Source organism: Seriola aureovittata, chromosome 23, assembly GCF_021018895.1.
Source record: "Seriola aureovittata isolate HTS-2021-v1 ecotype China chromosome 23, ASM2101889v1, whole genome shotgun sequence".
Taxonomy (NCBI): Eukaryota; Metazoa; Chordata; class Actinopteri; order Carangiformes; family Carangidae; genus Seriola; species Seriola aureovittata.
Genome location: NC_079386.1, coordinates 6,636,266 through 6,769,942, shown reverse-complemented (window position 1 = coordinate 6,769,942; position 133,677 = coordinate 6,636,266). Strand labels below are relative to the sequence as shown.

Below are 133,677 nucleotides of genomic sequence, written 5' to 3'. Positions count from 1 at the left end.
ACAGCTTTGGCTTCACACTCTCTTTAATTCAGAGACATTTTTCACAGAAAGTAGAGAAACCAGGTTCGAGTTGCAAAACATCCTGCTTGCTGAAGTACCATTGAGCACGAAACAAGCCATTAATAGTATTTTAGTTTGTGTACAATAGTAATGTGTTCATCCTATTTTGTGAAATGTGTGAGTAAACAGGACTGAGATCATGAGTCGAACTCTCCCACCCCCTAAATACTAAGAAGGAAGTTGGATTTTTCATGTTATTTATGAAGTTAGCAGTTATATTTACTGCCAGTTTTATTTAAAAGAAACAGTGACAACAACCTCCAAGTTCACAGAACTAAACTCTAATTGAAATAACTGTCCCAGAACTTTGTTTTTTTTCCCCACTGTTGGCATAGTTGTTTCCATGAAACTGCAAATTAAGTGAAATTATTAGGAAGCTATAATGACAACAATAAAGTAGTAACAATTTCAAAGGCTTCTGCAAGTGCCAGGAATAAAATTGAAGTGGAGAAATGGTAATGGTTCTCTAGTTATGTATTTTTGTTGACCTAAAAGTAGTCAAATTTAAGTTTACTAAATCTAGAAGCACTGAAATCAGATATAAAAAAAGAAAGAAATATCCACCGTGTGTAAAGTTTGCTGCACAGATTGAAAGGATCTCCAGATTGTCAGAAAAAAACATAGAGGTAATAACCTCACTGTCCTCAGTGTTAGCTATGGCCCTGATATTAAATATAAATGTGCCATGACATAATCAATAAATAGTCTGGTCTGGTGATATTTTCATAATCACACATAAGACAATGAAACAGCAGCTGTTGTTCTCTAATTCAAATGTATGTTTAATAATAAGTTTGTGATAAAATTAGCAAAAGATAAATCATAAATGTAGAAAGCATACACTGCATTGTGCACACTGGAGAGCAGCACTTATGATACTGTATGTGGTTCTCAGTTCATACTTGAAGAATGGAGAATACACTTGTTTGGACTTGGCTTCAGTTCAATCAGTGACTCACTTGAAAAAGGCTTAAAGAGCCATTAATAAATGCATTTATGTAGTTTATTTAAGATCTGCAGTATGTGAGGAGTGTTAGTGATTAGACCTGATAGTGCGTCATCATGCTATGAGCTTCATTAGAAACCACTCCCGGATGGAGTCTTGACACTGGAGATGGGATGAGAAGACGAAGAATAAGTCTGGCTGAAGATCTAGATGGACGCGATCTGGAGCGGGAACCCTGACGGACCAATCAGAGAGCCAGTTCAGATGAAAACCTGAGGTGAATGGAGTGGATCAGACGCTGAAATGACTGCTCACAGCAGGTGAGAAAGGAACAGGTTTTGACAGGAACAAGATGAGTGTTTAAAGAAGAGTGGAACGCTCAGCCGGCTTCAGCTGGAAAGGAAGTGAAAATAAATAGAGAAAAGATGGAGAGCTGGTCTTCCTGAGTGATTTTCGTTACAGTTTGTCTGCAGCTGCGCCTGACCTCTGACCTGTGAATAGAAAAGAGAAAAGACAAGACTAACTCGAGATTAATGTGAACCACCTGGTGGGCTTTAAGGAAGACAAAATATCAGTCATTACTCTCACTGCAATTGCCTGTCTTCACTCAAAATGACAAATGTTTTACTGCACTGATGTATCATCATGAGAAAGTAGCTCCAGGCCTTTTTCCCCTTAACCTGAGTCATTTTCTGTGTGGATCACACAGCGTGGCAGCAGCACTGGAGCGTGGAGTTGTTGCAGGGAATCAGTGCTGTGTGCATTCTACTGTACATTGCTACTGTTCTGTGTTGGACGTGTGTGTGTTCCCTCCTTGTCGATCTGTAGCTCCCGGGTGGCTTTGTGTTGTCAATCGATATGATGATGACTTACTTAGACACACACACTTGCACACATGCTCATGCTTTCATGCACACACACACACACACACACACACACACACACACACACACACACACACACATGCTGGAGAATGGACTCCTTCTGTGACACACACACCTTAAAGAAAGGAAGTGACACTATTAGCTGCTGTACTGCCCAACCAGCGGCTTATAAACCAGACTCCAGCTTTATCCTCACATTCTCATCCCTTCTTCTTCTCTTCCTCTTTTTCTCTCTCGTTTCCTCTCATCCCTCTCTCATCCCCTTGCTGCTGCTGCTGGACTGGCTCGGGAGGTTAGTTTGAGAATATAATCCATCACAGATCACTTATTACCTGCTGCAAATCCTCAGTAATCAGTGAGACAATAGAGTCTCTGAGGAGGCAATTGGTTTGGGAGATTATGTAGATTTAATCCAGTGCAGTGATTCAAAATGTCCATAACCCGAAATCTGTTCCAGTGTCTCCTTTCTTTTTCATAAAAGTCATTATTCTCTCCCTGATCACTGTCATCTCTCCAAATTGAGCTACTTCACTTCTCTTTCTTTTCCTGCATCTTTTTAATTCACATAAAACTAAATCATTGTTCTTCACCTCCTTATCCAAACTCTCTCCCTCCTCTTGCTCAAAACAGATTTAATCCCAGCAGGAAATATATTATATCATTTCACTCTCATCCTTCTCCCACTCATTCAACAGTCCCTTTTTTTCCATTTTTTCTGTCTTTCTTCCTCTTCCGTCCTCCCACTCAGTCTTAATTCCTCCCAAACTCCATCATCCCTCCTGGTTTCCTAAAGTCCACTGTGCCCTCCCTCAGTCACAGCCACTTCTGTCCACGCTCGGTTTTTGATTACATCTGTTTCTTTTTATCCCTCCCTCTCTCTGTCTCTCTTTATCCCCTCATCCTCTCACTCCAGTCTGTCTGTCTCAGTCTCTCTCTTTCCTTTTCTCTTTCCTTGGTGACATTGCTGTTTGTTTTTATCATTTCAAAATGCTCTGAACTGCACTGGCCATCTTCTTTCTTTCTCAAGCCATAAATCCTTCTTCTTAGTAAATCCGAAAATTATTTCTTCTGCCTTTTCTTTTCTTCTTCCTTTTCTTCTTATCTTTTTTCAAATCACACAAAGTTGGTAAATGTTAATATGGAAATATTTTGCAATTTTTTAGTAAACATTTAGTATGAATACTGAAGATAATATAATATAGATGAATGGGTATGTGTGTCAGGCGTCACAGCCTGTTTTCAGAAAGTGAGCCTTAAAACAAGCCGTCAGGACTTCTGTTACTTTGTGATGTCACAACAAAGCAGTCACCACTCTCAGCCAAGTCCCAGTCTCCGCCCACCTGGACACCACCATCCAACCTCGCAGGATTTGGGTTCTCTGAGTGTTTACCTGAAATCTGCTATCTTTTTATGAGATCGTTGTTACTGGAGCTCCAGAGAGAAGCCTGACAGAGGAGATTTGAAACTACATTGAGATGATATTTGCTTCTTAAAACTACGAATATATCTTGTTATGGAGATAAACACATCAAATAAAACACTGTAGTGTAAAATATGGAACCTTTAATAGTTAAACATGAGATATGGATGACGTGAATGACCCTCAGTTACAGTCAGTGTCTATTTATTGAGTCCAGCGCAACCAAAAGAAGTATCTTAAAGGCATTTATGTGACTGTTAAAGCTGCACTAGTCAATATTTTTATATTAACAATGGAACCAATTACTGTGTTATTTGACATGTGTAGCTCATAATGATTTCAAAGATTCCCCTCAGCACAAAGCATTTTTTTTTTTTTTAGCTTTTGTCACTTTACTGTTTAGGTTTATCTGTCACTGTCCAGCCACAATGAGCAGCCGTTTGTAACATGCAGACTCTGATAAACCCACTGCACACTACCTGTCCAGAAGACAGACAGAGCTAGCAGTTAGCTGGCATTTACTAGCTGAAGAGCCATTTATTTTCCTCAGGAATTGTTGGAGACCAAAAAGCTAAAAGGAGAGTAAATATTGGACTTGCATTCCTCAGGTGTCAAAACAAAACTCCAACTGAATGCTAATGCTGCTCTGTGTTTGCTGGTAGCATAAACAGGCAATAGTTCACTTCACCATGACAACTCTATAAGGAGACACTATATCATTATTTGTCTTAAATTTTCCTTATATTATTTATGCATAGCTGTTGTCCTACTGTACATGGCTGTAATCAATCAATACAATACTTTTATTGTACAAGCTACAATATACAAATACATGCAATAATAGGTAAAAATATAAATAATGTGTGCTTCTTTCGACATATAGCAGTGTCAAAAAAAAAAACATCCACCATTCTTTACCAGGTAATTTTCTGTATTTTGATGGTTTTATTTTTGAAAAAATGTGCCTTTATACTCAAACAGCTATGCAGCTGCAGTGGTAGATAAATGCATGGAAGCATTAAGAAGACTGACACTTCACGGTATTATGATGGATAGCTCAGTCCTTCAACATTCTAAAAGATGTCTTCAAGTTTGCTGAATTATTTTGTAGTGATCTTGAGTCAATGACCATCACTATCTGGCATGGACAGCACACTGCTGGTGTGATACTGCAGGCTTCATTTATCATCAATGAAAACTTCTTTGCCTCTGAAGTCCATGTGTATTTTTGTATTCTTCTATTAATTAATATATGCTGGAGACATGCTGCTCTTCCTGTTTCATGAAACACGCTGTAATGCTGCTCCTCTGTTTCCTCACATCTGTAAGTAACTGAAACAGAACTTTCCTCTTTTGATGAGGAACAACATTATGTTTGGTGAATTAGTATTCACCAAACATAAGAAGTTGTTTGTAAAAACCGCAGAGCCAATTAACCAACTAAGAAGTGTCAAAATCAGTTTATGCGTGGAGGCAAACATTCAGGCCCAGGAGAGGCTAGGCGATCAATGTAGCGTGTCACTTCCTGTCTTCTTCCTCATCCCACTGGATGAATCTGTGTCAGCACCAACTCCATCACTTCTTTCTCACTCCTCCATTTGTATGTTGCTTTTGTCTCAATAGTGGTCACATTCACAGTCCTCCCCGTCTGTCTGCCTTTTTTTCTGCCTTCCTCCTCACACACTTTGTAGCTGTCCATCTTTTTTTCCTGTCTATCTCTCTTTGTTTCTGTCTGCATCCTCCCTCTTGTTCCTCCTCCTCCTCTCTCCTATCTCTCCTCCAGGACTGTTGTGTTTACTCTTCGTCTCTTCGTCTTGTTCTCCTCCAGTGGAGGATGGAGACGTGTCTTGCCGTTGTGGTTACTGCAGGGTTGCTGTGGGAATAACAGCTGCCACTTCATTGTTCAGACTTGACAGAGAAGAACAAGGAAAGAAGAAAATGCAACAGAGTAAAAAGATGCAAAACATAAACTGTTTCAAACCTCTAAGTCAAAGTTTGGGTCGTTTTCCCCTAATTACGCAGGTATTTATGAGCAAACACTCTCACTTGGACTATAGTGCAAAACAGCCTCCCTCCATTGTGTGCTATTCCCATAGTGCCTTATGGGAACCACAGTTCTGTTTATTGGCAGGCACACAACAACCCTGCCACCACTCCAAAACAAAGAGATTGACTTTTTAATGCCATCAAACAGACGGTTTACTAACATATGAGAGCTGATTTTGCATTCAGGAATAACCATATGCAAATGTAATATATGTACATGTGTTGAATTTCCATACGTGAAATATGTGTACATAAGAAGTAAAATCATATATGTATTTAAAGTATAGCCTGTATATGTAAAACTTACATGTAAAACCTGTTAGAAATTCGAAAAATATCATATATTGAGATAAATGTGTAGCTAATAGAAACATGTATTTTAGTATGTCTGTTTATATTAAAGATACATGTACCATATATATATAAAATCCCAAAGCCTGTAAGTATGTGTTCATATTAAATATGTAAATATAAAAAATAGACATGTATGTTTAAATTTAATTGGAAATGAATCAAAAAATCATACACAAACATGTTGAATTTTAAATAGCATGTTGTTTTAATAAAATTGCATTTTACGAAGAGTATTTCTTATATGCTATGAACCTATAACTTCATATATCCAAAGGATGTATATGTGTCACAATAATATATCCTCTTATACATGAAACATATTGCTATATCACTCTTGATATAGGGACATGTATGTGATATATATGGCATGAGTCATAGTATAGTAAGGCATAAAAACACACACTAATAGTAAGGTCATAGTATAGTATGGCAATAAAGGTTTAAAGAAAAAGTCATATTATATTAAGGCATAAAAGATCATAAAAATGTCATAATAAGGTAAGGCATGAAATGACATAGTAAGTTATAAAAATGCCAAAAAACGTCAAAGTATAGTATGGCATAAAACGTCAAAAAAACATCACAGTATATTAAGGCATAAAAGGTTATAAAAACATCACAGTATATTAAGGCATAAAAGGTTATAAAAACGTCACAGTATAGTATGGCATTAAACATCAAAAAAACATCACAGCATATTAAGGCATAAAAGGTCATTAAAACATTATACTATTGTAAGGCATAAACTAATAGAGTATAGTAGGTCATAAAAATGGCAAAAAACGTCACAGTATAATAAGTCATAAAACGTCAAAAAAACGTCATAGTATATTAAGGCATAAAAGGTCATAAAAACATCATAGTATGGCAAGGGATCAAACAACATATTACAGTAAGTCATGAAAATGCCAAAAAACGCCATAGTATACTATGGCATAAAACGTCAGAAAAACATCACAGCATATTAAAGCATTAAAGGTCATAGAAATATCATACTATGGTAAGGCATGGAACAACAGAGTACATTAAGTCGTAAAAATGCCAAAAAACGTCATAGTATAGTAAGTCATAAAAATGCCAAAAAACGTCATAGTATACTATGGCATAAAACGTCAAAAAAAACATCACAGTATATTAATGCATAAAAGGTCATAAAAACGTCATAGTATGGCAAGAGATCAAACAACATAGCGAAGTAAGTAATAAAAATGCCCAAAAACGTCATAGTATAGTATGGCATAAAATATCATAAAAACATCATAGTATATTAAGGCATAAAAGGTGATTAAAACATCATACTACTATAAAGCATAGAATAACAGAGTATAGTAAGTCGTAAAATATCAAAAAACGCCATAAATATTAAGTCATGAAAATGCCAAAAAACGCCATAGTATACTATGGCATAAAACGTCAAAAGAACATCACAGTATATTAATGCATAAAAGGTCATAGAAACATCATACTATGGTAAAGCATAGAACAACAGAGTACAGTAAGTCATAAAAATGCTAAAAAAACGTCATAGTTTAGTAAGTCATAAAAATGCCAAAAACGTCATAGTATACTATGGCATAATACATCAAAAAAAAATCTGAGCATATTAAAGCATTAAAGGTCATAGAAACATCATACTATGGTAAGGCATAGAACAACAGAGTACATTAAGTCATAAAAATGCCCAAAAACATCATAGTATAGTAAGTCATAAAAATGCAGCAAAACGTCATAGTATACTATGGCATAAAACGTCAAAAAAACATCACAGTATATTAATGCATAATAGGTCATAAAAACGTCATAGTATGGCAAGGGATGAAACAACATAGTACAGTAAGTCATAAAAATGCCAAAAAACCTCATAGTATAGTATGGCATAAAACATCAAAAAACATCATAGTACATTAAGGCATTAAAGGTCATAGAAACATCATACTATGGTAAGGCATAGAACAACAGAGTACATTAAGTCGTAAAAATGCCAAAAAACGTCATAGTATAGTAAGTCATAAAAATGCCAAAAAACGTCATAGTATACTATGGCATAAAACGTCAAAAAAACATCACAGTATATTAATGCATAAAAGGTCATAAAAACGTCATAGTATGGCAAGGGATGAAACAACATAGCACAGTAAGTCATAAAAATGCCAAAAAACCTCATAGTATAGTATGGCATAAAACATCAAAAAACATCATAGTATATTCAGGCATTAAAGGTCATAGAAACATCATACTATGGTAAGGCATAGAACAACAGAGTACATTAAGTCGTAAAAATGCCAAAAAACGTCATCGTATAGTAAGTCATAAAAATGCCGAAAAACGTCATAGTATACTATGGCATAAAACGTCAAAAACACATCACAGTATATGAGTGCATAAAAGGTCATAAAAACGTCATAGTATGACAAGGGATGAAACAACAGAGTACAGCAAGTGATAAAAATGCCAAAAAACATCATAGTTTACTATGGCATAAAACATCAAAAAAACATCATAGTATACTATGCCATAAAACATCAAAAAAACATCATAGTATAGTATGGCATAAAACATAAAAAAAAAACATCATAGTATATTAAGGCATAAAAGGTGATTAAAACATCATACTATTGTAAGGCATTGACTAACAGAGTATAGTAAGTCATAGAAATGTCAAAAAACGTCATAGTATAATAAGTCATAAAAATGCCAAAAAACGTCATAGTATACTATGGCATAAAACATAAAAAAAAAACATCATAGTATATTAAGGCTTAAAAGGTCATTAAAACATTATACTATTGTAAGGCATTGACTAACAGAGTATAGTAAGTCATAGAAATGTCAAAAAACGTCATAGTATAATAAGTCATAAAAATGCCAAAAAACGTCATAGTATACTATGGCATAAAACGTCAAAAAAACGTCATATTATATCAAGGCATAAAAACTCATAGAAACATCATACCATGGTAAGGCATAGAACAACAGAGTACATTAAGTCATAAAAATGCCAAAAAACGTCATAGTATAGTAAGTCATAAAAATGCCGAAAAACGTCATAGTATACTATGGCATAAATTGTCAAAAAAACATCACAGTATATTAATGCATAAAAGGTCATAAAAACGTCATAGTATGGCAAGGGATGAAACAACATAGCACAGTAAGTCATAAAAATGCTAAAAAAAACGTCATAGTATAGTATGGCATAAAACATAAAAAAAACATCATAGTATATTAAGGCATAAAAGGTGATTAAAACATCATACTACTCTAAGGCATAGAATAACAGAGTATAGTAGGTCATAGAAATGTCAAAAAACATCACAGTATAATAAGTCATGAAAATGCCAAGAAACGTCATAGTATACTATGGCATAAAACGTCCAAAAAACTTCATAGTATATTAAGGCATAAAAGGTCATAAAAACATCATAGTATGGCAAGGGATCAAACAACATAGTACAGTAAGTCATAAAAATGCCAAAAAAACATCATAGTATAATATGGCATAATACATCAAAAAAACATCTGAGCATTTTAAAGCATTAAAGGTCATAGAAACATCATACTATGGTAAGGCATAGAACAACAGAGTACATTAAGTCGTAAAAATGCCAAAAAACGTCATAGTATAGTAAGTCATAAAAATGCCGAAAAACGTCATAGTATACTATGGCATAAAACATCAAAAAAACATCACAGCATATTAAAGCATTAAAGGTCATAGAAACATCATACTATGATAAGGCATGGAACAACAGAGTACATTAAGTCATAAAAATGCCGAAAAACGTCATAGTATACTATGGCATAAAACATCAAAAAAACATCACAGCATATTAAAGCATTAAAGGTCATAGAAACATCACACTATGGTAAAGCATAGAACAACAGAGTACATTAAGTCGTAAAAATGCCAAAAAACATAATAGTATAGTAAGTCACAAAAATGCAGCAAAACGTCATAGTATACTATGGCATAAAATGTCAAAAAAACATCACAGTATATTAATGCATAAAAGGTCATAAAAACGTCATAGTATGACAAGGGATGAAACAACAGAGTACAGCAAGTGATAAAAATGCCAAAAAACATCATAGTATACTATGGCATAAAACATCAAAAAAACATCATAGTATACTATGCCATAAAACATCAAAAAAACATCATAGTATACTATGCCATAAAACGTCAAAAAAAGTCATAGTATATTAAGGCATAAAAGGTGATTAAAACATCATACAATTGTAAGGCATAGAATAACAGATTATAGTAAGTCATAAAAAGGCCAAAAAACGTCATAGTTTAGTAAGTCATAAAAATGCCAAAAACGTCATAGTATACTATGGCATAATACGTCAAAAAAAAATCCGAGCATATTAAAGCATTAAAGGTCATAGAAACATCATACTATGGTAAGGCATAGAACAACAGAGTACATTAAGTCATAAAAATGCCAAAAAACGTCATAGTATACTATGGCATAAAACGTCAAAAAAACGTCATATTATATCAAGGCATAAAAATTCATAGAAACATCATACCATGGTAAGATATAGAACAACAGAGTACATTAAGTCATAAAAATGGCAAAAAAAGGCCTAGTATAGTAAGTCATAAAAATGCCGAAAAACGTCATAGTATACTATGGCATAAATTGTCAAAAAAACATCACAGTATATTAAAGCATAAAAAGTCATAAAAACGTCATAGTATGGCAAGGGCTCAAACAACACAGTATAGTAAGTCATAAAAATGCTAAAAAAAAAAAAAACGTCATAGTTTATTCAGTCCTAAAAATGCCAAAAAACGTCATAGTATAGAATGGCATAAAACATCAAACAAACATCAAAATATATTAAGGAATAAAAATTCATAAAAACGTCATACTATTGTAAGGCATCAAACAACAGAGTACATAAAAATGTCATAAAAATGCCAAAAAAGTCATAGTACAGTAAGTCATAAAATTGCCAAAAATCGACATTGTATACTACGGCATAGAACAGTAAGGTATGAAAATGCAAAAAAACCTCATAGTATATATAGTAAGGCATAAAAACATAAAAAAACATCATATTATAGTGACACATTAAAAAGTCTGGTAGCTTTGACATTCAACCTAATGTGCATGTCTTTGGACTATAGTCCAAAGCCAGAGTACCTTGAGAGAACCCATGCAGTCACATGGCAAACATCCAAACTCTACTCACAAAGGTCCCAGGCCCGGGATTCGAACCCACCACTTTCTCGCTTTGAGGCGATGGTTCTAAGTAGTGCAGCACCTTGCCACCCCATAAATAAATCGTTTCATAGTAAGGCATAAAAAGATCATACTATAGTAAGGCATAAATATGTCATAGTAAGGCATAGAAACAGCATAGTGGGTTATATAGCTAATATGACTTCACTCCAAACATAGTGCGTACAAGTTCAGTCAAATATTGGTACGGACAATTCTGTCATCCCAAAATAATGGAAGCACGTCTGCGAACTTACACACCTTTGTGCTGGTAATGTCCCATGTGTCTGTGTGTGTTTTTATGCATGAAAGCATAAATCCAACAACCACTGCCCTCTGGCCAATGCTATAAATATGTTTCTCATGGTTCCAGGTTAGATAACAGCTAAAAACAAGACAGTGATGAATGTTGTCGAGATAATTTACTATGAGGCAGTTTTGTCAGTTTACTGAAATTAATGTAAAAAAAAAATGCAGAAATCATCCTACCAAGCATTTCATATGGGCTGTGTGATACTGTGGCATAATTGCATTTAATAGAAAGCACAGCACATGCTTTGATTTTTTAGTACTTAATGATGGTATTTATTTCTTTAAACTTGTATAAAGTGATATGTTGACTAACTTGGGCAGTGTAATAAGCAGTAAACAAGCAGTAAGATTGGTTATTAGAGCCTTTTTGATGGTAAAAAGCTTGATGAGCAGTGAGAGTAAACCAAAACATTAACGTCGAAGGCTGGACAGCCAACCAAACAATGAGCTAAAAGAGGCTAAAACACTCTGAACTGAGAGGAGCTCCAGAGTTTGGACATAATTCTCTGCATGTTTGTCACTAATAAAGACTGCTGTCATATTACGAATATTGATTAATGAAGCTTTGAATAAAAAGACAGATGGTTATGAATGTAGTTCTTTTAATTGTAAGGTCAGAACCTCTTCCATCTCGATCATTCAGCTATTCAATGGCTTCATTGTTTGCTTGATTTAGAGAGACCCAAATGATTCAAGCCCTTTGGGATGCAGATTTGACCTTTTCACTGCTGTTTGACCAGAGAGAAAATGCTTGTAAATCCAACCTAATCCCTGGTTTGGACAGCTGTAAAATTCGTCCAAACTCAGTTGATACAGCCTGGTGAAGTCCCTTTGGTGTGACCACTCATAAATTAAAACAGGCCCCGGCTGAAAGGGAACATTGGCAAATGTTTGGAAGATTACAATCTGTAAATGCACACTTACTATAGTGTAAGTATCTGTCATGGTCAGAACAAGGTGTGAGAGACTGAATGTACATTTCAGTGACTTGTTACTCTAAAAGGTCCTTCTCATTTTGACTGGGAAATTTATAGTTTTAAGTAAGGATTTAACTCCTGTGGGACTTGTATTAGAAGACACAACTGTTGCATGGTTGTCTTTTGATTTTTACTTAACAGTATGTAGAATTATGCCATTTAGTGTAAAGTCATTCATTCAAATGTATTTATTCAATAAAGTGCAAATTGGGGGACACCCCAGCGATTTACTATTTACTGTCATACAGCCAATTTCTTATCAAAAAATCAGAGCAGACTTTTACTCCTTAGTATGGATTGGTTGAGCAAATAACATCATTGTGTTTGACCCTCCACACCTAGTAAATGCCCCCAAGTCTTCCAAAGTCCTTGTCACTGCTTTGAAACACAGACTTCCTGATTTAAATGTGCAGTTTCCAAGCTCATGAAAGTAGTCAGGGTTGAGTTCTCCGACATTAGAAACTTTACCTAAGAGCCACAGAAGACAGTAAATAACATAACTTTTTTTTTTTTCCATCTGTGAAGGTCAACTGACATTTATGTGCAAAAAAATTCCCCTTTAATTCTCCTCCTGTCAGAAATCAAACACACACACTGGGAATAAAAATAAGTGTTGTTAGGCAAACAGCCTTTTCTGCTCTTTCTTGGTCTCTGCTCATTATCTTGTTTATTCAGGTATTCACACTGGTAGCAACATCACCATGTTCATCCTTAGGACTGGAAAGTTAATTTCTGTTTCTGAGATTCACATCCAGGCCCCTTGATGTGTCACAATATTGATATGATGCTGAGCAAAGATTTAAGAACGACAGACAGCACAATATTTTCTTTTCTCAAATATTAGCTTTTTCCTTGGAGATTTACGCTGATCAGTTCTTTAGATAATGGATCATTTCTCATTTTTGAACTGAATCAGGCAAATGAACACAAACACAAACTGACACAAAATAATACACACATTCTCGCGGTGTTGGCTTTGAAGTGGAAATGCCTCCAAACGTTTAAGCAGATCTAATTAAGCTTATTATCAACCAGTAAGTGATCATCTATGTGTGGCCTGTATCCTTTATTGAGCTGCAACACAGCTTTTAAATTGGCAACTGATCGGCCATTTTCATAACAGTGCAGTGTAATATGATAAAGCTGACAGGATGAAGATGAAGGTACTATTTTGTGTGGCTGTTGGGATGGTAATGTCTTTCGGTCAGTTTGTTCCAGGCTGAAATATCCCAGCAAATATTGGATGGATTGTTATGGTGAATCCCACTGACTTCGGTGATGCTGTGACTCTTCCTGTAGCGCCATCAGCATGTCCACTACTTTGGTTTAATGACCAAATACTTGCAAAACTAATAACATTCCCATCAGCCTCAGCTACTTAAGTGTTCAGTGCTAATTAACAAATGATAGCATACTATCATTAGCATTTAGCTAAGTGCTGTTGCAGAGCCAGTAACCTGGCTGCTACTTTGAGGCTTCAGCTGTCTGAATTAGCAAATCAAGCATTTATGCTCTGCAGTTACAGTCTTGTTAGCATGACTTTTTGTTTTTCTGGACAGTGTTTCCTCACTGAGCTGAGATGAAGGGTAACACACAAAGGAAATTTCATGCTGAAAAACGTAGCAGTCGGTTTGCTTCATTTGAGCTCAATCTCTGTGGGTGGCTGCCGCTCGACAGCTGGAGCGGGTTGTCCACTAAGTACAGCACTGATGTTTGATCTTGAGTGTACAAACATTTTCCTGGGATGCTTGCAAATATAGACATAAACCAGGGCTAATGTACCAACAGGTTAATCAATTCAATTCAACCATAATTACATACTAACTACAAAGCAATTAGTGAAATTAGCATCTTAATTCAGAATAATATTCCCAACCTTAAGTGAGTTAAGACTTCACCTCCATAAGTAGAAAAGACACAAACACACTCATGAGCATTTGCCAGTCAAGTTTATTTCATCTTTGAGAAAAAAAGAGAGAAAAGAAAAGTTTGGTCTTTGTAAACATCTATATCATTTTTCATTTCAATGTCATTTTCAGCTTTTAAAAATACTTTACTCTTTACTACAACATTTCCAACATCAACACTGTATTCAGAATGAGTTTAATTCATGCATCGACACACTCATGGACGGAATGATATGAAGAGATGCGCGCGCGCACACACACACACACACACACACACACACACACACACTAAAAAGGATAAGAGCACACTCATTGTAATTTGTTACTATACTAATTTGCTGTTCTACTCTCTGAGGGCTTTTTTTTTTTTACAGAACAAATCACAGAAACAAAACAAACAATGAAAACAAATGCAACAAAAAGTACAATAATATAACCATAATGAAATAAATGGAAAAAAGTTAAAGTACTAGATATTTATATCAAAAGCACTTTGTGACCTAATAAATAGGACTGTATGATATGTGAATGAAATTATTAGAATAAAGTGATAAAATATATAAATATTTGTCAGGTAGAGAGCAACAGAGTGGCTCTGTATGGAGAGAGAAGGAGAATTAAGAAACACACTGATCAATATAAAGGAGCTGGTTAACAGGTCTGGGGGCTTAAAAAAAACAAACACACTCTCACACACACAAAGAGATGTGGTAAAGCGCACAAATGTAAATACTTGTTCTTTATGAATTTGTCCAGTATTACACGTATTTCGGAAACCAAATTCTTTATATAACAAGCCAAACATTGACCAAAGCGTACAACGTCCCCGTGTGATGAAGCCGGTGAAACTGCCTTATAATGTGTTCATGTTCTGCTGAGCGGCTTCAATATGTGATGAGGATCTATGCAGAACCAGTGTTGAATATTAGAAAAAATATTAGAAATAAATAAGACATTATAAAATAAATAATAATATGAATATATACACTAAATACTAATACCATGAAATTGTTAAATAATCCTAGAATCACATTGGAATATTAAAACCATAAGGTAAATGAATAGGGTTTTTACATTAGCTAGAGCAGTTCTGTGTTTCTTGAGTAACACTGAAAAAAACATTAAAGAAAATTTTTAAACAGCAAGATTCTGAATGGGTAAAATTACACCCAGAACCAGTGGCTTCTCATCTCTGTAGTGAAGAGATGCAGGATGTAGAAACATTTCAAAAAAAGATTTGATTCCTACACAATTACTGGATTATTTCACAATGTCATGGTTATATGTTTTATATGTATTTATTCATTTCATAATGAATAACACTGAACACCTGTGACACCTGTGATCAAGACATGACAAAACAGCTTTGAATTCATGTTCAAGTTCACTCCTGTATGTTGTCAGAAAATCGACACCATAGAAACACGGAAGTTGTGAGAAGGATAATGTCAATATGACAACAGCTACTTGCATTAACATTGCTGCCAGCCTCCAGGTTTACCTGAAAACAAATAGTTTTACAAATAATCTTTCCATCTCCACCCGGACACACACACACACGTATGACAGCAAAGCGACTGAGCAACAATGTACTTACAGAGTGTAGTAACTGCGGTCATTTTCTTGCTGGAAAACACATTTTCTCACACGTCTTTCAGTTACAGACTGTAGATATTCAAAAAAATGCCTAATGTATGTGCTTGTGTGTTTACTTAACTGACTTTTATATCAGTCTTCTGCATGTACAGTACATGTGCATAAATTAACACTTATGTGTGTATGTGAGTGTGTCTGCATCTAGCCATCAGCCAATCAGAGGAGGAGTTAGAAGAAGAAACCTTAATGTAGTGTACGACAATAAGACAGTAATGACAGTGTCTCACATACTGTACACACACACACGCGCGCGCGCGCACGCACGCACGCGCGCACACGCGCACACACACACACACACACACACACACACACACACACACACACACACACACACACACACACACACACACACACACACACACTTCCTCTAAGAAAGTGCCAACATCTATTCCCGGTCTCAACCGACAGCCAGATCTATTATATATCTAATCTTATTTGACAGGGGTGGATGCGCACGCACATGCACACACACACACACACACACAAACATACACACACGGGAGGGAATCCAATTTCCAGGCATTTTGGCATTTTAATTCATTAATCTAGCATATGGGACTCAGCCAGGGACACACAGGGCGAGCCCTTATAAGGAGATTACAACACCAACAGACACATGCACGCACACACACACACGCACATACACACAGACACAAAGGCACAAATACGCATGTAAATGTGCACACAATGGATACACATGCAACACAACATGGGGAGGCACAAGGAGCATAAAGTAAAAGAAAGACATGCTGAAAAGATGAAGATATGATCATTAACATGTTGAAATTCACCCGCAGAGAGAGAAGAAAATGAATGAGAAAAGATACTGTCACATTCACTAGAAAGGAAAGGGCAAGCAGAGAAACAAAGTGAGAAACATCAAGAGATAGAATGACACACACACACACACACACACAATGTCTCACACACACCAGCAACAGTCAAGAAGACAACGGCTTGCAGATAGATGGTCACTAAGCAACAGGCAAGAGACTAAAAATATGGTTGCATTTCTTCACTCACTTAGAAAGCATGCACACGCACAAAGAGAGAGAGGGACACACACACACACACACGTACACACAAATACACACACACACACACACACACACTCAGCTGTCCTCCAGCAAGGCTTATCAACCTTTAAAAAGACTACATTTCTAAATCAGTCCCAGTATTGTTGTGTTCCTGTGGCGTCAGCAGCACTATTATCCTGCCCACTCATTCTTAAACTGCCAACCGTTACAGAGGCTTAAGTCATTGAGAAAAAGAGTTTGGCCCGGCATGCGTCCTGGTGTCTCAGTGGGCCAGGAGCCATGCCAACGTACGAGTCATGTCAAAACTGCCAAGTGGCTGATGACCTCTGTCACGTCGGCTTCGCTCCTGCATTTAAAGATGCTGCATACTACAGAAATGACTAAAGAAGCAGAGACAATGACAGGATCTGGGTGGTGAGTCAGACTGATTCAGCTGGATGATGTGGATTCTAGCGTGTCAGCATCCAATGCCGTAGCAACCACTGAGGAAACTGAGGCCATGTCCTGTGCATTTTTTTAGGATTGCAATTTGTGTCAAATATTCTTCTTTCTTCTCTCATAACTCAATCACATCTGATCACACAGACATGATATACACACTTTTGCATCCAATGCAACTCTCACTCTCTGAAGATGTAATTATGTCCATGTCCATTGTGAATACATGTCCATAAATCCTCTTATAAATCTGAGAAAGGATGCTTATTGTAACTCCAGATCTTGCCTGAAAATGATCACATTTTTACATTTTCTTCAGTATGAAAGTAATGCAGTGAGAGTTGTCTGTGCCTCCATGGGGGAAATGCATACAGGGACCATTGATAGCTAATTTGGCATAGTTTTGATGGTGGTAATTTACCAAAATGTAAACAAATATAGGCAAAAAAAAAAAAAAAAAACATGGCTATGGTCGGGTTCACTGAAACCGTAGCAACATTATACTTCCTCTTTATAAGTCCCCAAAATTAACAACTCCTCAAACTTTCTTTTTGGCGCCTGGCCAAAGGTTTCTGAAGAGGGTGGATTTGTGTCGGTGTGGCTTGGACATGACCTCAGTATTTTTCAAATCCTGGCTACGGCCCTGCAGGCGACGGGCGTGATGTAGTACCCTCATGAGCTCCAGCCCCGCTCTTCTCTGAGGTGGAAACTCAGGGCATGCCATCGTGTCTAATTTCTAGACAGCATTGTTAAATATTTGCAGCCAAGAAATATTCCTTTGAAACAGGGCAAGAGCATCATGGCAGGTGGCCAAACTCCTTCCATCAGTGAAGCTGGGCTGAGCCTTGCTGGAAAACAGCTGTTCAAAGAAATAACAGAAGCTTTCACTGATTTTCTACAAAGAAAGTTTGGATTATTTCACTTTCTCCTTTCTTTTACAGCTGTCAGAAAGTGAGGGGAACTGGTGTGGCATTTAAAATGTCACATTTGAGGGAAGGGGGGTTAATGCATACAGGCATTTTTACCCCAATGGATCAATGGTCCTACGCTCCACATCGCCCACTTTTCCTCTATCTGTATAAGTGTTGACTTGGGCAGAGCTGCATCAGTCGACTGATCTGGCTTAGTAAAGCCTGCGTTTACATTGGGCTGAAAACAGTGGGTAGGACGGTAAATTGTTGTTTTCAGTCTCCTTATTCTCTTAGTGAACAGCGATACAACAATAAGCTCAATTATTGTTTTCTCTTTTCTCTTTTTCTCGATTTTCCTTGACGTTTCCACTCAGCATCGTGGGCAGTTGAGAGGAAAAACCGCTCGCTCTCTGCAGAGTTTTTCTTCCTTTGCTGTTGTTAACAATACATTTAATAATAATCTGCACTGACAAGCCATATGCCGTCCCTGCTGTCCGGCGTCAGTCTAACCCCTGGGCAGGGCAGGGGTATTAACACAAACATAATGCAAATCTGGGCTTTGACACTTTCTCAGATAGACAATCATGATATGTGGCATGATATTCTCATTTCAAGCTAGTTTGATATCTTACTTTTACCTTCACACACACACTATGCCTGAATCAGCAAATCTTACACAAAAACAAACACATCTGATACAGACTCACACCCATTAAAAATACCTATGGTCGAGCACATCTAGCCGTACTGTGAATTTAAATTTGCCTGTTTTTTGAAGTACAGCTGGCAGCTTGTGGGACGTGTATAATGCCCGCAAGGTAAAACTGCACACTGAAAATGAATGGTTCTCTACCCGTGAAGTGATTTGTGACAATATTCTTCTATCTTTGGATAACAGAGACTGGTGTTTTTTTTTTGTACAAAGAAATGTCCCAACGTTACAACTGCTGCAGAACAGTCATGTGATATTTCGGAGCTGCCGTACGTTTCCCTCAGAGCGTTCGACTCCTCTTTCTGTCTGTGAGTCATCTCTGGTTTTATGTTCACCATCTTACAGCTGTTGCGATGGAGTTCATTCAAATGTCTTTTTGAACTGAGAAAAAGGGGCGTGTGAATCTTTCTCGTCTTCCTCCGGGGTTTTCCTCACAAAGGGAGGGACTTAACGTAAATAAATGAAATATCAGTGTTTTTGCACACACATCAATAAATGTCTCTTATATTATCATGTACAATTAGAAACACTGGGTATGGTCATAGTTTGATTTGTCATCATCGGCACCGCCGTCGGCACCATCTTAGTAATCGTTGTTAGTGAGATCCTTCATTCTGATTGGTCCGTCTTGTGTCTTGTTTATTGGCGTTATGTCATTTCCTGCTTTGCTCAAGTTGTTCACATTTCCCTGTAATGTAATGACAAATAGTGTACCTCACAATGCGTAGTGCACAATGCTTCTCCACTACAAGAGAAACAGCTGTTACGAGGCAGACTGCTCGCTCGCTGGTTCTCCAGACTCCATTTCTTCTAGGTGATAATCCAACATCTTGATCTGTCACGTCACATCTGGATCTTTCTTTCTTTCTCCTTATTCTTATTTCATCTGACTCTGTTTATGCCTTTTTTGTTTTTTTAGTTTTTTTTTTTTTTTTACAATTGCACGGTAACAACATCAACACGTGACGCCATTGAAAAGTTTAGAAAAAAGAGAGGTGGGGGTTGGGGGCAGGGTAAATTTCCTTCACGGGATAAATGAGGCTGTTGATTAGTGTTAAAAGGGGAGGGGCTTGTGATTGGCTCAATTAAAAAGAGGGTAAGTGGGTGGCAACTACAGCGTTTCATTATCACAACTTTAAGAGCGTTTCATACATTGTTTCGTTGTCACGACTTTAAGAGAGTTCCTACAGGGGGAGGTAAGAGTAAGGCAAGAGGGAGGGACAGAGGAGTGTGTACTGTCTGTAGAGTGTTTGTAGAGAAAGGTGTGTGTGTGTGTGTGTGTGTGTGTGTGTGTGTGTGTGTGTGTGTGTGTGTGTGTGTGTGTATGTGTGTATGTGTGTTGCTGGGTGGACAGACTATTTTGCACAGTGTATTCAAGAGGAGAAGGAATAAAGAAAAAAAAACAGGTTGTCAGTTTTCATCTGTTGGTGGGTGGTCCTCTGTTAAGAATCAGCTGAGGGCCCCAAAGTGTGTGTGTGTGTGTGTGTGTGTGTGTGTGTGTGTGTGTGTGTCTGAATACAGTTGGCAGAGGAGAAGTTAAAAGTCATAAGTCACTGTTAGCACTACATCGAGTTCAACAGGTATGATGGGAGAGTCCACTGTTCCTGCGGTGACGAGATACAGCTGTGACACAAGAAGCAAGAGAAAGTGAGGGGGGGGGTCCATCTATTCTTTTACTTTTTCCCCTCATCTCCTTCTATCTATTATCTCTATTATATATCTATTATAATGTTTCACAGACTTTTCTTTAGCTTTGTTGCCTCCAGCTTCCCTTTCCTCCTTGTTATCGTCCACCCTTCTCCTTCCTCCTCACCTATATGTTTCCCTTCAGAGCCCGGCTGAGTGGCTGACATCTCTCCTGCTGCTTTGGCAGAATACTGGAACAATATGACTCTGTTTTTAACTATTAAACAGAGTTGCCCACTGCGGATGAACAACTACACAAAAGTGCTCTTTAAAACCTGCATTGCAATTTTTGTCATTAATGTTTTAAGTAATTCTTAATTCAGAGGGACACGGACATCATTGGAGAGCTGTAGTGTTTCATGATGGTTGAAACTCTTTTCAGGAAAGAAAACAAAAGTCTGTATTTTGGGCTTGTAAAAAAGTAAATTTGAAGATCTTCTGATTTCATAAAAAAATATCAGAATTGGCCCCAATCAATCCATCTCAACTTCCCATCTTTCCTCATCCCTGTCTGTCTTTCCTCCTTCATTCCCTCTCTCTCTCTCTCTTCATATTGGCAGTGGGTCTCTCTCCCTCCCTTCTCCTCTCCATTTAAAACTGTGGTAAATGGCAGTAGGCCTCCAGTGAAGCCAGCAGGATGTAAACCAGCCACAGCGAGACGAACATCAGCGACGTGATCATCTTGCAAGTCCGCGGCCCGCCCAGCTCACCGCCGGCCACTGTCGCCCGCCGCCGGTACAGCAGCGTGAGCACGCAAACCACGGCCAGGATGGTGAAGAGGGTGACAGAGAAGGCCAGGTTTCCCGGGTCCACCTTGAACGGCTTGCCCTCGGTGCGCCAAGCGACGGCTGCGATGGTCCATGCCACTCCGATGCCCAGGAAGACGTTGACGGCGTTTGAGCCCGTGACGTTGCCGATGGAGGCGTCGGCATACTGGTCCTGGATGGCAGCGACTTTGCTGGCGAATGTGTCTGGATGAGAAAGACAGAAATGTCACATTAATCTTAAGGCTTCATCATCTTTTATTTACCTTTACAACTTTGTTGTTTTTGGCCTCATTTATATGAATCTTACACTTATTTTTGTTATTCATGTTAAACCTTTCAGTAATTTTCAAATCATTCATACAAATAATGTATGTATGTTTGTATTCTGATAATATAATTTGCTGTAAATACAGGAGACATGAAAGTAAACCCGAGGTCAGAGCAAAACAATGAAATAATGTAAAACAACATAATGTAGATGAATCTCATATGAGTAACGTTTCATGTTGTGGTGAATGTTTTTCTCACAGCCTGAGGAAATTACCTCATGGTAGCATACAGTATGAAACCCCCCACCCAGTATTCTCATGGCCACACACACACACACACACACACACACTCACACACACACAAACACACACACACACACACACACAGTGCAAGGAGAAACAGAAGCAAAGAGGTTAGGATCTTTAGATCAAGGCACTGGGTATCACAGAAAGCACTATGACCCAGTTAGTGTAAAAGATGTGAGTGTTTATGGAAATAATTATAGATTTAATGTGTGTTAGAGGCAAGAGACAGAGGCAGGGAGAAACAACACAGAGAAATAATTGATGGAAAACAGAAAGGATTGCTGAGATAGCCTTAAGAGATCAGCTTTTATTGTGAAAAATTCCACAACCATACACAGAGGGTCGACAGATTCAGGTTATCCTGTTAAGCAGGTTCCTATACAGTTAGCATAGTTATACTTAATCCTGGTGAGTCCATTTTGCATCAATTTAAGTAAAGGACAAGCATTTGAAATTACACAATTTCCTTTCACTTATATTCACTTGTTATTTTGGATCGTAATTCTGGAAATATATATATTTATATGTATATATATATCTGACTTGGATTAAATTCAGGAAGATTCATACTTCCTCCTGGAATCTTTAGTTGCATATTGGTATCAGCCTGTGCTAGAACAGACGTGATAAATGCTGTAGGTGTACATGAGTGAAACTGTTTAGTGCTGAACACTTGAGGAGAAATTGGATAAAAAAAAGGCAGAGACTCTACAACTGGGTTGGCAGGGAACACCGGGGAAACAGCTGCCAGTTATTGTGCGCCTGTCTTGGCTTATTTCTATTTTTAGACAGGCTGGTGAGATGAGTCTCAATTCTCATTTGAATGTCAGCAAGATTAGTTGAAATTCATATTCCAACATGAAAAATATCCTCCAATTTATTTTTTCTTGTGTGCGTGTGTGTGTGTGTGTGGGGGGGGGGGGGGGGGGGGAATTGTAATCCTGTTGGTGAATAAAAAGAAATGAAAAGTTTGTGTGTGTTGACACATGAGATTGTGGGTTTGAATCTGAGTCATGAAACTGCATGTTTCTGCCTCCGCACACATACAGTACACACACTGTACTAACTAAAGCTGGCAATACAGAAGATTTTAGAATCACACAGCATCATATACTGTACATTCACCAAGTTTATCAGCTTTTCTAATCCAGTCAAGAAACTATTCAACATACTAGCTTAACCCCAGTGACTACACTACAGATGTGCTGCCCTCACTGTGATGCTCTGGGGTTCACACCTTTCTATTTATGACAATGGTGCGTTGGGGGGGGGGGGGGGGGGGGGGGGGGTTAGTGGAATTTATAACACTAGTTGGAAAGCTTTTATTGCACTTAGCTTATGAGTTATTAACCTGTTTCTCCTCTGCAAATTAGGTAAATAACATAAATAAAACACACCCTCCGCCCCTAGCATAGCAACGGAGCTACACAGATTCTTCTCAATTTACAGAAAAAGCGTAACTTAAATCGGCACATGTTCAGTGTGAAAAACACTAAGATTGAATTAGAAAATATGTGAAATAGGAAATGTATGTGAACCGGCAGTGTCTTGAATGTGTCACCAATCAAATAGTCAAGGTATGTACTGTACCAGTGTTTAAGATAAGATTTTAACCAGTGTCATGGGGATGACTCTGTGTTCAGCACCAACACAGATATGAAAGAACAAACATTGATACTATCTAAATGGCTCAGGTGGTTAGAAATAACCTCTTAAACAGCCAGAAGCACTTCGTATCTCACAGCGTTCAAACCAAGCATCTGATCCACATTTGCCTCTGATTGCCTGAATCTGCAAATCTGGTGTAAATTGGCCCGACAATCCTTGAGTGTGTCTCTGATGTAATAATGCAGAAATGCTTTTATAAATCTGGAGGAGGGCTGGGAGCGAGGAGGAGGAGGAGACAAGAGACAAGATAAATGTTTCTAACAACTTATAAGGAGATCATGCACACACACACACACACACACACACACACACACACACACACGCACGCACGCACACACGCACGCACACACATACCCACAGGGGAGCACACACTCCCGGTGGAAGTTATAATGACCTGCTGGACTTGACGCACACAAACTTGCATTGACTCGGCACTGCAAGCACACACCTTCACCCACGCACACCTGGGTATGATGGATGATACGAGAGTGAAAACACAACATCCAATAAGAGGACGAAAGGGAGAAAGCGAGGAGTAAGGTAGCACCTAGTCAGAATAATAAATTGACCGGGATAGGGCACAAGAGCAAGTGTAACAGATAAGTGAGGTGGAATATAAGAGTGCGAGGGAGGGACAGACAGAAAGACGGGAAAAAGACGGAGAGAAAACAGTGAATGTGAGCGAAAGCTACAAAACAAAGCAGAATAAAAGAGAATCAGAAAAGCAAGAAAAGCCAACACGCCTTGTCAACAGGACACGCACACTGATAATGGACATCAGAGCCAAATTTACAGCCTGCAATTCCAACACGCAACATAATATGGCTGTTGAGGGAATTGATTCAAACGAGAGACCAGAGACCTCGCCACACAGCATCAGAGTTATTGCCTGGGAGAGTAGCAAAGGAGCGATTTTTATAAATCATATGGAGGGGCAGGCAACAATAAAACGGCTGACGAAAGGAAAGAGAAAGTGAATTGAATTAAAGCCCTGGGATGATGCATCCCCTCCAAGCAGAGACCAGCTCAGGCTGAAGGCTGAAGGCTGTGATGGAGCTGGGTCAATTTTGATTTCATGCCTGCTTCCTGAGGGCGGCTGCTACTGAACCGAGATGGAAGCGAGAGGTCTTTCGAATCCGAGTGTCAAGGAAAACGCTTGCATTTTGTTTCAGATTTAGTGTTTACTTACTGTATAATTTTTGTGTGAGTAAACTGCAATACTGTGGCTATGGTGCATCATTTTCCATTCTTGAAAAGCAGATATGTTTTTTGGTCGTATCTGAGGAATGACTGTTTAAGCTTCATGCCCTGGATGGACATTTACCTCGGGAGCAAAGATACCTGCCTACAACTTCCTGATCGGAGCATGTCATGGGTCTATGGGTTAATGTGTTGGTTGGTTAATGTGTGTCCATTGACACTGTTACCAACTACTTTTAGTGTCCAGGCAAGCATTATCAGTGTTAACTAAAAATCTACATCCACCGGTGAGCACTAAAGCACTGTCATGGCCGAAAAATTGTTTAAAAAGTTTAAATTTCTTCTAATTTCTTGTCACAATTTTACACACGTCAAAATGAAAACCAAGTATATAGTTTCATTCCCTATCAAAAACACATTTTAATTTCAGTTTGACTTTTGTGTTACTGTATGTGTAGACTCATACTACATTACTAATATAATGGCTCACCTGGCACCGATGTTCCCAGCGCCACAAACACCACCGCGGTCACCGAGTCCTTCAGTCCTATCGTGCAGCCGAAGTGAGATGCCAGATCGCCGGTGACCGCTGTCAGGACGCCGATGAGCGATATTGAGACGATGAAGCAGGCCCAACCGTTCCAGTACTCTGTCGGCGGGACGAAAGCGAACAGGACCTTCCAGAAAACGGTGAGGAAGTGCATGATGTAGTCGAAGCAGGACGGCAGCCGCTCCTCGCCGCTCTCCTCCTCGTCGTCATCTCCTTTCAGGTGCGTCAGGAGATTAAAAGTGAGGAAGATGGTGAAAAAAAAGACAATTGATAGGAGGAACAGACAGGGGAGTGGATACACACAAAAAAAGGAGACAAGTCGAGTGAGACTGACGGATCTGACAGAGGCAACAGTTTGACTTTCAACTACAGCTATCCAGCTATCTCTAGTCTCTAAAGACATGTGCCTGCCAAAACCCTGACAGCTTACTAATTAGCATGTTCATACTCGGCTGTGGTGACTGTTCACCAAAAAATAGCTAACATAGAGTACGGACAACAAACTAGATACTAGAGGTGTTTATCAGTGAGTATTAGACAGACACAAGCTAGATGTTTCCACTGTTTCCAGTCTTCATGCTAATGCAAGCTAACTAATATAATAGTATTTTCTCATCTAACTGTTGTCAAGAAAACAAAAAAGTGTATTTCTTCAAAGGAGGATTGGAGAAAACTTTCTTCCCACGTAGGGTTAATAGAGGAAATGGAAAAAGAAAATACTCTATATACTAGCTATTAGGATCAGTGGCAGCAATGAGACCTGAATAAAAATAAGATTACGAATAGATTAAAATGAATGCATGAAAAGCTTCAAAATAAAAATGCTGATGCAAACGTTTAGGAAATGTTCTCCCTCATCATCCATCATCTTTTCAAAATTATGTCAAGATGTCAACCATAACCACTGTTCATTAATCAAAATGATGCGTTACATCCTGTGTGTGTTCGTGTGTGTGTGAGTGAGTGTTTTACCTGCACTGACAGTAACGGCATTCACAAACTGTTCCCTCCAGCTGCTGCTTCCCACCACCAAGGCCAGGTTTGTCTTCTTGATCAGCTTATCTACTGTACTCTACACACATATGCACACACACAAACACACAAAGGCAAACATGCAAGTGCACACACACCGGGTAGAAGTGGGAAGACACAACCCTCAAGATGTTAATTCACCCACAGCCACACAGATAGGAGAAAATGCTGATTTCAAGCCTTTCAATTCGTTTCCACATTTCAAAGATACATTTAAAAAAGTCAGTATTTCATAACACTGAGAATTTGAAGTATAGGATGTGCTAATTAATACGATGCTGTGAAACTGGCTGTGATGCCATGTTCTGCTGGCGCTCCCAGTGAAATCTAGGAAAAAGCCTTCAGGCAGATTGGTTGAGTTGTGCGTTTAAAGCAGCAAAGAAGGGGAATAATAAAAGATGTTGATGCAAAACAGCTTGCAGCAGCCATGGAGCATCACATCACCAGTCATTATCATAACCCAGCTGACAGGGCTTTGTGAGGAGGAAACCCTGCATCGTTTACTATCTAATAAGTGAAAGGCAACATAAGAAAAAACCCACAAAATATACTGTATATCAGGAGTTTCAATTAGAGTAATTCCAGTGACAATTAATGATTTATAGGCACATTATTATTAGTATTTCCCTGTAGCAGATAGAAGAACTAGCGTTGCGTGCAAAGGCAAACTCAAGAGTGAGAAAGACAGATAACCTTTTCAGCTCGCCAAACAAGTGTATTCACTGCTCTCTGCATACGCACACACACACACACAATGACACAAATGGACAAATGAGCAAATCAAATCTGCAAACAAACAAATGCAGTATGATTGGTTACGTTTAAAGACATAAACAAATCATAGATAGATAGAGGCAATCTCACATGGAAATTAGCAGAATAACATGACTTTGCAAAGTAATGCAAGGAGAACAATGAGACCGACAGATCTGGTTTGTTGTGTCTAGTTGTGTCTCTCCACGCTTGAATTACAAACTGATCAAATTTGAGAAGACATTCTTTCTAATATACAATGTTTATGAAATAACTAAGCCAATATGGTTTCTAAATTGCTGGATGAATCGTCAACTGTGCCAGAAACATTCCTTCTTATGAGGCCTCTTGTGTCCTGAAACAAGATGTCAGCTCACTTTGAATATATTATTTGTTGTCTTTTGCATGTCTCCCATCAAAATGACATGCCTCTCATTACAGAGTCCATTACATGCTAACAAAATGAGTCATTCATCCTCCCGACTGGGGCAGCTGACAGTCACTTTGAATCATTTTAGGTGTAATTTGCATTTTAAGTCGTTTTCATTTTTAGGTAATGTTTAACACAGCTAACTTAATGGCTGCATAAATGGTGGTTGTCATTATATCAACGGGATATGAAATCTATCTGACAATCTGCTGATATATTTTGAGGACCTTCTGAAATTCAGCCACAAAAGGCATTTGTACGTGCACATAATAACTAAAATGAAAATACAGTACGTGCACACTCACACACTTACCTTAAACTCGTAGGACTCTTCTATGATCACTTCTACTTGTGTGTGTTCACCCAGACTGGGACAGCCCATCTTAGCCACCTCTTCCTCCTCTGCTCCCACCAACGGCTTGTTCTCATTGGAGTCGCCTAGGAGACCACAGAGATGAATGGGTCAGCAGGCCGGTTGTGCAGACGTTATACAGTACCAATTTAAAGTAATCCAATAATAGGAACTTTTCTTTTTTTTCCTCCTACATTTATACACTTATATGATTAATGCAGGGCTGTAGCTACCACTGAGAATACTTGGGTCAGGCTCCTCATTATTTTGAGGGATATTGAGGATTTTGCAACTAACTACAATTTATTCAGAGCTTTCAATTTTTGTGGAAACCCCTCTGAGGAAATAGCCTGCCAGGATATTGATCACTCACTATATTCACTTTTAATTTGAAATGTCAGCCTCATTTCCTGTGGTAGACAGGGCCTAATGCAGCCATGTGTTTTGTGTTGGTTTTCTGGTGAGGCTGAGGTCACAGATGTCATATTTGATTTATTACAAAAATCAGCATCAACTTTGATGTTGAAAGGGGTCTGCTTTCTTTGCTTCCATGCAGACGTGTTTACATGTTTTGCATTATTAACCATAAAAATAAGACAAAAAAGAAATCTTTTTCTCATGTCCCTTGGAATTATTTGGCAGTAGTCACTTAAATCATTACAAAACCACTCAGAAATACAGTATATTACTGCCTTCACTAATTATATGGATTGTATTGAATAACCTTTGCATTTGAAATGTCAAATCCCTGGAGACCAGCCACTCATGAATAATATGTCCAAACTCTCACAGTTCTGGTTGTGACTCTGTAAGTTTTTACATTTTTGCTCATATAATATCAGTAGGACCAATTTTTTACCCAAGTTACAGTATAAATAAAATAAAATATATTACAAAAAATTGGGATCATTCATCTATTATTTGCTATGGAGAGAGAGTTCTGTCTGTTCAGATCACTGCTTTGATTGGTCACACGATGACTGCATGTTTGTCTAAGACTGACAGATCAATCACAAAGCAAAAATGGCATTCAGGATTATAAACAATTGGCCAAATACTGTGTCATTTAAAGAAGAAAGCTGGCAGTATTATATATATTTCTTTTTTACATTTGAACAAACTTGATTTCCACTGGCCACAGGCACTGTAGTTTTTAGCACGTCACAGCAGTAAATGTTACTTTTTTGTCAAATCCTGCCCGAGTATCTCCATAAAGTTTTTATTTTAATTGATCTGCCGATTTGAGAGCTTTCGTACACCATTGGAAGTCAAATCATGAACCATTTTTTCATCCGTCAGATTTTGACCAGAGCAGCGTGAATGGCTTTAATAGTTTTGCTGAGGTTTCATTTTAGAAAATGTATGCAATCAGCTGTGAAAGACAGTCATGTAAATGCAAATATTCAAATACTGATTTGCCACATGGGAATCCAAGCTATTAAGTATCTCATGCTATTAAAAATATGAATACCCAGAAGGAATTTATAATTTTGTCCCATGAAACAACTCTTCCATACGTCTCCTCACTCACTCTTCACGCACAGTGACAGCCATTAATTGAGTCAACTCTTATCAGTGCAAACCTGCTGTAAGTGAAAAGCTGTGTACAGTATGTTATACAGTGTGTGTGTGTGTGTGTGTGTGTGTGTGTGTGTGTGTGTATGTGTGAAAATGTCAGTCTGCTTGCTCTGTGATAGTGTTATAAAACAAATTATATTTCTGTGTAATGAAACATGCCCCGGGCTGTCAGCTCTTCATGTCTGACATCTAGAGTGCAGACCCTCACACCACCAGGAAGAGTCTCTGTGTGAGTCTGCGTGTTGAGAGGGAGAGAGGGAGATAAAACAATTGTCGACCACCGTGGAGACTTGGCTCTCAATCACAGGCTGTGGTTGTGGGCTCCATCAAACACAAGCACTACTGTTCACATGAAGGGACCTGATAAGGGATCGTGTCCTTGTTTTGAACAACTTCTACTGCTTAGTTGAGACGCTAGCGAGGAAGAGGTGTGGTTTGAACCTCCACGCTGGCAGGTAAATAACAGCAATTGACAACTTGGAACAAGCACTTGGCTGTTCACAACCTCCAAAGACCAACAGTGGGACTTAATGAGAAACAGTCTACAGCCACAACAGTGGCTCTGTGAGGCTGCTTAGACAAGCGCTGTAAGCTAAATGCTAACATCAACATGCTAATAGGCTCACCATGACGATGCTAACATGCTGAGTAGCAGGTATAACGTTTACCACAATCTTTGTTTATCGTGTTTGAGTGCTAATATTAGCTAATTAGCTCTAAACAAAGAGTACAGTTGAGTAAATTGAAAATTCGATGTGAGAATGACATTAGATGAAAAGTTATGGGATCACCATAATGATTTGCATATGTCTGCTGGTTGTGTGGTTGTGACCAGTTCGACTAAACGGTGATTTTTTAAAAAAAATTTTTTTTTAGAGGTTAAAACAAACAAAAAAACAATTCCAGAATTTATCTTCATCTAGACCCTCAGATATATGCTCTGACCCACAGGTTGAGAACCACTGTTTTAGAGGTTGATATCCCAAAATGCAAATACACAGTGCTGCAGTTAAGAGGAAATTCATGAGGATGAGAAATGAATAAAAAAAGAAATGAAGCTAAATGGTACAAAGAATATGTCTCATTGAAGTAATATGACACGAGGGAAGTTACTCCAGATTTCTCTTCATCTTTTTCCATCGTGTAAACTTTCAACCTTGAGTAAAATCCATTTTAAAAGAAATGTCAAAGCTGCAGAAATTACTTATTGACTTCCAGCATTGGTCCTCTTTAGCCTTGATCACCTGCCAGAGATTAGCTGTCTGCCTGTAAAGCTTCCTACACACTGAGAAACGTAGAAGAGTGAGCTGAAATGTTTCACACTGATAGATTTCTAAGCTTTTTGGAAACGATGCAGATTCAGAAAGTGGGAAATGACAGTACAGAGCTGAGAGAGGAACTTGATCAAAATTGTTCATTAGTCAGGAATGAACTGCAAATTGTTCAATCTGCTCTTTTCTTGCTGCTGAGCTCAGTGACATTTTTACAGTTATGATCCCCAGTACGCACTGAGTGTTCAGAACAGCATCTGGCTATTTATGTACTGTATAACATATTTATGTGTGTATAGCACTGAGTGGGATAGGTTATTATTTGTTTTCCTGTGATCCAACATGATGTGCCATGGATGCCGCTATATTAAAAAAACCTCACAGCTTTAGCCTGGTGCTTTTCAAATCCAAGCCAGGTTCTTTGTGGGTCCAAGTAAAATGTTTCCAGAGCTAATCTGAGTTTTAGATCGAAAGCTTCAGACAATCAATGCAGGTCTCGCCCTGTTTATATGAGACAGGTGTGCAGGAGGCCTGAGACTCTGGTGGCAGTTAAACAAAGACTCCATTCTGTCTGTCACAGTCTGCTTGTTCCTGCACCCGCTCCTGAATTCTTGATATTCTCCAACACACACACACACACACACACACACACACACACACACACACACACACACACACACACACACACACACACACACACACACACACACACACACACACACACATTGACACACAAAGTAGACAGGCAGACAGACCGACCATGTTTCTGTCCTATCTCCAACAGAACCGGCTCTCCCAGCTCGATGATGAAGGTCTTGTTCTTCTCATACTCTTCATCATCGATAATCTTCACCTCGATGATCTTCCTGTGAAAAAGAGAAGTGAAAGATGAGACTGAGTGTATTCCAGATAATTAACCTTTATAGTTTTATGCCTCCCTTCATAATAAAAGCAAATGTGTTTCGCGCAGTCTATTAAAACTGGGAAAGTTTCACTCCATCAGGCTGTAATTAGCCAGGAGGTAATTTCTGCTGCTCAGACAGAAAACACAGCAACACGGGTAAGGAGTGCTACATGAGCCTCATTACTATCAAAGTATCTTATTAGCTAACCATAAGTAACAAACAGGACAACATCGCAGAACACAAAAATGAACATTATTAAATTTGCACTCCTCTGTTTTCTCTTGCAGAAGATGATGAGGAGCCTCTGCAAAGATGAAGGCTCGAGCTCAAGTTGACGAGGCTCAGTGAGACAACACATGAGGCTGCTAATTTGCCTCCAGCTGATGGTGATGCAATGTGCAGCAGCACAGCCACTGTTGAGACATTTTCAATTAGGAGCACCCAGGGTAGAGGCCCGAAAATGCAGCGCAAACACTTTCGAGGAGATGCACGCCACAACCGAACCTTAACAAGTGAGAAAAGGGTGTGCACAGTGTGACTGAGTAATATAATGTGTTTGTTATTGCCTGTGTCAGTATATTTACAGATAGAGTATCATTTGATTTGAACTTTGTTATATTAATTCAATATTAAATGCTTTGCGCAGCACAGCTGTACTTTGTAGACAGAAGATGTATATTAATCACACGAAGAAAAGCTCATTTGCTCATTTGTAAGTTCAGCCTAGTATTCCTATGACTTCGCACTTCCTAGGGCTTTTCTCACTTAAAACACACTGTGGGTATCCTTGAAGTCCAACACATGCCTAAAGCTTTATTCCATCTACATAAAACATTTGCAGAGCTGATGTTCTGAATAATTTAAATCATGCAATGGTTATGTCCATGTTTGCTAGCTTGTTGTCTTCTTCACTGCCTTTGCACGACATGTTGCTTCGCTTCTTTGCATGCTGTCGCCTACGACTGGTGATCATTGGATAAGTGTTTATGACAGGAGGAGTTTTGTATCACCCATGTGATTGCGTGCATGTAAAACAGGGACCCACTTTTAAAAACACTGCTACACAGCAGTACTAGTGGACAAAAACTTTATCGCGTACCTTTAACCATAACCATGATGTTTTCATATACTTAACCAAGTATTTTAGTTGCCTAAACCAAACAATGTCTTAACTACAGTTCATTAATCATAGCCACAATCTTTCCCTAGTCTTGCCACGTGCAGTTTATGCGTAGTGTAAACAGCATGAATATGTAAAACACCAGCATTGTACATAAGGTAGATGAGGTTAGTCAGTCCTGTGCTTTGGAAAGGCCCTAGTACAGTGTACGCTACGACAGTGTAATACTATTGCTATATGTTATTTTGACTCCAGTTTGACATTGTTAGTTGTTAATTTGGCTTTAACTTTCGGTGCTTCTATGTAAATCTCATCAGGCTGGTCTCTTTCTGGCCTTTTTCACTCAGAGTATATAATCCTCATTCCAACGCTCCGTCTGCGTCTGACAGGCAGAGAGGAAGAGAGTGTTCATTTCCACCTGGTTGTGTCATCATATGCTTCACTGTCAGCCATGTTGATTGTGACGCAGTAAATAGGCCTTGGTTCAACAGAGAAAAACAGGAGGGGGGGGGGCATACCTGGGAGGATGGAGAGAGGGAGGTGAGAGAGTGATGGAGGTGTAGAGAAGTAGAAGCACATTGTTTTCATTGGTGAGCTGTCACAGCAACAGTGGATAAAACTGTCTGGATTTGCTATTTCTAGCATCACATCGGCTTGAGCTGCTGCAACTCTCAACAATGTTGCAAACGAAATTGAAATGTTGTTTAGTCAAATGTGAAACACAAAAGGAAAAAACACTTTACACCTAAATGCAAACTCATTTAGGGAAGAGGGAGGAGAGAGACGAAATATATGTTATGATTTATTATGTTTTTTATTGTACAGCAAACTCCTTTGCTTTGATCATTTCCATGCATCTGCCTGTATTTTTCTTTTATCTTATCTAACAATATGCAGTAAAGCTGAGTTCTAAAGAAAACGAGTCATTGTGTGAAGTCTTTACAGCCTTTCATAAACCAAAAACACTCAAGTGTAACTAATGTCTACATTTTTCCACATCATACTACATTAGATATATTTACATATTCAAGAACCATTTTATCTGAGCCTTGATTTAAAGTGAATTAACTGGAAACATTAAAAAGTAAGGTGCAAATAGCTAATGTTAGCTTAAATACTGTAGCTGCCGAGCTACAGCTGACAAAAAAGTAATTTCAGAAGTTCATTGGCTAGAAATGAGAGGTCGACTTTTTTTCTGCCTCTGAAATCAAGGACTCGTATGTTGAAATCAAGAACTCATAGAAATGACTAATTTATAGATTAATAGAATTTTGATGGTAAATCTGCCACCGCTATCACGGTAATGGAAAGATTGACGGGTGTATTAACAGGAAAGGACAGTTTGAGAAAAAAGAAAAAAAATACGAACATAAAGTAGAATGAGAGAGAGAGAGAGAGAGAGAGAAGAGGAGTGAAGACGGAAAAAGAAGGAGACAGACAGAAAGAGGCTGAAAGAGGAGTATGAGTAATGCATAGACTTCACTGAGATGTGAAGGGTTACGATTCAATACACAGTGTTCACTTGGGGGGACAAAAGTGCACACATGTACACACACGTATACACACACACACGCACGCACGCACACGATCACAATTTACCTTGCATATAATTTACAATGATAAGGAACATGCATGCACACACACACACTGGATATGGACAAAATGTTTTCCATGTTGCACATCATACACATTACACAGATTGTATGAACAGACAGCCGGCCACCCCCACATGCATTCATGCTTCACTACTGATACAATAACACATACACACAAATTAGAAACACGCAAACAAAACAGCTCAATGTACACAGACATGCATGAAAACGTGTTCCAACCAAACACTTGGGGGATTCATTAACGTATGTATGCACTAATCTGGCCAATTTACACACTGCAGACAACACACACACACACACACACACACACAAATACTCTCACACTGACTGCAGAGCGTTCATTATTCATAGTTGGTGCTGGCTGTAGCAGCACTCCCATCTGCGCCCTCTTCTCTCCAGCTCTGTCTCATCCCTCATTAGGGTCTCTTTTAGCCCCTTCTTCCTCTCCTCCTCCTCTTCTCTCAAACATTTATCTTTTCATCAACTAAACCCAAATCTTTCTTTCTCTTTTTTCTTTTAGTCATACATGTGAATATAACCTCATGGATTCAGTAAAGCTCCAACATCCCTGACTTGCGAGCCAACAATACTAATCCTGGGGACTATCAGAGGGGGTCCAGGGTCTTTTCATGGTTTATGAAGCTCTGGCTTTAGATGCCAAGTATTTTAGTTGGGACCAAAGACCCCATTCTCTGGGACTATGAAGAACATCTGTGCAAAATTTCATGACAACCCGTCCAATAGTTGTTGAGATGTTACAGGCTGGACTAAAGCCGTGGACTGACATCCAGAGCCGTACCACTACAATGGTTAAAGATAACATACAAATTATGACCAGAGTGGTAAGCTTACACTTGCAAGTTAACTATAAGCTAGAGCTGAACAATTAATCAAAAATATTATCGAAATCGCAATATGTGCATAAGTGCAATATCTAAATAGCAGGAGCTGCAGTTTTCTGATAAAGGTAGAATGTGTCACAACGATCCGTTATCAGTGAAGTATTGTGGTGACTATGATGTCACGGTCTATAAATCAAATTCTCCAGATGTAAGGAAACCAAAAAAAAATCACACCATCATCATTTTGATTACCATTCCCACTAAAATCGTGATTTTTGTAAATGCAAAGTTAACTTATTCTACCAGTGCCTGTGTTGGCGCTGAACCTCGCCGAGCACAAACGTCAACATTAGCTCTGGTCCCGACATGATGACGGTGTTCTTTGAGATGGACGGGTTTTTCCTGTTTTCTTGTTGTTGAGTTGTAGCTGCACATTGTTGGGGATGTTACTACTGGAAATGCTATTTGCCAAAATGTGCTCTTGAGCTCACGCCCAGCACAACCTTGACTAACTTGTTCTGAGTGATCTGGAGTTTGTTTATGTGTTTTTCCCAGTAGGTGAAGTGTCCACAGCTGGGTAGGCTACAATGGGAATTTCCAGCTTTGATTAATAACTACATCACTGTCCATAATCCAAACAGTTTCCAGTCAAACACAAGATGTGTTATTGCAGACAAGAATTATTCCTGAATTGGATTTGCACTGCTGCTTCCTGTGAGTTTATGAAATCTGTTGAATTTGTCCAAAAAAACGTTTAAACATCCCAGATATTAAACATCTGAAAAATAGAAGCACAACCATGTAGACTGCAAACTTGTCACTGTATTGAATTCGGGCTGTTCTTCCAACAGACACAGTCCTGAAAGCAACACATTACTTCTCTGCCACTTTGATTCATCCCTCTCTCCACCTCTCTCTCTCTCCCTCTCTCTCTGTATTTTTACCTTGTTACTTTTTGACACCTGCTCCCCAGAAAGTTCTTCTGTCAGAAAGTAGCCTCAGTGCCCCGGTCTGTCAACAGACTGACACAAGACACACACACACACATACACACACACACACACACACACACACACACACACACACACACACACACACACACACACACACACACACACACACACACACACACACACACACACACAAGAGCCAACTTCACTGAACATATAACTCACACTGCCAGAAATAGAGGCAGAGAAAGGGAAAGAAAAAAAGAGAGTGACAAAAAAGGTCAACAAAAGGTAGTGATGATTGAAAAGCCCCAAACAGAATCAAGAGGGTGTAAATTATTTTAATAGTAAAGCTTTATATCACTGCAGTGTGTGTGTGTGTGTGTGTGTGTGTGTGTGTGTGTGTGTGTGTGTGTGTGTGTGTGTGTGTGTGTGTGTGTGTGTGTGTGTTTGTTTGTTTGCATGAGGCTTTAAAGTTTTACAGAGGTGAATGATTGAGCGACAGTTTGATTTGATTAGTCGAGACCTCATTGCATTACTTAATGGACAAAGCCTCTCCTTATATCTCTGTCTCCATCTCTTTCCATATTCTTTTGGCTCCAGTTCGACTTTTGATTTACAGCCACTGGAAGCCCCGTGTTTATGGGCATGTGTGCATATGTGCGTTTTCAGGCAATGAAAGACTGCCCACCATATTTTTAGGTGCTGTGTTTGTGTGTGTGTGTGTGTGTGTGTGTGTGTGTGTGTGTGTGTGTGTGTGTGTGTGTGTGTGTGTGTGTGTGTGTGTGTGTGTGTGTGTGTGTGTGTGTGTGTGTGTGAGAGAGAGAGAGAGAGAGAGAGGAGAGAGAGAGAGAGAGAGAGAGAGAGAGAGAGAGAGAGAGAGAGAGTATCTAAGAGAACGGCAGCAGCAAACAACTCATTTTCTTGAGTGAGGTTGATTTATACACATACTCCACTTTTACCATTTCTGCTTCTCGCAGCACCTCTAAATCTCTCCTTCTCACACACACAACACACAGACACACACACACACACACACAGTTGTGAGAGAATTGCTGCAACACAGCAAAATTGAGATCATAAAAAATGATTATAAGTTGAAAGTGTAAAACTTGAACAACAATGCTGGCCACAAAGCTTGACAGGTGGAGAAGAGCTGATGAGGACATACATATAGTACAAAGACATCTTGTACTATATGTACATCTTGTACCATCAGCACGCCAGACGACGACGACGACGACAACAACAACAACAACAACAACAACAACAACAACAACAACAACAACAACAGCAACAAACAGGATTACAGTGATTTGATTACAGTAGAAAAGGGAGGCAGCAGAGTCTCCTTGTAGCTCAACTTTTGCTCTCCACCAGCTTCAGAGGGGAAATATCTTTGACTTCTGAAAGCTCCGCTATGTTTGGTAGATAGTCGCTAACTTTGTCTGTCTTCTGTTTTTACTCTGGATCTTCATCGTTGCATTGCATCTTTGCATTTGCTGCATCTCTTATTCTATGTGGTATAACAGACTGGATCTCTAAAACGTCAGATCATCGAAATATTTAAATTACATAAGACGGAGAAGCATATTTGGTAAATTTAGCTTTCTTCTATGTCAGAAGATTAAGATCACGTAGCTCTCTCTAGTATTAGCTGTCTCCTGCTGGTCTCTCGTGGGACAGGGAGGTTAGAGGACAGACATTAGAGGGAAATTTGCTCTGTTATGTAATAATTCACATTTCTATGACATAATTACTTTTCATATGATAAACATGTCAAAAAAAATATATTCCGGTGTCCACACAACTTTGGCTAAATATGTAGTTACTGTGATTTAGCTTTGTAGGTCAGTGTACACCATGATATTAACTTGCTTTTACATAATGGACGATACTGTATATGGATGATGTAGTTAAACTGCAGGCTGACAACTTTGACTTTTCTGATTAACCGTAGCGCCGATAATCAAATAACTGAGTTTCTTTCTACTAAAATGCAGTTCTACAGTATCTACCGTCACACAAATCAGCGTGAAAACTGCTAACACTGGAGTTAGTGGGACTCTGAGAGACAGCAGCTTTTTAGTGTTTAAAGATCGTAGAAAGCGCAGAAAGGCAAAAAACAGAGCAGCACTGTGTGTGATCGAGTGATATGAGACACTGAATCTTTCTGTCTTTGTCGTGCGCACACACACGCATGCACACACACAAACACACACACACAAACACACACACACACACACACACACACACACACACACATCTACAGGAGCAAGTAGGTTGAAAGAAATCCTTCATTCAGCTCTTCTTGTCTGAGTGGAGGCAGTTTGAGGGAGGCCAACAGAGAGGGCGAGCGAGATAAAACGCTTTTAAGGGGTGAGATATTGCCCCTCTTAATGATATTATGGATCGCATAATGAGAAACCGCACAACACACACACACAGACACACACTCTGTGTCACACACAAACACACCCATGCTAAGTGGTCTCCAGCTGCGGTGAGTAATAACAGTAGCATCTCTGGTGTGTGTGGGAAGACAGAGACGGATAGGTGCGGAGGGTGAAGAAGAGGGACAGAATCAGACATGGAAGGAGGAGGATTAGTTTGTGATAGAGAGAAGGTAAGCGAAGGAGGACAAGAAGATAGGATGAGGAAGGGACAAGGAAATGAAGTGAGAGGAAAAAAAAAAACAGCAGGTGAGGCGAGAGCAGAAGAGGAAAAGATAAGATTTCCCCTGCCTCTCACACAGGAAATTCAATATAGTCGGGTCAGTTAGAAAACACACGGATGAAGCTTTCTGGTTCTCCATTAAAGGGTTTCATATGTCCAGGGCCTCCGTCTCACATCTTTAGATTCTAGTATGCGCCAAATTAGACTGAAATGTTCATCTTTTTGCAAAGATTATGTGAGTGAAAAGCTCCAGAGGCAACGGTGGAGTTTTGAAAATAGATATTCCATTAAACTCAACATGTTACTTTTAATCCATAAAAATGTATCGCAGACAGGATTTCACAGGCTGCTTTCAGTTTGTTCTTAACGCAAAATAAATCGCTAGGTTTCTGAATGGAAACTCAATGACTTTTCATCAGTGTGATAAAGGAACATATCAAGGTTACTCTGGGGTGTAAATGTTTATTTGCTGTTAACAATAAAAAAGTAACTGATCAGGATTTAAATATCTTTCGAGTTATGTTTTCACAAATGTATATTTTGTGATATTGCCACTGCTAACAAGAGTGTAAATGAGATTTTGAATGCACAGCGTGACCTGATAATGTATGCCACATGCATCTAGGGCATGGTAATGACGCTAAGACAATTAATGTGTGAAACCCTACACTGAACTGCACAAGAGGCTTTGTCTGTGTGCTGAACATAAATCCAGCTGCAGCCCATCGGTTGCTATGCAAACCCATGATGGAGACTTGAGAGAACTTCACACATACACACACACTTCACATTTTGAGAGCCCAGTGTTTGGGCTTTCTGCCTGAACTAGACTCTCACAAGGGTTAGGGGAATGACAGATGAGCGAGGATGAAAAGGGAGGGAGGGAGTGCGTTAGAATCTCTGAAATGCTTATGCGCGATATAGTATGGAGGATGTATGGTTTCCATGGAAACCACGGAGACAACAAAACACAAAGACGAGTATCACACACATTTACATACAGACGTACAATAAATGCACACACATCACAGCCGCTTGTACACCTCATACATTGAACATGCTCAAGTGTATCTGTGTATCTGTAGATCAGCCCCGGATAGCATACACACGCTGATGCCCTCCTATCTGTATTAAGTTGTGTAGGATTAAGCTATGTCACAAATGACATCATGCATACATTACCCCACACACACACACATATACCCAACACACACAAATCTGCACGATGCACTGTTATCCAGTGCAGCTACTGTACTGTTATCTGCTGGGAACAGAGGAGGAAAAAAACGATGGGGGAGAGGATGAGAAAAGAAATAGTAGCAAGAAATGTCCGATGTAAAAGAGTGAAGGGAGAACGAAGGAAAAGGCTGACAGAGAAAGAGAGAGGAGTGATGGCTAAAGAAGGGGAGGAAGGAGAAAAGAGCGAGAGACATGGAAGGGGAATATGAGGAGGATAAGGAGGAAGAAGGAAAGAAAGTGGTTTTTGGTGAGAAACGATGAGATTTGAATCTCAAGCGGAGTAGCAGCAGGATGACAAAAAAAACTCTTCATTGGATTTACATGAGAGGATGTAATCTGTAGATATTTGTGTTATTTCTGGTGCCACATTTTGCTAAATATATTCTTTTTATTTGGAGCAGGAAAGTAAGAAAACAAAATGTGCTCGTCTCTGCTGATTTATGTGCCCTAATTGAGATTTTTTTCATACCCCTACCCTCTCTTTCTGCCCGTGTGTGTGTTTTTTTTCTGTGATGTGTTACTTGGAGAGCGCCTTGTGAGGAAAGGACTGCACTTAACAGTTTTCATGAGGGAGCAAAAGAGAAAATGAAGGGGAAGTGGAAATTAAAATTTAAAGGAAATATGCGAAATGACCAAAAATAAGTGAATGGAAGTGAATTAGTGATGAACGGCCTCTGTAATTGTGCACAGAAGTGTGAATCAACTGCACGTGTAACCTTCACACATTCGCAGCAATGAACACTTCATTTACATCTTTTATATACTACTATACATGTAAAAAAGAAACAGAATTTGATTCGCACCGACAGTGCATGGAGTCAGGAATGAGGGCTTAGTGCAGCTGAAGAGTTGAGGCTCACGTCTTCAATCATATGAGACAGACAGACCCAGTCTCTTGACATTTTCACATCGCAGTTCGCCCTCCTATAAGTGTAATTTGTGCCCAATCAGAAAGTTAGAAAAGAATATATCAGGACCCCAGCCCGACTCCGTGATGGGTTTTGGGTACAGAGGAATCACGGCGCGCTGTTTGCCTCCGAGGGGAATCGCCCGACCTCATCCGAGCGCACAAATCTGTGAATCAGCTGAGAGTTTTTTGATGTGGCTCGTTCATCATGGGTCAGGGCTTTGACCAAACACTTGACTTTATGTAATAGTTTATGTAATAGCTTGTGCTGTCAGCCATTTTGCATCCTTCCCAGGAAGAAGTACAGCTCAGCCCTGGAAAATGGCACAATTTTGAAAAAGAGACGGGAAAACATCACTTGAACTGTGACGACTACTGTCGCCCGTTGGAATAATAATTCATCATTTAGAAGGCAGCTGTTCATTTTGTCCCTCGGGCGTGAGAAACAGGCAGCAGTTATTTTGAGAAGTGAGCTCAAATTTAAGACACTTTGCAGATCTTCACAGTTCATCTGTACTTGTAAACTGAATGCTAATTGGCTTTGCAGCTGCAGTACAATTATAGATTCTTAATCTGTTTTCTGATGTTTATCGATTTTCTCCACTTTTCACTAACAAGGACACATGGCAACAGTCAAATCTTGACACCGTATTAAAGCATTTTTGGCATCTTATAAATATAAATCTGTACACAACAGTGTGCAGTACATATCATCAATCCCAGACTCTTCAGCTTGACAGTGTTTCAACTTGAGGCTGTCAACAGGCAGTTGCCATAGTGATAATGACCAAGATACCTGATGGCCACCCTATCCTGAAGTTATTGTTGTCTTTCAGAAAAGGTTGTTTAAACGTTAGCGCTGCCGGTTCCACTCTTCCCCCTCCCGCAAACCCTTTTAGTGGCTTTCAATTATACATCAGTTTTTCACAGAGCGCAGAGATGTGCGGAGACATGGGTGGAGGAAGAGGGGGTTCATGATGGAAAACAAATAAGGAAATTGAGATAAAGAATACAGAAATTTAAAAACAAGCCAATGAATGTTAGGATGAAGGATGGTTCAGTCAATGGAGAACAACAGATGAAGAGATGAAAGCGAGTAAAATGCAGGATGGGAAGAAGATTTTCAAAGACAATGAAAAGAACGAGCGAAAAATGAGAGACGGACAAAAACGCAGAGAAATAACCCGACAGACAGACATTACTTCATCTTGATTACTCCTCATTCATCCTCCATCTTTATCATGGCTGGAAAAAATGATGAAAAACAAGCAGTGCCGAAGACAAACGGATAAATGAGTGACAGGAACTCGTCCTTCCTCCTCTTGTGTTGTCTTCCCTCGTTCTTTTATCCTCCTCCCCTCTCTCATTCTCTGTCATCTCGTCTGTTCTCATGTATGTTTCAAAGCTTCTCATCAGATATTTATTTTCTGGTCAAATAAGGGGGCTGCCATGGAGACCCGAGCTGTTTGAAGAATGTTATAACGCACAGGCGAAATCTGTTTCACAAGCGTCTATGTTGTTTGGATTGGACATCAGGACATTTAGTTTTCCTTTGCTTTCCCCTGAACGCAGCTTTAAGGCTGTTGAAGTCTTCTTATTCCTCCCTGTCTGACCACAGTCACGACCTGACACACTGGCCTTTAGCCCATCACTTGTAAACTGTCACACTTTCATAGCGTCCTCCCTCTCCGCTGTCATTCAGCTGTCAATTCAGCACGGTGAAGAATTTGTGACCCACCTCCACCTCCTTCACCACTTCAGCTGTGGATGGCTCAGCATCTCCAATCAAACCACCGATCAGAAGTTTCCCTCTAATGAAGATGTTCTCATCCTCCAGATCCGTTCCTCACCACCAGGGTCTGTAGAGCCCTGAGGGGAAGTTTCCTGTAACTGGAAGCATCTTACGCCTACGCAGCGCTTTCCATGGGCCAGTTTGACCAGTTGCCAAGCCAGGGTTTGTATGGCAGGCCCACTGGTGGGCTGCTGCTAGAGAATGAGTGTAATTAGTGGTGGTGCTCACTAATATAGACAATCTGCTTTGTGTGTACTGGCACCTTTGGTTTGATTGACCGACATTAGCAGCTCAAGGTGAGAGTCTTTAAGCAGTGGGATATATATATCGTCATGCCAACCGCTGCCAAGCCTGCATGCGGCCGATTGCCAAAGGTTTTCACTCACACACACACGCACGCACGCACGCACACACGCACACACACACCTCCTAATTCTCACTCTGCCGCTGGCACAGGAAAAATTACCGCTCCTCTATCTCCCACCTCTCGATCTCCCTCACTTGTTCCTCCTCTCTCTCGCCCCTCTTCCCCTCCTCACATCCCTCCATTCACCACCCAGGGTGCCAACAGTTGGTCTTACCAAATGTGAGCCACTCTCGTGTTCCTCCCTCTCTTCCTCCTGCCCTATTTGTTTTACTTCCCTCCCTCTAGCCATCATTTGCTCCCGTTCTCTTCACTTCCCACCTGCACCTGCCCTTTCCTCTCTCTCTTGTCTTTTCTCCCAGCGATTCATCTGTCTCTCTTTCCCCTGACTCCGTCTGTGTATGTCTTTCTGTCTCTGCCCCCCTCCTTTATCCATTCGTCTTTCTCCCGCTCTCTCTATCTCCTACATTCTCATTTACTGCCTGTCCCTGGGCCTATTCATCTTCCCCTGACACCTTCACTCTCCTCCTATGTTGCCTTCGTATATCTATCTGTCTTTTATCTATCACTCACAATATCTGCACAAGTGTGTTTATAACCTGGAGGTTGTAAGAGGTTTTTATCTTTGACCATCAGGGAAAATTAAGAGTCAGGGCCACAAAGAATATTACTGTGTATCGAGTGGTGCATATGTGAATTATAAAAGTTAATGTAATTGATCGTACAATTTCCCAGCTGCATTTTGAACCTGTTAACAATAACATTTAGACTGACATATTAAAAAACATTGGTTGCAAGTCCCAACTGGAGATCTTTGAATCATAATGTCTCAATATTTCTCCTGAAGGAACAGTTTAAGTGGGATATGGGTTACAGAGGGAGGTCTAGATTTAACTAAGTGAACTGAAACTATGGCTGAACACCTCCCTCAAGAGATTTCACTCTTCTTTCAACCCATTTAGAGGAAAACCACATTGCATAATATTCATTTGAACATTTCCCATTGATTATTCCTCTGTCTGGCCATTTTAATGCATTTAAAGGTTTTCCACATTTCAAAGCAGCATTAACAGATTTTCTTGTGGGCAGCAAAACAAGTTGTAAACACAAACTTGACATTATCATCACCTCATAATAACATGTTAGCAAACAGTTGCCTATTTACGCATCCAGCAAATATGGACAAACATTCATGTTGGCTCTTTAGCTGCTAATGGCACCAAAACGTTCAACAGCTTGCTGTTTTTTTGCTGCTTAGTGCTAGAAAGGTCACGTACAGCGTGTATGTATCAGAGGTTTCTTTGGAAACGCGGTGAGAGCCGTGAGAGTGAATCATGACACTAGCATTTCACGATAAAACCAAAACAATGAGCTAAAAGGCGCTGAAATAATCCGCAAAGAAGGGAACTGCAAAACCTGACAACAATCCTTTGTCAGCTAATCACTATGAGCAACCCCTTCCACATTAGACAAAGTCATTTGACCCACTGCTTATATAAACGGAGTGATGCAGCTTTAAGCAGCTTTTTATGTAAATTGAAGTAAAATTAAATCTACATTCTAGCTTTAGACACTCTTCCTTTCTTCTGTCTCCTTTGGTTCCCCTTTCTTCCTCCATTAATCTGCATCTCACCTTTATCCTCTCTTATCAGTCTCGACTCTTTTTTACAGCCTCTACAGAAACCCCCCCCCCCCCCACCACCACCACCACCACCACCTTCCTCCCCCGCCACCACCCCTCGCTCTCTCTGTCCCTTCATTCAACATGCACTTAGATGAATCTGTGCACTCTCAAGAGCACAACACAGGATATTTGTTTGTTCACGGCATCTCTCTCTCTGTTCACATGCACATCTCTCTCCATGCAGTTTTCCCTTCATCTGCCATCGCGACCGCTTTTTCTGACCAGTATTTACCGACCATTTACGGTCTCTACACTAAGCTTTATTGGCAATGCATTTATAAGAAAGAAATCAATAATCACAAGCCATGGAGTACACTAATAATGGTTCACAACAAATGTACATACAATGTACGTGTGTGTATTTAAGGTCTGCCCTTTAAAAACTTTCTTAGTACCTCCTCTCCATGTTCCTTTAACATTCACAGAGGAAAAAAAGAACAATAAACTTAAGGCAAGGAAGGATGCAAGACAACGATGATAAAGTGAAGGGCAATAAAGATGGAGGGCAAGTGATGAAGCCGTTAGAAGAAGCGATGCAGCGAAGGAGAGAGCAGAAGAGGTGAGAAGGAACGGATGGGTGAACGATAAGACGGTGAGGGATGATATATCATCCTGTAAAATGAAGAAGGAGAAGGAGAAGATATCTAAAGTGATTAATAAAGGAGAGGAAGGAGAGACTGATAGAAGGATGGATGTTGAGGAGTTAGGGGCAGATCGGGGCATGATATTAGGATGGAGACGGAGAGAGTTGGGGGAAGATAAAAGAAGAGAGAAAGACGGACAGAATGAGGGAAAACAGGGAGACAGAAAGATTAAAGAGACGATGAGTTAAACGTGTCAGATGGAGAGGAGAAGAAGAACTGTATCGGAAAGAGTACTGAGAGGGAGGGTGAGGGATGTGAGTTGAGATGGAGAGCTTGTGTGAGTCACATTGTCTCCTCCGCAAGCTATTAGTGATTTAATCACTCTGACATCAGTGTGTGTGTGTTTGTGTGTGTGTATGTGTGTGTGTGCGTGTGTATCATACCAGATTACCCTGAGCTACTGCAGTCAAGAACTGGCTCATCACTCTTCCACAGCAGCGTGCATTCATCATGTCAGAGTCGGGTTTCTCAATCTCTGGGCCGAGACCCCGAACAGGTCACAGGTTCTCATGGGTGGGTCTCCACCTGACTGATGTAAGAGCTTACTAATCTATATCCTCTGTGGGACTGATATTGGTAGCGTGATAAACCACACAACTGATCTAATATGACAGAATTGTGGTGATACAGCAGAAATGCTAAATTTTTACATTTTTCTCTCAGTGGAGTCGCAAAGATTAGTGAAAAAGATTAATAAACAGGAATAAAAAGACAGTCACTAAACTAAGACGAGCATGAATGAGTATTCAAACAAGATGTCATTATCGAGGAGTGTTACAACTTGAGAAAAGAAACTACACTTTGCTACCCGACATGTACTGAATTCGAATGATGTCATTTTTAGAGGGGGTAAAAGAGAGAATAAGCATCCCACCAGAGACTATGGAGAGAGGCTTGAGGAGCGGTTGTGGCTTACTAGCACTAGCAAGTCCCAAATGGCTAGCATGTTAGCTGGAAGTACCAGGAAATCAACAGGTAGCAGCAGTTTACTAACTAGTTCTTACATCAACAAGCTTCGAGAACCAAACATTGTGTGAAGACACACAGATGGATTCTGCTCACATCACGAGCAGATACTGACGGTTGATGCCTAAATGCAATCAAGATCAAGCATGAATGACTTGATTATTTTTCCCAAAATTCCTCTTTGCTGTGTTTTTCATTCACTGTGAATGAAAGACTGTTGATTGAGCACTGTTATTATCATCACCTACAATCAATACTGAGTTGCTTCTAGAGACAAAACATAGGAAATCATTTTATTTAAATTCAATCCTCTTTCTCTTCAAATCAAATTCAGAAACATTGTTATCCACGCACTTATTACCTAATTGCACTGCATTTAACACTTTTTGCAATCAGACTACTTATCTTATTCGTTGTAAAATCTGACCAGTGATTCTCTTTTGTACTGGACAAGAGTTTAGTAATCCCCGCCACGGGATAGTCTGAGGCTGCGTTATCATTTCACTCCACTTCATTAGTTTGATACTGCCATCAGAGCAGTATCCAATCATGCACAAACAGAGGTCACTGCTCTAAGTGAATTTAACAATGCCCTCTGACCAATCGGAGGCTGAACTGTTGGGTAATATGAGCCCATGCACTCAGTGTGGCAGATGAAACAGACTTTACTTGCCAAATCTCTTCAGGATGTGAATTGATAGAAGTTCAGAGGAAACAAGAGGGGAGAAAAGTAGGGAAGCAAAGAAAGGCCCAGTGGATTTGAATCTTATAAGCGCCGGATTGTGAAATAGTAACTAAAGCAATGAGTCGATCAATAGAATTTTGTTTGTTCTATCCCCTATCCTATCAGGTTACCATTTTTCAGTCATGTACAATAGAAGCTCAGAAGAGCCACTTGAATTTTATCTGAATTTGTGAACCTGAGGGTCAAAAAGATTCTGAAAACTTCTGCCGTAGCGCAGAGGTCGAGCCTCTTCTGCCTACGTCCTAGAATGCATTAATGAACAGAGAAGAAGGAGGGCGCTGTTCTTCCAGCTCTTTCAGGCTCTTTCGACGGCAGATGGTGGAAGGAGTGAAGAACTAATTTTTAAAAACCACTTCCCACATGTTCATCCTCCAGAAACATACACACACACACACAGAGGAAACATTGGATTCATTGGAAAACCGAAAACAAGAGCATTGGTGTGAAACAGAGGCATTAGAGAAATGGCATGTTTGTTAATAAGAGAAATCCAAGGATGGTATAATTAATTTAATGGATTCATAAAAGGCCTACCATGTTCCGTATCCAAGCGTTTACATATATGTAGCAGTTAATTTAGTGTGCTGAGGAAGTGTTTAAAAAAACTTGCAGTCAGACTAAATAAATGGAAAAGTGGCACCCCAGCTGACCCACCCTGGACTTTCTACCACAGCCTCATTGGTCAGTGAACCCAGCACTCAGGCCTTTAATGTGGTCTCGGTGTGGCAGGGTGGGGGCCAGTGGAACAGGGTGGCCCCGGGGCAGATGGGAAGCAGGGAGTAGAAGGAGGTATAGTGGGTGTTTCTGCCCCCTGTCAAGGCTCTAATCACGGGCATGGAAGGGCAGAGGACCAGCAGCCTGTTGCCACAGCCTCACGGTACGTTTCCGAGCCGTGATTACAGGGTGTGTGCAGTCCACGGAGGTTTGATCACAGGGATTTGTTGGCAAGAGTCGGTATATGCATGTGCTTCTGTGCTTCTGTGTGTGTGTGTGTGTGTGTGGGACTCTGACCATAGGGTGTGTTTGTGCGAGTGTGTGTATGCTTGGCAGAGAAAATTGCTGGGACTGCAGGGCTAAAAAAACAACCACAGGGCTAAGAAGTAGAAAAAGAGAGACACAGAGAGACTGAAAAAGAACAGCAACGGGGAGCAACAGAGAAGCTAAATGGCAGAATTGTATAACAAAGACACAGCTGTATGGAGGGGAAGAGGAAGCAGCAATAACAGGGGCAAAAAAAGCAGATGGGCACAGACAGAGGCAGCAGGGTTAGCATTTCAAAGTCAAAGCTGCTTCGACTGAAAGCCGTTTTGTATTTTAGCATCACGACACACCTGTCTGAACCACTTCTACACAATCCATCACTGTAACTTTAAGTGCCGGGTTGTTGGTGTCGTCTCAGACCCACAAACCAAGGGACTTTTCTACTGTTATACAGCAGCGCTGCAAGACAAAGACGCTGAGCGGAGCCAGAGGCGGGGATTAAAAATGAGTTGAAATTGTGGTTGGTCGAAGCCAGAGGTGTGTGTGGGTATGTGTGTGTGTAAGGCAGCCAGTCGAATTACAGTAGCAGGGAGTTTTCTACGTCAATAGGCAAACAACAGACGGCGGCTGCCACATCGATTTCAATGCACAGCTGAAACATAACACACACACGGAGAGAAACGGCTGCACACACAGAAAAGCTTCTAAAGTTGTTAAAGATGTTGACTTAAGCCTCTTAACTTTGACTGCTCTGACATTAGAGGAGATGAGGAGAAGGGTGGGGGTCGAAGAGAGAGAGCGTAAGAGGAGGAGGAGGAGGAGAAACAAGAAGAAGCAGGAAGGAGAGGGAGAGGAAAAGAGAGGATAAAAGCACAAAATGAAAGATGATGGAGAGAGAGGCTGATTTCATCTTTTTCTTTCTCTTTCCCCTCCGTCTTCATTTTTACTCCACCGACTCTTTTTTTCCGTCTTCATCTCTTTCTGTCCTTCGTCTTTCTCTCTGTCAGGCAGACCATGACTATGCCAAAATGTGATTTGCTCTTTTGCTCTGCTAATCTTCATAATCCATTTGGCAAATGAATGATTTCCTTTACTAATTAAAGAACAAACAATGGATGTGCATCCCACACACACATACACACACACACACACACACTGGTAGAATCTGACAAGAGATGTTACAGAAATTCAATAACAGATTAAATAAATAAAAGAGAAAATTGGAAGGCAAAAATAATGTGAAGCACAAAACACTGCGCTCAGTTTTTCAACTTTCAGTGCAACAAAAAAATCCTTCGAAGAAAATCACAAATCAAAAATCGACAACTGCTTCGTCTTGTACACCCATAATTTCTCCCTTTTATTCCCTATCTTTCTGTTTTTCTGTCCATCTCTGTTGTCTCCCCTTTGTTGTGCTTACAATGGAAGGGAGGGATCAAAAGTTGCTAAGGCAACAAACAGAGAGAAGAAGAAAGAAGAAAACCCTGCCATCCTTATGGAGACGGAGGAATCCATGACGTTCTTCAGCAGAGAAACAGGGGGAAGCTGAAAGTGTTTATCTGCCCATTAGCAGGCTGCTATTTGAACCTGAAAGGATGTGGTGTGTGTAGAACAGATGGGAGGAAAAAATGTTGCTGCCAAGTGTGAAAACAGTCCTGAAATGCACAACAAATACTGACGGTCTAATGTTAAACTAAGCTTCAAGAGTGCTTTTTCTACAGTACTGCACTTTCTATAGCAGCTCTAGTGTACAGACTCTACTGATGAGTAGAAAAAGACAATGTGCTTGTCCTCTTTATCTTTGGAAAACAAAAAATACACTAACAGACAACAACACAAACAACAACACGGCCTCATAACTGCATGATCTATTACCAGAGGCTGGTTTTAACCGACTCTGCATACAGCATACAACTTCTGTTCATGCTGTGTTTGTGACAGCCAACGGTCGAACAGCTGACAATTCTAACACGTGTGATTCATGCGAACATCCTTATAATGACATGTTTTTTAGTCTCATACTTCACTGTATGATTGGTTAATTGTGTCGTTACCCATGATGCACAACAGCAGTCACATCTGGTAAACAGCACCTGCTTAGACTCAGGCTAACATTGAAGAATAAAATCCGAGCTGCTGTCTGAAACCAGTTTAATCTCAGTATGATGATAAACCAGAGACACGCAGTGACTTTTACAAAACCAGCTACTATTTTCCTGCCTCAACATGCTGCCTCAACCTCCTCAGACTCACTGCAGATCAGAGAAACTTGATCCTTGATCAACAGACCAAAAGATGTCTTAAAATAACAAAAAAGCAGAACAGAATTAAAAGGCTTGGTTATTATGTTTCATGCCACGGTTAACTACGTAAATTGAATAATTATCTATGAAAGCTTTCCTTGAAAAAGGAGTTATTAAAAGCTGCTCCACAATACCTAACTCCTGGGTTGACCAAGGTTATTAAATAAGATGTCATATACTGATTTGAGATGAAAAATCACAGTGTAATTACTTACTACTGCTGCCTCTTATCGCTTAGGAAGAAAAGACTGCTGAAGTAATTTTCTAAAGCACAACTAGACTTTCCACATGTATCCTCGCATGTCTATAATAATGCGCGCAATATCATAACTGATCTCCGAACAGTGCAAGCTGAGTCAAGGGCAGCTTGACAAACACACTTGGCTGATGTTAGTCTCCCGTCAAAGATCCCAGGAGTTCCTCAATGGTCAAACGTCCAAAAAATGCTGTTCCCCTCTCTATTTGACAAGCCCCAGCCTTTGTCAACAGGACACGGTCACGCCCACGAAAATGACAGAACAGTAGATACAATCAATCGCTGGAGGTCAAGCCAGCTTCCAGAGACAGTAGCCTGCTGCAGCCACAAGAGGTACATTTTTTTGGGAGACAACGCTGTCCTGAGATGTAAGGAGCGATATCACTTTGACCTCTGTATGGTTTTAATTGATGCTTGTTTTTAGCTTTAACTAGTAAAGCACTGTTTGCCTTACTTATCCTGACGGCACGCCACTGTGATAAACAGTTTATTAAGCAGTGTGCTGATAAGCAGGAAGGGCACAATGTGCAAACATGCTGATTGTTTGGAGAATGTTAAAGATGCTCAAGTGTGTGTGTGTGTGTGTGTGTAGGAATAAGCAGAACAGATGATGTGACACCCAACAAAAATGACTGTATGCAAATATAGAGAGATTTTGAGACACACACACAAACACACACACACACACACACACACACACACACACACACATACACACACAGACACAGACATGCACTTGTAGCAGCAGGCAAAGTGAAGCACTCACACGAACATGAATGCATCTGTATGTACATGTGCAGAAAGACTCGAGTGCACACACACTCTTACGCAGTCGTACAGTGCATTTGGAGTTCGGGGATTTGGAGTTCAAAGGATGTTTTATTTTGGGAACAGCTTTGGGTTAGTCACCCTACTTTGGTGACAGACGGAGAAACAGGTTGCAAATATCAAACACTTTATAAGCACTGTAACACACGCGCGCACTCACCCACCCACCCACACATGCACACAAACACACACACACAGGCTCACACTCTCACTTTCCGCGTATTTCCTCTGTGTCTCTCTTATTTCCCAGAAACATCTCGCCAACGGGAGAATGTGTTGTTTAAAACTTACAAGCAGACTTCTCCTTCACCAGCAACCTAATGCATGATCACAGTTCTTCCGACAGCTTCGTCATAAACAACTAAGACGTCGTGTTTGGGCTTCATTAACACATGAAGCAACATGGCAGGATGCTGGGATTATAATCGATACAACTCAACATCGTGTAGTGATGAATCAGAAAGCAAAATGACTGATGATGATGATCATTCTCTCCCACTGAGGGCAAGGTTTCTCATCGATTTGTGCTGTTGTCTACACAGGACAATGAGGTTTCTACATTTGACCATCCATAGCTTAGCAACCGTAGGCGGGTCATGGAGGCGTGCATGGGGCTGTATTAAGGGCTAAACTCAATATATAAAGACAGTGAAGGGTCTTGTCTTTCCAAAACCAAAAATACAAGGGAAAACTGTAAGAAGTGGATTAAATGTACCTAAACGCTTGGTCAACCTAAATGCTCCACATTGTCCGAACAGTATTTACCCCTCTGAAACTCCCAGGGGCGATGTACTACATGGCATCACCTTAGCTACAATGCTAACGTTGCTAGCAAATCACAACATCACTACGTTTCCGAGACTGAAACTGTGTTTTTGTTGTAACAATGTTAGCAGCTGCATCCTCAAGTTCAATTTTAAATAGTAAAGCATCATTTGGAGTGTTTATCTTCCAAAAATGTTGGAGGTGGTTTGTAAGGAAGTGAGTGCATGCACACGCTCATACACACACATCCTGAACACACACAGGGGAAGGCGGTAATTGAACAGGCGTTGACGCAGTTTGATGGCGACACCTGTTTGAAATTTATAATGAGCAGCCAGGGGAGAGCGCCACACACACACACACACACACACGCACACACACGCACGCACGCACAGACACACACACTCACACAGTGTTGCCTGTGTCTTGGCTGTGACTATGCACTGAGTTGCAGGTCAGAGGAAGGCTAAGAATAAACTGGTCCTGCTGAGCGCCCCTCTCTCTCTCTCACACACACACACACACACACACACACACACACACTGTACTTTGTCTTTGACTTCTGCACACACACATGCCCTCTGATTAACAAAAACAACAAGAAATAGAGAGAAAACAGAGATGAGCTGCAGACAGATAAAGAGATGCAGGGAACAGACTCCACTGGCGAACAAGAGAGAGATAAGTAAACAAAGCACCGTCTGACCGAACAGAGAGAATTAATTCATTCCTGCAGTACATACTGGAGTCTACATAGCGAATAAATATATTCACTGTGCTGTATGCTGCATATGCGTAAGTGTGATTTCCCACAGAAAAAATTAAGAAAATAATAAACTGATATTAACACACTTACACACATATTAATTTACTCCCTCTCTCCATCACTTCTGCTCTTGCTTCATCATTAAGTCATGAAACGCAGACTAGTTCCTTTCTCGTCCTCCTCAACCTTGGCTCTGTGACTCTATACTCCTCGCTCTTTCCCCTCGCACGTGCTGTTGAAGAGTGTGTATGAAAAGATGATTTCTCTGTGGGAATTCATGTCCATGCTTTATTCCATTCACACGTTTTACACTGCTATACTACTTTCCCCATAATTTGAATGACAGGGCGGTGCACTGGTTAACACGAAGTCTTAAATTAGAGGAACCAAGTTTAAAGAGGGACAGTGGGTTTCCCAAAGAAGCATTCAAGAGCGAAGCCACACACACACACACACACACACTCCGGTGGGATCTTATTGACATCAGCTGTCAGTGGTGCTGTGAATGACACAAAGAGATGTTTTATAATCCACAACGTTCAGCTTGCTGCCCTTAATAACTCACATTCATGTAAACTTGATTTAGCTCCTGCTCAAGGCAAACATCATTCTCTCAAATTCACACTGATCCTAAAACGAGGCAGCATAAGTCCCTATAAGTGTAGTGGATACTGTGTAAGCATATGGCGAACAACATATTGTACGCACCACAAATACAAAGAAATGGGAACATATGGAAGCTGAAAATGCCACTGGGAAAACGAGGAAGGAGAGTAGGACATCGATGGCAAAAATGTGTAAGTGTGTAATTTAATTTTCTTATTTTCTAATTAAAGTCTCATCACTCATTTTATATCAAAGGCAACAAGGAATATCAGTTTCCATGATAAAAGTTCTCAGGTAATATAGTTTTTGGTTCTTTCTGCAGTTTCTGGAGCCTCCTACAACTCGATGGGAGGTGCTCATTAATCTACGATCACGTCTCAGAGAGTCTTCAGTATGGTGTTCAGTGGAAACTCCTCCTAAGCTTAAGGAACAGGACCTGGGTCTTTCAAAGTCCTACAAGCCTATAACGCAGACTTCCAGTTATGCATCAGTAGTCTCCAAGTCTGAGTCACTATGACATCATCAGGGTTATATTCTCAGACTTGACAGAGCTTCTTCAGAACCACTTTAGGTCTAATTATGGTGGAGTGCCCCATTACATGCACATTTCAGCAAGCATCCACCTTGCTGAAGTAGAAGTAATCGGCCCCAGGGAGCGCTCAGCTGATACCTGACCTCTGACCTCTGACGAATGGCGGCATAAAAAATTGAGAATTGCGCTTCGATGTTTATTTTCCTTCTCCACTACCTTTTCGTCTCCTCTGCTCTTGTCAGTTCGGCCTCGGTGCCTTTCAGATTTTCCCCAAGATTGGTCGGACATTTTCGTTTACTGTTTTCTCTAGCTTTTAGGAAAGTTGATTCCAACAGAATAAACAAGAGAAGGGACAGATTATTACTGGGCTGCTTCAGTGCATCTATATAGACAAAAACGGTAAACAATACTATTACGAATGAGTGAAGGAAGAAACACTGTAGGGGGGACAAGAGAGAATGGAGGGAGTGTGTGGACGCTGAGTTATGTCTTGGTTGTGATCCAGCTCAATTGCTTTGGCAGTAAGTCCCTTTTCTCTGAGCAAAGAGTTCGACAGAGATGGATGGATGGAGAAGATGAGGAGAGGGAGGAAATATGGCAGCAGGAAGAGGTGTAGAGAAGGTAGAGGAGGTGAGAAAAAGAAGATGGAAGAAGAAGAAAAGGTGTCATGTACAGGGGGAGGAAGGCAAAAAGGGAGGAGAAAGGGGAGGAAAAGTCTGATGGTGTAAATAGGTAAGGGGAAAGACGGAAAGGGAGGAAGTCGATGGTGTGCAGGAGCAAGGGATAAGGGAGGGGGGAGAGACATGAGATGACAGGGATGTGAGGGTAGAGGAGAAAGTGAAGGAGTGAAGGAGTGGGGGGGGCAAGGGAGGAGTAGAGGAGAGGGATGACAGAACGCATCCTGCGTGGAAGAAATTCTAAAAATATACCAACTGAAATATGGGGGACGGGAGGAAGAGGGGGGAGACTTGACAGAGCTGAAGAAAGAAAGAAAGAAAGAAAGAAAGAAAGAAAGAAAGAAAGAAAGAAAGAAAGAAAGAAAGAAAGAAAGAAAGAAAAAGCAAACTCAAGGTCAACTAATGGAAAAATGTAATGAGGCAAAGACAGAAAGGACAGAAAAAAAAGGGGCTTACATTAGTGTAGAAGAGGGAGGAAAAACACACTGAGAGGGGTAGCAGTGTGGAAAGACAAAAAAAAGGGGGGGGATATTACGAGATTGTGCAAACTGAACAAGTGAAGGAAGAGACTGAGGAAGTGAGAGAAGGAAGAACAGAAAGATGAGAACGAAAAGCGGGATAAATAAACCGAGGGAAAGGGCTTGTGGGATATTGATAATGAGGCAGGTAGTAAGCCACCTTAAGCCCAAAGTCAAGAACTGATTGGACTTCTCATGGGTGGATGGATGGACTGAGAGGATAAGAGAGTAAGAAAAAAAGAAAGAAAACATGGTAGAAGCGCAGATGAGCATTGACGGTTGAGGAGAGAGAATACGCGAGGGAGTGAGGACAAAAGGATAGACAGAGTGCTGAATAAAAGGTGGACTGTGGAGGGAAAGAACGGGAGAAACGGATCAATATGTCAGTGGGGTTTCCTCTCCGTCACATCCCTCTCTCCATATCCTCAGACTCCTTTACATGGAAACATCTGATTATCGATCCGTCCCCTCCTTTCCCCCAGTTTCAGTCCGCTCACCCAGCTTTTTCCAGCGCACCATGTCCGAAGCCCCTCGTGTCTTTCCTACCAACCATCCGTTTCCTCTATTCCCCCTCATCTCACTGTCTTTGGGGTTTTTTCAAAAAGACATGAGCCAGCAGGATGAGGACAGTGGAGCAGAGTTATTATGGTAGTGGTGGAGTGTAGTAGAAGAACCTGAGCCTCTCATGTATGCTAATACTGTTTTGGTCCTGTTTGTGCAAGTTCTTTCTAGTTTTGAGCAGGACACATTAATGCAGCTGAACCGTGACCCTGAGATCTGCAACATCATACTGCAGCCGAGGCAAAGTCACATTCAACAACCTTCTTATGTCAAAATAAATAGGGATAATGGCTAAAAAGCTACTACACTAAAGTATTCAACAAGACTAAGAGTCTACAGCCATGCAAGCAACTCTAAGGCTAGGAGTAGCAGTAACATATGCAGCAGGTAAAATGTTTACCATGTTCACCGCGTTAGTATAGCATGTCGGCATGCTAACATTTGCTAATCAGCGTTACTCTCAGTATAGCTGAGGCGGATGAAATTACCGGTTGTTTTGCAGGTATTTATAATCTTACAATATTTCAGTCCAGACCAAAATGGCAGACCAGCCGACAGACCAACAGAGAGCAATGCTTTAACTGTTGTTAAAAAAAAAAAAGTTTTCACAAAATGTGTTTTCAGTCTTAACCTGTGCTATAGAAACTTGCATCAAATGATCTACAATTGTCTGTTAGTCTTTTAAATGTGTTGAATCTATTGTGTAGCTACTAGAAAAACTACTTAACTTAGTGCACATACTTTTTTAGCTCTGGGTGCTGCTTGCTGAAAGTGGGTGTAGTGCCCTAATCAAAAGGTGAGACTTTTTTAAAGTTTGTGTATGATTCCTGCAGTGATTCTCAGATGCATCAGAAATACGGGCCATGCGCTGATAATTCCCATCCAGCAGAAGAAGATGCTTATTTGTTTTATATTGTCTTATATGTTTACTCTTAACCCACAAAGTTACATCCTTTTTGGCGTAGAATATCTGTATAATCCTCTTGTAGCAAACACAACAGTGGTTTCAGTTGCACATAATCTAATCTGCTACAATCTCGACTCCATTCACATCAGCCCTCTCTTTAGTTTCCTGTTCTGACACAGAAGCAACGGACTATTACTGAGCTACCAGAGGGCATCCTTGATCCTACAGTATATCTCTATCTTATCTCACCCCCCACTCCCCCCACTCCTCTCTCATCCCCTCCTGAACTCGCTGTTCACTAGGAGCAGTGATTGCATCATTGATAGTACATCATTTCACACACGCACGCACACACACACACACACACACACACATGCAAAAACACACTGCCCTTGTAGTGACACTCCTACCTAGAGGCTGGCTGGTATCAGATGACCATGAAGCCATTAACTGAATTTTTGTCTGGCACAAACACACAGTCGTACTCCTGCATCTGTGAGGACCGTCGCTGACATAAAGCATTCCCTAGACTCTAACCATAGACCCTAACCGTCATAACCAGAGACCAGTTCATACCTAACCCCAGCCCTTAACCTTAACCCTCAAACAGTCCTTTGAAGATAAAAGTGCCCTCACACACAAGATATAAAATGAATACAGAAGTATGAGAGCACTCACTCTCACACACACACAAACACACAGGTAGACACACACTCCATCTTCCTGGTCTTTCTCTGAGGGTAAGCCACAGATGGACAGCTTTTGAATGGCTTTGCCAACATTTTCTGCCCCTAGACACACACAAGTACACACATCTGTATTATTATACCTGGGAGGATATTCACTGACATAAACATGCTGACTACACCCATGTCATAACACTAAAAACGTATCACTGTTTAAATGTCCTAAGCCTAACCCTGCTTTTAACCTCGTCATTCCAACTGCACTTTGAGGAGGCCAGAACTGAGCGAAACATCCTCACTCTTACCATCTGAAACTCAAATTGGTCCCCATACAGATAGATATACAAGACCAAATACACTCCCACACACACACAAACACTGAGCACTTGGTTTATAGGCCCCCAGGAGTAAGACTGCATTCCCAACCGCTTTATGTATTGGTCAATTTAACACCGCTAACATCAGCATATTAAAAATGCATGTGCCTAAGGAAGCGAGAGCAATTTTGCAAGTGTGTATGTGCATGCACATGCATGTGCAGGCATTTTAATGCAGAGTAGCCTACCTTAAAGAGAGGCATTATTACACTGTTATCTACCTAATAGAGCTATTTATACTGCAAATGCATTTTAAACACCCAGTTAACCTTCACAGCGATTCTTGAGCGGGAGTCAATCACACAGAAAGGAAACAGAGGCAGGAATGTGACGCTGCCAATCTAAAAACATGTCACATTTTGCTAATACAAGAAACATATTTTTGACAAACTGAAGGAATATGACAGGATTTTCTGAGAAGCTGCCCGTTGGTCAACTTTGCCAGGAAGTGAGCAGCCTGTACTGGAACTTATTCACAGTCGAGACCTCTGACTGCTCAGTTATAGAACAACCTGGGAAATCATTCAAATGACTTGTCTGTGATATCAGCAAGTATTCAGTCTATGTATTGTAAATGGAAAGAAATAACATTACTTATAATACTTGTGGACGAATTCAGATGTCCGAAAGACACTTTGGACAGTCTGAAATGTGCATCAACAGTCTCTGAAATATCAGGTACTGACATCATTGACTCACATAGTCTCGTCGTTCTGAAACTCAAGCTTGCCAGAAGCCAGCTCGTAGTCCTCCCCTCCTTTGGCGGTGCCATCCAGGGTTCGATAGGGGACGGCTACCAGGCCTCGGGCTCCTGAAGTCCTGAGCACCTTCACCTCCATCACACCCACGCTCTCACTCACCCTCTGACTGGCACTCTCAAAGGTAAAGATACCTGAGAAAGAAAGAAAGAAAGAAAGAAAGAGAAGACAAAATAGAGAAGGAGAATACATTACGTCACAAGGGAGAAGCACTAGAAAGACTTGAAAGATGTGGTTGATGAACACCTACGCTCTCACTCACTAACCTGCTCTCCAAGGAGTATATATAGTGAGAGGATAATAGATTACCACCCACTCTCTCTAGATAAAAGATAATAAGCATTAGGTAAATGCCCACCCTCCGCTCATCCTCCCGGACTTTTATTCTCTTTGGGTATTATCAAAGTCCTGTAAATGAAAAAGGGGAATGGAACTTTTGAAACCATCCTGTGATACATTTTAGTGGATATCATGGGATTACCTGCTGCAGCAAAGTAACACATCCATCTGGATTTGCATGTTCCAACTTGAACAAAAGACAAAATCCAAATTGAAATTGCTGCTTTGTTCCATCTGTGATTTTAGTTTCTCTGTGTCTCTCTGTAGTCACTCCGTGTTATTATTTACAGGAAAAGCAATTCCTTTCAGATTATCCATGGGTTCCTCTTACCTGCGTGATCGTCATCGTAGATGGTCACTGTGGCTGTGTGGTTGTCACCCAGAACAGCTTTGGGAGTGGCACTAGCATCCAGAGGGACGGTGCCAATCTCTGGATAACCAACCACTCGAGGGTTACTGAGGTGGACGTAGAAATACTCATCCTCCTCGAAGATGTCGTCGTCAATCACTCCGACTGTGATCTCTGGTAAAAGAATTGTTATTGTAGGATGTTGATTTTAGTACAGATAGATAATGGTGCCATTGAAAAATAATTTCAACAATAATCCTTTTCGTTGAAGCCAGCAGAGAGAAAAAATCTGCCTCCGGTTCCGCAGATGACCTCTGCTATTTGAGCCTTAGTCTCAGTGACATGTTTTTTGAAAATATATCATGAATTGTTGCTGTCACTGTTGTTTTTACCTTTCAGGGTCTCCCCGGGCTTAAACAGCAGTGTTCCCTCAGCAAACTCATAATCTGAACCTGCGTTTGCTGTACCGTCCTCTGTGCGATAATCCACCTGGGGGGGAGATAGGAACACAGAGAGATGGGAAGTGGGGTGAGACGAGGGGGAGAGAGAGAGCGGGGGGGGGGGGGGGGGCGTCAGAGATGAAAAAAAAGTGAACAGATGTGAAAAGGGCAAATAAACACAAAGGGAGAAGAAGAACGCAGAGAATAGAAGGAGAGAAAGAGAGAAGAGGACAGCAAAGACATAGAGGAGAGGCATTTGGGGAGATGGGAACAGAGGGGGAGAGAGAACATGAAAAACAACTTCATTAAACTGAGCCCTCTGGTTAGATACAGTCTGATAATAAAGACTTTGAAGATAGTACAACAAAACTTTCCCTGTATCCTCTCCTTTCTGTCTGTCCTCTCACCATCTGCCACTTCATTAACCCCCTCCACCCTAAACAGAGACTAAGTTACTTATGGTCAGATAACAGTGATCAGATTCTGTCACCTCTTATGTAAAATTGGAAAATTTCAGATTAGTTCAAAATCATCTGTGGCTGTCCGTAGGCAAAGGCATTTAGTGACTCACTGTTGGTGGTGCTATTGTAGTCAACCTCATGGCTCTGCTCTATTTTTAGTCCTTCATGAAATGTGTATAAGTGACACAGCTCTAAACTTATTTTTGAGTGCATCCATTAAGATAGCTGATATTGCTGGGACTACTGTATAATGTGGCTTGATCAAATTTCAGATATTCTAGCCGTGAGGAGTGTCGCTTTTAATGACGCCTTATAAAAGTAGAAAAATTATAAGATTATGTGTTGTAATTAATGTTATGTGGATATGGACACCTATTTTCTATAATAAAGCATAAGCAAGAAGTATGTGGAGTACATCTGCTCAAATATGTTTTATTATGATATGGATGGTATTGTAGGAATCCAGTTGCGCCAAAATTTTTTAACTTAAAGCTGCTATGATCAATATTTTCATTTTAAAAACTCACACAACTACATAAACTTGAAAGCTGCTGCTAATAGTAACAAACCTATGAATTACCTCTTGACTCTGCGGTTTATCATTTTAAGAGCATTTTCATCATCAATTTAGCCTTTAGCGCATTGTTTTGGTTTTCCAGGTCACATCTTTACTGTTTCTGGTCACTCTTATTGCATCGTTACAGTCGCAGCAGACAATGTAAAGTACAGTGTAGAGTGTACATCTTCAAACCCACTGTACAGTACCTGCCTAGCAGCAGCTGACACAGTTAGCAACTAGCTAGTTAACATAGTAGTGCATTTAACAGCCAGATAAATCTAGATATTTCCCTCAGGGGTTATTGAAGTGTAAAACAGAGCTAAAAGGATACTGAATATTGAGCTCACCTTCATCACATAGTCTGAAAAATGACTCCAAATTAAAGCTAATGTTGCTCTGCTGGACATGTGTATAAGCAAGTGTTTGCTAACAAGTTAGCCATGTGTAAAAGATTATGTGTTTACAGCTTGTTTTCACTGCCTAAAAGTGGCCAAAGACTCAATTAATGTGCATTTACGTTTGTAGTTTAGTTAGCCATTCCATTTACAGTTTTTCTCAGTCGCTTTGGTACATTTCTCGAATCATCCTCGACATTTGCAAAACAGTAAGTGAATTTCTCAAAACAATTCGTACAAATAGCAAAACACCATGGATTACCTGCAAAAGCCAGTCTCTTGCTCAAAATCCTTAGTTCATCTCTCAAAAGTAAATATCTGTGTCAATGAACATGTCACTGCCATCAGATGAAAAGTCCTTGTGTTATTGTGTACGGATAAGACAGTCAAATCACTTAGTCGTGTTGTCAATATAACAGTTTACTCTGGAGGGATGTTCTGATGTAAACTATGGCTAAAGTTTTGATGACACTTATTGTAAATTGTAAGTTACACCTTAGTGTATTGATTGCAAGAGACTGGACAAGATTCACATTTACGCTTTTACTGTTTGTACTGTAATTTGTTGACAGACCATGTCATTGTGATACAGAAAGGCCTCGTCTGCCTCTTCCTCTGTTTTGCCTCCCAACTCCTCCTCCACGCAGCCTCACTCCTCTTCCTCTTCTTCTTCTCTCTGGCTGTTGACCCCGTCCAATTTCTTGTTCTTCCATTGTCAGACATTGTAACATTGTGTTGTGCTCCGGCTATATATATATATATATATATATATATATACTTGCCAGTTGGTTCATGAGATGCACCTTTGAGAATTTCAGAAAACTGGTTGATCATTTGTTGATCTAATGCTTCACACATTTCCCTTCGTTGGAGAAAGTCAAGATTCACCTGGGAGCAATTTACCAATTCAGGACAGATTTAGAAAAATAAGTCAAATGGAAATGTATAGAGATATGTTTGACATATTATGACAACTTGTTCAACCATTTTGCATGTAAAGACTTATGCGATGAACTAATGCCTAAATGTTGTGGGGGGTGAGACTATTCACAGAGACCCATTATAATACATTTTGATCAACATGACATAAGCAATTGATAATGTAGGAAACAGCAGAGAATTGAACATAATCATTTGCATGATGAACCAAAGCATTTGCAACTTGTTCAAAGAAATGAAAAACTGCTTTTTTGATTTGCACAAGTGACACAATGATGTGAAGATTGAACAAGTAGTTTTGAGAATTTCAATTCTGATCTGAGAAATGTACCAAAGCGACAGCGAAAAACTGTAACTTTGTTTTAGTGCATTATAAAGTCTGGGATTGTGACTAAATTCTTGGAACTTTTCAGTCAAGTAGCCTCTTTGAGAAATCCTGCTTGTTGAACATAATTTATTCGCCTTTAATGTACTGCTCCTAAAGAGCGTGTGTGTAGGCTAAAAAGGCCACTTGACTTAACAAAGTCAGCCTTGACTGAGGCCTTGGCATCAGCGTACCTCTACACACAACACTGATGTCATGGTTTCATTTGTACACAAGGAGAAGAATAGAGGATGGCCTTGCAAAGTCCCTGTAGTAGATCAGATCAGATACTACATCACTGCCACAGAGTCTCTATAGAAGACTTCAAAGAAAATCTCTAATTCTGATTATCAGGCTACCGTTAAGCCCTAGATCAATGAGCCTTTGCAAAAAGGAATTTTATTTGGGTCATAACTCAAAGAAAAGCTGAAATCTAAAAAATGTGGAAAGTGTTCTCTATTGTGTCTCCCAGTTTTCCAATTCCCCTCTCTTCACACACTTCTATCCCTTTACCAGAATCCAACCAGAAAAGAGAACAAGGATGCTCAGAGCCTGTAGAGTTGATGATTTGAGTAAAACCAGACCAAAACTAGGAAATGTGCCAACGCTATGAGTGAACACAGTCCAGAGAAGAGTTTTGTTTCCTCTGGTGTCTCTTCCCTCCATCACCTTCACAGTTTCATATTGTCTGAACACTTTCATTCCTGTTTTCTGAGCAATCTTCTGTCTTGTATTCACTCCACACGCACCTTGACAGTAACTCCAGGGTCTCCTCCATGTCTGGCAACGGTCAGTTTCAGGGAGCCACAGTTCTCGAAGCACTGATACAAACAGGGTTCAAACTCCATCCTGGTGGTGTGAGGGTCGTCCTCCTGGGCCTGGGTCTCATGGCTGCTCACCACCTGGAAAGAAAACACACAGTATCAGATGCAATGTGTTCTCCTGTTGTGAATTTCAGGTTAAACAGAGAATGGAGGAATACTGTGTGTGTGTCCCACCTTGCGAGCCTGGTCGGCGGCGTGCTTCTTGAGGATGTTGCCAGCTCCGATCATCATCCTGGTTGCTTGGATACGGTAGAACGCTCTGCTCTTCTGCTGCTGCATCAGGACCTGATCAACAGAACCAATCAATTAACAAAGCGATCTATTGTATCTATCATGGTAATTTCTTCATTTGCTTCCAAGATTCATGCTACTTTTACATAAAAGCTTTCATTTTGAAACTGTCAGCTGCAATTTTAAGACTAAGCAGTGAATCTCCTGTGGGAAATTCCTCTCACGCCTCCACAGGTTGGTGAGAGGTCAAAGGTCACCTACAGAGTTAATTGAAGACACTTCAGAAGGGTGGATGCTTGACGTTTTAACACAGATCCTACACTTGAGGATGAGGGATGTGTTTGAGCTTCAAATAATTTGTGTTTTTTCATATATTGCCAAGACTGACAAAATACATATGTGGAATCACACTGACAAAGAAGATGAACGTCTTTGTAATGCGCCAGACTGTAGTTGGCTCTCTTTGCTTCAAACTTTAGATCTAATGAGCCTTATCAATCTATACTTAATGACTTTCAATAAAAATGTATGTGTGACTAGCAATTTATTATCCTCACCATCCACCAAATTGAAAATGAACAAATTGGCCACTCTAGCCGTGGAGATTATTAGATTAAATGTGGCGTCAGAGCTGGGAACGCTCCAATTTATTCAAATTTAAAGGAAACACACTGGCACTTTTACCGCAGAATCCTCATTTAACTCTGCATCTCTCTGGATGGAAGGTGTCAGTAATTGTTAGTTTAGTTAAAAACTTGATCTGTTTTTGCTGAGCAAGTTGGTCTAACTTAATGACAGGCCAATTCCCCAGACCACTGAGTGAAGAAACTATTAAATTATTTAGTCAGTGATTCATTGCAAGCACAAGAACCTCAGTTTACCTAGTTGAGTTAAATCTCCCAAACAGCTGTCATTCTTATTTACAGCACAAGGCTGAGGGAGTAGCTGCTAGGGGAGGGAGGTTTGAATGCGTCTTTGCCTGCCAAACTCCTTTCCTTCCCTCCTTCACTACCAAAAACAAAGGCCAAGAAAATGACTTGGAGAGGAGGCAAGGGAAGGAAGAGGGGAGAGAAGAAAAGGGAGAGCAGCGGCGACTTGGGCAGCCTCTATGGTTCAGCATTAAAGGATAAAATTTGTGCGACGGATAAAACTGATTAATCCTTAATGTGCCAATTTGATGATTGGTATTCATCGAACAAACATGTTTTTTTCCACATTTTAAGCAGCTATGGTAAATATCACAACAAAGAGGTGTGTGTGCATTTGCGTATGAGATCTAGTAGAAGCTTCTTTCTTTTCACCAGGGATTAGAACCGATTAACCGAGTGGTTTGGTTAATCGCTGTGACAATCATAACTGAACTACACTAAAGCAATAAGTTGTTCATCACTTATAGATATCAATGAACAATCGCAAATCTAAATTCCCCAAAAAATCTTAACTCGAGTTTTTAGCTGCATCCCACAGTCTCTAAAGCCTTGATTCAGAAGAAAGTTAGCATGTGGACCTCGAGTTAAACATTTTTTGTCAAGTTCATTGAACTCTCACGTTTGTATATCTAATGTTCATGTAACTTACCGGGCAAAAAACCACCTGGATGGCAGAGGGGTTGCATGTTACGTTGTTGTCAATCAAGTCAACCGGCACCTTCCTCTCTGCAGACTAGTGTTTTAATCAGCACATAACAGTACATTAGGGGTACTATTTTCCTCTGCGTAGGTATTTGGAGAGTTAGTGAGGTAGTCAGCCAGATTACGCTGTTTATATTTGATGTGTTGCATAGTTGGATGTCCATTTTTCTCAAGGATAGTTATTGCAATAGAAGACAGGAATGGCGAGATTAATCTTAATCAAATTTACTGAGGCGGTTATGCAACGATTAGCCATGGAAATGCAAAGTCATTTGTCAAACTGCTGGGAAGTTGCTCTGGAGCATTTCCAAGTGTTCTTTGTATAACAGCTCTGCGCTGTCACCTTCAAGAACTGTCCCACCTGGTGTCACCTCAGACATCTTGTTCACAACTGAACGTGTCACAGCGTCATCTCCAACACAATGTCACCCTGACAGGAGGCGCATATGAAATGTGAAATGTGATGCATGATCTTGTGGTTGCGACTGTTTCATTCTGTTAGATGTAAAAATGTCTCCGAAAGCTCAGACACAAAACTCTAAGACAGAACTTTATGGAATGAAGTCTACAGAAGTGGACAAAGAGCTAACAAGTTGTTAAAGAAGTTATTAAATGTCGAACTATTCTTTTAAAAAACATAAACCACACTCCTTCTAACCTGATAATTCGCCATCTCAATCAGCTGCTCCATGTCTTTGTCCGGGTGCCTCTGCTTCAGATCCTTCAGCGTCCTCGCCATGTCCCTCCTGGCCTCGTCCTCCTCGTCCTTCGGTCCTCCCTCTTCCATCATCCCTCCATCCATCCCGCTGTGACAGTTCAACGCCATCTGTCCGTCCAGCTCCAGCATGTCCATCTTGGTGAACCCACCTGGACCCAGCGCTCCTCCCCCTCCTCCACCATCCATGCCTAGCCCTCCGTCCGCCCCTCCCTCAGTCTCAATGATGATGCCACGGTTCTTGTCGGCACGGTAACGCTTGCGGACGTACTTGTAGATGAGGAGGCGGCGGTCAGCCACCCAGGCCTGGACCACGCAGAGGGGGAAGCAGAGGAAGGTCAGCACAGCCTCCCATACCTAAAGGAGAGAAGACACAGGGTTAACACCTTTACTCCCTTTCCTTCCCTACAACCTTCCCTCCACTTTTTATCAAAACTTTCCCCCCTTAACAGCTTTCATTTCTCTCCATCCTCACCTCCACCTCTCCAGGCGAGAAGACACTCAGAATTAAGTAGAGCCAGATGTAGGCAAAGATACTCCACGCTGCCGTGACGAAAAACACCCGAAGGTGTTTGATTTTGCGCGTCTCTCCATCGGGCACCACGTACACACACAGGGCGATGATGACGAACATGTTGAAGGCGGCGCTGCCCACGATGGTGCTGGGGCCCAGAGAGCCAGCCTCGAAATTGTGCCCGCACACCTATAGGAGGGGAGCAAATCAAATTACTGCGTTCCCATTACGCTTTGTATCGGTTAATCTAATGTGTAACCACCCGGTTCATATTGTACGGACCTCAATAACAGACAGCAGTATCTCTGGGGCACTAGAACCCAAGGCCATTAGAGTGAGATTAGAAACAGTCTCGTTCCAGATTCTGACCGTGGCCGTGGTGGTCTCACCATTCGGCTTCTTAATGGTGATCTCCTTCTCCTGGGAGGTTATGACCTGGAGAGGGAAAAAAGAAAAAGAAAAGGAACATAAAAGAGAGGAAAATAGAAGAGGCACCGAAAGGAAAGGAAAGGATGTGTGTGTTTTGTTTTTTTGTTTCACAAAGATGCCGTTATTAATGTGTTGCTCACCTCTATAGAAGACATGAATCGGTCTGCTATAATGCTCATGCCCAGGAACATGTAGATGAGTGCTACGAAGTAAACAATGGCCCGTGCCACTTTGTCGCCCACAGAGGGGTTCTCAGGGTTCCACACAGGCAGTACCACTCCTGAAAGTCAAAAGACAGAGACAGAGTGTTGCAGCAAAAGATCACAAGCAATATTTGGTTGCAACAATTTTATGTAATAACCTCACTAATCTTTTCCTCTCTGAACTTGTATAGGCTGTCAGTGTGGGCATTTTGAGAAAAGCTCACAACCTCATTAAGGATTATAATAAGGGGGGGTTCCCCATATGGTCCCATTTGTTCTACTAAAACTTATTGAAATGGATCTGTGCACTCTACTTCCAGGGCAGTAAATTGGCTAAAGTAGCAGATAACTCACAAGTGGTCCATTTTAGTTTAGCGTGCAAATAAAACACTGTCACCCTCCTATGCAGTGGTGTTCCTGATGTGGGTGTTTTGTGAATATTCTGATGACACTGTTTAGCTTTAACTAGTAAATTAGCGCCTGGCAATTTTGCAAATAAATCTCTTTCCTGTTGCTGTCAGAGCCTCTAGGCAGGTCACACAGATTGAACTGGCAAAATATACTACAATATGTACGAGGAGGTTATTCTATTTTAGAAATAAATTAGCCATCTGTAAGTTGTGCTATTGCTACATAGCTAGCGTTAGTGTTACCAGCTGTTTACTTAACAGTCCTGGCCAAGAGATTCAGCCTTTGTTGAGTTTAAATGACAATCATAGAGCAGCCTGCTGGACACTACAGTGACTAGTATCAGAACATGGACTGGGCCGGGGCTAGTCGGACTGTCTTTAGCTGATCATGAGGTGGACTATAGTGCTCTGTTTCCCCCACCTGAATACAAAGTTTAGAATGGAGGCTATTAAATCACTGACTAATTATAAATGCATTAATGCAGTAAAGCCATGTGATTCAATTTATCTTCTGCCTAGATTATAACATAAATATTATCATTGATCATGGATCTCATGCTTAATTATTGTCTCTTTAATATGAGTGATGGAATTTATTGGATAATCCACTTTGGAAATGAAATACTGTGAATGATCCAGTTTCCAAGTGGAAGGAAGATGGTGTTTCCACTGAGATTAGGCTATATGTTGTAATTTTGTAACGATGGTGAACATCATTATGTTTAGTTGTCATAAATCTTTGTGATATCAGTAGCTTACATGGCTGGTACACAGATAAGGCTTTTAACTCTTTCCTCTACTTAACCCAAGCTGCACTTGTTGAAAGCGTTAAGTACTATCCTATGTAATCGTGTTAATCCCTCCCTGTATGCATTAAACCGCAGTGTGCTCACAGACAAGACCAACCCACCTTCCTGACAGACGTCTCCAGTGGCTGAACAGTTTTTCTCTGATGAATTTGCGTGGACAGATCCAGGACATGACAGGAGCAGAAGGAAAGAGAGGAGGAAGAAGAGGAGGGATGAGGGGAGGCGGGAAGGGCGGAGGGAGTTGAGAGAGGATAGAGGCACAGACATGGCTGCTGGAGCCATTTCTACTGATGCAGCCAGGCCTTCACTGGACTCTACTGGGTTCCACTGGGTCGGCTCAGTGTGGAGGTGATGTCCAAATCCTGGAGTTAGAGAGACAGAGAAAGGGTGGAGAGAGAAGGAGAGTTGTTATTCAATATTTCAATCACGCCACTAAGTGATCTTTCTCATGAGCTATTTCAGTTCTGTTTTAATTGCATTCATTATAAGAAACACCGTCTATTGCTTTTATATTAGCTCATGTGCCTTCAATTAAAGGTGAGGAAAAACATCCCTGGCTGAAGAGGCCTGTCAGCAAAACCCTGCACCTGTGGCTAAAAGTAAAAACATTCTTCATTTTCAGAAGAACTCAGTAGAATGTGGCTGCGGAGTGCTTTATTGGTGGATTAAAAACAGATCAAGTGGAATGAAAAAGTAATAAAAGCCATAATGAAAGGTCATTACAAGCAAGTCTAAAGAACACGTCTGAAGAAGCGCTGTTAACGATGTTACACATGTAGCCAGCATCTGCAATAAAGTTAAAATAATAAAGTCTGTAATAAAACTGAAGTAGGTGCTGCAGGACCAGATAAAAGAAATCCATCACCTCTTGTCTTTAGCCTGGACTGCAGAGCAGTCAATAGGAGCCTTTTCTTAGCTGGGCCACAGAGCAGGAAGTAGACACATATTACTCTAGTTGTAACGTGGACATTAGAACTACGATTGTTTTTCATTTAACTTAAGTTAGATGGAAATCTTTCAGAGCACTGCGCTTTATAATCTGTCTCATTAGGCCATTTTTGTACCGGGCCTTCCTTCCATTAAATGAGAATAGAGTGAACCACTCTTGAAATCAGCTGTGATAACAGATAACCAGAGTGAAAGTGGAACTGGGTTGATGTAATCTAGGCAGGGGCAAAGGCTTGGTTTTATAATTCAGTGGAGCCATGGCTCCCACAGCCAGAACATCACTATGAATTCCTGTGGTGATAAGTTTTTAGGGCAGAAAAAATATTTAAACACTTGCAGAAAGTTCCCAATCCTTTCCCACAGCACACACAGCTCCTCAGCTGTCTATCCAAATGCTCAGCACGTCTCACGTATTCATAATTATGACAAAATCTGGTAGCTTATTCGTGTAAAGTGAGAGTGTAAGGTCGGATGCAGATCTTCCCGCTCCACTAATCAAATGATTAAGGTTTAGGTTATGGACGGTTGTGGATGGTTAAAGCTACACTGTTCATATTTTTGTGTGAATAATGAGTCAAATGATTATGTCTAATGTGACAGGGGCTGCTTATAGTGACAAACCTGCGGTTCCCCTCAGCTCTACTGAGCGGTTTAGCAGCTTTCAGCTCGTTCTTTTGGTTTCATGGCCCACAGTTCTGCTTCTTGCTCTTATTAGCATTAGCTCCTGTCAGAGTAGTTAGCAATATTAGCTAGGCAGTAATATGCAACAGCTCACAGCTTCTTTATTCTTGTTTACTCTGCCCCCAAGAAGCCAAATAGTTCATTAATGCATGGTTTGTGGTTAGTATTAAGAATATAGTTGGGGCTCATGTCTCTGGACGTCAGTCCAAGAGAAGAAGCAGAGACTTGTACGCAGTCAGAGAAAAGTGTGCCGAGCTTAGGGCAGAGAAATCCCCAGGCTCTTTTGATGCGAGTGCACAGTCAAGGCCAAAATGTTCAGACTTCGGTGACCCTTTTAACCGGGGAACATTCACTCATATGGGCAGTGTGGACACACTGTTTAGCACAAATTGCAGTAGGTTTTTTGTCAGAAAATACAAGCTGAGCTGAGAACAGGCAGCAGCGATACAGCAGCAATATGTTTCCATGACGCGGAAGCAAAGTGGCTTTTCAGATGGACCACAGACAGTATGTTGTGAGTGAAAACAGACCAAAAACAGGAAGGGAAACCGTTTGAACTGGCAATGTTCAGGTCACATCATTGCAAACACACAGCAAACAGAGGAACAGAAACGTAACACACAAAAGCCCAGACACATAGAAAAACACAAAACATAAAGACAAACGCACAAACTGTGTCAACCTTGTAGTTCAGAAGTTGCCAACCTTGTAGCTACTCTCACACGCACACTTCCAAATGCAGACGTACACACACACACACACACACACACACACACACACACACACACACACACACACACACACACACACACACACACAAACACAGGGTTAGTGAGCCTTGGACGAAAAGTTGCTGACCCTGTCTTCCCACAAACACACACACACACACACACACACACACACACATACACACACAACAACCGCAGTTAGTCATCTGTCGTGACATTAGCGGGGAGTTGCTGACCCTGTCTTCATCTATCTTCCAGGGTCTCGCTGCTCTGACAACAACCTGTCACTTCAATACTCGACTCGCTTCTCTCCACCGCCATCCATCCCACCGCCGCCTCCCTCCTCCACTCCCTGAGTCGCTCTCCTCTTTCGTCGTTCGCTTCTTTCTCAGCCAGAAATTAGATGTCACACACTGCTGAGTGATAAAAGTTTTAATAATGAGGTTGAGAATTCATTGTTAAGATCAAAATAGTAAACAGAGAATAAATTAACTTTTAGCTGTGGGCCATCACAGTCCCGGAACATCGGAGCAACTTCCTGTTTCATATCTGATCCTCTGATGTTCGAAAGGATGATTCATAACTTTAAATCAATAAAAGTAATCATAATAGATTCAGATATTGATGATGCTGAAAATACCCCCTCCAAAATTCCCCACTTCCGCCTTTCTCAAGACTTGATTCATCAGCATCACACAGCCTTTTTCTCTCGCTCCATTCCCATCTTCTCCACCTCCTGCTCATCCTCCCATCCTCACTTCTTATCTATGTATGTGCGTAAGTGAATGTCCTGTCGCCCCTCCGTCCCTCTCCGCCTACACACATGCTCACCACTTCAAGTCTCTAGCACCTCTCCATATCCCCCGCTCGCTCTCTCCGTTCACACCTCCTCTCGGCCCAACCTTATCACTCCTAACGTGTCGTCCTCATCTGTAAACAAATCTGTGGCTGTTGCCGCTGCACAGTATGTGTATTCGTTGGCCTAAATGTAGACAGTCTGGAAAGAGAGTTTTTTTTTTCTGTTACCTCTTTTCAAACCACTGAATCTCAGAGTGTGTCCAAAGCTTAAAATGACTTCTTAATCCTTGTGCATGTATGTATCTATGTATGTGTGTGTGTTCCTTATTTCCCCAGGGTGTTCCCTTGTAAGACATGAATCATTCTGACAGATCATACACACACACATACACACACACACACACACGCACACACACACAAACCATGACCTGCTCTGACTTTTCTCAAGACTGACAGTGATGCTCATGCACATGTGGGAGTGCATGCCGACATGTATGCAAATGTGTGCATGTGTATACACACACACAAACACACACACACACAAACTATGCCATCCTGCAATTTTCGTTCTGTTCTGCTTTCAATCAAGCCAACAGGTGTTCACAGTGTTGGCATATTTGCGTGTGTGTGTGTGTGCGTGTGTGTGTGTGTGTGTGTGTGTGTGTGTGTGTGTGTGTGTGTGTGTGTGTGTGTGTGCGTGTACATCACATAATTTGATAATTGGATGATTCATGTTTACAATGTTTTATTTGTAGGTAGAAAGAAGATGAAAAACATTGATATAAAATGAAGAAAATAATTTTATTTTTGCAAAATGTCTTAAAATAAAAGTCTGGAAAAGAAAACAGCGGATGATAATCAGACCCCCTTTTTGATACTATTTAAGATCTGCATTATCCAATAGCTGTTCAATGTATTTACATTCTGTAACTACCTCTCTTTGTAGTAGCAGAGTCTGCCATGCAGGGATTTACGAGGAAATGATGCAGCATGTAATCCAGTGTTACTGTCTACAATCTGATCTCTCGGCTATCAGCCTCACTGTTTACGTAATGTATTTGTCAGGAAGGACGGCACTGACAGTGATCATTCATCAAAAAAATTTGGGCATTTTTTGACAGTGGGTCAGTTTAAATAATATTAAATCACACTTGCTGTTGCCACAGTAACCACAGATGTCACCAGATCAACCAGGACGGAAATCTTAAGGATTGCAGCTTTGAAGCCCTGAGATAGGTCAGCAAAAATCTTATAATAACTCAAATCTGTTATCTTTAACTAGTAAGCACAAGGAATGACCTGCCTGGAGAAGCAGTGGCTGAATAAACCAGACTAACAATGTTGCCCCAAAAACAGAATTTGGAGAATGTTAAGTATAGCATGTGCCAGAGGGCAGTGGAGGAAGAGATGAAAGCAGACAACACACATATTCACACCGACTGTAAAGCACATCTCACACACAAACACACACACACACACACACACACACACACACACACACACACACACACACACACACACACACACACACACACACACACACACACACACACACACACACACACACACACACACACACACACACACACACACAAGCTTTAACCCGTTTATTGAAAGCAGTAAGAACATTGACTGCGGTTGTTGATTCATATCACATCAGCGGTGCTTCACTGCTTTGCCTCGTTTGGCACCACGAATCAACACACACACACACACACACACACACACACACACACACACACACACACACACACACACACACACACACACACACACACACACACACACACAGCAAGGGCTAATGTTGTCTCAGGATTAAATAACATTTGATTCATCACATCTTTCCAGGCTCAGCTAGCATTCCTTCATTCATTTCCATCCTCTCTTTCACACGGCTAACACTGGTTTAACAGGTGATATGACCTGAGTCTTGAAAAAAAAACGAACAAAATGAAGTGCAAATCACCTGTGACTTATCCAACACCCTGAGGAAAGTGTGAGCTGAAAAGTGCAGGTAGTGTTTTAGTTTTTGTAATATCTCTTTTCCCTCCAGGTGAAGACATTTTATGTAACTACAACACAGTAGTGGCTAAAGCTGGATTTATATACTCTGTGACGGCTGCGAGTTTATTTTGTCATTGCGTTCCCTCTCCAACTTTGAATCCAGAGTAATGTTCTTGTTTTTATAGCACTTTAATGCTTATATTCTTTTTAAGGCACTGTCTCAAAGGAAAAGAACACAGACAAATGAAAAGGAAAAACAAACAATTTCTCTCACGTAGATTAAGACTCATTTACGAAGCACTTTGTAATGGATCATGTCTCCTGTCTGCCTCCTCTCTCCGATACACGTCTGCTTGTTGGTGTGTAACTGGTGTTGTGCTGTGCGTTGCAATTTTCTGGGTCTGAGCGTGTGCATGGGTGAATGTGCATACGTGACTGATCTTTGGCCACAGCCATGGAAGCTCCATGCATGGGGAGGGGGGGTGGAGGGGGGGTAATGAGGCAGTGTGGCAAACCCTGGAGGGAGCAGTTCTTGAGGGAGGGGGAGCAGAGTGGCGCTGGCTGCCTGTGGTACACAGAGCTCAAAGAGCCTGGTTACTTGGTGAGGACAAGATTAGAGGAGAGACCAGGGGAGGGGGATGATGCAACAGACAGAGAGAGGGGGACAGAGGAAAGGGGGGGGGGGGATAAGGGGGAAAGGTAGAGAGAAGAAGAAATGAGAGATTGAGATAAAACCCAAGAAAGACAGGAAGGAGATGCACAGAGATAAAGGAAGAGGTGGAGAAAGAGAGGCAGAGCGTGAGGGTGTGTGGCTCTGGGATTACAGCTATCGAGCGGTTGAAGAGCTGATGAGATGCGTAATTAGGCAGATTTAAGGGCGATAGTGAACGCGCCCCACTGGGCTGTGGATACAGCTGTCCAAGCATGTTAGAGAGTGCTGCCCGTACTCCGGAGCACAGTGCAGATTGAAGGCGATGGCGAACGCAACCCAGTGGAACGAGAAGAGAAACATTAGGGATGCAGCCTGGCTGTCGCCTCCAAACAGCGATAGACACGGCTGCGGAGTGTCGCACACGCATCAGTGAGCTTTGATTTATGCTATATATATATATATATGTGTGTGTGTGTGTGTGTGTGTGTGTGTTTGCGTGTGTGTAGATCTGAAGAGGATAGTGAACAGAATCCACACAGCAGACTGACAGCTGTCCATTACTCTCACTGCATCTTTGCTCTGAGATTCAAAAAGGTAACACACAGAATGAGCTTTTGTGATAAAAATGCTCTTCTTCTCTGATCTCCTGAAACATCCAGACATTTCACAAAGATGTAAAGGTGTCAGTGAACGCAGCCCATTGGGGCTGGACTGTCATTGAACGGGCTGCCTTTTTCAAATGTAACACAATCTGTAGCGCAGCACATATTTTTGTTGCTTGCCAAAGCATCCCACTGGAGCTGAAAGCAGCCACTGGTGCACCTGTTCCTTACTCTGCTTTCATAGGAGACTGACAAAGTAAAAAAAAAAAAAAAAATGTAACAAATTTGCTCCATCATTTCATGGAGTGAGATCTAATCAAAAACACTGGTTATTTTATTTTGAAATCATATGCAGTTGGAGACACATTTGCCCCAAAGTTTACTGAAACAAAAATACTTCAGTAGCGAACAGCTGCAAACTGTCAGCTGTGTGTGTGTGTGTGTGTGTGTGTGTGTGTGATCAGCACTCTGGTGGTCACTCAATGTCTCTCCCCACAGGACTGTGCTCAACATTGATCTGCCACCAGCCTCATCCATCACTCTTAGGACAAACACACTTTTTCACACACAGATCACACGGCCATGCGCGTCAGTAAGCAAACACACAATATACAGCCACACTTGTACAAACACATATGTATTGTACACCAGCTGACGCTGGTGTTATGTAGAAGCATGCATATTTGACAGAACTTATAAAAGAGTCAGTAGAGTCAGTGCTGCATATATGATATAGTATATGCTGGGCACACACACACACACACACACACACACACACACACACACACACACACACACACACACACACACACACACACACACACACACACACACACAGCGTTGCATGTAATGTTCAGACGTCAGCTCGAGTCATATGATGCGTAGAAAGTCGGATCAAGCCTGTAGCCAAGGTCACAAAGGTTAAGACTGAGAGAAAGAGAGAGAGCTTGTGTATAATCCCACTGCTTTTGGTCACAACTTCGCTCCTCATTCACACCCCGTCTTTCCGTTTTACCCCTCTTCATTTAAAACCACCTGCCTTTTCCTCATGTGGCCGCAGAATAATGTAAGAAACGGCAGAAGGTGAGGTGAAGTTCATGAGTAAAGACGTCTTGCTGCTCCCTGCTCCCAAAAGAGTCTGGCTCCTTCATTTGCAGCATACAAATTCACCACAGACTACCAAGTCAGCCTACGTTAATATTATCCTGCCTCTGGCAATAAAACTCAACTCTGCTCTTTTCCCTTTGCGTCCATTTCTTTCGGTGTTTTTAATCTTCTTTATCTTCTTACCAACGCTTTTCATTGCTGTTCCTGTGTCACATGAAACTATATAAAGTACGACGCCATGCCTCTGCAGCCAAAGACCTCATTTATTTTTAATAGTGTTTTCTACCCTTGTCTCTGTCCCTTCGTCAGCTGCATTAACATGTGGAAGTTTGTGTAGGCGAGGACATCAGTCAGATGGGGTTAAAAGGGTTTTAATGGGCTGTGACATTAATACGGGAGGAGATAATGCATGATATGACGAGGCTGGCTGTGTGTGGCGTTCGCGTGTGTGTGAGCTGTGGCTGAGTATGTATGTGAGGTTGTGTGAGGTTGTGTGTGTGTGTGTGTGTGTGTGTGTGTTTCTTGGGGGTTTTGTGTGTCAGTGGCCAGAGGCATAAAAATCGAACAGCTCTGGAGGTTGAAATTAATTTATTTCAATAGTTATCTCAAGGAGTGCGCATATGTAAGCTTGTTTTCAGCCAGCATTGGGGTGGGAATGCATATACTCTACATGTTTGTGTAAGTGTTAGGAAATATGTCTGTTGCTAATGATGCAACATGCAAAGAGTAATAACAGATGCAGATTACAGCTACTTTGAGAGCTGCTGTTTTAAAGGTCCCATATAAATGTCCACGTGTTGTTTGATTATAAAGCAGGTCTAGGTTCTGTATTAATGCGAAATATCAAAGCGCTCAGTCCACAGAGAAATGCACACAGCCTGTATTCAGAAACTAAGCCTTAAAACCCAACTTTGTGATGTCACAACAAAGCAGCCACCGCTCACTGCCATGCCCCAAGCCCCGCCCACCTGGATCCACAATCCAACCTTGCAGGAGTTGGTTTCTCTGAGTGTTTACCTGAAATCTGCTGTATTTTTATTTGATCACTCAGAAAACAGTCAGCAAATCAGAAGAGAGACTCAGAGCCTCCTCTCTTCTGATTGGCTGGTCGACCTGTTGTTACTAGAGCTCCAGAGAGAAGCCTGAGAGAGGAGATTTAAAACTACACTGAGTTGTTTTTTAGTTCTTAAAACAACAAATATATCCTCTTATGGATCAACACTTCAAATAAAAAGTGTAAAATATGATTTATATTTTTTGTGGGAAACACTCGTGCATACATTGTCAGCAGTTCTATTCTCGATGCACACTAAATCTCAAGTTATATTCGAACTTAAGTTAATTTTTCACTTCTTCAGATGCAAACATGGGTGCCAGTTATGTGGGTGCATGGGAGCTCGAGCAACTACGGATAAGTGTGAGCACCCACAGGGAAATCATGCTGTGGAGTGATGTTATTGAGAGAACAGTGCATGGTCAGACGATGATAGATGGAGGATCATATCACCTTCTGAAGTGTTACCTGTCTGACTCATAAAGCTGCTATGTGGATTTTGTTTCTATATAGATTCATGTTTCAAGCACCTTCCTGGAAAAAAAATCATCGCATGTGGTTGCAATTGATAAATTTCACTTGAATGAATGAATAGTTCAACTACCATTCGTTATCTGTTCTGCCCCTGCAAATAAAGCTGGATGAAGAAGTGACTATTTATTTCAGTGGAGTGTTGAACCCGATACAGAGCTAATAAAAAACTGATGTATGAGCATGATGATTTCTCACTGCTTTAACCTAAACGCAACAGACGCCTCAAGTAGCATCTGTGACAAAAGCTGGCCAACAGGAAGCAAATGTGTGTGTGTGTGTGTGTGTGTGTGTGTGTGTGTGTGTGCCAAAGTCATTGAGGGTGAAGAGTTTATCATCACAAACATCCTCCTCATCCTCCAGGCTTGTTTTCGATGGATGATGTAAGTTTCTCTTGCTTTCTTTTCCTCTCTCTCTTCTCTCATTTCCCTTTCCTCCCTCTCTACTGCTCTCCTTCTCCTTCTCTCTGTTTCATTTCATACGTCCTCCATTTCTTTGTCTCCCACCTGTTCCTTTCTCCCTTTGTGCTTTTCATCTGATCCTTTCTTCTTCTCCCATCCCTCCATCTCTCTTGTGTGACAAATAACCGCAATCTTACTAAAAAAGGCTAAAGAAAATCCCCTTGTCACTGAGAGCTTAGAGGAAAGAGGAAGAAACAGAAAGGGGGAGGTCATTTGCTTGCACACGACTGTGTGTTTGTCAGAGGGAGGAAAGTGGGAAACAAGAAGAGAGGGAAAGAGGGAGAGAACGCAAACACAGGAACAATAATTGGAAGTTGCATTAATCCCTCCTGATCTCTCTCTTATAGTCCTGAGTGGTGAAGTAGACACACACACACACATACAAACACACAGACAGACACACAGTGTACCTGTCAGTGCTCACACACACTTCATGTCTTCACATCATACGCACTCACCAACATGCGATTTTCCACTTCATCTGCATAAGGACTCTCTCCTTTAAACACACACTCTTATCTGTATCTTTTTACACACTCACAGCGTCACCCGCCCCCCCTTCATGCTATACACTGATAATAAGTTTGGTATCCCATTAGTCACCATGGTAACAGCATACAGCCAGTTCTTTATGCCAGCCATTTTCCACACTCTTCGTGCTTCTCCTTGTCACTTTTCAGTTTCTATATATACGCACAGTGTCTATTCTCTCGCAAAAACTACCACAAATAAAATCACACGGAGCAACAAACTGACCACAAACAGACTCAACACATCTACGAGGAGAACCAAAATGCCTACAAAGGCAACCAGAATGACTAGAAAAATATGGAACATGATAAGAAGGGGACTTAAAATGTCCACAAAGAGGCTCAAAACAAGCACAAGGAGACACAAGACGAAAAAAAATAGATGCAAAAGAGCCACAAAGACAACTAAAATGACCAAACAGATTGAAAAGGTCCAGAAAGAGACTTAAAAAAATGACAGGTAGTTGCAGCTCTGTATTAAAGCTAAAATCCAGTGATTTCAGTACAGCGGCTAAAAGGGCCTCAGTGTCAAATGTGTTTCCTTCTTCTATTTGTTTTCGGATTAAAACTTTAAGCACATTTTGATTCCTTTTTTTATTGTGTTGTTTGTTGTTTTCTTGTAAAAGACAACATCTGTTTAACAGTCAGATAAAAAGATAGCCAATGGGAGCACGCACACACACACACACACACACACAGAGGCATGCGCACACACACAGCTAAACTGTCATTGAAGTGGCTGTCAAACTTTACTAATCATAAAGAGACCATTACCCCCAGACAGTATCAAAATACTTATGTCCAGTAAAAGCTACGTACAGGAGAATCCTGATGCAAACACTCACAGTGCGCCCGCACACTAATACCAATTTATCCACTTATTCAGTAATCAGCCTGTATGAGGAAGGACACCTCGCACTGTAGGAAGAGATAATCAAATGTATTGATTAGAGGATGCCGCAGGTGGATGAATCAGAGAACCGTGTACAGTGTGTTTATGAGACTCAGGCTGACTGCTCAACACCTACAGATGTGGTGGCTCTGTTCAGCTGGGGGGGGGGCTGTGAGTGATCACCTTTGTCCAATGATTAAACATTTCTGGAATATCTTTTGGATGAATGATGTTCAGAGACTTGTAGAATCAAAGCCAAGGAGCATTGAAGCTGTTCTAGCAGCATGTGGTGGACTCAACAACTTACAGAGACACTATGTTGGTTTTTCCTTTGATCATCCTGTCTTTCATTTGAATACACAGGCGGTGACAGAGAGAAAAAACACAGAGAGTGGGGAACAGAGACCCAACACGCCTCTGTGCTGTTGTGGTGTTACCACATTGATTTATGGGATAGGAAAGTTATTATCATTATCATTATGGGTATGAAATGAGTGGGTGATGCACTCCGTGTGTGTGTGTGTGTGTGTGTGTGTGTGTGTGTGTGTGTGTGTGTGTGTGTCAGCCAGATGGGAGAAACCAAAGAGTAACGTTAGCTGATTATTCATAGGGATGACATTAACTAAGTCAATTAGATAAGAGGGTTTTCCTCATAAATTAGACTGTTAAGTGGAGATTACCATAACAAGCTGAAGGAAACGTCACAGCACACACAGGATTTCCTAAAATAAACAGCACTGGACTTAGTAGAAGTATAAAGTGATCCAGTCTGGGCTGTGTGTAGCAGTCTGGGTGCTGCTATATGCTTACAGTCACATTATAATGTCTAATGAATAAACTATTTATCAACAGTTTATCTACAGCTCATAAATGCTCCATAAGCGTGCACATCATTAACACGTGCAGTTAAAATAGGTTTTTAAAATATCTTTAAGCCACACAAGATCATTATATATTTGCATATGTTTTACAATGGCTGTATGTTAAACTTTGTTGTCTTACATTCAATACCTATTTATACCGAAGTTGCTGGAAAAGGAGCTACAGCTGCTAACAAACAAAAACGCAAATTGCCAAGATGGCATCAGTGGAGCAGCCCACTCCGAGCTTCAAAACTGAAACCTGTGTGTGACGTCACAGAGGCTGCGTCCATCTGTAGATACAGTGTATGGTTCCTGCTAACATAACAAAGGGGAAACAAGAGTAAAAACTGTCCATTTTAGAGGAAATACTGGCTACCTACAGGTTACAGAACTTGAGAGCAAGGGTAAAGTTGAGGGAAAATTGTGTTATCAACTATTTTGCTATTGTGTAATTAAAGAGTGAAAAGGGGAGAATAGCTGTACGTCATTACAACCCACACATCTTATTCTTACTACCCCCCCATAGTCTTGTTTTCTTCTACTATAACTACATCTAAGCTCCAGAGGTATCTATATTTTATTGGTCCCTGATTCATCCGACAAAATTACAATGTTAATCGCAGGCAGGGTTGCACATTTTCATAAGTGTGAAAAAATGTTTTGTTCAAATCACAGACTTGTTGGAAAGTCGGTGTTTCAACATTCAGACAAAGCACTTCAGATAAGGCCCCTTCAATCACAGCTCAACATGCCCTGTGGCTGCATGTTTTTGCTCAAGTGATACCTGGGAACTCATGTTTTTTCTCATCTATGCATGCTTTTTTTCTTCTTCTTTGTATTTAAAACTCTTGAACTCTCCCAGATCCAACAACACATGCATCTGCACTCACAATCTGCTCAAACCTGCTAATGAAAACCAGTGAAAACGTCCCCGCTGTAATTATGAGAGGGAGCGAAGAGTAGTGTGTGGGTGTGTGAGTGGCTGTGTGAGTGGGCATATGTACTGTTTGATAACGGAGAGGAGACGGAGCTCTAATATTTCACTCTTGCACACACACACACACACACACACACACACACACACACACACACACACACACACACACACAATTGCTGGATGAACACAATGTGAAATGGTTGGAATGAACCTTTATCATTTATAATGAAGAACAGAACAATCACTGCTCCTGCCAGGCTGAGTAGCTGCTGGTTGGCTAGAGCTGGAACAGGTACACACACACACACACTAGTTTATATCTTCCTCACATGCACAGACACAAACAATGACTGTAAACTGCAAATGAATATGGATAGACCTCTACTGACAGTGTTGTAATGACTAGGAAATTTAAGCAATGAGGCTGGCAACACTGGGGCTCAGGCTTAGCCACAGATGAGCAAGGTGAGCAGACTGCAAGGCCGAGAGGCGAGGGACAAAGACAGGAGAGAGAGGGAGAGGAAGGCGTCGAAAGACAGAGGAGACAGAAAAGCGAGCGGGAGAGAGATTTAGATTAGGAGGGGGAAAATGTTCAGACTTGGCGCTGAATCAATTCATGGCATTACCCGCAGCGATGCCAGTGAGGCCTGGCAATCAACAGCTGAATGGACCTCCTTACCTCAAGGTCACAATCCTGCACACATACACACACACACACACACACACACAAACACACACAAACGAAAGGAGACAGCGGTGTGAAAGATCGAGGACACGACGCTGTTTCTAGGGATTTCAACCTCAATTTCGACCTGCTGTCTCACTGTCACATGCGTTCACTCGGCTCAGATTCACCCTCGAATGCTCATCTCCCCAATAATGTCACCAAGCTCACCTCTACAGTGTCCTGTTTGGTATCGGCACACACAGTTCGGGTGGTACACTGCACTCTGTCTTTATTGAGTATTTGGGTAGCTCAGTGGAAGGATTAGCCTTCTACTAGTGTGAGCATTGATTAGAGAACAGCGCAGGACTGAAATGAGACTCCTGCAGCCAAATACTTCTTTAGGTCCCTCTGATATTTGAACAGGACACTTAAAAGATACTTCTAGATGTCTCTAAGCACATTAAGTTCCCCACATCCACAGGAAACCCAGAAGCAAACTATTTAACTTTTGCTTACACTCAGCAGGTATAGCTTAATCACAATTCTGTCTGCATCCATTCAGCCTGTGGTGTACAAGATGCCACTGCATAGCCTATGGATGATAACAATAAATAGAAAAAACGGATAAAAGAAGTGGAAGAAGTTTTTAACTTTCATTGGTCTAAACTGCACAATTTGAGATAGTAAAAGGATCATTTCAGAGCATTTGCAATGCTCACAAGAAATGTTTTAATCACAGGAAACTAAAGAGACACAGTTTCTCACTTGTGTTCGTTTGTACTTGTTCTCTTCGGTCGGCTTTTCTCTTGCAATGGCTTTATATGAGAAAAAAAAACTTTGGGTGTCATGTGACATGCAGTTCCAACTGTCGCACTTTGTCAAAATCTCTTCACAGCCCAGTGCTGTTCCTGGAGGCCTGGAGTAATCTTCAGTCTAGAGAGTGGTAATAAACTTAAAGTAGTTTAACTGCCAAATATTGCCAGAAGTGTAACTTCTATCACTGCTAAGTTAAACCGTTTAGCTAGCTAGCTAACAACTATTAAATAACAAAAACATGTGGATGACTGAAATGGATGGAGTGAGATGAACATTTTGTCGTCGCTCTAAAACATGGAGATCATTCAGTAGTTGCGCTGATCAGAAATCAGATAAAGACAACAACAGCACCTGACGCTTTTTTGCATGATCACATCGAAAGCAACATTTGACAATTCTGTAAAACCCCAGACTACATCCATGACAGTGACAACGTTTTTCACTGTGCATCCAAATGCCAGTGTTTATAAAAGAGTCACTTCCTACGATACCTGTGCATGATTACACTATGGTTGAGGTTAATTTTGTGGTTGTGGCTAATAAACTCTTTAAAGTACAGTTAAGTAACTAAAAGACTGGGTCACATTTAGAGAGGAATCACGGCTACGGTCAATAAAGAGGCTCATATTAATTGCAGATACTGTATGTGATGCAAATGCAAGTCAGACAGAATCATGAGGTGCACAAACATGGACTTAATTTGTTGGGATTCTGGACATTTAAATTCAGTGGAATTTCAGTCACTTCAGCTGCTATGAATTGGGGGAGTAAAAATGACACATTGGCAAGAGAGATGTGTTTACTGATGCCTTTGACACTTTTTTTTTTATCAGGTAGCTGTAGAAGTCATATGAAGTGTAAAAGGTGTACAAAAGTAATGAGAGAGAGGTGGGATCCAGTGTGGCAACGCTGACGAGATGAAGACACAACTCTCCTCTGTGTGATGTGCTGAAGCCTGAAGCCTGTTGCATCACCGGATAAACAGCAGGAGGCTCGCTGCTCTGACACCACCACACACACATATATACACACACACACAGAATGTATCCTCCACTAGGAGAGCCTCCCTTGTGAGAAATTTCAGAGACATAAGCCCCATAATACTCAGGAAACCCACAACTCAACCCCTTGATATTCTTTTTTCTGCGGGGGAGAAGTTGGCAGCAGAACCGGCTATTTTCCAGTTGTTTGGTGCAAAACCTCTGGGGGGGCTACAGCTATAGCTGCAATCTGACTCGAATCAGCTCTGCTGCGATGGCAAGGCAGTGTGGTCTGAGTGCAGTCTGATTATTGTGACCTCGTGCTTGAAGGTCTGTCTGAAGCACAGCGAGAGGTTGTCTCTACGGCTGGAACAAGGTAATCAGTGTTTGACTCATTACGAATATTTGTTAATTAACGGCAGCCACAATCAATAGAGGACAAGGCTGAGAGAGGAGAGGAGATGAGAAAACAACGGTTTATATTTACGATGCGGACCGACAAAAGATGGGAGGAGAGAGCATCAGATGCAGCAGCGAGCAGAGGAAATGAGGGAGTGCTATAAAAAATAAAAAAAAGTCAGGAGCTGGAGATATATAGCCTGACTAATATGGACGGTGTGGATTTCCATTTTAACCTTGAGGAGGAATAAAAATCCCCCCCCCACACACACACACACACACACACACACACACACACACACACAGATACAGGCACAGTCTTCAGTCATGTATAAGCCTCTGGTAAGATGCTAGATCCTGCATGAAATCCTTAAACTCAGCAATCATCTGCAGAGTGAAAAATACAGCATGCAACGCCACATTATACTCTAAATGTTCTATGAATCACAACACTTGGTTATTGTCAGGGATTTTTCACATAAACATTAAAAGATAAAGTAAGAGATCCATGCAAAAAAAGAAAAAAAAAGAAAAAGATAAAGCGTGACATAATATTTTGCACAGGCACAGTCTGTGCAGTGCCACTGGTGTGCAGGCAGAGATCAGTTTCAGCAGCAGCCATGCAGGGAGGCTTTGGCCACGGCCTTCGTAGTGGCTCCATTAGCCCAGACCGGAGTGGTGGGGGGACAATTTCACCCAATTTGTCTGGCCTCTAATGCATTCATCTCTGGCTAGCAGGCGAGCTCGGGATGTTTAATTTTCAAATGCACTCCATCTCAGATTACCCATTACCCTGAGACAAAGTGGAACTGATACTGTAACCGCAAGAGATTGAAGTCAATCATGAAAGAAAGTAAAAGATCACCCTTAGTTACTTTTTTGGAAGACCTGGATTCTGAATCAACTCAAAGCCTGTGGAGGAAGGTGGTTCTGATTCTGATTGACTGAGTGTGCTGGGTGAACATGTTCCCGGCTCAGTCACAGATGCCGATGATCCAGAGTTGTCCTGGGTAGTGTGTGGGCAAAGCAGCAACAATCACTTCTTCTTTTTTTTTTTTTATAACAGTAATGGATCAAATAAATATGTGTGGTGTAAAAGGTGTCACTCGCAGAGAGAGAATTATCACCTTATTTTGCTGTTCCCCTCAAACTCCAAAGAGGTTTCTAGCATCTTCGGGGAGGGCTTTGAGTGGTTCATTGTATTGGTTTTGGTTCACTCTCACCGTTCTCTAAAAACCCACTGTGCGATGCCTGTCCAGCACCAAACAGCACGGACACATTTAGCAACTAGCTGGTGAACACAGTGGAGCATTTAGCAGCTACAGTCCCGAGACTTTTCCCTCAGGAGTTGGTGGAAAACGAAAGCAGAGCTAAAAGGAAAGTGAAGATCCATCAAGGGGCCAATAAGACCGCCCCAAAAGAACGATATGATTATTTTGTGTCTACACGCTCGTCTACAGAGGCAACTGTTTGCCCATTTCAACAGTGATAATGTCAGTGCTGTGTTTACGGCTTGTTTCTGCACCCAAGTGACTAAAACAATCAGCTACCATAGGTTTCATTTTGCATTTCAATCATTACTAACTTTTTACTTTTACATATATTCAGTAAAACTAGTTGTTGTTTGTTGTTTGTTTAGGCCACTGATCTTTAAAATGTCAGTGACGCAGGGAAATGAATTTTCCCTCTGTTATAAACTACTCAGTAAATACAGATGCAAAACAAAGATCAGACTGTGTTGTGTGTTCAGCATCTGAAAAACAAAACAAAACGTAATGTGAGCAAAACAACTCTAAACAATATCGGAGATGCTGAAGAACAAACTGCTCGGACGCTGCCGGGCACAACCTGAGCACGACGCAGCCGTTTTCTGTCTGAGAAATATTACACGAAAAAAGATCAGATTTTTTTCCATTACATTGTTTTTCACAGAACAGGAAACTGTATACCATCGCCTGACACAGGCTTATATGTGATCTTCCAGTGAACTTTCTCGAGACGACGTGTAGGCCTTTAAAAAAAAAAAAAAAGGCACCGAAAATTGCCACAGTCATTTCAAGATTTCGCCCGTTTCTTCTAATAAATCTGAAATTGTCTCTTTCATCTAAAGAAACTGCCAAATCATTGGTAATGTCTCGAAAGACGCCAAAAGTGCTCGGAAGTGAAAAGGGGAAATTACGGTGAAACCTATCTTGTACGATGACCTACATCAAAAATGCCCATTACTGTCTCCACTGTGAGACAAGACTTTAAATGTCCTGTCAGAAACTCACCAGTATCAGTGCCGACCCAGTTGCCGAGACCTTTCTGCTGGACACTTGACGATGCAGAGACTAATTGTCCATTATGTTGGTGGGAGCGTCTGATCCCACCTCGTTCATGTAATGATAATGGCTTCTCGCAGTTATCTGTTAATTACTGCTGCTGCCCGCGTGTCAGACTGCGTGCGTGTGTGTGTGCGTGTGTGTGTGTGTGTGTGTGTGCGTGTGTGTTTGTTCATTATGCTGAGCACGCTCAATGAGTGTGTGCAGCCATGGGTGAAACCACCCCTCTGCTCTAGAGAGACAAAGAGAGAGAGGGAGACGTAGAGGAAAAGTAGGGGGGACAAAGTTAAGACAGAGACTATTACAAACAGGTGTGGATGGTCCCTGAGTCACCCTGACCTTCTGATTGGTCCAGCAGCACGCACACACACACACACACACACACACACACACACACACACACACACACACACACACACACACACACACACACACACACACAATGATGAACACACTTGTACAAATATGCACACACACACATACAGAGAGTGACTGTGGCGTGGTGATGTCAGAGCACTTGATTTCAGCAGTCTGCACTTGACACCACCATCTGGCTTAGCTGCAGGAAACGACACACACACACACGCACGCACGCACGCACGCACGCACACACGCACACATTATTGGTACTATTAATGTTAAAGGACCACAGAAAACTCACTCATTCTCACACAGATTGAGAATAAGCACTCAAATTCACACAGTTACTATAGAAACGCAGAAGAAACATTTACAGTAATGACAATATCTCACACAGACATCATGCACACCAACTACTAATACACAAGCATACTTCCATGCATGAATAATTTATTCATATTCACATAATTTTAGAAAATATCCCGCCTCAGATCAATTAAGATGCAGATGCCCTTCTCTCCCACGGCCCCCTGACAAATCTCCTCTGTGTCGCTTCGCCTTTGCCCAACAGTAAAATATATGAGTCTCCCTGCATTCAATTACCAGCACTGAAATATTAAATGCAGGCATTTGAGAGAGAGTAAACACCCATGTGGTGACTGTGAAGTTCCTTCTGTTGCAGCGTCGCCACACTACACTTCCCAAAATCACTTGTCAGTTCATCAGTGTGGGTGGAGACGGTGACACCTTTTCCTTTGTCTTCTGTTGGTGGCTCTCTTTTCCCTCTAGCATCGTAAGCTACAGCCGCTCATGCTAACTACACAGTTGCTTCCGATCAAACTTGCGTTGCGGCAGCTAGGAAAAAGAATATTAATCTTTTCCTTAGAGAAACCAAACCTATGTCCCAAATCCATACTGCATACTAATGCTCGTCTACGTCAACATGTTGACGTTTCAAGTAGTCAGTGGTTATTACTCCATTATTACGTCAGCACTCAGACATGCAGGCATATGAACTGCCACCGTCATCAGAACCACCTCTGTGCTAGTTCCGCTACAGTAGGTGTCTTCATGATCAAATTTTACAATGACGACACACACACACACACACACACACACACACACACACACACACAGACTCACACGGTGCAAAACAACACCAGCTACCGTGGCTGGTAATACACTGCTAATGGTAGTGAAACTGCTCAAAGACAATTGTGAAAACAAACAACTAAGTATTAAGCCCTTGAAAGACATCTTTGCTTGCTCAGTCCCAGTCTCTCTCTCTCCCTCCCTCCCACTGTTTGAGTGAGGATTACATAGGAACCTACAAAAGCTCTGTTACTGAGGAAAAAAACTGAGTCTTTACGTTTGTTTGTAACAGTGGTGATCTGACCAACATGTGGACGTCAAAGTGGAGTTCTCGGTCTGGGACTGAGAGGGTTAATCTGTGTTAATCTTTGAAAAACGGTAAAACACATTGATTTCTTGTATACTCACTGCAAAAACAACACTGTCGTTTAGTGGTACCTTGCTCTTTACAAATGGTATGTGGTATAGAGCCTGGAGCATAAATAGATTATATCATTTATCACTATATCAGTGAGCATAGGGCAGCAAAAAGGGACATCTACATAAAAATGTCACACATTATTACTTTAACCTTCTACTGGAAAAGGTTGATTAAGCACAGCTGCCTTTTTTCACTAAGCTTTACACTCACAGTTCTTCATTGTCGGCCTCAGTTAGGACTTTACTGTCTTGTTCAAGGGCAGGGTGGCAGTGGCTGCTGAAGGAGGACAAAGTGTGTGTGTGTGTGTGTGTGTGTGTGTGTGTGTGTGTGTGTGTGTGTGTGTGTATAAGTGTGTGTGTGTGTGTGTGTGTGTGTGTGTGTGTGTGTGTGTGTGTGTGTGTGTGTGTGTGTGTGTGTGTGACCGTCTCTTTCCCCATCCAGACACGTCAGCCTCTTCTGGGATTCAAACTGACAATCTTGCGGTCGCAGCCTCACCTTATTAACCACTGGGCCCCACTTGTCTCAGCTACAATGACTTTGGTTGCATCATATTGCCGGGGCCGGGGCTAAATGTTTCATTGGATGTAATATACAAACCACTTCAGATTCACCTCCATCAGACTCCAATTTCAGACTCAACAGTGGCGTGAAGGTAATGGCACTTGTACATTTCTATGCATGACTGTGCACACTGGAGACAAGAGTATTTACTGAAGCAGTGAACTACAGATATGAAGCCTGATAGTGTATGTTTGCATGTGTGTGTAAGAGCAGTAAGTGGCCTGTTGAGAATATGCCATGAATGCCTGTTAGAGGTGCACTTATCTGGATATACACACACACACACACACACACACACAGCTGTAAAGCAAGTTAACACAACAGTGTGTAAACCATGCTCTTTGTGTGCAACCCGCTCCGAGTCAAAGCCGAGAGACCTCCGCTTCAGTCCCTGATGAAGATCTTTCTTAATTGTCACATTAGATGAGACAGCATGTCTTTGACTTATAAACGTGACGCTGATGAGCAGAGCAGAGCAAGGTCAAAGCGGACCAAGGGCAACAGCTGAAAATACGCGCCGGTTGCCAACCACACACACAGTGACATAAGAAACGTATCAAATTCATCCTGAGGGGAACGTACATCTTCCAAACTGCATGGCAAGCCGTCCAGTAGCTGCTCAGATGTTTCGGTTGCTAGCATGGCTAAACATGTTAAAGGTTTCTCTCTACCACATATAAACGCTCCTTCTTACACTCTCTTTGCCTCCTTCCTCTCTTTTCTCTTTAAAACAGCCCTCCACGTCTCTCTTTCTGGAAGGATCTATACAGCCGGGCCGAATGGCCAGGCACAGGCTCATGTCAGTTAATATAAATTTCCTTAATATGATTGTCCATGAAGTGTCCCCTTTAAAAAAAAAATGGCAATATGGATGACATGAGCACAAACCCTGAGCCTCAGGCTGCGTCCACACTAATACCTTTTAGTTTTAAAACATTTCACCTCTGCCACGTTTACACCTGGCGACCTTTATCGCCCCGACACTCCCCTCGCCTCCTGATTGGCTCTTCGGTCGGTCGCGACTACCAGGCAGCGGTGAACGCAACGCAGGATATCGACCAAAGGTAACACCATTCATTTGTTTAATCACCTAGAAAACAATCACATTGATGAATATGAAGAATACGTGGCTCGTGCCAAAGTTATGGTTCATTAATCATAATCGAGGTAAAGGTTTGAAATAATCGTGGCACTGATTTGAAGTCACATCCCCAGCCCTCTTCTCCGCTTTCTAATCGTGGATCACTCATCTTTCTCATTTTCTCTGGATGTGACCTCCCTCAGTCGTCCTGATGCCACCTCTCACCGTCGTTTTACCATTTTTATCTCCCTCACTTCTCTCCTCTTCATGACTTCTCTCCGCCATCTTGATATATATCTCAATTCTCCGCTGCTTTCATCTCTATTTTTCTCTATTGCCCTTGTTTATTCTCGTCATCTCTCTTAATTCATTTCTCTGCTTCAGCTCCTCTTTATCCATAACAACTTCACACAGGATTCCCCCCCCCCAAAAAAAAGGCCCTGGTTAGAATCAGTGTTATTCTTCATTAAAGAGCTGGCCTGTCTCCATTCTTTATCACCAATATAATGGCTTCCATCTATTCGTTTCACCTTACAAAGTCATTATAATGTTCTAATTAGGTTTAATCTTGTCCCACACTTCATCTCCATAGCAATCGTCCATCCGTTCTCCACCTCCTGCAGCGGCCCTCTCCTCCACTTTGCATCAGGCTTTCATTTCTGTTAATCTCCACTGCTCCTCTCACCTCCATCTACTGCACTTGACCTCTATCTGCTGTGCTGACTGCAGACAGACAGATGTGACTGGAAGACAGTCACATCTGTCTGCAGTCAGTAACACAGCTAAATCTTCCTCACTTCATCACTCTCTTCCTTTATTTTCCTCAATCTTTGTGCCTCTGTTTCATCACTTTCTTTTCACCATTAGTCCTTCCATCCCTCACCCACCCCCACCCACTTCCACCTGGCATGCATTTCCTGTTTTCTGTCTCTTCCCTTAATGACAATGGGACTCCTCCAGCTTTTCATTTTTCATTTTCAGCTGCTCACTTGTCTTTTTCTTTCTATTTTTTCTCACACGTTCAATCTCCTCGTTCCCCCGTTTCCCTCTGTCTGGCTCCATTCATTTGTACATACACCAATAAAACAGCACCATCTGCACACATCAGCAACTTTGGAACATATGGCGACAAATTAGAAAAGTGGGTAAGTCCAGATCAGCAAAACTAATTATGTCAACACTGGAATTTGTCACCATGTTAAATGATTCAGAACCAAGGAAGTAATTCCTAATCAAATATATGACACATACAGATTTTAATGAAAGGGTTAGGGTTAGGAAGGAAAAAAGGAAAGAAGGGAAGAAGGGAAGAAAGAAAGAAAGAAAGAAAGAAAGAAAGAAAGAAAGAAAGAAAGAAAGAAAGAAAGAAAGAGCACACTAAGGTCATGAACCAGAGATCTGGGTGTAACATTATGGTTGGGCAGCATGTTACTTAACTGCAACGTCTACAGTTTGATCCACGGCCAGGGGACCTTTGTTGCATATCACACCCCTTATTTCCTGTTTCTCTCTAAGCTGTCGACTCTCAAAAAAAAAACAAAAAGGCAAAAAGAAAAAAATCTTTAGGATCCATAGAACGAACTTAAGAACCAAAAGAACCACAGAATGAACCAAAGAACTGAAGTAAGAACCAACTAATGAAAGAAAGAAAACACAGCCTCGTCCTCATTGCTGTGGTTAGCAGCTAATGAAAAAGACATTTTTAATTATTCTGGCCCAATGAGCCTAGAAGGACTTCATTTGAATCCGACTCACCCCTCGCCCCCTTCGGGAATGCATTTCAATTACATACTCATGTATTCATTATTGATCCTGTGGTGAACCAATGCAGTGATTCAGATATTGATCTGAGCCACGATGCATATACACAAGGTGAGAGCCTGCTTATAATGAAACCACCGCACATTCAACAGCCATTAGCAAGCAGTTGAAGGGTTATTTCATTAGAAGCGTGAGCATTTAAAATAACCTTTGACCTGCGGGCTATGAGCTGGTCGGCTGATTCTCTATTTCTCTCTCTGTATCTTTGCCCTTTTTACTCTTTTCCTTTAATTCAATTCATGACATTGTTATAAATTATACATGAACGAAATCAAAAATCATACAAATTCAACTCCAAAATTAAACATTTATGTCTCTCTCTCCCTCTCCCTCTTTCGGGGTCTCTCTCTCTCTCTCTCTCTCTCTCTCTCTCTCTCACACGCACACACACACAATGAGTGGTGTGTGCGGATCTATGGCGAAGCGGCAGTGTGCGACGGACCAAGGGAATTCCAAAGGTCAAACAGAAGCACGGAGCTTGCTTTCAAATACAGACACACACACACACACAAACACACACGCACACACACGCACGCACACACACACACACACACACACACACACACACACACACACACACACGCACACACAAACACGCACACACACACACAACCTTCACATGCATTGTACTGTTTACCAACAGAGAGACGCAGAGCTTATGCGGCACAGGCACAGAGAGGCAAAAAAAAAAAAAAAACATTAAAAAAAAATCTCACAAACACATGGTTGAAATGTGAAACTAAGGTCCACATACACAAGACAAACACACACATGTGCACACACACAGCCACACAGCTCAGAGTGAGTTGCGGTCTTGTCTAAAGGGCATTGTATTGAGTCGAGGGTGACTGAGTGACTCACTGTTGCAGCTGACTGCCTATTTGGCTGTCTGCATTGCCAACAGACACAGAGAGTCAATAATCTGCACGCACTCGCAAACACACACACACACACACACACACACACACACACACACACACACACAAACAGACTGAATGGCTGGGCACGGAATATTTTAGAAGGTATTTTCAAGTGGTGGTCTCAAAGATTTCAGTTAGGGCTGAATGAAAAGAAATCATGATGCGACCATTTTGGGAGATATTGCGATTGATTGATATGATCAGTATGAGTCACGATTTAGCTGGAATGCTAATTTTTGCATTTCATTTCCACTGGAAAAATATCTAAAAATGATGATGATGTTTTGTTGGGTGTTGTCCCAAACAAACATGTTCCCTAACCTCTAGAGAATATGATTTGAAACGCTGTAGCACCACAATGTTTCATTTATGGTCTGTTGCGACTCATTTTACCTTTATTAAAAATAGTTCAGCTATTGGAATTTGGATATTGCACTTGGCCGTATTGCATTTTCAATAATATTTCAATTAATTGTTCAGCTCTATAAATTTCATCCCTGGTTGACGTGGCGACACAAGGTCACAGAATTGTGAGGGGCAGCAAAACAAACTATTGTCATTTTAACAAACAACAACAAAGACAATAATTTCCCATCACTCTGTGAGCAACCGTGAGTCGATCTGATGCTGCAAACAGCATGAGTCTGCAAACAGCAGCGCACAATGAAAGCAGTTGGTTAGGCTAAGTTGGAGGTGTGAAGCCTGTCGCCTGCAGCTCCGTCAGCTCGCTGTGGCTACTCCCTCTTGTTCCATTACTCCCTGCAATATTTCTGATCTGCTGTCAGAATGGCCGTTGCCTTGTTTTGTTGACGTCATTTTGATGAACGATAGCGGCAAATGTTAAGCTCACTGAACACGTTGGATTTCCTGTTCATAATAAAAGTCAACTGATGTTTCACAAGATTAATTTTTTTAATGTGAAGCTGCAGCAGTAGGAAATGCTTGGTTTGCATTAGCAGCAACTTAGCATAGCATTTTTTACATATCTGTTACATGTGGAAAACAGTCAAGTGTGCAACTCTCATCTAACTCTGGGCAAAAAAGGTAATATGTGAAAATGTTTGTGTATTTTTTGACCATGTAATTTATATATAGAATTCTATCAATAGTAAAAATGTTGCCTGCAATACAAATAAAGACTTTAAATGCAGGTTTACAGGGTCAAAGTGTTAGCAAGCCAAGCTAGAGTTAGCAGGCACAAGGTTTTCAATCGTCTTGTCTCTGTGTGCCCTGTGTTGCAAGTATATACGTAATACACAGTGGAAAGAGAGAAAGTGTAAGCAATGCATTGCATTAGCATGGTGTGCTAATGGGAAGTGACAGGCTGAAAGGTGGGGTTTGGGACTCAACAGCAGGGTACAGCCAGATCAGGTCTTCAAGACCTGGCATCAAACCAAGTCTCAGCTTAAAGCATGGGTTAGGGCTAGTGTTAGCCAAGCACACCACCATACCCACTCACCCACTGTAACTGTAGGCAGGGACAAACTAAAGGGCAGTGTTTCATTGTTGAAGTCAGTGACTTCATATCCCAAAATCCTTTAAGGCAATAACCACAGAACTCACCAGGACTTGTTGAATTCTCTGGGACAGTGCAAAAGCAGTAGTGACAATATAGTAACAGCAAGTGGAGCTGTTGAATATTTCCTAAGAGCAATTTTCTCTCTCAGTGTCACCATTCAGCTCCTCCTCCAACCATTCGGCCTCTTTGCGCCCGCAGGAGCTTCTCAATGTCAGCAGCCAGGCAGGTCTGCAGATGACAGGTCTGACTGCAAGTCACTTAGTGTTGATGTCATTGCATCAACACGACCAGGAAGCTGAGCTGCCTCACACCAAGCTGCTCAGTTTCTAATCATTTCAGCTGAATCACTTCTGTTAGAACTAATCGAAAATGTGTTTTCACCCGTTTCTTTGAGAGACATTTTAATTTGCTTCTCCTGTTTCTCTGAAGAACTTATAGGATGTCACTCTGTTCCGAGTGTTGGTCACTGCGTGCTTCGCTCCGTCACAGGTCATGGAAGGAGGCTGGCGATCATGCCTTGGGCACCAAACATGCCAGTCTTGTCATAATGTCAGCAGCAGAGCCAGAGAAAAAGGCTTCACGTCACTTTGTTCAAACACAACACGTCTGTGCAGTCTGTCAGAGAGGAAGAAGGAAATATTTCGATAAACAACAAAATGGGTTCAGGAATTGCCAGGTGAACCACCACCAGGTATTTAACACAGCTTTGAGTGCAGATGTCTCGCAAAAAATACAATCACACAAAATGATGAGACCAAGAATCAGTAAGCCGCTTCTAATTTGTATCCAAAGGACACGTCCAAAAACTCATTCAGGCTTGTGAGTCAGCACGGTTGAAAAACATGATTGATATTCCTCCATAACAACACCACTCTGGAATTGTTATAGATTTTGCCCAACTCTCAAATCCTCAATCCCTGCTGAGAGCAATACCCCCCCCCCCCCCCCCCCCCCCCCCCCCCCCCCCCCCCCCAGCACCTTCAGGAGTAGCTTGATTTAATGTTTTTCAGTCTGGTGCCGCAGGAGAGTATCTCAACCAATTTTGAACCCGAGGACATGAGCGCAGAACTCTATGATAGAAAACATCCAAGAATCAACACTGAATCCCTGCAACTCTGAGGGAAGAGTGATCTAAGAATAAACTAATCGGAAAGGAAGCCACAAAAAGTGACAAACGTAACAAGCCACATTGGTGCAGCTTGTGTCCTGTAATGTCAAATTGGACCCAGCGCAGAGAACATACCACAGCCTTTATATAGCAGAAAGTTTGCTGCCAGGAGGGAAAAGTAACTCCGACTGGCCAACAACACTTGGCAACTACAACTGTCTACAACACAAATCACTCTTCTGACTCTTAAAGCGGCAGAGCTGATGGCTTCTTGGCAAAATGACCCAAAAACTCAGGGTCTGCATTAGACACAGTGGTGACGCCTCGGCCCTCAGGCCCGCTTCAAGATCAGCTTGGCCCTACTATTGGTGATCTGCCTCGATAGAAGAAATATTAGGAGGCAGAGCATGTGACATTTTCTTCCCGCTCTTTGTTTCATCACTGCCAAAGCGTTCATAATTACAATAGGCTGAATTTACAGTCTCTGTATAATAAAGGGGGGTTGGGTGTTATTATTTGCAGCCCAACCTTGAGATTTTGATCGATGAGGCGAGTAGGTTTTTGATTTAAAAGCTTTAAGGCCAGACTCATAGTTTGGATACAAACCACTTTGCATGTGTGAAAACAGAAGAACAGAGTAATAATTCCTGTGTGTAGTGTTGTCCGTATCTCACATCGCTTGCTTGTTTTGTGCTTTGGCTGGTGAAATTGTGTTTGAAATTGTGTTTATATAACCTCGTCAGGGTGACAACCACACATACATACGCAATCAGCTGCAGGATCTCACACACACACACACACACACACACACACACACACACACACACACACACACATAAATGAATCATGTAGCATGCACTCCAATAACGTTTGAGTTCCCATCTGCTCTCGCTCAAAGACATCTTGAGCTTTTCACACCTGCTTTTACAGTACAGAAACACACATACACACACATACACACACACACACACACACACACACACACACACACACACACACACACACACACACACAGTTGAGTTCTGCATTTATACACCCTATATTACAAATCTATATTGCCTAGTAATGCGGATGCCCCTGGAGCACACACACAGAGAAACACACACATAAAGGATGTAGCACTGCTCTGTTGACAATGTAACTCTGCCCTTAGGGGGTTAGACACCTGCTGCAGCTTCCAGCAGACACTCACTCATTCTGCTGCCACTGTTCCCACACACACACACACACACACACACACACACACACACACACACATACATATAATCACTCAGAATGCAGCAGCACATCGTACAACCTGCAGGAACCAAATCTAAGCAACAGTGAGTGTGCATCAGCAGTATATGACAGCCAATAATATCCAATACAGTACTGAATATAGATGTTGTATAGTGGAGGAGAATGAGAGCATAATCTCCCAGTGTGTGTGTGTGTGTATGTGTGTGTGTGTGTGTGTGTGTGTGTGTGTGTGTATGTGAACGAGAGACTTAAACAAAGAAAGAGAGAGTAGAAAGTAGGTCCAAAACTGTTGCCATGGTGATTAATGAGATACAAAAGTCTTTAACGTTATCATTATGGGTATGAGGGGAGTGGGTGATTGTGTGTGTTAGTGTGTGTGTGTGTGTGTGTGTGTGTGTGTGTGTGTGTGTGTGACAAAGAGAGAGAGAGCCAGAGCGAGACGGAGACAAGAGAAATGAGAAATCTTCAGTGAAATGAGTTTAGTCCAAGCACCCCCACCCCCCCCCCCCCACCCACCCCACCCCACCCAACCCCCCACCAGCAGCTTTTCTTTCTTAGGATCAATACTGTTTTCTCGCATTTAACCGGGGCACCATCTGACAGGAAGGGTGAATGAGGTCAATAAAAACACACGCTGTGTTTACCAAAGATTTCAGAGTAAATCAGAGTGGAATCAACTTTCTGCCTGCCTGTCATTTCTCTTTTAAAATATGAACTAAACTGCTGCTTTTGACCAACAGCTCCGGGTAAAACAGCTCTGAGAGCAGAGAGAGGTTCACCAGGGGATGGAGGTAGCAGCGAGGTTAAAGGAGCATGAGTGGGTTTGCAGTTGGAAAGCTGCCAGTTTAAATCCCTTGACTGGCTTGGTAAATGTGACTAGAGGAAATGAATAAGTAAAATCCTCTCCTGTCTCAAGATTTAGAGTTATGGTGCCTTTGAGCGAGGAATCAAACATGTAACGCTCAAGAGGATTGCAGTTGTACTTGTCAGCTCTCATGTGTGTTGCTGTAACTGTCAACTATTCTCAAGCGAGTTTAAGGACAACAAAGCATACTGAAAACATTTACACTGACTTCCTAACTAGCCATTGTTTTTCTATTCCAATAAAAGTCAATTCAAAGTCTCTTGAAACCTGCTTGAGATAGTTAATCCACCCGTGAACATTTGATAACCTTTGTCTTTATTTATTCTCTGTCGATACATGGTAATGTACTGTGGGTGCGAGTCAGAACTTTTAAGATCAGAGAGCGAGCTTTCTGTCCTTGAACAAAACAAGCTGAGTCTTCAGAAAACTCCTGCTCGCAGCTGTATTTCCAATAATGTATATTTGACAAAAAATCATAAAGCTGACAAAATGTGCACTTGAAGGGATTGTGTCAAGCAGGTTTTAAGTTTCTGCAGCTTGATTTTCATACTGAAATTAACTGTAAGTAGTGGCCTCCAAATGCTATAAAAAAAACCTTAAACCATACAGAGCCTTAAAGCTGCACTACTTAATATTTCAATATAGCGATGGATTAAATTAATATGTGTAATGTAAAAGGTGACGCTCGTAGTGATGAACCCACTCAGCTCACTGTTTTTATTTCAAAGTCTGCAGCTTGTTGTGGTTCAGTCTCACTAGACCTCATCAACATTGTTTCCAGCCACAGCAGGCAGCTGTTTCCAGCTCTAGAAGCCGACTGTACATTAGCTGCTCAGCAGGTAATGTACAGCACGCAGAGGGACACAGCCAGAAACCAGCCAGTAAACATACTGGAGGTTTTTGGCAGCTAACCACCAGGTGTTCTTCTCAGGACTTGGTGGAGAGCAAAACATGGCTAAAAGGAAAGTGATCATTGGATTTACATTTGTCAAGTGGCAGACAAACTATGAGAGTAATAATAATAATAACTCTATGATGCCTTTTAGCATCTTTCAGTTAATTGTTTTGCTTTTTCAGGCCGCCATTCTTATGTTTTGGTTTATTCTCGAGGATCTCGTTGACTCCAGCTCTTTCAATCTGCTTAATGCATAAAGGAACAACTGTTTGACAGACATTTCAACTTTATGAGGTAATATGTAAATACTGTGTTTACACTACCAAAAGGTCAGAGGCTCAACTCTTTATTATTTGTACTGAAATTTTAATTAAGATCACATTAATAACTATAATTTATTAAATGTGTGTCAATTGAGAACATTATGAAAACAGAAAAAATAAAGAAATCATTCAAAAAAAAAAGTAACAAAATAAGTCATGGTGTTGTTATTGATGATTGGCCACTGGCCACAGCTAGTTCCCACATTGCTAAAGAGCCTGTCCATCACCATTTCACACGTCCCTAAAACGTACTTGTGTGCGTGAGCATCCTAAAGTCCCATTTGGGAGTTCTTGCTTTTCCCAAAGGGTCAAATTAAGGCCGGTCAATCGATCGGCAGATCCAGAGGTCGATGCGACCTCACTGAGGCAAGCATGAAAGAGCTTTTGAAGCTTTCGACTCTCAACCGACGTCCTACTCAACCAGCACATCTGAGAATAACATAGCATTCATTACACAGCCAGTCACACACTCCACTGCACACACTCCCTCTCTCACACACAAAGGTTTGTTCTAATGCTCCTGTTTTCACCTTCATACATTTTTTATGTATATACATGTTCACTGTGTGTACTCGTATGTGTGTGTGATTTGAGTGGGTGGGTTAGGAAATGCGTGGGTGTGCACATGAATATTCAGATATAACACACTGCACAGCATTTATTCAGTCTTTGAAGCCAGTAATTGGCAACATGCTCATTGTGAGGGTGTAGAGATGGATGCATGTGATGGCCGCATGTGTGTGTGTTTGTGTGCCTGCATATGTGTGTGTATTAGTGCTTAATATCTACTTTGATCCATCTAAAAGCATGTTTGAAGCAGCTATTGAGATCCAGGCAAGCAACAGATTGTCATGCTGGTAATGGCAGGGGAGAGGAGCAAAGTGATGAGGAGGGAGGAAAGGATGTTAGGAGAAAGGAAATGAAAGGAAAGGAAAGCAAAGCAAAAAGAGGATGTGCATGAGGGGGAAAAAAACAGCAAGGACATGGAGAGCAAGAGAAAAAAAGCAAAGCAGACGATAAGAGAAAAGAGTAATGGCAGAACGATACAGAGGAGGAAATGAGAAAAGTGTCAGCGGGCCCTTTAGGCTGAACGGGCCAAAGAGGTTTGGTGGAGTATCAGCAGACAGATGAATGGTGAGGTGTGTATGAATGTTTCATTCTACCTCTAGATCAGGCCTACATTAGAGAATGAGTGTAATGAACATGGCCCTGGGATGTGAGGTTAATAACTACACTGCCTATATAAAGACTTGATCAGGGATGAGAGGGGAAAAGATAACTGGATGGACCCAGTCAGAGAGACCCTCAGAGAGCGAGTGTGTTGATAATCAGTTCCGTGTAAAATTGTCTAAGATGAATTAGTCAGGGTTAAAGTTGGATTCAGTTTGAGGGATACAGTAGATGTACTCACACTCCGTTATACTGAGGGTGTTCTGAATATTGATCCAAGTGGGCTGGACAAAGAAGAAACACTCTATATTATTGTCTGGTTGATGAAACCTTTATTTATACAAGTCAAGTTCAAGCTTTCTTTTGCAGGTGCAAGAGAAGTGTGTGAAAGTAGTAGTTACAAGATGCAAAACTGCCACCAGAGACAATAAATGACAGAAACTATGACAATAATATTGTCAATGTTAAATAATATTTAAAATAAAGTACTCTCAAAGTTATATTCTAAAGGTCATTCCACTAACAAAGCTTTCCCAGGTCCCAAACACAGAGGAAATATTTCTCTGTTAGCTTCTCAGTCTGAGCACTGGGATCATACATGAACATAAAATGTTCTTCCACAGGTGGATTAGTTTTGGTTTTTTTCACATGAGCGATTTCTGTATTTGTGTTTTCCCCTGTGCTCAGTTGTGAAATGGTGATGTCACATATTTTCATGCACTTTCAATAAGTAATAACTTAGGATGTTTTTTCTAAACTTTCACTTTGAGTGTTGTCTGTTTTGAATATTTAATAATGGCTAAAAGAAGCACTTGACATTTCAAACTAAGTTTTCAGGATATCTAAAAGTAAACTCCACCGAGCATCATGTGCAGGCTGGACAGACCTTCTATACTGAAGGGAAAATGCTGGTTAGTTGTTGATGTAATGTTTTAATGAAATGACAGTTCGATTGCCACATATCCACTCTTTAATATAAAATCCTTCATAATCTAGATAAGCTATAGGGTTGCCACCTGTCCCCCAGTCATCATTACATTATCCATTTTTTAATATATCCAGCATCAGTTGTTACTGTGTCACACTTTATGCTGTGACATGACGGCATGAATTCTGATTGGCTGGTGTGTGTCCGGTAATTTAATGTGATGTAATGTATACCAACAGAAGGTGTTTGATCACCATTGTGAATATATACTATACTTATTAGTGTAGTGTGTCTGTGGCTGTTTAGGTGAGTTTGTTTGTTTTAGGTGAGTTGCATGGTGTGGTGTTGGAGAGTAGGGGGGGGGGTAGAGCACAGCCTAATCCGGTGGGGGAGAGCTAGCCCAAAAAGGCACCTCTCCCTGACTCTACCTCCTTCATTGTCTTGGAGAGTGGGGGAGTAGGGGGGGGTAGAGCACAGCCTAATCCGGCGGGGGAGAGTTTAGCTCAAAAAGTCATCTCTCCTTGACTCTGCCTCCCTCATTCAAAATGGCCGCAACTTTCTCCAACTGTTTAGGGGAGTTTGTTTGCTGAATCTGCTAGTGTGTTTTGTCAGAGTTGATGATGGTGTTGTTTGTGGTAGCGTAGGCAAGATAAAGAAAATAGTCGTGGTGTGAGGAGCAGTGATGGCTGGCATTAGGGGACTGACTGGGACGCCAGTGATCACTGTCTAGCCTCCTGGAGGTGTCATGGGACCAACTAGACGAAACACTGGTGAAAGGAGGTTCCCACCTGATGACCCCAAAGACATGTTAGTTATCACTGCTCATTAGTCTGTATAGCTAAATTAATAGTTATCATAGGACATGTTAAGCTTAGGGAGCTATTCACTGAGTCCATTTTCTGTAGCACAAGTTTCTTGTGTTTATCTTAAAAAAATTTAACCATGAGCTGTCATGTGATGTTGTGTGTGTGCTTCATGCGTACATGTAATATATTTAATGTCACATAGTGTCCAGGTGTTTTGTGATTCCTAATGAGCCACAAGCTAAACACTAACTGTGTAATATCCTGCATGCAGCTGTGGACTGTATTCTGTAAGAGTGTAAGCCTCTCTCTAACTGGCCCTGGCACTCTGACAAATCTGCAACTCCAGCTTTAGATAATCCCCATAATATAATGTATGCAATCTCATAATGCATATTACACGTATGGTGTTACACAACACACAATCAGCATAATCTTCCCCGGGCTTTCTATGGATATAAAGTGATGGATATGTATGGTTCACGGACACACGCACGTACTCTGTTCTCCCTGAGCCCAAGTCATATTGCAGATGTTCATATCCAGTATCTGCCAGCCTCCGTTTGTTTGTTTTTGCCTGTGTGTGTGTGTGTGTGTGTGTGTGTATATGATGTTGAGAGGTACTGGCAGCACGGTGCTCAGACTTCCGTCCCTTGCTAATGTCACACACAGAGAGAATAGCGCAGAGCCTGAGGGAGCCAACAAGCTAAAACTTATATATATACACACACATACACAAACACACACACACAAACAAACACACACACACACACACACACACACACACACTTATCATGCATAAATAAATGCATAAGAACACTGAAACTGAATATTTAAACTCACAACAACTTCCACACAGGCTGTCCTGTAGTGTTTCTTCACTCGTATGGATTTTTTTTTTGCTACAATGACTTGATGACACACACACACACACACACACACACACACACACCACACACACACACACACACACGCAAACGCACACGCACACGCACACAGTGTTATGTTAAGTGTTATGTTTCTGCTGCGGGGCCCTGATGACACACACACACATGAACTCACATGGGGTTCACAACTAAAAGCCGTCGCAACGTTTAAACACACATTCACTTTCCATCATATACACCTATACACAGAAACACTCTTTTAACACACACACACACACACACACACACACACACACACTGAATGCAAGCGATCCTGAGGGAACCTCAGTCTTGTGAGTATTTGCACTTCGCTCACCCTGGATGCCTTTACACCTCCACACAAAGCGTCTCTCCATTTTGATGTCACAGCCATTTGCTGCAGCTGAAGCGTTTAGTCCAAGTGACGTGTGGTTGTAGCTACAAACCGTAAAAAAAATTTAAAAAAAAACAATCAAGATTTGAGGGGACCACTGATCACTTTATGAAAAAAGCTTCAAAAACAGCGGATTTAGTCAAGTTGACCTGTGCATGAATCTGCAAGTACATGGTAAATACCAGAGACAGTAAGAACAGGGGAAGGGGAGTTTTTGCAAGAAGGGGGTATTGGAGTGTTAGTAAGTAACTATTGGAAAGTGATGGAGTATTGGTACTTTAAGTACCAACGCTAAAGTGTAAAAATAATCCATTACAAGCAGTCCTGCATTCAAAATCCTTCTGAAACAAAAGTGCAGACACACCACATGTACTTAAAGCATTCAAAAGTAGCTCTCTAACATGTTTCTAACAGTTTTGAAATGTTGAATATTTTTTGGGCCTCAGAAAATGTCTCTTTAATGGAGCCGCTAGTAACTCATAGACATGTGGAGCCCCAGATGTTTGGCTTTTTTTGGGTAAGAAGTCAAGAAGGTTGTGAACCACTTGTTTAATACATAGCAATGCATTGAATTTTATAAGGTTACCTCATGCTATTTCATATAAAGTCTTAGTTTGTAATGTAATCAGTAGCTAATGCTGTCAAAAAAAATGTAGCAGAGTAAATCAATACTTCCTGATGGACTTTATTCAAGTAGAAGCATCAAGTATAGCAAAAATGGAAACTTTACTCAAGTAAAGTAAAAGTGCCTACACTTGTGCTAAAAATCAGTATTTGAGTAGATATATTTCCACGACTGTCCAATGAAGAAGATTTGTGAGGGTGTTAGTTGCAGTTCAATTAATCACCATCCTCATCTATCATCACTTCTTTATTTTATCCCACTGTGATTAATTTCTCTTTTGTTTCCCCTCCATCTCTCTCCCCCACCTCTCTCTATTTTCTCAGGATTTTATTTTCATCACTCTCCTTCCAGCTCCACTGCCTCGTCACTGCTCTCCCCCAGCTAAGAAAATAAGTGCACTTTACAAGTCCTTTGGCTCCACAGTCCGCCATATTCTGACGCTCCCCTGCTCTCTTTCTCTTCCATTTCCTTAATTTCAAACGTAGACACCCCTGTGGTGATGAGAAAATACTGCTTCTTTAGCTGAATACCAAAGAGAGTGTGTGTGTGTGTGTGTGTGTGTGTGTATGTGTGTGTGTGTGTGTGTGTGTGTGTGTGTGTGTGTGTGTGTGTGTGTGTGTGTGTGTGTGTGCGCACGTGCGTGCGTGTGTGTGTGTGTGTGTGTGTGGGCCTGTGACTGATGCCAAGAAGCAGTCCAGTTTGATAACAGAGCAGATGGATAACACCATTGCTTTTGATTTGTTTGTGTTCAGGAAATGGGAGCGACAGAGCTGTGGTAAAACTAATGAAGTTAAATAGAAGCGAGGCTTTCATTAGCTCAATGCTTTCCTGTATGATAAACTCCCACAGTGCCCCCTTTTTTTTTTTCTCTCTTTTTTTTCACAGGAGCAGCGGTGAGAGGCGGTGACAACGCTCCATATCAGGAATGCACTTTCAAAGGAAAACAATATTTTCACAGAGCAAAAGAAAAGATAAAAACGGCTGTATTTCCAGATTCACGCTGGCACCCGTGTCCTTTTGAAATCGGTCACGCCGAGGTCTGAGGGGCTCGGAGACGACACAAAACTTCCACATACACAAAGACAAGCCACTGGAAACATGAGCAGTGAAAGCGAGTGTAAAGACAAATTGTACTTTACTTTGGTGCTTTGGTGACTGTTTGAAAAAAGAGATAGAAAAACTGGAGATGTGCATTGAGTGTGTTTGAGAGAGAAACGTACAGAGAGAGAAAGACAGAGGCAATAGCGTGACAACAGAGTGGATTATGGGTATTTAAGAGCGCCCGTCGTCCACTCCTTCTGTTACATTTTATTTTCTATTGTTTTCCCGTCCATCCCTTTTATGATCCTCATCCTTTCTTTTATCCAATTAGGAAATCACCAGGCACGACAATGCTTCCTCCACACACACACACACACACACACACACCACACACACACACACACACACACACAAATATAAACACATGCACACACACACACACACACACACACATGCGCACAAACATACAAACCACCCGGTCCAATGAAGCTGACACTTCACACATGCATGCACCCGTGAACCCACCATCACACACACACACAGACAGACAGACAGACAGACAGACAGACAGACAGACAGACAGACAGACAGACAGACAGACAGACAGACAGACAGACAGACAGACAGACAGACAGACAGACAGACAGACAGACACACACACACACACACACACACACACACACACACACACACACACACACACACACACACACACACACTGCATGCCGAACACCCCGCAGTCAGGCATGCAACACGGCTGGACAGCTTATATGTGTGTGCATGGACTCTTATCAGATTATGTAAGACAGGTTTGGGTTTATGCTGCTGTGACAGATTACACACAATTGAAAAGGAGAAGAGGTTGGGGAAGAGAAGGACCGAAACAGCCAGGAGAGAAAAGACTAGAGCAACATGGATGAGTAGATTAGAAAGCATGACTACGATAAAGTGTTACGGGGCAGGACAGAATAAGATCTCTAATGATTGAAAGCTGAATTTGTGTGAATAATACAGACAGTAATAAGGACATATGGGTGTAATGGTGGAAATTGGACAGAGACAGGACAGGGGAGAGGTGAGGCATCGGGATAAAAGCAGTAAACAACCCGGGAGTGGAGTGACAGAGAGCATGGAGGAGGGCAAAAGGTGAGGAGAGAGTAATGGGGCAAGCTGGGAAACGCAGACAGTGAACAGTATCACGTGAAATAATGAGTGGAGGTAATTGGAAAAAAAGATGCAGGAGTGAGATCAACTGTAGAGAACCAAAACCGATTCCAAGACCTGATACCAAGGCTTTAAAAAAGATGTAAACAGCTGTATACTACTAACCCTGTAGGGGTGTGATATGATTGCTGTCATTGCTGAATTTCTCTTTTTGCAGTGGAAACCGCTTATATGGATCAAAAGGCTTAGGACAGAATCATTCATATATGAATGCTGTTTCAATAATTCACTTACAGTAATCCAGTGGTCCAATTACCAGTGTTTATCTTGGGTCTTTTCATACTTGACAACATATGGAAAAAGAATTTAAAACTCGCCTACTACTGCGAGCTTTCCTGCGCTGAGGCGGTCAGACTTATTTCTGCGGCTGTCTCTCGTCTCATCACGTGACCGGTGCCGTAAAGGCTGGAAAAAGCTGAACCGGTTCAAACAGAAACACCACGTCAGAATGTGATGATTACTCAGGCGTTTTGAGCTTATACAGTATGTCCTTCCTACTGTTTGAGAGCGGCAAAGAAGAACTGATTTCTGGGAAGGCTGCCATTTTATCGGGGTGTGAAACTCTAAATTTTATCAATACATTAGGGGGTATTGGATCGTGCTTGCCTATTCCAGTTCCAGTATTTTAGACAGTATCGGAGACATTTCCGCTACTAGTATCGGAATTGGAAGGACTCTACTGCAGAGGAAGGAAGGAAGAGAGAAAGGGGGAAAGAGAGGGAAGGAAATGAAAGGGACAGCAAAACAGGAGGACGGAGCAAGGGAGAAATACAGAACATAATTTCTACATAGAATGAATGTGATCTACAGATTTTAACATCTTTCATCTCATTGTTTTGGTTTTAAGGCAAATGCAACTCTAATATTCTGGTTCAGTCTCACTCTGTTCAGCTGTTATGTAAGGGCTGTCTCATGCACTTGATGCTCCACCTGTTAGATGCTGCTCTGAATTCTAGTTTGGTGATGGAGGCATGTATCTCTGAGTCAGCCAATGCACTCAGAGAGTTTTCTTTTACAGATTTTGGACTCTTTGGCTTCATTCACACTTACTGTAAAAGATATTTGGCCACACAACTAGACTGCAGGCTGACATTTTAGCAGGAAAACTAATTGGAAACGAGCAGCTGAAAGGTTTCTCCACTCACGGAGACAGAAGACGAACAGACGGACAAAAGCTGAACCTCGGGAGGACGGACAGAGAGCGAGACAGACATGGAGACAGGAGAGATAGAGAAAATGAAAGAGTGAAAGCAGAGCAAAGAGGGTGGAGAGCGAAAAGAGAAATAACAGGGCAGAGAAGGGAGGGAAAAATATAGAGAGAGCCAGACACAGACAGAAAGAAAACAGTCAGGAAATAAATCCGTGCTTGGGAAACAAGTGCTTCATCTGTTGGACAACCAGAAGCCAGTCCAAAGAGGCTCACTCTCTCCCCAGATTTGCTTATTCCTTCAGATTTCTCCTTTAAACACAGACACACACACACACACACACACACACACACACACACACACACACAAACACACAAAATTGCATTCTGCAACTGCCGACTTCATATGCTGCCTATTCAAGACTATCCATTCAGAAAAGCTTTAAAAGGTCAATGTATTTTTCATCTGTGCCCATTTTCACAGTTGATTGGATACGTCTGTGATTGTCCATTTCATATCATGCTTGCCATTCAAGAATTCAAAAGAGCAGATTGTGCTGAATTTGAGGTACTGAGAAAAAGGACAGAAGCTGTTCCCCCCCCCCCCCCCCCCCCCCCTCTCTGTCTCTTAAAATCATAACCACCTTAGTCACTTTTCTCCACTTAGCGCAGTCTCATGCTGCCAAGCACCAAGCCATCCTTGAAATGTAATTTAAGGCAACGACAACATCAGCGACAACAATAATAACATCTCCTGGACAGTCTGCCCTGTGAATCATGGCGCACACACACGGACCGAGGCGTAGACAACTGCAGACACAGAGAAAGACAGATTCACGGACACGGTTACTACCTCTCACACGCACTGTCACCCGGTTCAAGTGCGTGTCATACGCTGAGGTTACTCATAAAACAAATGGCTCTCCTTCACCTTGGTGTTTTCTATTCTTAGCAGCAGCAGCAGGGCGAACCTCTCTGCATATCAATGTGCAGCTCATCTTTAAACATCATCTGGGGAAGTGACAGTGGTGACGGCGCCATCCGGCCTGTTTGTGTCTGTCTGGAAATCTACGTCTGTCAGAGTCTGGTTGTTCGGTGTCAGCCTCTGTGTGAGATATTGTGTGTGTGCGCACATGTTGGGATTTTTGAGGACGTCTGTGTGTTAGAGGTTGATCGTAACTACATGTTGACCCAAGGACTCGGAGGACACAGGGCTGTCATGCGGGATCATAGCTAATCTGTAAAGATCAATGAGGTGACCTGGTCAGGGGTCCTGGTGACTGGTCCTCTGTGACTGATCCTGCATAGGAATCTTCAGCCATCCATCAACGGACAATAACACTTAACATGTCAAACCGAAGCTATTCCTTTTCAGTTACATTATTATGTAAAATGCATTTTGTTTGAAAACTGGTGACATGGGAATACCAATACAATTACTGTTATATAACAATTTTTGATGCAAAAAAGGGATTAGGGTTAAGCTGAGTTATTATTTAAAGGTAGACTATGTGACTTTGAAAGATGAAATAACAGAGTCTTCCTCATACAAATCTAATGTTGAAGTCATAAGATATAAAACGCACCCTTTTAAAATGTGCTTCTAAATATACCTACTTGATTTGATATGACCAGTAGCTTTTGGTAGCTAACATCAGCTAATGTTAACAAACTTTAGATAGCTACTGACATACAGTAGATAACCGGCATTACTCAGTCAGTTTGCTGACTTAATGACTCTTTTTGACTTGTGTTGCCTTTACACAGACAGTCAGTGAAAACCAACTGAATGCAGAATATGATGCAAAGAGAAATTGACTCATATTCATTTTCTCAGGTAAAGCGGGACTGACCAGTGATGTGAAAAAAAAGGGAGGGAACAAGAGTTTTAAAATTTTAACTTTATGGAAATGAGGGCAAAATATAGTACCTGGAAGCTCTGCAGTGATTTGATGAAAACGTGATAAAGAGAAAGTGTAAGTGTAGTGGTGGGTCAGATTAAAGTCAAATTAAGTCTTCACCTGCTGTGGATAAATGGCTGTGGAGGAGGAGATTATTATTTTAGCGTCTGGGATCCCTCACTACTACTTATTAGCTTGTAAGCAAAGAGACGTGAGCAAGAAATCACAGAGCTGATGCTGTGTGATTCGTTTGCTCCCCGTTGGTCTTTAACTTTAAACACTTATTTATTTCCAGAAGATGAACTGAGGGAATTATGTTGTGATCAGGTGTCGTGGTTTTCTTTGTGGTGCACTCACTTATCTCTCCACCTAGATCAGGTGCTTAGCTTCTCAAGAAAGGTCATTACAAGCCTTTGTTGCATCACATCGTGACCTATTGAGGCAGCTGTCATTGAAGCAGATGGTGGCTCTGTCTAGACTGTGATGAATTGTTCCATGTTGATGATTGATCAGTGGAAATTGATGCTTCTGCATTCTCTACAGTTACCATTTCTTGAAGGTATAAAAGGCTAACTCAGGAATGCAAGGTATTACACCACTGTCATAAAGATATTAAATTGGATTTCTCCTTTAACACTCCTCTCTCTGCAACCACACTTCGCCTGCTCTCTCATACATATATAAAATCTGGAGCTTCATCATCTTCACATTCCAAGAAGGTGTTAGTAACAAGCTGTCTTTATGGGAAAATAACTTTACCCCCCGTTAAATATCTTGCATCATGAGGTAAGGCATGGTATGTGATAAACGCTGTGTGTTCAAACAATAAATTCACAACTTCTATTAGATATAACACTAAGTATTGTTGAGAGAAGAGCAACACTGGAAGATCACACTGTCTTTGATCAAGCTCCCTGGTTTGGTCAATATCTTGACTAAGACAAATGCTGCATGCTGCACATTCAGTGCTAAATGCTGTTGAGGACCCTGTTCATCATTAGCCACTTTGCCACTGAAGGTCTCAGTGAGGTACGCTAGTGTGAGGGCCAAATCAGTCTGCCGTGCGAGTGAGATCACTGATGGTACATTGGAAACTGCTCACCCAGCTTGGAAATCACACCATTTGGCAATAAATGTGTCAAATGAATCCCCAAAGTGATGCTTTGGGAGTGATTGGAAACCGAGTGCAGTGAATGATGTGAGGGGCCGGGCCAACCTGTTTGGCCCCCCAAGAGGGAAATCGGGGTGATATTAGGTCAGCACTACTCATCTTTATTGCTTTTTTAAACTCAGAGAGTGTTTCATCCACAATATATTTGAAACCTATATTGTTCCAGCCATCTGTGCAAGTGATTATTGATTAGACTATTTAGTTTTCCTTTCAAACTTGATAGTGTTGCATTACTTTGATCTTTCATTCCTCTATGCTTTAGTTGCATTATGTTAAACATATCTTTAACTTTTATTTGATTTCCCAACAGTCTCCTGTGGTGTCATATATTTTCCTATTTTATGGCTGAATTAACAAATGCCGGCACTGGCACTGAACATTTTGGGTATAGTTCAATAGTATAAGCAGCACCCGTTCATTCACAGTATCTACCAGTCCAGTAAGTGTTGAGGTGCCAATATGTGATGTGGCATTTGGGCAGAGCAGACAGCATGTTGGGCACTTTCCATGAATGTAAAATACTGCATGAATAGAAGAGGATAGGCCAACGACTTTGTGCGACAGCTAGAGAAGAGATGAAGACTATGATATATCACTATCCTCACATTCTATTGTTATAGTGACTTAATTAATCAACCTGTAGGCAGGAGGCCATGCTTTAAGCCTCGAGGGGGACTCCCATTTAGGCTGCAGTAAGATTAAAATGCCTCCTGAAATTATCCTGATTAAATGGTAGTCTGAACTGATGAGGGAGATAGAGTGCACTTATTTTAAATATGAAATCAAGCCACTTTCCCAACACAAGATTAAATTTGAACTAAAATTAAAAATTAATTCAAATTAATTAATAAATTCAATTTAAATGTTGTTGGCGTGTTGTTTAGAAATCTTTAAATGAGAGTTGACATTTTAATGACTCCTGTGGGGAAAATGCAAGGTAAAACAATAAAAATAAATAATAGGAATATGGAGCCCCAAAGTAATCAATATGAAATTAATTTAAAAGAAAAATACTTGTGATATAAAAAATAATACTAACAAATTGTGTAAAATATATAAATTTACTTTTTTTTTTTTAATAATAAAAGATTTTCAATGGAACTCATTTTTATTTAATTATAGAGAATTGTGTTAAAAAATTACACCAGTCTGTTTTTATTTGATGGTATTATTGGGAAAATTATACTTTTGTATATTGTACTGCATTTTATTTTAGGCTGTACACCTAAGTCTTTCTTAATCAAGCTAGCTCAACAACTGCTATCAAATTGAGCAAGTAATCTTTTGTTAGCTAGACCAACGACAACGCTAACGTTATTCTGAATTGATCAATTAGAAGCTGCTGCTGTAAATAAGCACAGGTCACAGACATTTTAACTTGCCTATCATTTTGTTGGGTTGTGAGCTTGGACTATTACTCACTATGAAAGTGAAGAGCCAGTGTTAGCAGTGTTCGTTAGCTGCTGTTGGCTAGCAGCAACTAACTGGTTTATTCAGAGATACACTGACAGCATTTTGATTCTAAAAATGTTCTTCAGAGAAAGATATACAACTCTCAAACTCGCAAAAACACACAATATTTATCTGCAGTGTTGTACACAGCACACTGCTAGCTTACACTGTCTCATCTTCACCAAGCTCAACATTGTAAGGTTGAGTTTAAAATATTTCCTCAATTTATTGGTTCATGTATGATATCTGTTTTTATTTATTTATCTAATATTGAACACTACATACTAGGAAAGGCCAATATGTGCACAATTTTAAACCTACAAAATGACTTTCAAAACGACGTTCACAATCAATAAGGTCAACACCCTCAGGAGCTGTTTTAGCCCTGAAAGCCTAATGGAGGCCATAAAAAATAATTGGTTAGTATTTTAAAGATTTGAATGTTATGTGTCACCTCAAGGGACTGTCTACCACTTCTAACTATGACAGGACACACCCGCAGCAGTGTGCTGTTTAAATATAATCAATTATTCAATTAAAAATCTAAAAAGATCATGTCAATAGTTGTCAGATTTCATTTATATAAGCCCCTGCTCCCTTCTAGTCTCATACTTTATTTCCTCTTTTCTATTTTCCTGTTCCTATTCTCAACATTATCCTCCCCCTGCCACACCATTCACAAGACAAGGCACCTCTCTCCAGGGCTAACCACCCCCCCGCTGACACCACTGACAGCATGTAACACACTCACACAACATACACACACAGGAGAGAAGAGGATTATGACCACAGGGACTTTCCTGTCCCTCCCAGCCATTGGACGGACACCACTACGCTGACAGAAGCGGGATCCCTGCTTTCAGTAACCACTAACAACACAGGTAGCCTGAGATCGGTGCCAGTGATACACATAACCAGATTAACATGGACAAGAATAGAGGCCAAGATGTGGGTAACCACCTTATCCAGCGGGCAAGCCAGTGTGTTGTTTAAGTCATTAATGGATTAGTTGAGGATATAGTCACAGGAAGGAAAGGTAGACACAGACGGAAAGAGAGAGAGTCTTTGATATTTTTGGCAACAGCACCAATACACAAGAGACTTAGCAGGTACAGGGGCAGCGTGTATTATGTGCATACACAAAACACACACATGTACCTAGAGGCAGACTATAAATGTGACAGCCTGACCAAATCAATGTCAATATTGACATTTCTAGGATTAGGTCGCTCGCAAAATAATGAATAAATGCATGTGTTTTCACTTCCAGACACCTGGTTTCTCTGGACTTGCAGCCATTTAGAATCACAGATCACCCAGGATGAATAACTGAACAGATGGATGGCCTGTGAGGAAGCCCAAATCATACTGTTGCTCTGTCTGAGTTAGTTCAGAGCACAAATATAAAGAGTGGGATGTCTTTTTTTTCTTTTTTTCTTTTAATTAGAGCTGTGTTGCTAATGAAAATTCACTCAGAATTATAAACAAAGTTTCACCTTGTCTAAGAAAGTCCCTTGTGCATCCGGCCTCTAAAAACATAACAACTTAGTGCCATTCCATTTCTTTTAATCATTAAATCATTTAATTTTGCTGCCAGAAAACAGTGTAATAAAGTTCCGACCCTGTGCATGTGTGAATTGTCAACAATGTTGCCTCATGTATCACCACCCTGCAGACGTGGCCCACATTGGATCAGTCAGTAAATGGCCACTGGACAGTAACAGCCAGACGGCATCAAAGCTGCTTAACACAAAGACTTACTGATGCTGATGTAAGCTGAAAAACGGTCCGAGATACGCAAATTAATTTCTAGCCTACATTTCTTTAAACAGCTTGGGTCCTTGAATTATTGAGAGGGCGACATGTCTTTAGTTAATTATTTATCTTTGTTCAAAAAGTCCCCATAACCATCATCATGCTGGCATTAGCTCATGATGAATCATCATCATGAAGACTTCCATCATTATCATTATCATTATCATTATCACCAGCACCACTATCATCTACATCATCATCATCCTCATCACCATCATACTGCCATTATTATTACCACCACAATCATTATCATCATCATCATCTAAGTCATCTTCACTCTCATCATCAAAACTACCACTGTATTCCATCATCATCATCATTATCATAAGCAGCATCAAAAGTCCCACCTCAACCATCTTCACTCTCAGCAGCAGCAGCGTAGTCTTGATCCTCTTCATCATAACCATCATCAGCAGCCGCGTTTTTACTATTTTTACTGTTTCTATTGGCTCCGTTTACATCTTCATCATCCTGCTGTCCCTTTCTCAGTCATCAGCATCATCAGTCATCGTCATCATCATCATCATCATCATCATCATCATCATCATCATCATCAACAACAACAACAACAGCATCAAAACTATCACCACAACCTTTTTCATCATCATAATTTCAGTCACTATCACCATTGTTAACCCTTCATCACCGTTTCCTACATCAAACCCACAGAGTTCACCCCACCCACCCGTTGCCTATGCATTCCTCCTGTGCACCCTGACCCGGTGCGCAGTCCCTGTAGACCCGGGTGTGTTGACGATCCGCAACCCTAACCTCATCCTCCTTTCCCCGGCCACCGGCTTCACAGCCCGCGCGGTCCACAGCCCTGTTCGACTAGGTTATACCCCTGCAGCTTTGGGTACATGTCACACTCACCGTTTTCCGCCGAGGCTCTCCCTCCAGCAGAGACGGAGCTTCGCTCTGCTCAGCCTGCGCCGGTCAAGATCCCCTGTTTACGCACGTACGCTATTCCTCGGCGGAGAAGACTGTGCGCTGGATGGATAAATGCTTAATTGGAGCGGCGCTGAAGGCGTCTCCCGGACAGGCGAAGGGCTCTGCGGTGTCGCACACACCTGAGAGAGACCCCCGGTGACCGACAGATTCCTCGGCGGTCTCTCCGTCAGCTTAACGATCAGTTTCCGTTTCTCCCCCGCTCGCCCTCCGCCTGAGCTAGCCCTGACGGGTTTTTCTGCTCCTTCTTTACGCACGCATGCACCGATCTGTAAATTACACCACCCGCTGCAATTAACGGAACTGCCAAAGTGATTGCAGCTCTCGCTTCACACTTCTTACACTCACCGACTGTCTCGTGTCACGCACACGGCTCAAATGTGACAACCGGAGCAACTCATACAATTGTAATAAAATGCATAGACATTCATATTCATAACAATGGAAATACACACGTTGTTTGTGTCTTCTCACCGCTTCGGTGCTGTGGAAGAAGCCCAGGTCGAGATCCGTTCATTCATTCACTCACTCATCCCTCTATCTGTTCATCCTTCCCTCCGCTTCGTCCCTCATTCAGCAGCTGAATAAACGTCTCTCCTCTGAAGCGGCGGCGACACACAGCACTTCACCCGCTGGCTCTCTCTCTCTCTCTCTCTCTCTCTCTCTCTCTCTTCTCTCTCTCTCTCTCTCTCTCTCTCTCTCTCTCTCTCTCTCTCTCTCTCTTCTCTCTCTCTCTCTCTCTCTCTCTCTCTCTCTCTCTCTCTCTCTCTCTCTCTCTCTCTCTCTCTCTCTCTCCTCTCTCTCTCTCTCTCTCCTCTCTCTCTCTCTCACTGGCAAGCAAGAAGATTCTTCCTCCTCTTTCTCTCTCTCTTTCTTCTGCAAAACAAGAAGACAGAGAGAGGAGGAGAGAGATGTGAGACTGAGGGGGAAAAAAAGAGATGGAGGCTGAGGAAGGATGAGCTGATGTGAGCGGGAGTGGGTGGGGGGGGGTAAGCACAGAGCTAGACAGTCGCTATTACTGTGTGTGTTTGTGCCAGTGTGTAAGTGTGTGTTGGGGGACACGGGATGGATGTGAACCAAAAGAGCATGCACTCCCAGCAGCGTCTCCCCAGCACAGTCACAGAAGAGAAGAGAAGAGAAGAGAAGAGGCAACAGAATTAGAAGGAGATTTGCTCAGATGAAAAGCAGTGAATGGGGGCCAGAGAAAAGTTTGTGCCTTTCACAAGTTCAGGGCTGCAACCACCAATGATTATTTTCTCAGTGAATCCATTCATTGTTTAGTCAAAAAAAACAAAAAAACAGTGAGAGTCATCTTTAGATTAGATTTCTCCTATGACGAGTCCGAAAGCCAAACATATGAATTCACAATGATGTAGAACACAGTCAGCAAATTCTCACATTACAGAAGCTGGAATGTTTGGAATTTTTGTCGATGACCGACCAAAGTGGCTTCCTTTTAGAGAGCGTTAAAGAGCCGACCTCGAACCACAACATCCCTCGTTTGGACCTTTTGTTCCTCATCTCTCTGCAGTTATCTGATTAAGGCATAAAAATGCCCAAAAATAATTTTCTGTCAATCAACGAATCGTTTCCGCTCCTGAGAAAACACAGAAAAAAGGTCAAAAGTCAGAATGAAGGGGTTAAAATTCAGCATACACAAACAGTATCTATTACTTGACCTGTGAGTAAGTTTTTCCCAAGACCCTAAAATGTGTTGTTAGGAATTTACTTGCAGATTGATATAGGAGCTGTTCCACCTCGCCTCACCTCTCTACAGAGGAGGAGCCTACAATGAAAGGAGATGAGATGAGCGGGTGAGCAGGCGAGAGTTGGATTAGGGGAGAGAACGGCAGGGAGAACAATGGAAAAGTGGACAGGGAGAGACGAAACAGCAGCGGGGGAGAGGAGGGAGGGCCAGGGAGGAGAAATGAGAAAGGGAGGAGGGAGAATGGAAGGCGACAGGGATGGGTGCGGTGGGTGCTGCGAAGAGGGGAGAAGGAGCAGGAGAAGGGAGAGGAGTGCTGGAGTCAGTGTAAATAATGAGAGAGGGGAGAGGAGTGGTTTTACATTATCTGTCTTTTCCACACAGTTGATCAGAGTTCTGTCTCAGCATGAAGCATGGCCCTTACACTGCAAGCTAATTCACACCCTAAGGGGACATAACACACATACACACACATATATATATATATATATATATATTATATATATATATATATATATATATATATACACACAAACACACACAAGCATGCACACACTAACACTGAACAATTCCTGCCGAACTTCTTACGTACGCTGAGAGCACACAGCTTCACACCCACAACCACCCACATCCAAATGCATTCCGGCTAAATGCACAAGTGCAAATTCATAGCTGGACAAACATGCGCACTTGCACACACGCATGCACACGCAACACGACAAACTACGCATGAATGAACAAGACACATAAGCACATGTGCAGACGTAAAGATGCCAGCACGTCCACCAACGCCTGCACACACGTTGTTCTAGCTCGAAGTCCAGAAATGAACATCCCGGAGTATTCTGTGAATGGCTGTGCATGAAATATTAAAGCGCTTTGTTAATGAATAAGATGGTGGGCTGTGTTTGCACATGGGGAAATATTCTCCTTCAGAATAATTACAAAGGCAAAAAATACTACATTCTCTTTCATCTTCTGTGGTATTTAAAGGATCATTTTCAGCCGCAGATTAATACACATTTAGAGAGGACGGTGCATTAAACTACAGTGCCTATGATCACAGTAATGAAAGAACATGTAAGGCGGTACAGTGTTGGGAGGCGGAGCTCTATGAACTGATTCTTTTACTGTGAGAAAGACATACAACCATCATCAGACCTACTGCTGGAAAGAAAATCTGATCCTCTACCAGTCTTAACATGTTGGATATCATCAACCTATAATGTTCAGTATCCCATCATTTGTTTCTGTTTTTTTAATGATTTCCTTTCCTTTCCCTTTTTCATTGACCTGTGGCATAATCTTGTTGTCTTCAGTCAAAACTGTAGTGTGTGTAACAACATCTACTGTGCTTTCATGTAGTTACACTACTGTCTAGAGCACAATTTGGCATTGTTGCAAGCTCCACAACAGATTTCTCCAACAACAAAAAGCTCTTGCCCTTAGATTTTGGGAAGGTCAACACCAGAATCTCTTTTGTGTTTTTTCTTTCTTACAGTTCTGCAGTCAAACATACAGAGACCCTACCTCAATATGCCATCATGCTAATTCGGATAGTGAGTTGGAGAAACAGGTAATACACCGGCAACGTACGACAAATGTGCAATAAAAACAAACTTGATAAAAAAAATTAAAATGCACATTATCAGTCATTTTGAAAAGAATGAAAAATACTGTACTGGGATGTGTGTGTGGGGGGGGGGGCAGTGTTTCCTTTAAACGCTGAATGCTACAAATGGTTGATTAAGCACTGAGATAACTCACATCGTTCAGCTGGAAACATCAACTTGCTGCAGGGTGATTCTAATGTACAGGTGAATGTAAAGCTGATACATAAGCATATAGTAGAGGACGAGAGGGCTCATCTCACTGTCAATCATTCAGTCAACTGACATAATCTAAATACTTGTCAAATAAAAAGTGAAACAGCACACCGGACCAGATTCCAGGTCCCAGTTTCTTTTCACATCACTTTAAATCCACCACACACCATCCCTTGCTCCCTAACTGACTCTTCTGTATTTCCTCTTCTCCCAGCTCAGCATCACAGCTTCACGGATTCAGTGCCTATCAACCCTCCCCCATCACCTCGTAGTGCGTGTGTGTGTCTGCCTGCGTCGCTACTATATATTCCCAAACAAACCACAATGATATCTTCAGAGAAAGCTACATGTCTACCCAGTTTCTATGGCAATGAGAGAATAAGCAGAGCCTTCTGTCTTACTACTGTAATATAGCTGAAAACCATGAATATACCACAGTGTATAGGCGTATTTTGAAAGCAGCAGTGTGAGCCGTTTCTGCCTGGAGGATAATCGCTGTTTTCCATGAAATATTAAGTTAATTCTTCAGCGTCACACTTGAACTGAAAACATTGGTTACACTTCTGTTCATTACATATTACTGGAATGAGTCCTGTCTATGTTTCACGTGATGTAAAACATAAATAGTTTGGTTCTGCAAAAACCTAAATATACAGCATCCATCCACACACTCTATTTCAGAGGAGGCAAAATTTTCTAGAAAGCATTTCTCATTTCAATATTCCTACAGAATTACCCTTCTTGTTACTCCAGGCTAACAAACTAGCTCTAATTAGAGACGCATTGAACATGAGCGATGTAACACTCCGTTTGCCCTTTAAGCTGTCTTGCTGCTGATGCCCACAGCCCAGCTTTGCATTTCAGCAGCGAGTAAAAACAGCCTTTTATCTGAACTCATCACATTGGTGAGGTACATTACATACATACAACAGCCATTTGGTATATGGTGCTGTTGGCCTAAGATTCTTTAGGGGAATAAATGTATGTTATTTTTCTCCAGTTCGCGTGAATTAGTATCATTTCATCAATTTGTATTGACCGATTCTTGAGAAACGAGAATGTCTGACTTATTTTGAGTTGATGCCTGTTAGATGATACCAACAGGACAGCAGTTTTGCCAACGTGTAAGAAGATATGTAATAAAGCCTGAAGTCTGAAATATTATATCAACAAAGCCCCAATGGAAAAATCAAAGATCAGGGGAAAAACAAAAAAAAAAAGAAATTAAGGTTACCTTTAGTACCACGGCTGCATGCTGTGACACCTGTACTGCATTTTTCAGCTGAGACACTTCTTAATAACCATAGTTTTCAAGCTGCCTTTGGTCTGACTCCCTAGATGAACAAAACATGCTGCTCTCTGTCATCTATTTCACAGACTTTGGCAGACTATCAGTTGGCTCGACACAAAAGCCGGTTATAAACTAGGCTAGTTGTTCTTCACACTGATTTGGCGCATGTTTCTGTTCCTTATGCTGGTCCCCTTTGTGGGTGATATAAGCTTCTCTAAACTGGCTGCATTCAGCGTACTCAACTGTAAGCACCCGTGTAGTAACTTCCTGCTGCATTGTATTCCGATATTTAACATGCGTTTCTCATTCAACATTCATTTGCTCTGCTGTATGTGGGATCATTTTGAACATTACTGTGACAGACAAATGCACCAGTAGAGCAGGAAACTGTGGCTGTATTGTGTGCAGCTGTAGTGTAAATAGTAGTGCTTTAAGATATAGTTTGACATTTTTGGGAACTACACTTATTTGTTTTCTTGCCCAGAGTTACTTGAGGAGGTTGATAGAACTCTAAAGTCAGCATGGTAAATATAAATCTGCCCACAGCAGCCAGTTAGTTAAAGGTTAGCATGGCATCTGGAAACAGGAGCAAACCTCTAGTCTGGCTCTGTCCAAAGGTAACACAACCCATAAAAAGTACCTTTAAAGCCCACTGACTAAGATATAACATGTCAGTGTTTTAAGTGGTACAAAAATTGAATTGTAAAACCAACGAGTTGTGCCTTTACAGACCCTTGCTGTATAACTGAGTCACAGCTCTTCTGAAAGTGCAGTTTAGGACTCAGAATGGGTTGCTGTTTTTTCCTCCATCCTCACCCAAGACGCATGTTAATGCCAGCTGTGAACCAGGCCTACGTCATTTGAAATAGGACTAGTGTTGAAATCTTTCTTTCCTCTGACAAGTGAAAATCTATCATAGGGTTCTGGTAACTCTGCCTTTTTCCTGTGCAAATAAAGGAGTGCTTCAAGCAACTAGCTTATATTTCTTCAAATAAAAGTCATGTTAAAGTAATAATTGACATTTTGGGAAATACAAACACTTGCTTGTTGCCGAGAGTTACCTGAGGGGATTGATACTGTCGTTGTCCACTGTCATGGCTGTATGGTATGAAAATGAAGCGACCACCAGCAGCCGGTTAGCTTAACTTTGCAAAAAAAAATAAAAGAATTAGGGGTAAAAGCAAGCATGACTCTGTTTGGTGGTGACAAAATACACCTATGAGTGCAGCTAAAACACATTTTTATCTTCAATTTATTTTTAAAAAAGTGTGTATTTGCAACAGATGTAGTTTACACTGCTAAACAGTTGCTAGCTAGTTAACTGAGACACAGCCAGATACAAGAGTGACCATATGCCTTCTCGTCTAACTCTTGGCAAGAAAGTACATGTCAAACTATTCCTTTAAAGCCAAAATGAACAATAGCCTATTGACCTTGCTGGCTATTCTTTCTTGCAACAGCTTACATATATTTCATAATAACCGTCTAAAAAACATGCTTCCTGTTTTATTCTTCAATAACATCACTTTTAGTTCTTGGAATATTCCCATGCTTTCCCAACAGTATCATAAAATATAAAGGCAAAATTCAACCACAAACACTAGCACAGACTGATATTAGTTTGCAGCAGGGTGTTGTTGGAAAGGAACAAGTGTTATTAGAGAAACTACCTTTGGTAAATAAAGGCTAATAGAGGCCAAATTCCCCAAATCCCATTTCAGAATCCTCCCATGTATTCAGTAAGACAGCTCAAATATTGGACATGATTACACAGTAACCCACTAATCAAGCCATTCTGCTTTATCTCCACCCTTATAAAGCATTGTTGGCTCCTGATTATTCATGAGCCGCCTCAGACTCATTGTGTCAGGCCACCGAAGCAATTGTAAGTCATGCTGAATATGGTCCATAGGGGAGATGTGAAACAGCGCTAAATGATGATGAGGAGGATTGCGAGCAAATGAGCCTTGATAATTTGAAAGGGAAAAGATGAGTGTCTCAGCCGCACTACGCTATTTCTCTCTCACACCCGCTGAAATATGCAGGATAATACTGTTCTCATCTGCTTGTACACACACTCGCACTCATGTCCAGACACATGAAACCACATTCAGAATCCCAGAAACACACACACCCACTGCTTGATTGTTTTCTGTCCACTTATACATAGTGCTAATGGCCACACAAGTGCATCAAAGCATCTGTGGCTGTGGTGTTCTGGCTGTTAGGTGTGTCGTCAATCACAACAAAAATCCATTGCTAAGTGCCTACATGTCTCCGGGACCAACTGTTATGTGCACCCATACTCACATGCACCCCATGTACAGTCACATTCAAGACTGTGTGCATTCACTGAAACAGACACACAACACACACACATTTTTAGCAGATGCATACATTTGAACGGGGTTATTACACACACTAAAGATTCAGATGAGATGCGGACCACCTCCATCAGTCTACTGGGTTATTGATCAGCGTTGAAATTAATCAGGAGGCAGAAACCAATCAGATCCTTGACAGATACACACACACACACACACACACACACACACACACACACACACACACACACACACACACACACACACACACACACACACACACACACACACACACACACACATATATAGAATCCCTGTGTATCCTCCCAGGTGTCATTGTGATTTGTGAAAATGAAAATGCACACCGTAGGCCAGATGATGCCTTCATAACCAAAGGTGGCACTGCGCAGTCATCTGCAACTGTCAACAACAAAATGAGAAGTTTTTTTTTTTTTTTTTTTTATTATAATCAATCCTCTATCTGTGACTTAAACCGTCACTTCAGCCACGATGAAGTATTTCCCGTCTAACCGTGTCTAAGCTTTCTCTGCACGTCTGCATTTTGTTGCATAATTCTACCCTAAATATGAAAAGGGGGGGTTTGCTGCAAATGAAACGAGTCATGGTGGGAAGTTCCACTCTACAGTAATCAATGTAACTGTGAGAACATTTGCCAGTTTTGCACAATTCACATGAATTTTTGCAACTCCACCCGAAAAAAAAATCTCAAATCAAACCCAATCATTGTATTTATTTCACCACACGTGTCTGGAAGAGATACACACACACATGCACGTATTAATATCTTCTATTCACACATGTCTGCATGCACCTGTGCTCTTTCTCTCTGTGTGTCTCATACACACCTTCACACAGTTCAATATAACCTGGGGTGTTGCACAAAAAATGGTCCAAAAGAGCAATTCATCACCTCTGTCTCCTCTGTTTCTTCTCCCCTCGAGCAACACTGACCTTTCACTGTGATTCATATCACTACACACACACAAACAAGCACACACACACACACACACACACACACAGACACACACACACACACACAGACACACACACACACACACACACACACACAGACACACACACACACAGACAGACACACACACACACACACACACACACAAACACACACTAATACACGCACATAGACATAATCCTAAAGACACACACATCTTGCATTTTTACATACATGTCTTATATCAACACCTCAGTCCGGTGCTTTGTGCTTTATAATTTCCTAGAACTGAAATGTATCCTTGAGTTGATGGAGATGTCCCGCAGCAGCCTGCAGCAGAGACTGGACCCACACTGATATAGCTGCGTTGAATAATATAGTCGGTTTTTAAGGAACAGATGTAAGATGAAAAATACATTGGGTTATTGGCAATGTGTTCCGGTTCCTTTCCTTGTAATGATGGCCATCTATCACAGTCTTTATTTTATTATTTCTTATGCAGATTTGTATTGTTATGCTAATGTTACAGTTACTTATCCCATTTCTGTTCTGCTGACTGGGACTTCCTGGAGCCAGCAGTCAGTGGAAGTTCCCATTAGCATTCAATGGTTTGTTAATGTAATTGTGCCGCTCCCGCAGTACAGTGTTTTACAGCACTTTTCTAACTATGCTAAAAGTTCAATCAGAGAAAGGCAAAAGTTGTACACACTGTGAAACTGCCAAGTTTAGTTGCTAATGAATTACCCCAAGTAAAGCAAGTAAAGTCCCAATGTGAAATCACATTCGCCCTAAAAATCTAACTTACTTCTTGATTTTCAGCTCATTCTTGTTTCTGGTTAGGCTCTGAAGATTTCTGTTATCACCTGACTGAGTCCAACAAGCAGCTTGTATCTATCAAACAACATCAATTAAACAGGGAAAATTACGCCATCAGCCAGCAAGCTCTACATGAACTAGTTCAGTCAACAACCCAGATACACAAAGGGGGAGGAAAGGATGGGGGGAGAGAGAGAGAAAAGGGAGATGGAATTGTAAGTGCAAGGAATGGAGGCAGAGAGAGAGCATGGAGGATAACGGCTGGGGGGGGGCTGGGGGGGGGGGGGGGGGGGGTTGTAAACAGAAAAAGGCACAGATGGACCAAAAATGATGGAGGCGCAAGGGCAAGGAAATATAGGAAGAGAGGCTGAAAGAACAAAGGAGGGAAGTGCGGAGAGCTGCATGAAGGTGAAATGAGAGAGATGGGCGAGAGGATCAAGGCAATGAGGGAGACAAATCTACTAATGCAGATACCATGTACTCTCATCTGGGCTCAAATGCGGCTCGCTTTGGACCGTGTTGTGCCTCTCCATCCAATTTCCTGCTTCTCATCACTGTCAAAACAAAACAAATAAAATCTTTAAGGAGGATGGATTACCCACTCCTCGTGAAAAAGATGGAAAGGAAAACAGTTGCATGGAGCAGAGCCACTGAAAGGGTCACCTGACCTAATAATTGTTAAAAAAAATATATAAACATCATGTGCCATGATACAGTGACTGTGACAGCAGGTTGACAGGTGACCTAAGGGCACTCTGATTATACAAAAGTAAAATATTATTTATGGCAACAATCACATATGCTATGTCCACAATCAAAGCAATATTACCATTTTTTACTCATACACATATTACATGTTCTCTATCTACGTATCTTTGTAGAGAATACTGAATTTCATCACTTTTATCCAAAAAACACTCCCTAAGTAATAGATCACACAGATTTACATGTGCTTGCATCTACCTATGTTGATAAAAGACTTCAGCGTCACAGTATTTTACGATTTAATTGGCCACAAGCACTGGCTGTATAATGCATGACACTGTGCTGTATGGTGGCTTTACCACCATAACTAAGTGAGCCATGAAAATATCTTTTGCTGCAGGCAAAACTTTACAGGAGTGAACATAAACTGATTAGCCAACAAAAACTACATTTATCGCAGACAATTAAAGCAGCGTGTGATAATGCTTATAGTGGGGTAATAGCTAAAGCTTACTTAATGATCTGTTATTTAGTTCCAGTAAAGTGTGAATAATTAAAAACCTGAACTTGTGCACATCTATATTTCAGGATGTACTGAATTAAAGGTGAAAGGTTTAAGACAGCGGACATTCCATTCATATAATGAAGAGTATGTCTGAACCAGTCAAAAAAAAAACTACAGCTATTCATTAACTATCATTACACAATATAATGACAAGCATGTAGCTACAAGTATACACACCTTAAAGTTCACATATGGCTTACATGTGTTGCAGACCAGCATATATATACATCTACAGTAGCTCTCTTAGCACACACGCACCACTCCAACCACATGAACACAGCCCAACTATAATTGATAATATAGAGGGTTAAAAGAAGGCTGGACAAGAGTGTGTGTGGCTTGTATGCTATCTGAGAAGATAGCGAACAGACATGGGTGGGAGTGGGAGTCCTAGCCAAGCCAGACTCATAGTAGAAGACTTTCGTAATCTACTTTTATAAAGGAGTAGTTTGACATTTTGGTAAATATGCATAGTTGCTTTCTTGCTGAGCGTTAGATGTGAAGATCGATACCACTCTTATGCTTGTCCTCTATATGTGAAGCTATGGCCAGGATACAGTTAGCTTAGCTTGTAGCTTAAAGTTTGAGATGAGGAAACAGCTAGCCTGGCTCTGTCCCAGAGTAAAACATCCACCTACAAGTACCGCTAAAGCTCAGTCATTAAAATGTTATATCTCTTCCTTTAATCTGTAAAATAACAGATAAAAGATGTTATTTCTGCAAAATAACTAAATAATACCAGTAATTTTATATTTGTTTCTTGGCAGGGAGCAGTGACTTCTCCATAGCTGCTAATTTTTACACTTCAGTTCCTGAACTAAACAAACAAGATGTAACATAATAATTAATGAGCTTTGAGATTGCTTTGACCTTTGAATGGAGCCAGGCTAGCTGCTTCCCCCTGGTCCCAGTCTTTATGCTAAGCTAAGCTACCCAGGTGCAGACTGTAACTTCATATTTAGTGCACACCAGAGCATGTTTCCCAAAATGTAAAAACTATTCCTTTAACAGTTTGGGCATTTTCAAGTTAGCTCTGAGCTAGTTTCTTGAAATGTGACTTTAAGGAGAGTTTCCTCGATCCTCTGACAGATGTTTCACGTGTCAAGAGAAAGATGAAATGTCCTGTTGAACTGGACATTTCTGTATTTTTATCCACAAAGCCAGCAACCCCTTTTTAAGGCCCAAACTTAAGTTTAAGAAGAGCTGGGTTATAAGACCAGTAGGCTACACAGGGGTGGAGTGCAGTGAATTAGAAAGCCGCCATATGTCAGCCTTGTGATCACAGAGTTAGTTATACAGCGAGGGAGCGGTTCGTATATAATGAGCATGTACTGAGAGCACTGATGAAAGGGCTGGAGTTGAATGAGCAGGCTGAAGGAGTGTATTCACTCTGATGTAGGTTACGTTTTTCTCTTTCCATGTTCCTGTCTCTTTCACTCAAGCCAGTCCTCTGACTTGTGTCTCTCAGATTCTTCTTTATTCTAAGTCAATCTTCCAAAAGCCTTACATTAACTGCCACCCTTTGTGTTCTTCTATTACCTTCTCTTACTTCTGTCTCTCTGTGCACTCTCAGACACCTCTCTCTTCTCCTGGTCTGCCTCCACTTTACATCATCTGTTGCTTTTTCTCTGTCTGCATCTCTCCCTCTCCCTCTCCATGTCTGGAACACACTGTCTGTATTTCAGATGTGCTTGTCATCTTTTTTAGAAACCAAATCATCCTGTTTTTTTTCACACCATCCCTCCTTGCTCCTCCCAAAGCTCTCCCACTTCAAATAATTCAAAACCTGCCCTGCATCTTACTCAGCTCTCGCAACAACTGACTGAACCTGGGTCTGCAGAGAGGGGGAAAATATTTGAAAGGACAGTGAGTGAAGCTGCGGCAGTGGCGGCTCACAGGCAGTGTCCTGGCATTGAATTGGAAGGAACATTTCGGGAACCGCTTGGAAACACTGCTGGATTTGCTCTCAAACAGCCACACACACACACACACACACACACACACACACACGGACACACACACACACACACACACACACACACACACACACACACATACAGTACACAGGCGCACTCACACACTGAGTGGTGGTTTGGAGACAGTGTGGGAGTGCATACGCCTCCGTTTCCCAAAATAACCGCCAGATGAGGGGCAGGGAGGCAGGGCAAGGTTGGTACAGGGAGATATAAATGGATGTTAATTGTATGGCTCCTTCAGATTACACAAACACACACCCTGTCCATGTGAGTGTGTGACAATGATCCTGCTTGTACATGAAAGTGTGTAAGATCAGGTTTTCTCACTCACACACCTCTTATGGATGGTAGTTTTATGGATCTTTAATTCTACAAAGTTGGTGGATAAATGGAGGTGCGCGTGTTCACACACACACACACACACACACACACACACACACAACACACACACACACACACACACAGATTAAAATGGATAATAATTGTATGGTTCTCAAACTGGACCCAAATCCCACCAAAAGGAGAATTCCAATGTATTATTTCTATAATCCTTCCCAAAATAGAGTTCACAAGAAGCGAGTCTCAACAGTCATCGTCAAGAGCTGCTCCATTCAGACATAAGTGTATGAAAAGCTGAGTGTACGGACTCTGCTTTGCATGTTTGTCTAAGCTTAGAAACTCACATTACTTCTCTTTGGATGCACTGAAATTAGAAGAAGCTGCATAACACCACCTCGAATGTGTCACAGTTTCCAAAAAAAAAAAAAAAAGAAAAACGTCTGATATAGTAAGTGTCACTTACTGACTTTGCAACATGGATTAATGTTGTTTCTTATCAAAAAATCTTAAATCTTAATTCATGCGAAGGGAGAGAGAAGAGTGACGTAGAGGAGGAGAGGAGGAATAGATGCAGAGCTGGATATAAATGTTAGATAATTACATGGCTGGGTCTCCTGCACTGATGTGAAGAAAGTGCAAGAAAGCAAAGAACAATCAGCAGAGCATATACAGAGCCATGCACCCTATATACAGTACTGCTCTATCATAAGGACTTTGTATAAATAATAAAGGAGATGGAACATGTCTATCACACAAACAGTACTCTGTCAAAAACATTACTTCTGCAGTATCATCTTTTCAGGAAATAAAAGCTTTCACAATGCAATTTTCATGCATCCGACCCTGACGTTATGAAAATATTTTTACATGTTGCAAATTATGTTATTAAAGTAATCAAAATTAGACTTAATGGCTTTTTCCCACCTATTTTCCCTTAAGTAACTGTAAAACAATGTGTGACAGGAGACAGGAGATGATGCAGTGTGACCAAAGAGGAACACAACTCAGCTGAAGTCACAGCAGCTCAGTTTGTGGTCCTGCCTCCCCACCTGCTGCTCATGCAAGGTATGACAACTAACAGCGTGCTGGGATTGTCCTCTCCTTACTTGTGTCCCAGGACGAAGGAAAGATGAGAAAAGGAGAGAAGAACAAGAACTCAGCGTTGGTGCGCTTCCGCCTTAATGCTTAACATTTCTTACCACATAAATAAATCTATTAAAATCACGTCACTGGATGACTATTTCGTACCATGTTTAGTAAGAGACAGTATAATCTGTGTGTGTGTGTTTACACTTGCAGGACTACTGCCTGGTGTCCCACCCTCTACTTATCAGAGGCTCAGCGTCTGCCAAAAGCAAATCTCACAGAACTGTTGTGCAACACAGGTTCTGCCTTTCCTGTCTGTTTACTTTTGATTTATCTTTGGCTCTTATCTTTTATGCTGTCTGCAAATCCTTTCCAAAAAGAAAAAAGATTACACTTATCAAGAAATACTTGTACTTCCATTTTATGTTACTTTTCTACTCCACAACACTTAGGGAGGCAAATATGGCACTCTCTACTCATTATATTTATTTGACAGCTAAAGCTACTAGCAAATTTGCAGATTATGCAGATTTAGTATTCACATACAAAATACCCATCCATTCATCCATCTAATAGCTATACTACCGCTTATCCTTAGGGACGCCGGGGTAAATGTATTAAAGAAGCAATATAAAGGAGAATAAAAAGATTATACTCAGATAAAGTACAAGTACTAAATTCCACCATTGGATACAGTGAATGTACCTTTATGTAAGTATAATGTTGGAAGCAGGACATAAACTTCTAATGCAGTATTATCAATCTGTGGTGGTCTGAATCGCACCTCCAACAGAAATCAAAACATATAGAAATAATATTTGGTTGACGTACATGTATGTCAAGTCTGAAATCCTGCTGCCCCTCTACCAAGCACATTACGGTAAACCGGTAAGACAAACAAAGCCCCAGCCCAGTCCTAGCTCGCAACAGTGACGTCAGCGCGCAGCGGCGATACAGTGACGCGCGGCGATTGGGTGAGCGCGGAGCTAAACTGTATGTACAGTAAAAAGACAAGACACCGACAATAATAACAACAGCTGCGGCCGCATGAGGCTAACTAAAGACACACTCGCACTTTTCGGGCTCACACGGTAAAGATTTCGGGTAAGGAAACATGTCCATAATCTTTATTTTCACATTCGGTGTTAGCCAAGACAGCCCCGCAGCAGCTGCCGCCCTGTAGGAAGTTTCTTTTGTCCTCTTCAGTCAACAACAACACAACAAGCGAGTCAGTTGTGTTGACCGGAGAAGAAGGTGTGCTGGCTGCTTTAGTAGCAGTGCAACAACAAGTCGATAGTGATATCAAATACGAGTCTGTGTTGTCAAAACAAATCGGTTTAACTCGCAGGTTGCTACACTGTGAATACCTTTGGACTGGGTAATATCAGGGACAGCATAATGAAATAGATAGCCTGCTGGGTGTGTTAGATAGGGGCAGCACCAGCGATACAACGGATGATGCCATTTTATGATTCTTGAATAATTAGCTTATGTGCGGTTTGACAGTAAATCAGTAGCACAGTTGTCATATAGCCCGTTTTTTGCATCTTACTTCATGGTAAGTTCCTTTTTATAGAGATGTATTGGAACTGATGTTGTTTTGGTCATCATTTTTATAAACAACATGCTTCATGTCTGTTTTTCTAGTTCTCCCAGACTGGTCAACACTACTACTAACCAACTGTGGTGTTAATAACATTGAAACTCATTAACATTGACTTGTGTACAGTATGTGCATCAATGTATGGACCTTTGTCTGGAGGTTTTAGTGAATTCCTGTTTAAAATCTTCCCTCTCCAGATGTCACAATGGCTGCAAACTTCACCATTTCAGACAGTGAGTCAGAGCCATCGGAGGAGGTAGACGAAGGAGAAATGAGCCAATCACTAACTGGGCAAGAGCAGGAGCTTTCTCAACGCCACACCCTCACCTTGCCTGAACTCCGAGGGGCAGGTAGGAACACTGAGTTGAGAAGGACTCCAAGTACTTATTGCTTCATTACTTGGTGTACTTTTCTTAGCATTTAGATTAATCAAAACTGGTCCCATCTTTATTTTCTGCCCCAGTTTCTTTTTCTGTAATAGCTGCTGCTGTGTGGATCCTAGTGTTGCACAAAATGAATCATTGCATCAAACCAAAGCAGCAGGCATTCATCACTTCCTCCAATTTTTCTGCTTTTTTTCCCACATTTTGGTCATGCCTCTTCTTGGCTTTGTCTCTTAGGACTCACTTTGCAGAAATTTGAAATCTGACTGTTCTCACATATGTTTTACTGGAGTGTACTTTGGCACTTTAAAATGAGATCCCGTTGTTAGTTGAAATGTAAGCTCTATTCAATGCAGTAAAGACAGATGTTATTTGTATTTTATCCGCAGAGTTTGATGTTTTTGAATGCACCATTCTAATGATGGGTGGTGATAGGTTATTACTAGGAATTCCTCTGTTCCTGCTTTATTTCCCTATTGCTCCCATTCCTGGTGCTTTATGTTGATCTAATCCCAACCCGTTACCTTTCTCTCTCTCCCAACGTAGCGACCGGTCGAACGAGGCTGAACTCAGAGTCCCACACTTCCACTGTCTCCAGAGATGAGGAGTTCCAGGCCAGGGGGGAGGAGGAAGCTGGCACGCCCACCGAAGGAGCTCCATTCAGGGGACGGTCCAAGTCAGCTCCCCCTGCACTGTGGGCGGCGAAGAAATACGGCCAGAAGCTCAGAAGGATGAGCGATGAATTTGACAGCCTGCTAGACAAAGGGGTGAGAAGGAGGGGTCAGGGGATGGAGGAAGGGTTTAAAAGCATTAAAAAAAAAAGAGAGATCACAGATTGTCTAGTTTCAGGTTATTTGGCATGCTTGGATGTTGGTAGTAAAGGAAAAGGATCGGGTTATGCCAGGAGGTTCTGTGTGCTGGGATGACCTAATTCCAATTGGGAAAACAGGAACCAAAACTTGCCTTTGCGCAGTTGAACTGATTGCTTTTTTTTTTTTTTTTAAACATAACACTGTCTTTATTTCGTGCAGGAGATGAGGAAGGTGAAAAGCGCTGGGACAGCCAAACAGATGCACCACTCTAAAAGCTGGTGGAGCTACCTCTTTAGTCACCAGGAGACAGAAGGAGAAAACAACCACCATGAAAACCACACTCACCGCACTGAGTAGGCACCGAGAGCGGAAATAAGGGTGACGGAGGGATCGATGGGAGCGAGAAGAAAGAAATGGGGAAGCCGAGAGAACAACTGTGATGAGAACAATGAGACCTGCTCTGAGCGGGAAGGTTGGTTTGATCAAACAGAGAAAGAACCAAACATAAAGGCATGGCTAACACTGAGGTCCAAGCCTCTAGCCTTGTCATTTTTACACATCATTGGTAACTACGTTTATATAAATATTTTGTTTTTTTTTTGGTTGTTATGGAAACACTGTAGGGCACTGTGAAATGGTGAGAGTTTTGGCCATCCCTGTCCCATAAAATAGGATACAAGGATGGACCAAGAAGCGAGAGATGATCTCTTTAAAACACAATGAAAGAATATAATAAGGGGATTTAAAATGTGACCACTCAGTTAACAGATGCTTATCATTTCAGTTGTCTCTCACATCAACACTATGCAATATACTGTAGATGGAGAGATAAATGTACTGGAAACGAAACACCTGTCTATTTCGGCCACCTTGAATGCTGTTACAACTTCCTTCCTTCCTCATTTTCTTGAGGAAATCACAGAAGTCAGTGTGTTGCTAATGTTTGCTTTGCTCCAAATGTTTGAGCTTAAATTGCACAAACTCACGGAGTATTGTGTGCCAAAATAATCTTCAGGCAACAGAGGAGAGAGAGTATAAAAAAAGGAAGGATTTTTTAAAGTATTCAATTTGGGGCTTTTATCCAGCTTCCTGTTCTGCTACCTGCAGGCCAGTACCATTGAAACCACTGTACTCGACTATCATTAACTGCTTTATATCTCAAATTTATCAAAAGAACAATCTTGTACAAGGACAATCTCTGACGATGCAGAAATAATATCTTTTGTACAACTTCAGGGTTAGATTATATCTGAAGAAAATGACATAAACATACATATTAAAAAAAAAGCACAAACCAATATGAATCTATGTTTTTAAAGCCTTGGATGAGCAAAAAGTAAAACAGACTTTGTAATTTTTATGTGTAAATATTTTGTTAATATTTTATCAAATGGCATTGAATGGGGTTATAAGCAACATGGTTTAGCCAGAATTAAATTTTACGAGTTCCTATTTTACAAGGTTACCATGCTATTTAATAAGTGGACAACCTAGCAATAGGCAGTGTACAATCCATGGCTGTTGTGGTAAATGTTATGTGGATATTTAAAGATGTGGGGATGGGGATGGACTAACTGCTGTACAAGGAGCCAACACACTAGCCTTTGGCCCCATTTACTCAGCACCTGGCACATGCAGAGGATGGATTTAGAGAGTCCACACAGGTGGAAATTACTAAAAAGGATTTCAACTTGATTTTTCCAAACTACTCACAGAGGTCGCTTGGGAAAATCAGTTCTCAGTCCTGTCAAGTTTATATACACGTTTGTTTAAATGTGTCCTTAATCTGCATTGAGGTGTGAATAAAATGGGATCTCAATCTATCAGGCCGGAGGTGTAGGAGTGCTGATCTAATTCTAGATTTGCTATTTATGTTATATTCAGGCTTTTGAAGATTGCTTGGCACATACTTTACACAATATGACTTTTATGGAAGTTATTATTATTCATATTAAATTGTTATAAACTAAGATCGGCACTTCTCCTCAGCTTGGTGAATATGATTAGGCTAGTTGTGATTTGTTTATCAATATGTGATTATTGGAAAATTGTAAAAGGTTTGTTCTACTTGTGTCTTATACTCTTCCTCTCGGTTGAGTTGTGAAGTGCTCGGGTGTGCAGGTCGAGGGCTGCGTTTGTATTGTCTGTAAACAAAACTTTATTGCATCTTTTTTATAGCTTTTGCTAAACCTGGCTTAGGACAATTTTGAATCAGAATTCCAGACAATCTGAATGACACCACCCTTTTCTAAGTCTACCATGTGTTTTGTAACATGATTGCATTGACTGAAATGTTTTGGCAACCCTTTAAAAATGAACTAGTATCTGGTATAAACCTCCTGACATAATTAATACAGTTAGACTATGCTGTAAAATTTAAAGAGTGACTCCAGTGTTTTATGATATCAGACATCAACAGGGAAATCAGGAATGAGTGTTTAAGTAATTGTGCTGCCACAACAAATAGTGCTTTACATTTTAACAGGTCACTCCTAGTAGATCTACCTATCCTATGGCACAAGTAGAGTTGAGTCAGCTGGCAGGGAATATGTGCATGGTGTTGTGAGCTTGGGATCAGATATGAATGCTTTACTCTCTCTTGAAAATATCGTTCAGCTAGAATTTAAAAGAGTATAATATTGTTATGAACTGCCTTGAACATGCTGTAACCTGTGATGTGACACCGCATAGCCAGCCTTGTGTGTTTACCCAATTACCGCCTTAAACTTTACAGCTCGCTGTCACAGATTACGCTCAAGAAGAAGCACAATAATGCCGAGGTGCGTACGCTGTCACAACTGCAAGAAAGAACGTTAACACTGCTAAGAAAGATTTTGGCTTGAAATGCTGTTTCAGTAGAAGTCATATGACCAGTAATGGTTTTTTGACTTTTAAACATTTGTGACAGTGAACACACCCCAGAGGAAAAACCTGCCTGGGCACCTGGAGTTTTGCAACCATCCTTAGTATTACTTGAATCTGGAGATGTGTGTGGAGAAAATTTAATTTTAATATTTCCTTTTTTTTTTTTGTTAAGTTCCTTTTCATTTTTTAATGACTTTTGTAAATGTATTTTCTCTACAGCTGTCAAACTTCTGGTATACGCTGTGCTGAATAAATAATTTTAAGAGTGGTTTTAAAGTGAATCTCTTGTGTAATTCTTCAAAATGCTCCAGTACAGAGGAATCCTTGAAAAGTTTTAAGTCATAGTTTGTTCATTGCAAATTGTGGTAA

At 41.2% G+C, this 133,677-nt stretch overlaps 3 protein-coding genes and 1 long non-coding RNA gene across 6 annotated transcripts in view; 1 reads left to right on the top strand and 3 right to left on the bottom strand.

The window, feature by feature from the left end:
• Positions 1 to 14,165: 14,165 nt before the first annotated feature.
• slc8a4b (solute carrier family 8 member 4b) lies at positions 14,166 to 114,670 on the bottom strand. 3 transcript variants are annotated; one of them, XM_056369352.1, is made up of 16 exons: positions 114,517 to 114,670; positions 68,441 to 68,701; positions 67,058 to 67,197; positions 66,771 to 66,923; positions 66,450 to 66,677; positions 65,918 to 66,331; positions 63,572 to 63,682; positions 63,323 to 63,475; positions 59,808 to 59,904; positions 59,398 to 59,589; positions 58,669 to 58,861; positions 31,516 to 31,622; positions 27,869 to 27,993; positions 26,313 to 26,412; positions 25,281 to 25,553; positions 14,166 to 21,551 (listed from the first exon to the last, which is right to left on the bottom strand). In XM_056369352.1, exons 1-16 carry the CDS (start codon positions 114,557 to 114,559, stop codon positions 21,172 to 21,174), a joined length of 2,970 nt encoding a protein of 989 aa, XP_056225327.1. In that variant the 5' UTR covers positions 114,560 to 114,670; the 3' UTR covers positions 14,166 to 21,171. The 3 variants fall into 3 exon arrangements, with proteins under 3 accessions (XP_056225327.1, XP_056225328.1, XP_056225329.1); XM_056369353.1 differs by having other exon boundaries at positions 114,498 to 114,648; XM_056369354.1 differs by lacking the exon at positions 114,517 to 114,670 and adding an exon at positions 113,968 to 114,451.
• A 191-nt stretch (positions 114,671 to 114,861) lies between these two features.
• On the bottom strand, positions 114,862 to 124,508 carry LOC130164775 (uncharacterized). Its single transcript, XR_008826659.1, has 3 exons — positions 124,422 to 124,508; positions 123,449 to 123,528; positions 114,862 to 114,918 (listed from the first exon to the last, which is right to left on the bottom strand). It is a non-coding gene; the product is annotated as an uncharacterized LOC130164775 (long non-coding RNA).
• Positions 124,509 to 128,590: 4,082 nt separating this feature from the next.
• Positions 128,591 to 133,577, top strand: badb (BCL2 associated agonist of cell death b). Its single transcript, XM_056369419.1, has 4 exons — positions 128,591 to 128,749; positions 129,446 to 129,598; positions 130,178 to 130,398; positions 130,663 to 133,577. The coding sequence occupies exons 2-4, from the start codon at positions 129,454 to 129,456 to the stop codon at positions 130,798 to 130,800; spliced, it is 504 nt and encodes a 167-aa protein (XP_056225394.1). The 5' UTR covers positions 128,591 to 128,749; positions 129,446 to 129,453; the 3' UTR covers positions 130,801 to 133,577.
• A 76-nt stretch (positions 133,578 to 133,653) lies between these two features.
• The window catches only part of zgc:101765 (uncharacterized protein LOC450036 homolog), a 3,158-nt gene continuing 3,134 nt past the window's right edge, over positions 133,654 to 133,677 (bottom strand). Inside the window, exon 6 of the mRNA XM_056369418.1 lies at positions 133,654 to 133,677. This exon is cut by the window's right edge and continues 583 nt beyond it. The gene's annotated coding sequence lies outside the window, so the exon portion shown is untranslated.

Excerpts from the sequence above, each read along its gene's own strand:
- badb (XM_056369419.1), top strand. The coding sequence starts at position 129,454 with ATGGCTGCAAACTTCACCATTTCAGACAGTGAGTCAGAGCCATCGGAG. Across the intron at positions 129,599-130,177 it reads GCCTGAACTCCGAGGGGCAG|CGACCGGTCGAACGAGGCTG; the intron begins GTAGGAACACTG and ends CTCCCAACGTAG. Across the intron at positions 130,399-130,662 it reads ACAGCCTGCTAGACAAAGGG|GAGATGAGGAAGGTGAAAAG; the intron begins GTGAGAAGGAGG and ends TATTTCGTGCAG.
- slc8a4b (XM_056369352.1), bottom strand. The coding sequence starts at position 114,559 with ATGAACGGATCTCGACCTGGGCTTCTTCCACAGCACCGAAGCG. Across the intron at positions 59,905-63,322 it reads ACCCTGGAGTTACTGTCAAG|GTGGATTATCGCACAGAGGA; the intron begins GTGCGTGTGGAG and ends TCTCCCCCCCAG. Across the intron at positions 26,413-27,868 it reads AAGAGTCCTACGAGTTTAAG|AGTACAGTAGATAAGCTGAT; the intron begins GTAAGTGTGTGA and ends ATATGTGTGTAG.